At 38.8% G+C, this 144,179-nt stretch overlaps 8 protein-coding genes and 3 pseudogenes across 9 annotated transcripts in view; 9 read left to right on the forward strand and 2 right to left on the reverse strand.

Annotated features, from left to right (window-relative positions):
- Window positions 1–911, forward strand: part of LOC101713467 (olfactory receptor 5T18) — a 969-nt gene extending 58 nt beyond the window's left edge. The window contains exon 1 of the mRNA XM_004869815.2: window positions 1–911. This exon is cut by the window's left edge and continues 58 nt beyond it. Within this exon, the coding sequence (XP_004869872.2) occupies window positions 1–911 (911 nt within the window).
- Window positions 912–20,568: 19,657 nt separating this feature from the next.
- Window positions 20,569–21,532, forward strand: LOC147820678 (olfactory receptor 5T7-like; annotated as a pseudogene).
- Window positions 21,533–30,315: 8,783 nt separating this feature from the next.
- LOC147820679 (olfactory receptor 8H2-like) lies at window positions 30,316–30,678 on the forward strand. Its single transcript, XM_087203787.1, has one exon. It carries the CDS (start codon window positions 30,316–30,318, stop codon window positions 30,676–30,678), a length of 363 nt encoding a protein of 120 aa, XP_087059913.1.
- An 8,792-nt stretch (window positions 30,679–39,470) lies between these two features.
- On the reverse strand, window positions 39,471–40,456 carry LOC101713110 (olfactory receptor 5T9). The gene is given in 2 exon segments (XM_004869814.2): window positions 39,471–39,688; window positions 39,691–40,456. Coding segments are annotated over 2 exon segments (984 nt in total).
- A 12,775-nt stretch (window positions 40,457–53,231) lies between these two features.
- LOC101699342 (olfactory receptor 5T18-like) lies at window positions 53,232–54,219 on the forward strand. Its single transcript, XM_021248340.2, has one exon. The coding sequence runs from the start codon at window positions 53,518–53,520 to the stop codon at window positions 54,217–54,219; it is 702 nt and encodes a 233-aa protein (XP_021103999.2). The 5' UTR covers window positions 53,232–53,517.
- Window positions 54,220–69,409: 15,190 nt separating this feature from the next.
- LOC101712733 (olfactory receptor 5T18) lies at window positions 69,410–70,350 on the forward strand. The gene is given in 2 exon segments (XM_004869813.3): window positions 69,410–69,722; window positions 69,725–70,350. Coding segments are annotated over 2 exon segments (924 nt in total). The 5' UTR covers window positions 69,410–69,424.
- A 6,666-nt stretch (window positions 70,351–77,016) lies between these two features.
- Window positions 77,017–78,051, forward strand: LOC101712374 (olfactory receptor 5T7-like). Its single transcript, XM_087203692.1, is given in 1 exon segment — window positions 77,017–78,051. A coding segment is annotated over 1 exon segment (981 nt). The 5' UTR covers window positions 77,017–77,070.
- Window positions 78,052–84,239: 6,188 nt separating this feature from the next.
- On the forward strand, window positions 84,240–85,187 carry LOC106008159 (olfactory receptor 8H1-like). Its single transcript, XM_013067478.2, has one exon. The coding sequence runs from the start codon at window positions 84,240–84,242 to the stop codon at window positions 85,185–85,187; it is 948 nt and encodes a 315-aa protein (XP_012922932.2).
- Window positions 85,188–93,897: 8,710 nt separating this feature from the next.
- On the reverse strand, window positions 93,898–94,884 carry LOC101712032 (olfactory receptor 5T9). Its single transcript, XM_013067432.2, has one exon. It carries the CDS (start codon window positions 94,882–94,884, stop codon window positions 93,898–93,900), a length of 987 nt encoding a protein of 328 aa, XP_012922886.2.
- A 12,225-nt stretch (window positions 94,885–107,109) lies between these two features.
- Window positions 107,110–114,463, forward strand: LOC101711666 (olfactory receptor 5T7-like; annotated as a pseudogene). The gene is made up of 2 exons (XR_015448308.1): window positions 107,110–107,718; window positions 113,473–114,463. The product of XR_015448308.1 is annotated as an olfactory receptor 5T7-like (transcript).
- A 2,013-nt stretch (window positions 114,464–116,476) lies between these two features.
- Window positions 116,477–118,654, forward strand: LOC101711302 (olfactory receptor 5T7-like; annotated as a pseudogene).
- The last annotated feature ends 25,525 nt before the right edge of the window (window positions 118,655–144,179 follow it).

The following is a 144,179-nucleotide window of genomic DNA, read 5'->3' on the forward strand; positions in this document are numbered from 1 at the left end:
TCACAGGGCTCACAGACAGTCCTGACCTGCAGACCATCCTCTTTTGCTTGTTTCTCACAATTTACCTTTTCACCCTCGTTGGAAATATAGGACTGATTGTGTTGGTCATTGAGGATTCCCGGCTGCACAACCCAATGCACTATTTTCTCAGTGTGTTGTCTTCTGTGGATGCCTGCTATTCCTCAGATATCGTCCCAAAAATGTTAGCAGGTTTGGTGACTCAGAATAAAATGATCCCATTCTATGGATGTGCAACACAGTCATTTTTTGCTGTTAGTTTGGGGACCACAGAATGCTTTCTCCTGGCGGCAATGGCTTATGACCGGTATGAAGCCGTCTACAACCCCCTGCTGTATTCCGTGAGCATGACGCCCAGGGTCTACGTGCCGCTCAACATCGCCTCCTATGTTGGGGGGATTCTTCACGCTATTGTGCACACGGGGGCCACTTTCAGCCTCTCCTTCTGTGGGTCCAATGAAATTAGACATATCTTTTGTGATATCCCTCCTCTCCTCGCTATTTCCTGTTCTGACACTCATATCAATGAGCTTCTACTCTTGCTCTTTGTGAGCTCCATTGAGGTGGTCACCATCCTGATTGTCCTCATCTCCTACGGCTTCATCCTGCTGGCCATTCTGAGGATGCGTTCTGCCGAAGGGAGGAGAAAAGGGTTCTCCTCATGTGGCTCCCACCTAGCTGGAGTGTCCATGTATCACGGGACAATCCTCTTCATGTACGTGAGACCAAGCTCCAGCTATGCCTTGGAGCACGACATGGTGGTGTCCATATTTTACACCATCATCATTCCCATGCTGAATCCTGTCATCTACAGTTTGAGGAACAAAGATGTGAAAAGGGCAATGAAAAATGTTTTCAGGAAAATTGTGTGTAAAGGTAAAATCACTCTTTAACATCAAGCATTAAATTTCAAAAATCTGTGTATCTACTTTATCACAATTCTCTGGGTGTGTTAGCTCTCGAATTCATGAATTCATTTAGTTCATCACTTCCTTTTTAATCCTTTGTACAAGATTTCAATTTAATTTAATTTAATTAGCACAAGTTTGCCATACATAATGCTAACATTGATCTTAAGGAGTATATACATGTACTTAACACATCTTTCTTGATTCCTTTTACTCTCTTTTCCCTCCTCACCTACATTAATTTTATGGTCACATTTAGATTTATTATAAAAGCAAAATAAAGAGTGACATTTAGTGTTCCTAGAACATGTTAATTATTGTTTTAAATCAGTTGGTCACACTCAATCATGGATTTTTCTGTTCTTACTATTGAGTATTTTAAAATAAAGATCATAGTCAACACTCTAGGGTACTTTTCTAAATGCAAAATATCCTTTTCTTATTAAATATAGACGCATATATGCCTCTAACACACATTCGTACATTTATGTTGATACTGATTTTGTTAGGGTGAAAGGGCTGCTAAAGAAACATAGCAGACTGTATATCCTTTCTCTCTCTCTCTCTCTCTCCTTTGTTCCTTTTTTCTTTCTTTTTTTTTTTTTTTTTGGTTTTTTGTTTGCACTATGTAGCCCAGGCTGGGCTGGAACTCACAACCAACCTCCTGCCTTGTCTTCTCAGGGGCTGAGATTCAGGCATACACCACTGTGCCCTTACCAAGACTGCGGGTCCTATGTGACCAGAATTTATTTTCTCACAGTTCTGGAGTGCAGATGTCGTACATCAAGGTGTTCGCCAGGGTGATTTCTTTTGAGCTTTGTCTCTGTTTTTTTTTTTTTTTTTTGATGCTTATTCTTTAAACTTCCGTGTTCATGTAGTCCTTCTTTTCCATATATCTGTTGTCCAAATCTCTATTTATAAGGACATCAAGAATATTCAATTAAAGCTCACAGAATAGTCTTCATTTTAAGTTATTGCCTCTTTAAAGAGTGTTTTTCTCAGTACAGACACATTCTGAGGTACTCAGATGTTTATATTTCTTTTTTTTATTAAATTCTTTTATTGGTACATTTTAGGTACATAACACAGTTACATTTCTCATTGGGAATTGTACCTTTATATAATGCATCTTGGTTCTGATTTTTTCCCCATTCCTAGCCCTCTTTTCATCCCCTCCACCCTTCCCTATTTACAAACACTTTATTTCCATTTTTTCCATTTTTCAGCTTTTTTCCTTTCCCTTATTTCCTTTCCCCTGGCCCTCCCACTACCCCTACCCCTTTGGACCTTTTCTTCCTATTTTACATTATCGATTATTCATTCTAATCATTGGTACATTTTAGGTATACAATATAATGACATTCATCATTGGAAATTTGCACCTTTACATAGTCTCTCTTGGTTCTTATTTTTCACCCTTGCCCAGCCCTCCCTTCAACCCCTCCATCCCTCCCTATTTACAAAGATTTTGCTCCTATTTTTCCATTTTCTCATATTACTTCCATTCCCTTCTTTCCTTTCCCCTAGTGCTCCTGCTTCCTTCCCCTTTGCCCCTTTTCTTCCTATTTCACGTTACCTATTATACGTTTTAGTCCTTATTTACTCTTTCAGTTTCTCACATCAGAGAAACTATTCAGTATTTATATATGGAATCTCAGTGTTGTTTTCATTTGCATCTCTCGAATGACCAGTGATGTTGAACATTTTTTGATGTATTTATTTGCTATTTCTACTTCTTTGTCTGAGAAATGTCTGTTCATTTCAGATGCCCATTTTTGGATTGGGTCTTTAAGTTTGGGAGATCTGATCTTTTTAAGTTCTTTATAGATTCGAGATAGTAGACTTTTGTCTGAGGAAAAGCAGGTGAAGAATTTTTTCCCACATTGTGGGTTGTCTCTTCACACTGCTGGTGGTTTCTCTTGCTGTGCAGAAGCCTTTTAATAAGAAGAGATTCCACTTGTTGATTGTTTGTGCTAGTTCATGGGCAACTGAGGTTTTGTTCATGAAATCTTTTCCTACACCGATGTCTTCAAGGGTTCTACCTAGCATCTGTTCCAACTGGTTCAGAGTTTCTATTTTAATATTTAGATCTTTAATCCATTTTGATTTTAGTTTAGTGCATGGTGAGAGATATGGGTCTAATTTTAATCTGTGGCAAGTTGAAGCCCAGTTTTTCCAGCACCATTTATTAAAGAGGCTATCTTTCCTCCAGTGAGGGTGTTTGGCTGCTTTATTGAAGATGAGATGGCTGAGTGTGTCTGGCCTTGTTTCTGCATCTTCTAATCTGTTCTACTGGTCCTCAGGTCTGTTTCTTTGCCACTACCATGCTGTTTTTATCACAGTAGCTTTGTAGTAGAGTTGCAGGTTGGGGATTGTGAAACCCCCTGCCATGTCTCTGTTACCTAGAATTGCTTTTGCTATTCTGGGTCTCTTCTTATTCCAAATGAATTTTTGGATTGTTTTCTTGAGGTCCATGAAGTATGCTGCTGGGATCTCAATTGGAATTGCATTAAATCTATATAGCAGTTTTGGAAGTATGGCCATTTTCACTATATTAATCCTTCCTACCCAGGAGCAGGGGATGTCTGTCCATTTTCTGATATCATCTTCAATCTCTGTTTTCAGAGTGCCATAGTTTTCAGAGAAGAGATCTTTGATTTCTTTCATTAGGTTGATTCCTAGGTATTTCAGTTTTTTGGATGCTATTGTGAAAGGAATTATTTGCCCTATTTCTCTCTCAGTGAGTCTGTCATTGGTGTAGAGGAAAGCTATTGATTTTTGTGTGTTGACCTTGTAACCAGCTACTTGACTGAAGTTGGTTATTAAGTCTAGAAGACTTTTGGTGGAGTTCTTGGGGTCTTCTATATAGAGTATCATGTCATCTGCAAATAATGACAATTTGACTTCTTCATTTCCTATCTTTATTCCTTTTATTGCTTTCTGTTGTCTAATTGCCGTGGCTAATGTTTCCAGAACTATATTGAACAGGAGTGGTGATAGTGGACATCCTTGTCTTGTTCCTGATTTTAGTGTGAAGAATTTCAGTTTTGACCATTTAGTATGATATTGGCTGTTGGTTTTTCATAGATGGCTTCTATCAGTTTGAAGTAGAGACCATCTATTCCATTTTTTTGTAGGGTTTTTATCATAAATGCATGTTGGATTTTGTCAAATGTTTTTTCTGGGTCTATGGAGATAATCATATGGTTTTTGTCCTTGGCTCTATTGATATAGTGTATTACATTGATTGATTTTGTATATTGAACCATCCCTGCATCCCCAGGATGAATCCCACTTGATCAGGGTGTATGATCTTCTTGATGATCTTCTGCATTCTGTTTGCCATTATCTTATTAAGGAGTTTTGCATCTATGTTCATTAGTGAGATTGGCCTATAGTTCTCCTTTTCAGTTGGGTCTTTCTCTGCTTTGGGGATCAAGGTGATGCTTGCTTCCAGGAATGAATTTGGGAGTATTGCTTCCCTTTCAATTTCATTGAAGAGTTTAAACAGTAGTGGCAGCAGTTCCTCTCTAAATGTCTTGTAGAATTCAGCAGTGAAACCATCAGGGCCCGGGCTTTTCTTAGTTGATAAGTTTTCAATTACGTTTTCAATTTCATTGGTTGATATTGGGTTTTTCAGGATTTTTAGGTCTTCTTTGTTCAACTGTGGTAACTCATATGTATTTAGGAATCTGTCCATTTCTTCTGTGTTGTCCATCTTATTGGCGTATAGGTTCTGGAAGTAGGTATTGATGATCCTCTGGATTTCTGCTGGGTCTATTGTAATTTCACCCTTTTCATTCCTAATTGTATGGATTTGGGCCTTTTATTTCCTTTTTTTTTTGTACCAGGGATCAAACTCGGGTCCTTGCGCTTGTGCAGTAGGCGTCAAAACCACTGAGCTAAATCCCCGGCCCTTCTTTCCTTTTTATGACAAGGTTGGCTAAGGGTTTGTCAATTTTGTTGATTCTTTTGAAGAACCAACTCTTGGCTTTATTGATTTTTTGTATCATTCTCTTAGTCTCCATTGCATTGATTTCTCCTCTGATCTTTATAATTTCCTCCCTTGTATGAGCTCTGGGGTTGTCCTGTTCTTCTTTTTTCTAGAAGCTTGAGGTGCAGCATCAGGTTGTTTAATTAGGCTCATTCTGTTTTCCTAATATGCATATTCAGTGCTATGAATTTCCCTTGTAAGACTGCTTTCATCATGTCCCATAGATTCCGATATGTTATATTGTCATTGTCATTTAATTGAAGGAACTGTCTGATTTCTTCTTTCATTTCCTCTGTGACCCATTGGTTATTCAGAAGTGTGTTGTTTAATTTCCACATGTTTATGAAATTTTTTGAGTTTCTTTTGCTATGGATCTCCAATTTCATCACACTATGGTCTGATAATATACAGGGGATAACTTCATTTCCTTTGCACTTACTTAAACATGTTCTATGTGTGAGTATTGTGGTCTATTTTGGAGAATGGCCCATGTGCAGCTGAGAAGAATGTGTATTCTGATTTTGTGAGGTGGAAGACTCTGTAAACCTCTGTTAAGTTCATTTGTTCAAGAGTTAGATTGAGTTCTAGTATTTCATTACTTATTTTTAGTCGAGTTGATCTATCTGTGACAGTGGGGTGTTGAGGTCCCCCACTACAATTATATTAGTGCATATATGACTTTTCATGTCTGTGAGCATTTGTTTTATATAGTTGGGCACACTAGTGTTTGGTGCATAGATATTTATGATTATCATCTCTTCCTCTTGGATTCTTCCCTTTACAAGAATGTAGTGTCCTTCTTCACCACTCTTAATCAGTTTTGTTTTGAAATCTACTTGGTCTGCAAAGAGGATAGCTACTCCTGCTTTTTTTCAGGTTCCTGTCACATGCAGTATTGTTTTCCCCCCCTTTAACTTTCAGTCTATGAGTTTCCTTTTGAATTAAGTGTGTTTCTTGTCTGCAGCATATTGTTGGATTTTGCTTCTTGACCCATTATGCCAGTCTATTTCTTTTGATTGACGAGTTGAGATCATTAACGTTGATGGTTATAACTGAAATGTATTGACTTGTCATTGCCATGACCTTTTGTTTTTGTTGGGTTCTCCCCCTTTACATTTAATTTCTTGTCATGCCAGATGGGTTCATTCTGCTTTGCTTCCAGGGGTTGTGATCCTCAATGTCTGTTCCTAGGATATTGTGTAAAATTCTTTGGAGTGCTGGTTTGGTATTCACGAAGTTCCTAAGGTGCTCTTTGTCATGAAAGTATCTTATTTCTCCTTCAATTTTGAAAGATAGTTTTGCAGGGTACATCATTCTGGGTTGGAGGCTGTTTTCTTTTAGGGCTTGGAATATGTCACTCCAAGCTCTTCTTGCCTTGATGGTTTGTGTTGAGAAGTCTGCTGTGATTCTGATGGGCTTTCCTTTGTATGTGATTTGTTTCTTTTCTCTAACTGCTTGTAGAACTTTGTTCTTCTGTTGAGTTTCTGGAATCTTAACAATTATATGCCTATGTGTAGATTTTTTTGATCAAGGCTATTTGGAGTCCTATATGTCTCCCTTATCTGCATGTCAAGCTCTTTTCCCCTGCTTAGGAAGTTTTCTGCCATTATTTCTGTGAAGAGATCTTTTATGTCATCTGCACTCTCTCCTGTTTCTTCATTGACTCCAATCAGTCTTATGTTATTCTTCTTTGCATCATCTAGCAGCTGCTGGATTTATTTCTCATGTTCCCTTATAATTTTGAAGCAATTTTTCTTTTCCTGGTCACTAATTGCAATCTTATCTTCTATATCTTAAATTCTGTCCTCACATTGGCTCATTCTGCTGTGTAGACTTTCAGTGGAGTTTTTCATGTCCTGGAAATCTATTTGCGTCTGCTTTATGGATTCCATTTGTTGTTTATGTTGGGATTCCATCATGTTCCTGAGCTCCTCTCTAGCTTTATTAGTCATGTCTTGCACTAGGGGCACAATTTCTCCTGTTATCTGAGAAATTATTTCTGATTTCATTTTTTCCAGATCCCCTTTTGTTGCCAGTTCAGTGGGTCCAGGTGGTTGAGTATTAGAGTGTTCCATTTCATTTCCCTTTGAGGTGGTTGTAGGTGATCTGGGAGTCTGGTTTTGAGACTTATTTACGTGTTTTCTCATTTCGACTGGGGTGGGGCTATTGGCGCTTGCATGGATTACCTCCTCTGAGTTGGGAGAGGTGGGACAGGGGCCAGAAGCAGCAGTAGGGATGGTGGTCCAAAAGCCCTTTCCTGTAGGCTGGGAGCAGCGGGAGGGATGGTTGCCAGAAAGCCCCTTCCTCTGGTCCAGGAGCAGTGGGATGGCAGCTCAGGAGCCCCTCCCTCTGGGGCAGGAGCGGTGGGAGGGATGCTGGCCAAGAAAACCCTTCCTCTGGACCAGGAGCAGTGGGACAGAAGGTGGCCCAAAAGCCCTTTCCTCTGGGCTGGGAGCAGTGGGAGGGATGGTGGCCGGGAAGCCCCTTCCTCTGGACCAGGAGCAGTGAGACAATGGCTCAGAAGCCCCTTCCTCTGGGCTGGGAGCAGTGAGACATAGTACCTTGGTCTGGTGGTCCAGTGTCCTCTGTGTCTTTGTAGTGTGGAACCAGGTGGCTGTACAGAGGAGCGGGGGTAGGGTCCAGTGGATTGTTGCCTGGGCGCGGGCTGATTCGGCATGTTCTGCATGATTCGGGACCTCAGTGGGGTGTGCGCAGACCTGACTGCAGCGGGCTGATTCCAGATGTTTATATTTCAACATGTAAACACATGCATATGTGCACACATATATATGCTATATGTGTCTATGTACATGTGTTTACCATTGCAGAGAAGTATAGATACAAACATTCTTTCTAAATGTATCATGCTATTTCTCACCTCTGCTAAAGGTAAATTGTATAATTCCCCACAATTGATACACCTGCAGTTGTGTACAATTTACATCTGACTAGCTTGCTTAAATATCACCTATTCAGTAACAAAACTAGAGATGTTTTTAAGCTTAGACTACTTTTCATGAAACCTTTAATCTGACTCCTGTTCCATATTTAGGTCAATACATTTGCAGCAGTCTGATAGCAGCCTGAGATTCAGATAGCACCAATAATAATTTGAAATTCCTGGGTGTTGTTTCTGGGATATTTTTCATCCTCTCTTACTGTGTCACCTAGACAAAGGGCAGAAAGCCCAGTATTTAGTTCTTCCCAAAGATAGGAGATGGTTTCCAACATTTACCAAGATTATACATCAGTTAAGAATTTTTTTCCTTAAATTCTTTTATTAGCACATTTTTGGTATACAATAAAGTAACGTTTATCTTTGGGAACTTGTACCTTGACATGATATATCTTGCTTGTTATTCTTTCCCCTTTGCCCTGCCCTCCCTTCAACTCCTCCACCCTTCCTGACTTACAAAGACTTTGTTTCCATTTTTTTCCTTTTCTCATATTTTTCCTTTCCCTTCTTTCCTTTCCCCTAAACTTCCCACTTTCTGTAACCCATTGGACATTTCCTTCCTATTTCACATTATCAATTTTTCATTTTAATCCTGATTTACACTTTCAGTTTCTCACACTAGAGAAACTATTCAGTATTTGCACATGTGTGTCCTATTTATTTCACTGAAGAGTATGGCCTCAATGTGCATCCATTTAGCTAAAAATGTCTCTACTTTCTCATTCTTTATGCCTCAGTAGTACTCATATATATATATAATATATATATATTATATATATATATTCATTCTATATCCAGTCTCCAGTCTCCAGTTGAAGCACACTTAGGCTGTTTCCAAGCTTTAGCTATTACAAATTGTGCTGCTATAAATATGGGTGTGCATATATCGATGTGGTATGATTCTTTTAATTCTTTTGGGAAGATATGCAGCAGAGGAATAGCTGGGTCAAATGGGACGTGCCTAATCCTAGTTTTGGGGGTTCTCTATATTGATTTCCACAGTGATTGCACAGTCTGCAGTCCCACCAACAATAGAGAAGTGTTCCTTTCTCCCCACACCCCCGCCAGCATTTGTTATTGGTTGATTTCTTGATAGCAGCCTTTTTTTCCTGCGGTGAGGTGGAATCTCAGTGTTATTTTCATCTGCATGTCTCAAATGACCAGTGATGTTGAGCATTTTTTCATATGTTTATTTGCTGTGTTTTCTTCATTGTCTGAGAGATGTCTGTTCATTTCAGATGCCCATTTTTGAATAGGGTCTTTAAATTTGGGTGGGTCTGATTTTTTAAAGTTTGTTATATATTCTAGATAATAGTCCTTTCTCTGAGGTACAGCTGCTAAAAATTTTTTCCCACATGGTAGGTTGTCTGTTAGCTCTGTTGGTGGTTTCTTTATACTGTAGAAGCTTTTTAATAAGATGAGATCCAGCTGTTGATTCTTTGTGGTACTTCCCATGCTATTGAGGTTTTGTTCATAAAGTCTTTTCCTATGTCAGTGTCTTCAAAAGTTCTTCCTAACTTATGTTCCCGCAAGGTTAATGTTTCTGTTTTAATATTCAGATCTTTAATCCACTTTGATTTTAGTTTAGTGCATGTTGAAAGATAGTTGTCTAGTTTTAATCTTTGGCAGGTTGAAATCCAGTTTTTCCAACACCATTTATTAAATAGGCTATCTTTCCTCCAGTGAGGATGGTTGGATCCTTTGTCAAAGATGAGGTAGCTGAGGATGTCTGGAGTTGTTTCTGCATCTTCTAATCTTTTCCACTGGTCCTTGGGTTTGTTTCTTTGCCAGTATCATGCTGTTTTTATCACAGTGGCTTTGTAACATAATTTCAAGATGGAGAATGTGATACCCCGGGTCATGTGTCTGTTGCCTAGAACTGCTTTTGCTATTCTAGGTCTCTTCTGGTTCCAAATGAATTTTTGGATTGTTTTCTCTAGTTCTGTGAAATATACTGTTGGGGCTTCAATTGGCATTGCATTTAATCTATATAGCAGTTTTGAAAGTATGGCCATTTTCACTATATTTGTTCTTCTCTTCTTACCCAGGAACAAATCATGTCTTTCCATTTTCTGACATCCTCTTTGATCTCGTTTTACTGAGTGCTGTAGTTTTCAGTGTAGAAGTCTTTTGTTTCCTTCATTAGATTGATTCCTAGATAGTTCATTTTTTTGTTGCTATTGTAAAAGGAATTGTTCCCCTAATTTCTCTCTCAGTGAGTCTTTTGTTTGTGTACAAGAAGACTATTGATTTTTATGTGTTGATCTTGAATCCAGGTACTCTACTAAATCTGTCAATTAAGTGTAGAAGTCTTTTGGCAGAGTTTTTTGGGTCTTCTATGTAAAGAATCACATTGTCAGCCAATAATGACAGTTTAACTTCTTTGTTTCCTAACTTTATTCCTTTTATTTCTTTCTCTTTTCTAATTGCTGTGGCTAATTTATCAGAACTATGTTGAACAGGAGTGGTGATAGTGGACATTCTTGGTTTGTTCCTGAATTTAGTGTGAAAGTATTCAGTTTTTGACCATTTAATATGATGTTGGCTGTTGGTATTTTATAGATAGCCTTAATCAGGTTGCGATAAAGACCATCTATTCCAATTTTGTGTAGCATTTTTATCATGATTGTGTGTTGGATTTTGTCAAATGCCTTTTCTGCATCTATTGAGATGATTGCACAGTTTTTGTCCTTGGCTCTGTTGATATAGTGTATTACATTTATTAATTTACATATGTTGAACCATCCTTGCATCCCTGGGATAAATCCAACTTGGTCAGGGTGTATGATCTTCTTGATGATCCTCTGTATTCTGTTTGCCAGTTATCTTGCTGAGGATTTTTGCGTCTATGTCCATTAGGGAGATTGGCCTGTAGTTCTCTTTTTCAGTTGGATCTTTTCCTGGTTTTGGAATCAAAGTAACACTTAATTCCAGGAATGAATTGGGAAGTATTTCTTCCCTTTCAATTTCATTGAAGAGTTTAAAGAGTAGTGGCAATAGTTGTTCTCTAAATGTCTTGTAGAATTCAGCAGTGAAACTATCAGCACGTGGGCTTTTCTTTGTTGGTGAATTCTTAATTACATATTCAATTTCACTCATTGTAATTGGGGTTTATTTGATTTTTATATCTTCTTCATTCAACTTTGGAATTCTCATGTTTATCTAGGAATCTGTCCATTTCTTCTGTGTTTTACATTTTATTAGAGTACAGGTTCTCAAAGTAGTTATTGATGATCCTGTGGCTTTCTGGTGGATCTATTGTGACTTCATCTTTTTCGTTCTTAATTGCATGGATTTGAGCCTTTTCTTTCTTTTTTCTTTCTTTTTTTTGGCTAAGGGTTTATTGATTTTATTTATCTTTTCAAAAAACCAAATCTTTGATTCATTAATTTTTTTTGTATTTTTCTCCAGACTCCATTGCATTGATTTCTGTTCTGATCTTTATTATTTCCTCTCTTTTACAAGTTTTGGGTTTGTCATGCTCTTCTTTTTCTAGGAGCTTGAGGTTCAGTATTAGGTTTTTTATTTAAGCTCTCTCTATGTTCCTACTATGGGTCTTCACTGCCATGAATTTCAATCATAGAACTGTTTTCATTGTGTCCCATAGATTCCTGTATGCTGTTATCATTTAATTGTAGAAACTGTCTAATTCCTTTTTTAATTTCCTCTGTGACTCATTGGTTGTTCGGGAGAGTGTTATTCAATTTCCATGTGTTTGTGGGGGTTTTGTGATTTCTTATGCTATTGATCTCCAATTTTATTGCACTATGGTCTAATAATATACAGGGGACTACTTCAGTTCCTATCCGTTTATGCAAATATGTCTTAGGAGCTAGCATGTGGTCTATTTTGGAGAAGAACCCGTGTGCAGCAGAAAAGAATTATATTCTGATTTTGTGGGGTGGAACACGCTAAACATTTTTAAATCCATTTTTCAAAAGCTTGGTTCACTTCTATTATTTCGTTGTTGAGTTTTTGTCTAGAAGATCTGTCTATTGTGACAGTGGTGTATTGGGGTCCCCCACCACAACTGTATTAGTCCTTATTTTGTTTTTCATGTCCACTAATATTTGTTTTGTATAGTTGGGGGCATTAGTATTTAGTGCATATATATTTATGATTGTCATCTCTTCCTCTTGGATTGTTCCCTTCACAAGAATGTAGTGACCTTCTTAGTCTGTCTTAATTAGTTTTAGTTTGAAACCTACTTTCTTTTGCTACCCTTTCTTTTTCTGGGTACCTGTCCCATGGAGAACTGTTTCCCAACCTTTTCCTTTCAGTCTGTGATTTTCTTTTTGAGTTAGGTGTGTTTCTTATAGACAGCATATTGTTGGATTTTTCTTCTTAATCCAGTCTGGCAGTTGATTTCTTTTGATTGGTCAATTGAGGCCATTAACATTGATGGTGATAATTGATAAATATTGACTCATCCTTGCCATGATATTTTCCTATCGTTGGCTCTTTTATTTTTTATTTTTCCCCCTTTCCCTTTAGTTTCTTGCGTTGTGTGATGGTTTTGCTCTGTTGGGCCTCATGGAGTTGTGACCTTCATTTTCTTTTCCTAGGATATTGTTTAGAATTGTTTGGAGTTCTGGCTTGGTATTCATGAAGTTTCTCAGGTGTTCTTTGTTGTGGAAGTATCTTATTTCCCCATCAATTTTCAAAGATAATTTTGCGAGACACAACAGTCTAGGTGGGAGTTATTTTCTTTCAGGGCTTGAAATACTGGACTCCAGGCTATCCTTGACTTGAGGGTTTGTGTGGAAAAGTCTGCTGTAATTCTGATGGGCTTTCCTTTGCATGTGATTTGTTTCTTTTATCTAATTGATTGTAGGACTTTGTTCTTCTGTTGGGTTTCTGGGATCTTGACTATTATAACTCTATGTGTAAATCTTTTTTGATCATAGCTACTTGGAGTTCTATATGCCTCACTTATCTGTATGTCAAATTCTTTTCCACTGTTTGGGAAGTTTTCTGCTACTACTTCTGTGAACACTTATTTAACATAATTTGTACTTTTTCCAGATTTTTTTGTGGACTCCTATCAGTCTTATGTTATTCTTTGCATCATCTAGTAGCTGCTGCATCAATTTCAAAGAAATCTCTGTTTTCTTGGTCACCAACCACAAAAGTATCTTCCATATCTTATATTCTATCTTCACATTCACTCAATCTGCTGTGAATATTTTCAATGCAGGTTTTTTTTTGGTACCAGGGATCGAACTTGGGTCCTTGTGCTTTTGCTGCTGGTGGCGAAACCACTGAGCTAAATCCCTGGCCCTATTAATGAAGTTTTTAATCTCCAGGATATCTGTTTGAATCTGTTTCATAGATTTCATTTATTTCCTATGCTGGGCATTCATAGCTTCCAGTATGGTCCTGATTTCATCTATTTTTTTATCTGTTTCTGTTCTAGAGTCTCTAATTATGTCTTTTATTCTGCTCACCATCTCTGTAGATATCTGGGAAATTATTTCTGTTTGAATTTTTCTAGAGGCTCATTCATCTGATTTGTTACTTCCTGTGCTATCAGTTCAGGGTGTCTGGGTAGTTGAATATCAGATTTTTCCACCTCGTTTCCCCCAGGATTTGCCTTTGGTGAGCTGGAAGTGTGGGTTTGTGCCTTGCTAAGGTGTCTACTCATTTCTTATTTTGTTGTGCTGTTTTTTACTTTAATTCTTGGGCTGATACTTCAATATTTCTTATTGTGAATATCTTTATTATTTGTGTTTAGAGCCCTTATGGAGTGATTTCTTCTCAGGGATATCTTCCAAGTATAGCTTGTCTTTTTAGGCTTTGAGTCCGTAATGAGTCTTAGGCAATCTCATTTTCAGTATACCAGGAGGACAACTGATTTGATCAATCACAACACCTTAGGTCAATTGACACCATCAGCATCAACAATAGTATCAAACACAGCTTAGAAAACGACAATTTTTGGTCACTCTTAATATGTCACCTTTAACCACTGCAGCTAGATCAAAATCTAGGCCCAGACCAACATATGTTTGCAGTAAATAAACCCTTCAATATAGCAAATTTTTCCTTCAGGTAAAGGATGTAGGAGTATTTGGGGAGGGAGGGATAGAGAGATAGGAGGAGTGGAAAGGGTTAGAAGTGAGGCTAGAGGACATGGGAAGATCACGCAAATTGTGGGAAATTGTTGAAGACAGGAGGAAAAGACAGAGTGAAAGAACAGAGACAAGAATAGAACAAACTGACAAAAATAGGGACGTCAGAAATTGTATTCACCTTTCTACAATAATATTGACAGTCATGAGGAGAAAGAGAGAAAAACAATTAGAAATGGGAAAGGAACAGGAACAAAGAGGGAGAGAGATACAGAGCAAGAAGGGGAGTGGGAGAGGGAGGGAGGCAGGGAGGGAGGAAGGGAGAGAGAGAAAAGAAAATTATGTATATATGGGTCTTCCTCAGGATATGTCTGTGCTGCTTTGGTAAACAATATGGGCAGCAGTGTGCAGGTCTAAGGTGATTAACCTCAGGGAGCCAGGTGTAGTCTCCTGAGATTCAGGCTGATTTCTGGCTGTAAGGCTCAAGTTGAGTTCCTTGACCTCCTGCAGGTTCCAGCTCTCCTCCCCACTAAGCGAGTCTGGGTTTCTATGGGAGGTGCTGATCCCAACTTACCAACCTTTACTGAAGAGGTTTTCTTCACTTTCCCAGTGGGCTTCAATTTTCATTGAGGAGCCTCAGAGAGGCCCACTGTGTTGTTCACTTCTCCTCTATATTCTGGGGCTCATAACCATGGCCTTTATTGCCCGCCCCCCCTGCACACACCACTTCATTCAGACATCACCTGGCACAATCTCCCCAGCATGATCTGGCAGGGCTGCTGCTAGCATCCAGATGAATGTTCCAGTATGGCTCATGCATAAGAATTTTTTAAAAGGAAAGCACTTATCAGAGAATGACATGTCACCTATGTTCCCACTGCAGCAGCTCTGCTTTTGCTTTGAATAGGCTCTCTGTGCTCTTTGCATAGTTCCTTCCTCCAATAAGGAAGGCAGAGAGAAAGCCAAGTGACAGACCACAGAGTCTACAGGTAGGAAGACCCCAACCATACCTGAGTGTCTGTATGAACAGAGCAGCCTGAGTGCCTGATCTGCATTATCCATGCTGCACAGAGCCTGCCCCTTCCACCTTCTCCAACCTCAGCAGCAGAGCAAGATGTGAGACTCTACCCATTGGGGAGCAGGGGGAGAAATCAGCACTATACCTGTCTCTAAGCTCAATTTCAGGCCCACTGTAGCAAGAACCAGCATGAGAATGAAAATAAAAGGGACTGGAACAGGCCAGGCCCAGAGACCAAGCCTGCTGAGCATCCCTGACATTGAGCAGAGACCTACAGGTGGTGGACAGAATCACCTGTGCCTGCATCGGTTCCAGGTCTAGAGTCCTGCTCTGCAGGTAGGCCTGGGGCCCTTCCTACCAACATGATTTGCTGCAGCATGTGGGGTACTGGGTTTTCAATCCAAGCCCTGGAATTAATTCCTTCTTCTTTGCACAAATTTCAAGTTGGAGGAAGGGTAATGCTGACCACCTTTCCTTCTGCCTTCTTCAGCATTTTTTTCCCCTAAATTCTTCTTTTGGTACATTTTAGGTATGCAATACATTTACATTTATCATTGGGTGCCTGTACCTGTACATGATGTATCTTGGTTCTTATTTTCTCCCCATTACCTGTGCACCCTTCACTCCCTCCACCCTTCCCTATTTACATACTTTGTTTCCATTTTTTTCTTTTCTCATAATTTTTCCTTTCCCTTCTTTCCTTTCCCCATCTCCTCCCACCACCCCTACTCCTTTGGACCTTTTGAAACAGGAAAAGATCTTCAGCATTTTTATACCTCAGCCAGGGTCTGTGATCTGTCCCTGACATTTTCAGCTGTGTAAAAGAACAGTAGGTTTGTGGTGCAGTTAATGTTGAATGGTGAAGCTCTGGACCCCTGAAGATCTGCCTCATCTGCAAGCCATGTGCACTCCTAAGTTTAAAACATATTCATTAAGTAAAGAAATTCTAACCTTTAATGTTCTGACATGGATTCAATATATATATTTCATTTTTCTGTGAATTTTGGGCCTGTTAAATTCCACAAGAAAAGGATGTGTGGCTTCTGGGCTACAATACCACTCCTCCCAGCACTGAGGACCACAGCTGGCCCCAGTACAGAGGAGGTGAACCTTTCGGGCCTCCATATCACTGTCCACACTGTATTGGAGGTGAACCTTCTGGGCCACCGGACCATCACTCCCAGAGCTGAGGATATGGGCCATATGGGGGCCAGCACCACAGACACACACACCCCCAATAGAAAGGAGAAGACACTTAAACAAGTCTCAAAACCAGACTCCCAGATCACCTAAAGCAACCCCAAGGGAAAAGAGAAGCAACAATCTGATACTCAACCACATGGACTCCCTGAACTGGCAACAAAAGAGGATCTGGAAAAAATGAAATCAGAAAAAGATGCATGGAATTCATGAGTGCAGAAGGATACATCTGACCCTTCTGCTGTGTGAACACAAGAAGTGAATCTTCTTGGAGTTGCAGGTCATTGCTGGTCCATGGACTGCAGAAGGGTTGTCCTGTGAGGGGCGAGGGAAGTGACCTTTGTAAAGTCACACTCAGGATTTTCTTCAAAACTTTCTTACCATTCTTTTTTTTTGTACTGGGGATCAAACTTGGGACCTTGTGCTTGTGAGGCAGGTGGAACCACTGGGTAAATACCAAGCCCTTTCTTACCATTCTTGCTCTGCATTTTCTTGTTAACTTCATCATTGCTCTGAACATTTGTGTCGCCTTCATTGTCACTCTGTATTTTTTTTGCCACCATGTATGCTCTGCACTTTCTTTGCAGCCATGCTGGACTGAATAATACTAGATTTGCTAACAAGAACACAAGCAAGCTCACCAAGAGTGCACATATCTAAAAGCAAGGAAGCCATGATGACAGGTCAGAGTGGGGAAGATGGCCATGGTCATGTTTCTGTTGGGAAGATGGCTGGGATCGTATTCAACACCAAATGTCGAGTTTGTAAACATAAGCATATTTTTGTTGAATGCTTCTGTTCAAAAATCAAATTGTTGATGAACAGGAGCATTCATGAACTGAGACTGTAGTGTACCTCAACCACATGATCAAGCATTCCCTCTCCAGTAGATATGTATTATGGAAAAAAAAAGAAATCTGTATGGGGGAGAGGGGGGAGACATCCACACCACCATATTCATTGCAGCGCTCTTCACAAAAGATATGGGCTGGAAGACATCTAAGTGTCCATTAAATAGTGATGGTATAATGAAAATGCAGTACATATATACAGTGGAATACTAGTTACCCGAAAAATGAATGAATCCTATCACTATGACAACATGGATGGAAATGAACAAACTTGTTTTATTTGAAACAAAACAGGCTCCTAATGCCAGATTTCACATTTCATCAGTCCTACGTGGAATGTGAATATCTATCTCATAAAATGAGAGTGGAATTGTGATTACCAGAGTCCAGGGTGAACAGTGAGAGGGAGATGAAGAAATGTTTGTCAGTGTAAATGACGCTACAGTTAGATAGGAAAATGGATTTTTGTCATCATACCACAGTAAGGTGATGACAGAAAGGAATAATGAACTCAAAAATTTTAAAACAGAGAAATCATTGTGAATGTTTCATCAAAAAGAAATGATGCATGTTTGAGGTAAAATGCTTAACCGATTTTATACATTACACAATATGCATATGTGTAGAAAAATACAATGATACCATAGGATGATAATTGTAGAATATAAAATTAAATTAAATAAACAAAATAAAATTTTTAATACATTAAATGAAATAAGTTTTATTTAAGTAAATAAAAGAAGTATTAAAAGGGTGTGGTACTTGCATAAGAAAGATATTTTGAGCAATGGAACCCAACTGACAGCAAAGAAGCAATTTCACACATACACAGTCAGCTGATCTTCAACACAAACAAGGAAGAAGATTCACTACAACAAATGATGTGGGCAAAACTGTACAGAAGCAAGAGAGTAAAATGAGAACCCCACCTATACCATATAGAAAATCAACTCAGAAAGGACTAAAGATGTAGACATAAGTCTTGATTGTAAATCTTAAGGGAAAATTTCCGGGACTTTGGGCTTTCAATGATTTCTTGGATGTGGCATCAAAGTCAGTCAAGTAAGCAAAATTAGAGGAGTGAGACCAAATCCTTCTGCACACCAAACAGAAAAATGCAGAAGAGTGAAAAGACAAACCACAAAACAGAAGACAATATTTGTAAACCATAGATCTAGTATGGAATTAATAATGAAAATATGTAAGAAACCTTTGAAACTCAATAGCAAAATGCACCCAGTTTATAAATAGAAGAACTTGAATTTACTTTTCTTCAATGAAAAAGTAGTCAATAGAATTATAAAAAATGTATTCAGTATCATTGATCATCAGGGAAATGCAAATCTAAAATATTTTAAACATTGTAATGTACTGAAAAGATGTACTAATAAAAAATTTTTAAATGACAACTGCAAAACTTTTAAACAGAGTATGAAGTATACTACTCAATAAAAAACAGCAAATTGGGCCTTATTCTGAGACATTTACACTTTCAATTATGAAGGAAATCATTATGTTGCTATTGTGGACCAGAAGATAATTGAGGTATAATCCCTTAGGAATATCTCTGGGCTTGATCAACAGTGAAATACCTGGATAAAAACAGCCTCATTTACACTTTTTCACAGTGTACCCAAACCTGCATTTGCTGTACCTGGGGTAAGAGAAAACTTCAAACACTTTAAAGACTTTGTGCAGGCAGAACCTAAAGTCTTAAGGATGTCTACGTTACTTTTAGAAACTATTGTGCTACTGAAAACCAAGTACTGTACTAAATGTCTCTTGCCTTTGCAAGTGTGAATAATATGTATTCATCAGGATCTAATTTATGCAGAGTTCTGCCTAAGAACGAAAGCAAACTTATTGGAAAGAAAGATGATAAAAAATATTGAATTTATAGTTGTATAATTAAAATGGTTGCTCTTCTTGAAGTATATGGTTTAATTTTTGTGGTTGATGAAGTTAGTTCAACATAAGAACAAATCATGAAAGCTATCAATGCAGAGTAATGAAATACAAGACATATTCAACTATGCAGGGTCTTATATCTTGATATTATAAAAATACTGTCAATAATAACCTAAAATTTATATCAATGACGTTATCTACTTAATGTAACTATTTCTTTTATATTTTTCAAGGTTCAGTTATTTAAAAAACTCAAAACATATCAAGACTCACGGTTTGCTTTAATTCCTTGGGAGAACTATGAAGTCATGGTATATCAAACGACAGGGAAAATGGCAAAAATCAAATATGCTATAAGGAAGACAGACCTCAGTCTTGACCCTGGAATTATTATTATCATTATCATTTGTTTTTTGTAACACAATTTCACTATATAGTTCACTCTGGCCTTGAACTCACTGTGTAGGCCAGGCTGGCCTTGAACTCATGGTGATCCTTCTGCCTCACCCTCTTGACTGCTGAGATTACAGGCATGTGCCACCATGCCTAGGTTAATTCTGAAATTATTAATCAGAGAAGTTTCTGTAAATGTGAAATAATATGCACAAAATCAATTCCTGTAACAAATTCTCAATTAGTGGCTGTTGTTATTTCTCTTGTCTTTTGCAAATCTAGGGTTTTGCAAATATTTCAAATTTAGTGTTTCATCATAAAATTCAGGTAGAAATTATAGAAATAGATTTACTTTTACTTTTGAAATTTATCCTTTAATATTCAGTCATCAAGAATCAATATAATTTCTCCTCAAAACTCTGAACCATTTGAATATGTGATAATATTAATTTTCTTATAACAGTATACCTTTTATTTTATCAGCTAATAAAATATTACTCTGATAATTTAACTAAAACCTCTTATTATTCAAAGGAAATGTAAGCCCCTTCTAGTGTACAAAGCATAATTGTGGTAAATTTCATGAATATTTTTAAAAGATCATATGCACATATATATGGAAGAAAAACAAAATCATAATTCAAAATGTCTTTCACTGACTTCATCCTCTTAAAATAGTAAAGTCAACAAATTTAGCTTATGTTATAAAATAGTTTTTGAAAGATTCAATTTATAAAGTAATTTTCCATCAAATATGATGGTCATCTTATAAAATAAATATTAATTCTTTAAAGTCTAAAGATGATTGGTTAAATCACACTGCACATTTGATGACAGAGTTGTGATTCTACCTCAATGTTCTACACTGATATAATAGCTCTTGAAAGGAATTTTTTGAACACTCATTGTCTTTTAATGTGACTTAATATGAAACCAGCTAATACAATTCAGGGGAATTAATCAGTGGACCTGATATTTAGGATTTGTGGCGCTAGGGTATTACCTATGTGAACACATATGTTTTGCACTTGACAGTGCAGTGAAGGACATGAGCACTCCTCTCACTAACTTGTTACTGTATTTGTATCTCTTGCTGGGAAATTATATTCAGTGTGCACACACACATATGCATACATACACACGTGTGTGTACAGAAATACTTAGATAGACACAGGTCCTGCTGTTCATGGTTACAGTGAGGTTCATTCTCTCCTAGTGACATGATCTTCAGTGTATGATTATCTTCAGGTTTCTCCTGGGACATGTCGGCATGGAGAATTTCACTGAAGTGACCGAATTTGTGTTGAAAGGATTCACTGACAATGCTGAGCTACAGACCATTTGCTTCTTCCTATTTCTAGCAATTTACCTTCATACTCTCATTGGAAATTTAGGGCTGATTGCGCTGGTCATTGGGGATTCCCGGCTGCACAACCCCATGTACTATTTTCTGAGTGCCTTGTCTTCTGTGGATGCCTGCTTTTCCTCCACTATTACCCCAAATATGTTGGTGGATTTCATGTCAGAGAACAAAGTCATTTCCTTCCTTGGGTGTGCAGCACAGATGTTTTTTGCTGTAACGTTCGGGACCACAGAATGTTTTGTCCTGGCTGCAATGGCTTATGACCGCTATGTAGCCATCTACAACCCACTGCTGTACTCTGTGAGCATGACACCCAAGGTCTATGTGTCACTCATCACTGCATCCTACCTCGGGGGGATCCTGCATGCCACTGTGCACACAGGGGCCACTTTCAGCCTGTCCTTCTGTGGGCCTAATATCATCCAACACATCTTCTGTGATATCCCTGCTCTGTTTGCGATTTCTTGCTCTGACACTCACAGGAACCAGCTTCTACTCTTTTACATTGCTGGCTCTATTGAAGTATTTACTGTACTAGTCGTCCTGGTATCCTATGGTTTCATTCTGTCAGCTATTCTTAGGACACGCTCTGCAGAAGGGAAACGAAAGGTCTTTTCTACATGTGGCTCTCACCTCACTGCAGTGTCCATTTGCCACGGAACACTTATTTTCATGTATGTGAGACCCAGTTCCAGCTACACCTTGGAGCATGACATGATGGTGTCCATATGTTACACCATTCTGATTCCCATGCTGAACCCCATCATCTACAGTTTGAGGAACAAAGATGTCAAGCAAGCAATGCAAAAAGTGTTTGGCAAAAAATAGTTTATGAATGAAGTACATTTTTGACCTGAAAATTGGTGCCAAAATTAAAACTGAGATTCTGTATGTCAATATAAAGAGAATATGAAAATGTTTAATTCCCTAATGCCTCTCTCCTTTGTGACTATTTCAGATAATGAACACAAATCATATTCTCCTGTGACTCACTGATACCAGAGATAAACTATCACCCATCTGCTTTCATAGTGCTCATATCAATATGTGTTTATGTGTCCATACTCAGATGCTGTTACCGCTGCCATGTGCACTACACACATGGCCTGTACATATGTGACCTTCAGCATGCTGCGTACTACCTTCCCCAGCCAAACTAAATTGTGTCTTAGTTTCCCCTAAATACATCTATAAAGAATTTTGTAGGTTTGTCTGACTGGCTTGATCAACACTGTGTAAGCAACAGGAAATAAATATTGCTCCCATAATCAGACTGTTTTCCCTAGAGCTATTGGTACTTAACTCCAATTTGAAGCAGTTTCCTGCATTCTCTGCCATATGCAGCAACTGCATTGCCAACCGTGGTCTTCAGATTTCTGTGGATCATCACTGGGCTGATTGGTAAGTTTGAAGCTCGACCACTTTTAGTATACATCCATCCAGAGCACAGGCACGAAACCCAGTCTCTATGCTGATAGCCTGGGTCATCGGCATTTGTCAGGACTGCACTTAAACATGGCCACAACAGCACAATCACAATTCATTTAATGAGACAGAACTCCCTGCTGGATTCATCTCTCTGCAGACCGGAGTCCACACCCTCAGTTAGGAGCCTTCCCTCAGTCTGCCCTCTGCTCAGAGCTTCTCTCTGCTTTCTGTCCCCCTGTACCCAGCTGTGTTGCCCTTGCCTAGGCCATTTCCTCACTGCCTGGCTCTGGAAGGAAATGACCGGAAATGGGCTCTGCTGGCTGAAGCTCAGTCCTGCTCCCTCACCTCATGGTCCCTGCAGCCCCGGCCTTCCTCAGAGACAAAGCCATTGCATTTTCCCTTCCTCACTTTCATCTTAATTCATTCCATTTCAATTAGTATCTTGTGAACCCATTCGTGATTCCCTTTATTCATTACTTATTATTGGATAACACCTCAGGACATGGAAAGCAACCCCAAGATATTTTTTAAAAATGTGATTGATACATTTCAATACCACCACAACACATTCCAAACACAAAACCTCTCCCACCCAAACATATTCTTACATAACACCATAAAAGTTATTTCACTCTTGTAGCAGGCAATCCCTTGTGATATCATGGAATGCCTCCTTTCAAAGGTTAACACTCAGTTATGATCATTCTGTCCATGATCTGTATTTCATCAAACACTGCACTCGGGGACTGACCTGGTGTACGTGAGCTCATACACATGTCTACTTGCGTGGATATTTCTAGGCATTGAAGAGTTACTTGCACAAATTGAAATTACAAGTAATGATGGATTTTAGATGTATTCAAGCTTAAATTTGCCTCAGAAGAATCAATCATGAAAGTAGTACAAGAATAAGCCACAGCCTTGATAATTATGCATTTGTTAAATTAATAAATTAAAAGCTAGTAACCCATGGGGCATTGGATAACAAATACATACAAATAATAACTCCAAATAAAGAAATCTCTCAGGATTGATATCTATACTTCTCTTTAAAGGTAACCTGAAAATTGTAAATGTAAGGTCACATCAAACACTCTTCACTGTAATAAACTTTTTCAATAAATTGAAAAGCTGTGAAGTAGAACCTGAGGGCAAGAAAGCAAAGTAAACCCCTCAGCTGTTCCGGTGGGATTTTAACACCAGGGACATTCTGGCAAATAATTTAGAAACTTCTAATAAGTTTATACACTCAGCAAAATATGACGATACCCTATAGATAAGCAAATTAACACACAAGAGTTCAAAACAAAAAACAAGTAATACAATAAATTTGAGGATAAGCACACATAGTGTATTAGAAAAATTGCATAAATTTCTGAAATATTACAGAATATTTTGTTGATGAATACATAAATTAACAAATAAGTAATACACATGGTTGATAGTGTTTAAATCAGGTAAAAGATTTAACTGGAAATGAGTAGAATTCATGGAATTAGGAAGGGATATATAAAAAGTTTCAATATTATTCATATGAAATTTATGCCTAAATAAATAAGAAAGACTAATGGATATATATGTAAAATCAAAGGTAATCTTACACAGAATTCAAAATAAGTATTCTTGTCACTTAAGTAAATACAGACTTCTATTGCTAATATTTGTCAGGGATTTGTAAAAGCCTTGGATTCTTGGATCGTTAAAATCTGAGTAAGCATCTGACATAAACATTAAAAGACAAAAGGCTCCTTTTGGCTCAGGATTCAGCCCTCAGTCCATGGTCTGCTGCACGGTTGCTGTGGGCTTGCAGCAAGGCAGAAACCTGGTGAAAAGTGCAGCCAGAGGCCAGTTGCTCACATGATGGCAGCCAGGAGTCAGAGAGGGTGGGCAGGCCAGAGAAGAGCGGCTGGGACCAGACAGGGTCCTCAAGTTCACCCCAGGACACCCTCCCTCAGCAGGCCCTGTTCCCCTTGTCATCACTCCCAATGATGCCATCAGGCTATTATTAACATGAATAGAGTACAGACATCAATATGCTCCATTAAGTGATGCTGTAGGCTGCATGATCCAATCGCTTTCTCAAAACCCATCAGCCCTGAACCAAAGCTTTAGTGCTTCAGGCTGAGGGAACAGCTCAGTGCTGTAACACGGCTGCAATCCCACAGTCTCAGTAGTATCTGCTGAGCTGACGACACCGCTTAATCCACAGCAAAGCCAGCGCTCTCACCCGGAGCATTTCCACGGCCTGGACGCTGCCAGCCTCCACTCGGAGGCCTCTCCTCCCTGCTGAAGTCCATGTGACCAGCGAGCCACAGCACAAGAGGTCTGCACACCGCGCACGACCTGGGCAGAGTCCTGGTGTCCGTGAGGCTGGCCGTGGGGTGAGTTCATCCCCACTGCATTCTGTTATCCACGGCGCAGGCAGCAGCCCCACTTCTTCCTTTCTCACCGACCACTGGGTCTCTGTCAGCGTTTCTCAAGATTGTACTGAGACACGAAATGTTCCCCGAAAGGACGTTCCTGTCTCACACGGACGGACAGCTTTGGCTCCCCTGGACCGAGGCCCAGGTCCCCTGAGGGAGTCCCTGCGCCCGGACCCCACGCGGGCTTGGCTGCTGTCTTCTGAGCTGCGCTGCTCCGCCCTCACCGCTGGCCCCAGCCTCCCTGTGGGGGTCCTAGGAGGAAGACAGAGAAAGGGCTCAGCGGGCCGCATTTCCACCCCTAGGTAGGGCTCTGGAGGAGGGCTGAGCTGCCTGCTTTCCCCGCCTTTGCTTCCCTTGTAACTCATGATTTTAAATTTTTATTTTGTAACCTCATTTTCCCTCGAGTTTGCTTCATTAATCAGAGAATAAGAGTAGCCCGAGACCACAAAGTACAAAGGCCATTTTCCTCAAATATGCTTAAGTAATTTAAATAGCACCTCAATAGCATCGATGCACAAAATCTCCTATGGCAATCTTTGGCTGTGCAAAAGTTGCTTTCATCTCTTTGAGGAGCTCTGCCCTGCGATGTCATATAGTTTCTTCACTCAAAGTCAGACTGAGTCCTGGCCATCGATATCCCTCAGTGGTACACACTCAAGCAATGGAAGTTAGCACATCTCTGTGATCTATGGGATTATTCGGATATATATGGAAGTATTCCTTAAATGCGACCCAAATTACAAAGAATGATGAGTTTTGTGCTTTATGAGCTTTCAAGTCTGCATCATATGAATCATAACTGTAGTAAGACAAAAGCTACCGAAATACATATAGTGATACATCTGCTGAAGTAGTAAACAAAAGGCTCATAACCCACAGGAAAGTGGGGTAAGAACACATAGCAAATCCAGAAGTAGAATACTCTTATGAATAATGTATGTATATTACTTTAATAATGATCAGCAATTTTGAAGTATAAATACAAATTGATATCAGGCACTCATACAGTTATAAAACTGATACAAATGCAACACTTCATGACTTCAAAGTGATAGTAAGCAGAAGGAAAAATGAAAATATTTTCATATTGGTGTAGCTATAAATGTAGTAGATATTTTGAAAAAAAACAATTTATAAATATCTAACAAGTTTAAATCAATGAATAGTTTCCAACTAAAAATATTAACATGGATGGAGCAATAGAAAAAAGAAATTTACACAATAAAACATTCACTAGTGTATCATTAAAGATTTTCTGCGTGCATACAGTTTTACCATACTTGCTCATATGTACGTCAGTTTACAGGAGTACTTCCTGTAAAACACAGAGAGTAGGACTGTGTTTCCCTCCAGAGAGGAGAAAGCTCTTTTGGACCAGGATCAAGATTCATCAGCAGAGGATCTGTATCCACAGAATTACAATTAGTCTTTTAAAATATGATTTTTGAAGTAAAAATACATTCATGACCAACTAATGCAAATATATTTAAAGTCCAGTGAATGCCTGCATAATAGTGATTATGAAATGCAAGTGTGTTTTCACTTAAGAAAATGCAAGTAATAGTGCCATATCTACCAGAAATCTAAAATTTAGAAGAACCATCTGAGTTAATGATATATATTTTTAAATTGGGTTATTTGCAAGTACAAACTATTTTGAAAACACCTCATTAGAAATTTCTGCTTCAAATTGTCTTTTATCTCACAGCTAAAACTAGAGACTTCACCCCATCCATGAAAGACTCTAAGAGCGAGCAGGTTGCAATCACTATTTCAATTTCTAAGAGTGACTTTCTCCGCAACCTGCCCTTCCATTCTAGTGTGCTTGTGCTCAGATTATGCATGCTCTAATTGCTTGAAAGATTCATTTATTCTTGCCTAGATGCTGCCAAACTCCAAGCAGTCACACAGTTGGAACCAATGACAAATGTGCTAGACTTGTTACTGGGCTCCACCAGATCGACCTTGTAAACAGCTCATAACTGCTAAACTACACAATGTGACATCTATGTTAAATTCTGAAGTCCCTTGGACCGTCTCCTTATCCTCTTTGTGAGAGGTTATTATTCCTCCCAGTAGAAACACTTGTTGGCTATATTCATAGCTATCCTGCTGACCTTATAATTTGGCTCATGTATTCTTAACAGTTTCTTTGGCTTTGTCTCCTCCAGACACCAATCTATAAGCCTATGCAAGATGAAAACATCTGGAGGCTATCGAGGGCCTTTAGACAGACTCTCTGTAGAGTAACTAACTGCTGATCACAACTACGACTCTCTTCAGCCAGAAGCAGCCATAACAGTCTTGGCCCCTTTGCCCCCTCACAGCAGTTAGGGGTACTTCTTCAGAGGGGGGAATATTATAGATAGGTAAGTTAATTAGAAGTCTTGTAGGAAGTTAGACAGGGCCAGCCAACCAGGACCCAGCATGGAGGATAATCAAGGAGCCAACATGGAGGACAACGAAGTCTCATTCCCTGAAGGCCACAATTGTAAAAGGAGAGAAACTATGACACCCATGTAGGATAAATAGAACTAATAAATCTACATTTGATCTTAGCCAAAAGGCCGAGAAACGATATGGGACTAATAAATCTAAATAGGTATCAATCACCTGGGTGGGGAACAAAGATCTTCCAAGGAAGATCCCACCCCTTTCCACCAAAAATCCTTGCTCAGTTCATTGTATGCTTGCTACGAGACTTTTTTCCCCATTTGATCCCCATTTAACCAATATTACCTGGGTGACTATCCTTGTAATCGTATTGATTGGCCATGGTTTTCTCCCACCTCATACCCACCTTGTAAATTTCCATTGGGTCTTATATTTTTGTCTCACTTTATACCCACTTCACCACATGGCTTTGCTGTATAAAACATCTTTGAAAGTGGGGTGGGCGGGCAACCCTCTTTGCAGTCCCCCTTCTCTCTCTCTTAGACAGAAGTTATCTTCCTCTCTGGAAAATAAAAACTAGCAATGATACAATGACAAAGACAGTAAGCATATTGCATGTAATAACACTAATGAATTATTAAGAATGCACTTAAATATGAGTAAAATATTTGATTAAAATTTTACTAAAAAGCCACACAGATGCCAAACATGTAAATTTAGGCATAACCTCATTTAAATAATTGTATTGAGATACAATCCATGTGACATAAAATCAAATGTTTGAAAAGCAGTGGTTGAACGCTGGGCTCAGTGGCGCAGGCCTGTGAACCCAACCCTCCAGAGAATGAAGGAGACTTCATCCCAGCCTGGGCTCCACAGTGATTTCATGTCCAGACTGGAATACGGAGCGAGACCCTGTCTCAGATAAATAATCAATCAATAAAAAAATGCAAATACATGACAGTTGTTTAAGGCAATAATTACTCCCATGATGTTGATCAGCCACCACTTCAATCCAGTTCTGTCGACTAAGCAGATGTGGAAACAGTAGCAATTCAGAGTCTAGTTTTCACATCTTTCTGAATACTTAGGTATTTATAGGGTGCAGGAGTTTTGAAAATCTCTAAAAAAAATTTACTGTTTAAGATTCTATACATAAATGTTCCCAAACATTTCCACCACCCCAGATGACTCCTGGACTACTTTCTTCCCCTCCTTCACCAGCCTGTGCGCCTGGGAACCTGCTTCCACCTGTAGGTATTTCTTTCTTCTGGATAGTTCATGTAAAGGATTCACAGGAAATGTGGCCTTTGTATTGTGATAATTATGTAAATCTAGCTTTATGGGGACCCTGGGAAATAATCAGGAGAAATTACTAATATATAAACAAAGTGGTAACAAGCCTTGGTTTTTATCATAATTCAGTTTTGTTGTTTTCTATTTTTGCTAATTAACATGCTACTCCTCTGACAGAATCATACTTTTACTAGTAAAACTATTTCACAGTGAAAATATTTATTATTCCATCTTTGATAAATCAGTCATAAAACAAATATTTGTCTGGAAATTTCATCTTCACCACCTTAGTTTAAAAAAAAATTCCAACAGACCACTACTGCATATAAATATTTTCTCTTCAAACTTATATAACTGTGTGTCAATTTAAAAAGTAAATAAAGAAAGTTGAGCTACAATTTAGAGTATCATGGGAGAACACGTTTATGCCCTTCTTTCTGGGACTTCCAAGGGAAAAGATGAAACCTGCTCTGGTTACATTCACAGTTGTTCTGTGGAGTTCTTTCCAGACAAGGCTTCTTGGTAAAGTATCCATTTGATCAAGACAGGAACAAAATTTCTAGAGTGATTTAATTCATGTAATGGGAAAGAATGCACAAATCAAAGTAACGCATCAAGGAAAGCAAATATCACAGAATGTGTCAGCTTCCTATATTGTTATCGTCTTTCTGAAAAAAATTTGAAATTTTAAAATTTCTAGGTGGATAATTGTGGGGTTTTTTCACCTTAAGTATCATACTTAAAACTAGAGAGTTTGGGGTCAGATAAAATGAAATAGGAATTTTATCAGAAGAATATGCAAATATGTACATATAAAACTTATCATAAGCAATATTAGTACAGTATTTATAAATTGAGAATATAAAGATGGTGGAACCAAAGTGTATAAGTAGTGTGTATATTTTGAAAATATATATTTGGAAGAAGTCTGACTGAATGACCAAGTTAGAAAAGCACATTGTAACTGGAGTTGCGGTGTTGTCCCCTTCTCCCACTCCCCAAAATGGGACAAAATTTATTTCAATTGAAATTTTAAAATTCGATTATTTTGATTGAAAGACAAGCATTTGCTCATCGCTAGCCCCTCACTGCCTCTGATCTCCGTCTCCCAGGCTCGGGGTGTGAGGGCTTCTAAGTCCAGGTCAGTGCCATCTGCCTTCCACCCTGGTGTAAATGAAACCCGACCTTGACCTCCTGCTGTAGGTCCACACCTGCACCTTCTTCTCAGAGGCACATGGCATTTTTCTGACAGAGCATTGCTTCCTGTCTGTCACCTGAGTCCAGGAGGAAGAAGCAGGTACATGTTTTCTCTCTAGAGGAGGAAATGGGGGCAGCAGCCTATCTTTTAAAGCATCTTAATATTTAAAGAGTCATGTTACCCTTTCAATTTGGATATATTCAGCAGTACTGTAGTCTATGGGATTTAAAATCTTAATGTGCCCCACATAAGTTCCCTATAAAGTGAAATTTACTTGTATTTAATATCAAGTAGCACTGGGAACCAAATGATAATAAATAATACACTACATTTTTACTCATAGCTTTTTATATCATTTCCCATGTTTGCTAAGACAAGTTGTAAACAGTGTGAGCATACCCTCCTGAGGCAAAGTCCCTTGGAGAATTCCAAGGTGGGGATGTAATTGCTCTCACTTCACAAGTTATGTTCTGTGCCCTTCTTATGATCTGAAAATACGGGATAATAGTAAGTATACCATAAAGTTGACATGTGGATTAAATGTATTTCTACAGGGAAGCATGTAGAATGGTATCAGGTGTATGCTAATTCCATAGGATATAAACTTTTATTATATCAGAATCAAATGTCAATTTATAACTATATCTCTGTGTATGACAATGGAATATTTTTATTCCTATTCAGTAAAGTTTCTGTCCACTTCTAGAAATGCTAAACTAAGCATATATAGCCCTAAACATAGGGCCAAGGATTTAGTTAAGTGGTGCCACTGGCAGCCTCGCAAATGCAAGGTCCTGAGTTTGATCCCTGGTACCAAAAAAAATTGCCATCCAGACTAATGGAACCTTTTAGCAGTCACTCTAGGTAAGTATTTGACTGTTCAACAGCAGGACACCATGAGTAGAAGGAACTCCACCAGTGTGACTGACTTCATCCTCATGGGGCTGACGGACTCTGCAGAGACACAGCTGGTCCTCTCCGGGCTCTTCCTCCTGATTTACCTGGTCACAGTGCTGGGGAACGCGGGGATGACACTGATCATTCCCCTGGATCCTCAGCTTCACACCCCCATGTACTTTTTTCTCACTCACCTCTCATTTCCCGACCTCAGCTACTCAAGCGTCTTCACCCCTAAAACCTTACAGAGCTTACTGACTTCCACCAAGAGCATCTCCTTCCTGGGCTGCTTCACACAGATATTCTTTTTTTATAGTCTTTGGCACTGCCGAATGTTTGCTTCTCTCCTCCATGGCCTATGATCGCTATGTAGCTATCTGCTGCCCCCTGCACTATCCAGTCATTATGTCCACAAGACTGTGCTGTGGCCTGCTTGCTGGCTCCTATGTACTTGGATTTGTGGATGCCACTTTGGGTGCGGTTTCCCATAGCAGACTGCACTTCTGCAACTCTAATGTCATCCAGTACTTTTTCTGGGACACATCCCCAGTTTTAGCCCTGTCCTGCAGTGACACACATGAGGCTGAAATCATTGTATACATTTGTGCTGGCTCCAATTTAGTGCTGTCCTTCATCACCATATCTGGATCCTATCTGTCCATTCTCTCTACCATCCTGAAAATTAATTCCACTGATGGAAAGAAAAAAGCCTTCTCCACCTGTGCCTCCCATCTCCTGGGAGTCACCATCTTCTACAGCACTATGATGTTTACTTACCTAAAACCGAAGACGTCCTACTCCTTGGGAAGGGATCAGGTGGCTTCTGTGTTTTACAGGACTGTGATCCCTATGCTGAACCCTCTCATTTACAGTCTCAGAAACAAAGAAGTGAAGCACGCTGCCCTGAGAGTCCTGCAGAAGAGAGTGGGCTTCAAGCAATTAAAATAACAGAGAAGGTCAGCATTTAGACTCTCTTTTCATTTTCCTTTGGGGAAGCTTTTGGTCTCTCTCTGAAAACAACTACATCTCTTCGTGCTGCTCAAGTTCTCTTCCTTAACTAAGCATGATCTTGGACAGTGCCATGAGCATTATTTTAGAAATTCGTACTGAAATTCGAAATCATCAAGTACATGTTAGATCCATTGTCTACATGGGATTTTAAGGACATCTAATGTGCAACAGAGGAAAATATGTGTGCCATTTAAAAAAATATCATACAGTATTCAGGCTTTCTCTAATTTTGGGAAATTTTATAAGAAAACAGATCTGTATTTTTTCATACATCATTGTGTTTATAAAGTAGAGAATAAGAGCAGTCAAGTTAATAACAATTCCTTTCAAATCCAACATTCAAGCATTCGGCTTCTAGATCTGGAAACTTTATGCTGAATAACCTTCATTAATTTACTAAAAGTTTGTGACTATTTCCCCTCAACTGAACTAGATATATATTTCCAACATCATCTGATCAGGAGATGGATGTGAAATTTTTAGGGTGATAAAAGTAAATGTTGCCCATTATTATCAGGAGACTTGAATCCCTAGCATATTATGAAAGCAGCTCTGCTCACCCCTGTGCCACCAACACTCATTCCTAACATATCCTAATGCATATCCATTTTGAAGATTATTCCTCAATGTTTTGCAGATTTCTTTGGGTAAATTGAATTGGCTAATGTACAAAAAGCTAACAGAAAAAAAAAAAAAAAAACAAGAGGCCTGCAATTACCTATTTTGGATTTAAAATAAAGTAAAATATTGAACTAGAATTAAGTCATAAGAAAGTGATCTATGTTAAAGTTAGAACAATTTGGCAAAAAAGAAAATTATTAAATAAGAAATGCAATGGCAAATTTTAACGATATTGTACATCTTCTTTTAAATAAATGGCTAGCACCATCTATATTGCTATATGTGCTATGCATGGTTTCTGTCATTTCCTGTGTACTTGTTGCTGCTTTCTGTAGTCACTTAAAATTTTAACATCTAATAATCTCTTTGTAACTGAAATTTTTCTGATAAATATGTTCTCAATAGATGGGAAAAACTGAGACTCTGATTGTGTAATATGTTAAACCTGAAATGCTGTGAATTTACCGAGTTAAAAACCTGCATGCAGTAGCGTGTGTTAGGCGTGTACCTTCTCCCCATGTCTAACCGCAGCTTTCTGAGATGGGACAAGAAGCTTCGGCCCCTGCCCCTTTGTCTGTTTGCTGATTTCTCTGTGGTTGTGATAAATTACTGCACAGTGTGCTTCATTTATTTCACATTTTTAATTGTGAAAGTTGCAAAAAAAAGGACACATGATGAATTTAGAATACGTGGCATTCTATAATCTTAGGTCAAGAGGAGAAATAAAATCTTTTAAAAAAATATTCTGTCTATTCCGTCTCTACTTGCAACTTTAAATTTCTCTTTGGTGCTTTAAAGTTATTTTTTACTGTATTGTTTCATTTTCCAGGTAAACTTTTAATGTAACTATTTTTAAAAAACTAGCTGCTCCAGCGCAAGGACCGGAGTTCAATCCCCGGTACCAAAAAAACAAAAAACAAAAAAACAACAAAAAAACTATTACATGGATTGTTTATAGGATTATATTATTTATTTGTTGAAATTTAAATTAGCTTTCATAAATTATATTTTATCATTTTGAGTGTGTAAAGATAACTGCAATATTTCTATTTTTAAAATTAGGGATATGTTGAAGTTTTACCAACTCCACTATTAATTAGTTTGTTCAAATCTTTTAAATGTGTACAATATTAAACAAATTTCTAAATCTTTCAAAAAATAACATTCCGCATAAACCCTATAAAAATTATGATTTATTTTTCCTTTGTTAACTATGTTTTTAGAATCGATCCTTGAAGGTATTCCTAGTTGTTTTTCTTTGCAATTTTATTTAATAAATGTGTTTTCTTCAATATGCTGTTTTGTCTCATCATTCATTGTAAATGTCTCAGTAATTTCATACAGTAATGGGTTCCTCTTCCGTTCAATTTTTTTTTTTTGGTATTGAGGACTGAACTTGGGTCCCTGCACTTGCATGGAAGGGAGCGGAACCACTGAGCTAAATCCCTAGCCCCTCCATTCAATTTTATAAGGTATGCTTTTACTTTACTTTCATTTATACGCATTTCTATGATTTGGACAAATGATGCTGTCATTTTTTGTAGAGAAGGCAGACTATTGAATCTAAGAGTTTGTAAACAACAGTTAAAAATTATTTGACTTACAGAGAAATTCTTCAATTGTAATTAAATTAAGACTAATGTTTTCTTCATGATATAGGCTAGAGAACACTTATATCATGTTATTAAATAAGGATAATATAATCCAGTGGCATTCAGAAACATGTAAGCTATATTTGCAATTGCTTAATTGTTTTCTTACATCACTGCACAGCTTATGTAACGGAAGTTATTTGTCTGAAATGATTTAAGATATTATCATGGAGTTTAGGGTACCAGGTCAGAATGCTATATAATAGAAATATCATTTTTAGAAGATCACAATACACGACTGAAAAATATGAACAACTGTTTTTGCTTCCAAATGATTATAGATAGTAGTGGAACAATTTGATGCACCTAATTCATAAAACAAACACACAAACACACTACTGGACTTAAAAGAAAAAAATAAACACCAGCAGAGCCATAGTGGCAGGCTCAGTGCTCCATTCTCACTAATAGATCAAATTAAAAAATGTAGAAAGATACATCAGAGATGGTACACAGATTTGCACAAATGGACTCAATAGTCATCTAGGCAGTGCTCCACAGTACTACAGCAGAATGCACATTATTGACAGCAGTACATGGAGCTTTCTCCACAATACACCACATACTGGTCCATAAAGGCTACTTAAATAAATACAAGAAAATCAAAATCATTTCATTTATGTTATCAGAACATAGCACAGTGAAATTAGAATAAAAACAAAAGAAATCACAGAAATTTTAGATACATCTGGAAATTGAATAACATACTCCCCAGCACACTGAAAAGATCACACAGTCTGACCAAAGCATTTTCATCACAGTGATTTAAGAATGGTTCAACATACAAAAATCAATATATATGTTCCATCACATAAACAGAAGTGAGGCCTGAAACCACATGACCTTCTTAATAGACATAGAAGAGGCCTTCACAAATTGTAACTTCCCTTCATGAAAAAAGAATAACATGAAGGAAAAAAGGGATGGAAGAACTGCTCTTTAATTTGAGCAAAGCTAACATCACACAACATAGGGAATGACTAAAATCAGATCCTCTAATGCCAGGAATGAGACAGAGGTGTCCTCTCTCAGCACTACTGTGAGTCTAGTGCTGGAAACTTTCACCAGGATAATTAGGAAAAAGGGAGAAATAAAAGGGCTGCATGCAGGAAAGGAAGAAGAGAGATTATCCCTGTTTACCAAACACAGAACCCTTTATATAGAAGACACTAAAAGTTGCACCAGAAGATCTTGAGATCTGATGAAAGTAAATTCAGGAAAATTGCAGGATATAAACTGTAAACACAATAACCAATAGCTTTTGTGTACCCCAATAATGATCCTGCTATGGAAGAAATCAAGAAAACAATGCTATTCAAATAGATTCAAGATACAAAATAAAATACTTAGGAATTGAACTAACTGGGAAAGATCCAGACCTCTAAAAACAAGACTGCAGAAAGAAATTGAATAAGATACTCGAATTTGGAAATACCTCTTTTGTTCATAGATGGGTAGAAATTACATCATTAAAATGGCTATATTTCCAAAAGTGATCTGTAATTCAATGTGATCCCTATGACAATATCAAAATTCTTCACAGAACTAGAAAAAACAATCATAAATTCATAAGGAAGCACAAAAAACCAGGAAAACCTCAAGCTTTCCTGAGCCAAGTGAGCAATACTGGAGAAACCACACTACCTGATCTCAAGTTACACTGCAAACCCAGAGACACAAAACTCTGCTGTACATTGTCAGAGCAGGTGTGTATGTCAGTGGTACTGAGCAAAAATCACAGGCACACACGCAGGCAGCCTTAGCCATCTGATTTTGAGAGAGGGACCAAAACCAAATGAGGAAAAAATGACAGCCTCTCTGGTAAATGGTGGTGGAAATACTGGATGCCTAGAAGGTTGAAATTAGATCCCTATCTCTTTCCCTGTCATCAAAGCAAAATGGATCAAAGTTTACATATGGAGAGAGAGAGAGAGAGAGAGAGAGAGAGAGAGATCTGAAAACTTTGAAATTGTTGTGAGAAAATAGAGAAGAAATACTTGAAGCCATAGAAACATGAAAAGCCTCCCTGAATGGGACCTGATGACACAGGAAATCATGTCAAGAACCAAACAAATGGGATTGCCTCAAATTAAAAATATTCTGCACAGCAAAATCAACCACCTGAAGAGACCACCTACAGAGCAGAAGACTCACTGCTAGCTCCTTCTCCAACAAAAGATAAAAGTCTACAATATGGAAATAACTCAGAGACTCTTAAAACCATTCAGAGAAAAAGACCCATCAATAAATGAGAACAATCAATAAACTGAGCACAGAATTCTAAAATAGAGATGCAGAAATGGCCAATGGGTGTGCGGAAAAATGTGCAATACCTTTAGAACTTTAGAAAATGCAAATCAAAACAACATGAAATTCCACACCACTTCAGTCAGAATGACTGACATCAGTAATATAAAGAACAATGAATATTGTTGATAAAAAAGGGGAAAGGACCCCTCTTTGGATGGGGATGAAAAGCTTTTGTAAAGCTACTTGATCTAGCTGTACAACTCCTTCATATATATCTGGAAGACTGGTGAAACATGCATAGCATGTTAACACCACTGTGGCTCCTGAGTTAAGCAATAGAAACAGCCAAGATTCTCATGGACAGATGGATAGAAAGAGAAAATATCACACAGGTATTTCAGCCATGAAGAAGACTCAATGCCATTTGTAGGCAAATGGATTGTACTGGACACCACATTATTAACAAAATAAGCCATTGAACAAGATTAGATAGCACATGTTTATTCTTATTTGAGCAATTTAGGAAAGCAGAGAGAGAGAGTGAGAGAGAGAGAAAAAGGAGATGACAAAAAAGGAGGAGAAGGAAGATGAGAAGGAGAAGAGGAAGAAGAAAATAATCTAGGAGATTGATTTCACAAAATAGGGAAGGTAATCTGGAAATAAGGACTGTAGGGGAGAGAATTGTAATTATACACACACAGCAACATACAAAAAATCTCACTTTGTATTAATAATTTGCTCCAAAATTTAAAAAAGATTTCCATGACATATGCAACTGCAGAAACACAGAACCCCAGACAGGGGTAATTTCTGATGTGGGTCTTAAAGCTCAAGTAAGCATAGACTGCCATGTAGAATCCTCACTGGGCAGAAGGGCTGTGTGGATGACAGTCCTCAGAGGGGGGAAGACCTCACATGCTCTCTCTTTCTGGTTCTCCTTCTCTCTGTGTGGAGAACTTCCTCCCATTGCTTACAGATCAGAATCCTCCAGAGGGTAAGATGACATACTTTCCCAGAAGTGAGGCCATAGAATCTCCCTGCGGTCAGCTTGTACATAGAAAAGGTGGTAGAAGGCCACATGCTTCTCTAGGTTTTATGGATTGCCTTGGGTGACGGAAGTTTTACTCTGTGTGACTTACCTTTAAGAAGAAGAATTCTAGTTTATAAGAATAGCTTTGAAGGAGAAAGGGGATCAGGAGATAAGTGGAGGGTGAATAGAGAGCTGATGTTGTCTGAGGCCCTTTCCAGCTCCTTAATTTCAAAGTCCTCAGCCTGCCAAAGACACATACTTTGTGACACCATGTGCTGATCCCTGATATTTTCTTGAACTTTAATAGAAGTTTTACAAAATTCAGACTTGAGAACTGGAGGTGGACAGGAGAGTTGCGGGAGCAAGTGACAGGTAAACTATGCACCAAGGGACAGATGCATATCTCAGTATGAGAATGAATGCACAGACAAGAACTAACCAAAGCTTATGGAAGAGGACAAGCCCACACAGACAAGTGTAACTCCTTCATTCATGAACTGCTCATCAGTTATATCTTAGCTAAATCCTATGTTCAAGGTACCTTTCCATGCCTGTGGGTACAACTCTGAGGTCAAGCAGACACATTACTGTGATTATGAACATGACAGTGTCAGTATATTGGCAAATCTTAATTGTAAGCAAATTCTCATCAGTAAAACTAGTAAAATAAATCTATCAAGCAGTCAGAGAGGGTAGATGTATAAAAAGTGAAAGTCAAAGAGCAATCTTAAAGGGTAAGGTAACTGAGCTATGTGGAATGACATTTATTAACTTAAGGTGGAAAGGATGCCATTGTTACCTATTCTTTTATACTACCTTGGAAAATATCCTTGGGCCACTGATTTTCAACAACATTGGATTTCCAAGATGCTGCTAGATAAAAGGAGAACCTGCAAAATTTCTTGCACACTAACTAAACATCAATTCTAGATGAATTTGTGAATGATTTTACAAAGATTGCTTTAGGTACAAATGAGATCATTTTATTTTTTTGTTCAACTTCTAGTTTCCAAACTAGTGTTTATTTTGCTTCATCTAAGCAACAATGCACTGATACTCCACAAGGCCATTTGGACCACAACTTTTTCCTAGGAATTATGGGACACTGGAGTGCATGGTAGAAATCTAAAGAATGATTCTGGAATGCTAGAAAGTTTTGAGTTTATGGGGAAGTAAGATTTGGAAATAGTATTGAAGTAGGTTATTCCTTTCTTCCAGAAAAACTCTCTTAAAATATCATGATCTGACAAAAGAAATTTAAAGTTTCTCTAGCTTGAATGGTTTGATTTTTATCACATATAATCATGTCTACAATATAGTCGGTGTTGTAACTATGAAAACTGTATTGCATTAGTATTGGAGAAATTTTAAGTATTGCTTCTGCTGCCAAACATTTCATGGTTCACTATAGGTGGGTAGATCTAATTTCTACAACTAATCACAAGGAATTAGAAAATAAAAGCAAAACAATGTTATTTTGAATTGGAAATGAACATTTAAAAATTATCTCTTGATCAAGGTTGCTTTGATTGCTATGTTCTGATGCAGTTTTTCTGACAACATCTCAGAATGATCACACCTTTGCTATGAAAATGAGCTGGATCAAAGAAAAGTATCTACAGTGAATGCCTCTTGCTGTAAAGAAACCTTGAAACACATATAAATTCAGCAAAATGAAGCTGAAGGAAACATGAGTTTAACTGAAATGAGATTGTGTCAGTATTCAAGACCATGCTTCTTTGGTGTAAACGTTGTGGACTGAACACAAATCTAAGGAAATTCCTCATAGATCAGGACAAAGGCAAGACTAGGGACTGAGCAAGGACCGAAACCAAGGACCAAGGATCCCAGCATCAAAGTGAGCTGATCTCGGCCTTAGAAAAGCCACATAGAGTAGCCACATAGATTAGTCTCCCAGGAGTAATTGTATTAGGTCTCATTGTCCTGAGGTACCATCTCAGTAAACGTTATGGGCAGCATCAGCCTGGATTAAATGAGCTGGATTCAGAGTGGATCATCTGTGATCAGGCAGCAGAAAGGCCAGTCCCCAATTAAGAAGAAAAATCTAGTTTGGACCCAAACAAGTCCAAGGCACGTACAGAGGCCCAGTGTTGTCTGAGTATGTCAGGAAAGGGGGAACATTTGCAGGAGCATTCTGAAAAAGAGGAGCTGAAAAATGAGGAATTAAATTCATAGTGGGTGCTAGGGAATTATAAGCAATGTGAGCATATTTCAAACAGTACAATTTTAGGACTCTAAGCACTATATACGACTTTAAACCTCATTTCTAATGTTTACTTAAAATAAATTTTTACAAGGCCTCACCTAAGAGATATGTACATATATGTATATATGTATGTATATCTGTGTATGTATCAGTTACTGCATAGCACTAATGGTTATATAATACACATGTTTGACCATATATATATACCTCGATAATACAAAACATTCCTCACATTCCCAGAGGGCTAATAAATACTTGGAAATATTTCAGGACTACAAGGACTATGAACTAAGAACCAGATCTTCTCTCTAGGTTTGGCTTAGATATATAGACTTAAAAGCGGTATTATTTTGGATTAAAATTCTAAAAATTCACTTTATTTACACACCAATTTCTCTCAGAGAATCTTCTCATGGCCTCTTTGACATCTTTGTTCCTCAAACTGTAGATGACAGGATTCAGCATGGGAATCACAGTGGTATAGAATATGGACACCACCATGTCATGCTCCAAGGTGTAGCTGGAACTCAGTCTCACGTACATGAAGAAGATTGTCCCGTGATAAATGGACACTCCAGTAGGTGGGAGCCACACGTGGAGAGCACTTTCCTCCTCCCTTCGCCAGAATGCATCCTCAGAATGGTCAACAGGATGAAGCCATAGGAGATGAGGACAATCGGGAGGGTGACCACCTCAACGGTGCCCACACAGTAGAAGAGTAGAAGCTGGTTTGTGTGAGTATCAGAACAGGAGATAGCAAGGAGAGGAGGGATATCACAGAACACATGCCTAATTACATTGGATCCACAGAAGGACAGGCTAAACGTGGCCACAGTATGTACCATGGCATTTAAAGTGCCAGCAACATAGGAAGCAATGATGAGTGGAACATAAACTCTGGGTGACATCCTTACTGAATACAGCAGGGGGTTGTAGATGGCCACATAGCGGTCATAAGCCATTGCTGCCAAGAGAAATGATTCCGTGGTCCCAAAAATAACAAAGAGAAGCATCTGTGTTGTACATGCAGGAAGTGAAATGGTTTTATCCTTTGTCAGAAAATTGGCCAACATTTTGGGGGTGACAACTGTGGAGTAGCAGGCATCCAAGAATGATAGCACACTAAGAAAATAGTACATGGGTTTGTGGAGTCGGATATCACTGATGACCAATGCTACCAGACCCAAATTTCCCACCAGAGTGAAGAGATAGACTGCCAGGAATAGGGAAAACAGGAAGACTTGCAGGTGAAAATCATCTGTGAAACCAGTCAGGATAAACACGGTGACTTCAGTCGTGTTCCTCAAATGAATCATGGGTGACTCCATGTCTTTTGCTGTCTCTGACATTTCAGTTATTACTTCTAAGTTTAAAGGCAATGCAGTGAAAACAGACTCCACCATTTGAGTTGTGGAGAGGCACATAGAATCCTTGTTGCTGAGTAGACCAGACAAAGATGCAGAAGTCTGGTCCATGTGGATTCATTACCCTGTTTAAATGAGTTGAAGAAATTATTGTTATTCAGCTGCTGGCTGAAGGTATCTTATTACCGGAATCTTCCCATTTAAATTGCTGACTTTCCACTATTGTCTATGAGATGTTTCCACCTGCTCTCAGATTTCCCTGTCTTAGGGCTCACAAAGATGGAATACTCACCCTGGGTTCCACTCAGAATCCATAGAATGAGTTTCCTTAGAGCTCTCAGGTTTTCACATGGAACAGTCACATTCTCAGTATAACGCAAAGTGAGAGAAGCAGTGGGAAAATTGTTGAACAGACTTTCTTCATTAGCAAAACACAGAATAAATTAGACTTACATTTCAGTTTGACCACTGGGGTAGCCTGCCTGCCTGAAGCATATCAAGCATACAAGACTTTTGGCTCCCTCCTCAGTGCTTACGGGACAGTGATGGACAGGTTTTATATGACATTAAAATTGCATGCTGATGATACTGTACTCACCAAACCCCAATACTCTGTAAAATGCTGAAAATTAGATCGGCATCTATTTGTCTATGGACAGGGGAGAAATGCAGTTAACATTTTCACAGGCAGTCCTTGTGACCTTTTTGATTGAACATGTTTGTGGTACATAATGATTGGATTCATCAGGGGGAGCTGGTACCCATGAATTTTATGATAATAATTTTCTAGCAAACAATGATGCCTCCGTTCTTTGCTATGGAGCAAACAGCTGGTTTATGAATTCATAAAATATCCTTCATTCCAGATCATGTCTCAATACAGCAATTCCCTAAATCACTCTTGCGAACTGGAAGGAGTTGTCCACAGTAAGTTTGGTTTCCAATACTTCATCCAAGATGCTCACAGCACAGACCTTTTGGGCAGCTAACAGTTTAGGGAATTAGATCCGAATGCATTTGGTGTCTCTGATTTCACATTGACAGATTATAGATAAAAATACAGATCTCAGAATTTTTAACACAACATGAACAATCTGGAAAAGCAAAGAAAAATCAGGCCCTCAGTTCTCAAAATATGAAAACACAGATCACTGGCCATATGACAAACAATGAGCTCAAAACCAGAAAATCCTCTACAGCAGCTGCCATGCTATCACTCGTCAAAGGGTGAGAATTGTGTGTATTTTACCCCATGGAATCGGCACAGCACCTCCAAACTCCTGGCTCAGCAGGGCTGGACTGATGAGAAAGCTGCGGCCCAGGCACACACAGAATGGGGCGGAGTCACACAGTCAGTCACGGAGCCATGGTTCAAGCCAGGATTCGGCCCCCGCTTGCTGCATTTTCACGTCGCCACTCTGCACACTCATTGCGGTGAGCTGACATTGAGAAGCCATCCCCCAGAAACAGCAGAAAACCACACTTGCTCATGTTTAAATTCATTTACAAAGCAATCAAGCTTAGAAGACTGAAATTTTTAAAAGTAAGCTGAACAGCCTCTTCTATCAATTTTCTAACTGGGAAATAAATGTAAATTTTAAATCTTTTAATAGGAAAAAATCCAAAAATGTCATGGAACCAATTCCTCAGGTAGACATTTTAAATCAATTTAATATGGTCTACATTTCGTCACTTGTACCAATTATATGTATAATTCTTCAATTCTATTCCCTTCTTCTGACCATTATCCTTTCTCAAGTCAATTAAAGCAAACTCTTAAATCACAGATCTAGTCACTGATATTTTCAGGGAATTCTCCCCATTTTCTCTGCTGTGTTCCAGGAAACAAAAGAGATTCAGTTTGCAATAGAATCTCAAGTTAAGTCCTTTGTCTTAGACTAAAATATTAAGGCATACATTGTAGTTTCAAATTCAACACTATAGCATCTAAATGTTTCACAAGTTGTCCTTTCACTTACCGTCAGAACTGAACTGCTCACCAACTGAATGGTGGATAAGGCAGTAGACATTGTTTTCTTTTATTAGGTCCTTGTGCTCTGGTAGAGGTCCACAGGGGAGCTCCAAGGAGAATACACTCCAACTCTCCCCTGGGGAGAAACCTAACAATTTAATTTTGTGTTTTCACAGTGACTCAGTGATGTAGAACAATGAATTACATGATCAAAACTTACTGCATGAAAGCATTTTGCCCAGTGATATGAAATGCAAAACAAATATGCACAGAGCTTACAAAGAATCAGTGTCAACCTTGATAATTAACATGTGCCATGTGGATACTAACAGATTTCCTGAAATCTGATTCCTTTTCTTGGAAATATAACCTGTCGAAGGCTCTTGATATCCTGGAAACTTGTATGATTGGGTACTCTGAAAGTATAATTATGATACCATGTAAACATTCCTTAATGATCACTCACTATACTTGTTTAAATATTAAGTTTCTGTAATTTTAAAATACTGTAATGGAAAAGAATAATAAATGGGTCAAGTGAATCCATTTTTGGAAACATTACCCAGTTAGTTACAACAATATAAATATAACTACAATCCTATATACTAAAAGAGTATAATAGAGATTCAACAGTGGTATAAGTTAACCTTTTCAGTTTCTCCTGGGCATTTCTCCACATACAATTCACAGATTTGAACCTAGTTAGAACCAAAAATTTCTAAAAATATTGTGGAAATTAGTTACTTGGGTGGTCTGAAAATGATACAGTAAGCCACAGACACTAGACAATGTTTGTAAAAAATAAACTAAGTCTGAAGTGTTAAATATTGGCAAAAAGACACAATCTCATTAAAGCCTATGATAAAATATTTACAAGATATCTCACAAGAGAAGAAAGATATCAAATAAGCATGTAGAAGCTCAGCCACATCAGAGGTCATAAAGGAAATGCAAATGAAGACCACTGTTACCTCCTACAGCCCTGTTACAGTGCTCGAAATTCAGAACGCAGTAAACAACAAATGCAGGCGAGGTTGTGTAGCACAAGGCAGGCTCACTGGGGGTGGCGGGAGTGCTGGGGACATGGCCACGTGACCACTCATCCTGGAAGTTTCTTTCCACGTGAAATACACTCTTACTAAAATGCCAGCCAGCTCACATACGCCATGTTATATATAGATCTCAAGGAGCTGAAAAAGTATTTCTACACAAAATTCTGCACACTCATGCTCACAGCAGCTTTATTTCTATTTGCCAATATTTGCAAGCAATCAAGAAAGCCTTCAGAGAGGGATTAGATTCATAACCTTTGGATTGAAGAAATGCAATATCAAAATCAGCCAAGAAATGCAGGAAGTTCTAATGTGTATATTTCAGGGAAGAAACCAATAAATAAACATTAGCAAAGAAATATAAGTAAAAGTACATTTACAAAATGGAAGACTCATCAATGGTTTATGGTTAAACATTATAGTTAGACACCAAAGTTTTGCTAAGTGGAAGACACCAAACTCACAATGTTTCCTCCAATGTGCTGGCATTTGTATCTCATTCTGCACATGGCAGCATTCTAACAGTGAAAAAATGCAATACAATTACAAATAAAATTAGTAAGTGACAGAAGCACAGGGCAAAAGGAACTGATCCACTACAAACTAGAAACTTGAGAAATTTTTAGGATGATAGAAGTATTTTAGGTTTATTTACTTATGTACTTGGATATGTTTATCAAAGTTCTTATAAGTGACACTTATAGACAAGGATTTTTGAATTTAAGATTCCAATCCCTGATTTTGAAAAGGTCTCAATGACTTCTATGTTTATTATTGCTCTGAAGGGCATTACTTTTGCAGGGGTGCCCATGACTAGGAGATAAATAAAGGAGTTTCCTGGGAGAACTGGGGACATTCTGACTCTTGGTCTAGGGATTATTCTCAAGCTTATTATTCTCAAGCTTTACAGTTTGTAAAATTTCACCACACTGTACATTTATGATACATATGAATGAAGTATATTGCAATATTTCCATACATTCATAGACTGCATAATGTTTCAATTGGGTTAAATATATCTGTCACATCAAACCTGTATCATTTCTTTGTGTTGAAAACGTTCAAAATTGTTTCTTCTAGATTTTTCTGAAAGTTACAGTACAGCACTTTAATGTAGTCACACTCTACCTGTGTAAAGCATAACCAAATTTCTTATTCCTAACTGTAAATTAGTAGCCTTTGATCCAGATTTACTCCTCCCTCCTTTAGATGTACACAAACCAGCAGTATTCCTAGATCACAGGGAAGTTGTAGTTTTAACTTTTGAGGAATATCCATAGAGGTTTCCGTAATTCCGTACTAATTTTCATTCTCCATGTCCTTTTCAGCATTTATTATCTTTGCATTACACCAACAGGAACTCTTACTGGAGAGAGGTAATATCTCATTCTGGTTAGGATTGGCATTTCCTTGATGGCAATGATGTTGAGCATATTGTCACACAACTGTCAGCCATTCCAGTATTTTCTTTTCACAAAGTCTATGTAGATCTCTTGTCCCTCTTGTTTTCTTTTTTGCTATTGAGACTTGGGATTTCTTATGTACTCGGAATACCCATCTCTTCTCTGATGTACAGTTTGTGAACATTTTTTCCTTTTCCTTATGGCATCCCTTCATTCTGTTGTTTTCTTTGCTGAGGAAATGATCCAATTTATCTATTTTTGATTTTTACCCTGTGATTTTGGTATCTTGTCCAAAAGTCCTCATGCATTGCATTGTCAGGAAGCATTTCATTCATGACTCCTTTTGTGCTTTTATAGTTCTGGGTACTACGTGTAAGTCTCTAATCCATCCCATTAGTTTTTGTGATTGGTGACAGGAAGGAACCCCTTTCTTTCCTCTGCATGTGGAGTTACAATTTTCATAGCAACTACTATGGAATGGACTGCCCATTCTCCAATGCATGGGTGTAACAACATATGTACAAAAAAATTGACTATAGATTTGTTAGTTTATTATAGAAACTTGCTTGCTTCTGTTTTCTTTTCAATGTTAATACCATGCTGTTTTAGATATGACAACTTTGTAGTATATTTTAAAGCCAGGTTGGGCAGGACTTTCTGCTTTGTTCATTTTGGTCAGGTTGGCTTTGGCTTTGTGATAGCTTTGGGGTGAGTTTTGCATATATTTTTTAGGATTTTTTCCTTATTATGTGAAGACCTTCTTTGTCATTTGGATAGAAATTATAGTGAATCTGAAGACCTGTTTTCAGTAGTATGTTTCTTAATCAGTGTTGATTATTCCAATGCACAGACATGAAGTGGATTTTCACTGTGACCTCTTTCATTTCTTTCATCAATAATTTATCATTATAGTTGTAATTATCTTCAGGTTTTGTTTAAATTTATTCTTAGATTATTCATGTAGCTATTGTAAGTGTGATTGTGTCCTTGACTTTTATTTCAGATAATTCGCTCCTGAGAAAAGCAATGCTACTGATTTATGTATGTTGATTTTATATCCTGCATCTATACTAAATTCATTTATTTGTTCTAGTAGCTTTTTATGGGATTTGAGGATTTTATACGATATGATACCACCATCTGCCAACAATGACATTTTTACCTTTTCTTTCCAAATTTGGATTCTGTTTATCTCCTTTTCTTTTCTATGTGCTCTGCATAAGGCTGCTACTGCTATGTTGATTAAAAAAAATGCAAGTGAGCCTATTCGTCTTGTTTCAGATCTTAGAGAGAACATGTTCAGCTTTGCTTCCCCTTCATTATAATGTAAACTGTTGGTGTACTTTAAATGACCTTCATTACATTAAGATATCTTCCTCTTATAAACAATATTATCAACATTTTTATGATGAAGAAATTTTGAATTTTGTCAAATTTTTTCTTTGGAAAAATGACCATATGTTTTTTGTCCTTCATTCAGTTAATGTGGTGTACCATATTTATTTGCTTATATTATATCATCCTTGCATCATTCAAATGAATTCCACTTTATTATAGCCAATCACCTTTTTAATGTCCTTTTGGATGGAATTTGTTAGTATTTTGTTGAAGATTTTTTCAGCTTCTCTTTATGAAATGTTTTCGTGGAGATACTGGATTAAAGAGAGGTTTTGGTTTGAGCAGATTTTTGTTGCTTGACTTGTCTATTTTATTTATTTTTCTCTTATTATTTGATTCAGTTTGTTGCATCTTGTAGGGAAAAGGGAATGGGGACATTACTAGAAAGCCTAGAGCACGTCCTACTCTCCTGTGAGCCATGACAGCACAAGGTGAATTAATTTGTTATACAGGAAAGATAGAAAAAATGAGACTTTCAGAAGAAGCTGAGCTTTGGGCATGATCAATGCTGCTCCGGGCAGGAAAGATGAAAGCCCGGAGCTTGACACACCTTTATTCAGTACATCTGAAGAAACAAGTGTAACAGATGACTGGGACAGGAAGTTCAATACATCAGGAGAAACAAATGTAACAGATGACTCAGGACAGTGAGTTCAGTAGATGGGGAGAAACAAATGAAAGAAATGCCTGAGGGGGTGTGGAAATCCTAGATCAATGAGGAACTATGCAGATGAAGATCTTCTTCCCCCCAGCGTGTCTTCAGCTGGTGTAGTCTTGTCCTGGAGCATCACAGCATCACCGGACCATAGAGGTCTTAGCTGTGACCAGAGGCCAAACTGGAGTTTGGTCTAAAAATCCCTTAGCTGGGCTGTAGGCAGGAGGACTAGGCCTAATAAAATGATTTTCCCCCCAAATCATGTAGAATTTCTCCCCACAACACCTGAGTATACATTTATGTGTCTGGCTTATTTTGTTGTCTACTCATTTTGAAGTGAGGTCCACTCTTTAGAAATCTCATCTTAAATGCTTCAGTGCTTCATTATGTTTTGGGCTCCAGTTTCTCATCTTCCCTGAGGTGTATCATGCAACCTTCCTGAAATAGGTCTAAACCTCAGTATGATATTTTATCTTCTTCTCATATTTGCTTCTCTTCCTGATGTTGTTACTACCTGATATTATTTTCCAATTTTGCTTACACAGAGTGAAAGCTCAAATGAGCTTCTGATTAAAATATATATACAACTTTGCAAATCATTTCACTACCCTGAACTTTGAATTGCATGTGATACAAAAATTCAAATTCCCAATCTTTGCAGCTTTTCTAACATCCAGTGTTTCTGGGGAAGAAATCTTTCTGCAGCTCCTTTCCTGCAAGTGTTCAGCTCATCGTGATGCCATAGGCGCTTGAGTGTGTTTGCCTACTGGTCTGCTTCTACGTGATTACTGTGTGTGACTGAACAGATGGATGGATGCACACATACATACACCTACTATACTTCACCTGGGTGAACTTTAGTATACAGTCACAAAATTATGTCTGCTGAAGTCAGTTTTAAAGTTCATGCTGCCTCCTTACATACAGCATTTTGGGTTTTCTAACTACTTGAGGCATAATCCCCCAATTACCCAATTTTTCACATTAATTGCTTCAAAGACAGCAGTTTATAATTTGAGCAGAATTAAAGTAACATGCATTGGAATAGTTGTAACTCATGCACTCAGTCCCATATGTGAAACAAGTGGTGGCATGACGTTACTATAGTTTGCCAAAAGTACTTACTTGTTGTAATATAAAATTGCTTATACGGTCACTTTGAGGTATTTGAACTTCAAGGAAGTGAAATTATAACCTAACATCAAAGCCATGTTATATTTTTTCTGCATTAAGATATTGTAGCAAAATTTACAACATTTTAAAACACGTTTTCCAATACATCATTTTAATTAGGTGTCAAATACCGCCATTCATTTGGGGGATTTTAATGCATAGAATCTCATTCCAGGGGCATTTATCCTATTTTTAGGCAGTAAAACACCATGTTGCTATGATAAATTAGAAGGTAATTGGGGCATATTCCCTTGGGAACATCTCCTGTGGGTTTCCTCAACAATTGGGTAAGTGGATACACACAATCTAAATAAGCAATCCATCATAAGTTAAACTGGAATTTGCTGCTCCACAGGTAAGAGAAATATTGAGATCATTTGCAGAATACTTTAGAGAGCTGAAAAGTCAGACTAATTTGTTTTATTGCACATTTTAGCTTTTAAGCACACTGCATAAACTTTTTATTATTGCTTATTGCATAAGTGAATAGACTATTCATTTATTTCTGATTTATACAAATTCCTCTGTAAATGTATAAAACTAAAACTTCCTACTAAATGAAGAAAATAAAAAATTTTCATTTTATGTCTGTGAGAATAAATAAGGATGGTCTAAATCAAGAATATGCTTTCATTTTCCTAATGGAAGGAGACATTTCACCTCAAATTATTAACAAGCAGGAGTCTCCACAAGGAAGGTAAGAATACATTCAACCTGTTAACTGTCGAGAAGGAAATATTTTGCTATAAAAACAATGAGAATCAATCATCCTTTCACTAGAAGCCAATTTGGATTACTGTGCATTTCTAATCATTTCCTAGTCAATGTTTTTTTAAAAACTCCATGCATATTAAGGACCCAAGTTCAATCCCTGGTACCAAAAAAAAAAAAAGACTTGTGCTTTGACTCACTGCCCTGAGTATGTTGGGATTTGGATGTATAACTTACAAAACGAAGCTCTGGTCTAGCAAGACACAGAGTAAGGACACTGAAACATGTGTGCACTATGAGACATGTAGGGTTAAATCTTGTCTCTTTCACTTATAGGCTACAGAGTGGAAATAAATTAGTGCACAAGAAGTTTTTCTCCTCTAGCAAATACTCCACAGCTGTAACATTTTCTCTCCCCTTTGCAAACTCAGTGCTTAAATGAACCCAAAATATTTGCAGTTTCCTGCCTATTCTAATTGTGTGTGGGCATGTGGTTTCTCACTGGTTTTAACAGTTAGTCCTATGTTATTAGATTCTTCAAGAGTCAGAGTCATTGTGTCAGAGACATTGTGTCAAAATATGAGAGTCCTATCAATATGTGCTCACACTGACTGAGCCATATTTTTCTTATCACTCAGTGGAAATGCCTCTCAAGAGCAGTTTAGCTAACTTCTCCATTGTAGTTTTCAACTAATTCACTTAAAGTAAAACTAAGCACACTGTAACAAAACAAATGGAATTGTGGTATTGTCTGTATTTATTTATTTATTTATTTATTTATTTTTTTGGTACCGGGGATCGAACTCTGGTCCTTGAGCTTGCGCAGCAGGCAGCAAAACCGCTGAGCTAAATCCCCGGCCTTTGTCTGTATTTTTTATGTCAACATATCACACAATTAACAATATTACTTTGTGTTAAAGAATAATTCAGAAATATAGAAAAGTGGCAGAGAAAATAATCATAATGAAACTATTACTTGAAGAATTTTTTGGATAATTAGGATTATTAGGATAATATTTGTATATTAATATTCACAACATGTGTTTTTTGCAGCTAAAAACTTTAATATCTGTCTCAAGGTTCTTGTCACATTTTCTTTTTTGTCACATACTTTTTCAATCATTTAGTAATAATGTTCATTTTGTGATTCAATATCTGAAAATTTTAGTTGAAATATATGATGATATCATCTCAAGTACATGATCATTATACATTTCTAGCCCTAACATTAAAATAAATTGTGCTACACATTTAATTAGTTCATCTGGCTTTACAACATTGCGTCGCTGTTTTATTGAACGCTGTTGCTCTTTTAAACATAAATAAAATTGAAGAGTCAACGCAATATGGCATGTGGGTTTCAGTTATGAAGGTGGGTCATGATCACATCCTTTTAGATTCCACATTTCATTGCACTTGAACCATAGATGTTATTGAACTGATGGTAAAAACTGTATTGAGTTTCACATTTTCTTGTGACTTCTACTCGAACTAAATATAGATGTATTTCACCATATTCATCAAAGTTATATTTTATTTCTTTTACTTCTGCTTTATTTCATCTACATAAACATCCATTAGTCAGGTAGTTAAATCTCTCAAAATCAGATTACCAATAGGCCACAAAACACACACAAACACACAAAAACATGAACACATATCTGTGTGCCCAGAAATGACACAATTGACTCCATATTTTCATCACCCACACTAAGTGAGAGCTTTATAATATGTGCTTTCTTGTTTGAAATATAGTACAATGATTACATTTCCATTCTTCTCAGCTCTCCTACTCCCATTTCCTCTGTCCAATTTCACAGAACCACTCTTCCTACAGTATTTTATCATTTTTACATATCTTTTTGTAAAATATATTTGCCATAATATGATAGGAAAAATAAAGTATACATATATATATATCTGTACATGGGAATATATAAAACTGATTTTAAGTGGTTTTTATATTAAATCAGTGAAACTATGATGTTAACATCATTTTCAATGGTTTTTAAAAATCTCATATAACAATAAAGTGTTGAGATTTAATTTTCTTGACTGCTAAATATTTATTTCCAGCACTTCAACAAGATAGGAATTTGTTTCCAAATCAGTTGTCTCCAACACAATCCAGAAAGCAGTTCATGTATTTTTATTCTTCATCCTGCTCACATTTTATAATAATGAATGTGGTCTATATATCTGGATCACACATAGTAATTTTCAGTCCATCCACATCCTACGAATAATTTCCAGTTAAGTAGATAGCACAAAAATGTTTCAATATTGGATATACCCATTACTATCCATAAAAATAATTTGAGGAAATTTAGTTTAATATCTGTAGCAGCAATAATATTGCAAGGCAACTCAAGTTTTGTAAATTCAGAAGAAACAGTCACATGCCATTGTAGTGAGGTTGAACACTGATGAAAGAGAATTATACTACTCACACAACTGGATGTTGCCATAGAAGTAAGTTGTCCCCCTAACTCACTACACATATGACTTCACGTAGATACATGTGATTCATGTCAACAGATTTGGTAATGAATCCTTAAATAAGAGAAACAAATCAAAAAATGAAACACAAGCAGAAAATGAAAAAAGTAAATGAATTGACTCTATTAAAGTTAAACAGCAACAACTTTTGTTATTGCTCTGATCTGAATGTGGCACTCTGATTTTCATGTGGTGGAAATGGAATCACATGTTGATACACATATTGAGTGTATTTAAGTTTGTGCAAGTGAGAAAAAACTAGGGTTAAATGAGGTCATGAGAATGTGCACCCAAGAAGGGTAGTCATGTTTTAAGTTGTTGTGTTTGTGATACATAATAATCACATTTGTTTGGGCGAAGTGGCCCCTATAAATTGTATCTTGATCATTTTTATTGTCCTTTATCCACCACCCTCCCTTCTCTCCCTTCCTCTTCCCCTTGGTCATCTCAAAATTTTACCTGTCTGTTTCCTCCGTTGCATTTTATTCTTTAAATTATTTGTTCCTTAGGTTTCTCATGTAAAAGGAACCATGCAGTCCTTAACTTTATGTCTCACTCCATTTAACATTATGGTCTCAGCATCATTCAGTTTCCTACAAATGACATGAATATATTTTCTCTTCTGGAAGAGTACAATTCTATTTGGTGTGTGTACCATATTTTTATGTCTATCTCCATTAAGGGGCATCTAGGCTGTTTCTGTTGTTGAACTCTTGTGAATTCTGCTGCTGTAAACATGTATATGCATTGATTACTACAGCATGATGACTTTTAATTAATTATTAATTTATTTATTTATTTTGGTACCAGGGATCGAACTCAGGACCTTGCACTTGCAAGGCAGGTGGCGGTACCACTGAGGTAAATCCCTGGCTGAGTGTGATGATTTTAAATCTTTTGAGAAAATATCTGGGAGTGAAATAGCTGAATCACATGCAATATCTACTGTTAATTTTTGAAGAGTCTCCATTCCGATTTCCATGGTGGTTTTACTACCTTCCATGTTGACCAACAGTGTAGCAAGTTCCTTATTCCACATAGCCTTGCCAGTATCTTTACTTTTAGTGTTCTTGTTGATGACCATTCTCACTGGAGTAAGATAGAATCAAAGAGTTGTTTTGATTTTCCTTTCCCTAATGCCGTAAGATGATTTTTTAATGTACTTATTGGCCATTTGAACTTCTAGTTTTGAAAAGTGTCTCTTCATTTCATTCATTCATTTTCGATTGGAGCATTTATTTTTTGTGTTTCAACTGTTCGGTGCTATTTATATATTCTAGATATTAATCTATTTCAGAGGAAGAGCAGGCAAAGTATCCCATTCTGTATGTGGTACCTTCACTCTGTCGATTGTATCTTCTTTTGTGCTGAAGATTTTCAACCCTGACTCTTAGTAGTATTTCTTTTGTGATGGGAATTCTGTTATCATTTTTGACTCAGAAAACATACAAAAATAATGGTATACAACTTTACACAGAAATGGTTTTATGAAGAAATCCACCATGAATTTTGAAGTGTGGGAAGTACATGAAGAACTGATAAGCTTATGCATTTTTAATGTTAAGACAAACTGGATTAATTATTGTTTGAAACAGTTCTGGTGTTTCTTATAATGACAATCATGGAAATTAATATTATGCTCTAAATTTCCACTCCTTGATATATAATCACCAAACTTTAAGATACAAAGTGCATAAGTAGAGGTACTTGAAGTACTAATCACAGCAGAGTAAACACCTATAACCTTCTTTGAGTCTCCATCAGTAGCACGGTACCTTGTTAGTGGCTCCTGATCAACTGGTTGGACATCACACATTGCCAAGAAATAATTATAAAGCCATAGATCATATTCTTTCAGCTAACAGTATTGTTTATTGTTCATTATTTTCATAGTACCATGAACGGTAATCTTCTGAAAATCTTCAAGTCTACTGTAGGCGATTTCAGCATGAAGAATATCACTGAAGTCACTGTATTTGTACTCACAGGGCTCACAGACAGTCCTGACCTGCAGACCATCCTCTTTTGCTTGTTTCTCACAATTTACCTTTTCACCCTCGTTGGAAATATAGGACTGATTGTGTTGGTCATTGAGGATTCCCGGCTGCACAACCCAATGTACTATTTTTCTCAGCGTGTTGTCTTCTGTGGATGCCTGCTATCCCTCAGATATCGTCCCAAAAATGTTAGCAGGTTTGGTGACTCAGAATAAAATGATCCCATTCTATGGATGTGTGACACAGTCATTTTTTGCTGTTAGTTTGGGGACCACAGAATGCTTTCTCCTGGCGGCAATGGCTTATGACCGGTATGAAGCCGTCTACAACCCCCTGCTGTATTCCGTGAGCATGACGCCCAGGGTCTACGTGCCGCTCAACATCGCCTCCTATGTTGGGGGGATTCTTCACACTATTGTGCACACGGGGGCCACTTTCAGCCTCTCCTTCTGTGGGTCCAATGAAATTAGACATATCTTTTGTGATATCCCTCCTCTCCTCACTATTTCCTGTTCTGACACTCATATCAACGAGCTTCTACTCTTGCTTTTTGTGAACTCCATTGAGGTGGTCACCATCCTGGTTGTCCTCATCTCCTATGGCTTCATCCTGCTGGCCATTCTGAGGATGCGTTCTGCTGAAGGGAGGAGAAAAGTGTTCTCCTCATGTGGCTCCCACCTAGCTGGAGTGTCCATTTATCACGGGACAATCCTCTTCGTGTACGTGAGGCCGAGTTCCAGCTACGCCTTGGAGCACGACATGGTGGTGTCCATATTTTACACCATCATCATTCCCATGCTGAATCCTGTCATCTACAGTTTGAGGAACAAAGATGTGAAAAGGGCAATGAAAAAGTTTTCAGGAAAATTGTGTATAAATGTAAAATGACTCTTTAACATCAAGCATTACATTTGAAAAATCTGTGTATCTACTTTTTCACAATTCTCTGGGTGTGTTAGCTCTCGAGTTCATGAGTTCATTTAATTCATCACTTCCCTTTCAATCCTTTGTACAAGATTTCAATTTAATTTAATTTAATTAGCACATGTTTGTAATACATAATACTAACATTCATCTTAGGGAGTAAATGCATGTACTTAACACATCTTTCTTGATTCCTTTTATTCACTTTGTCTTTCCCACCTACATTAATTTTATGTTCATATTTAGATGTATTATAGAGGCAAAATAGAGAGTGACATTTAGTGTTTCTAGAACATGTTAATTTATTATTTTTAAATCAGTTGGTCACACACAGTCATGGATTTTTCTCTACTTACTATTGAGTATTTTAAAATGAAGATCATAGTCAACCTTCTACAGTACTTTTCTAAATGTAAAATATCATTTTCTTATTAAACACACACACACATATGCTGGTGTGGCAAATCAGGAGTGGAAATGACCTTTCAGAGACCAGGAGTGCTGGGTAAAATAAGAAAATGTTCATTGCCAAGCAATGACCAGTCTCAGGAAACTGGTGCTTATTGACTGATGTTGAGTTCAGAAAGTTTCTCCCTTATATACCTTTTACAGAGTAAAAAGTTCAAGTAGTGGTCACAGTAGTGGCTTTAAGATTGGGGGCATTACATAAACAATCTCAAGGCTGTTTTCTTATCTCTCCAGGAAGAGGCTGTCTCACATTAGGGGAAAGGTCACCCAGTATTTTTCAAACCAGGACAGGTTGACACAGATGGGGTCTTTGCGGTAGCCTACACAGAGCACAAAAACAACATATACAGATGTGCTAGAGTAATTACTCATTATGTTTGGCAGCTCTTTCCACTTCATTTCCCACTGTTGTTGTATCAAACAGAATCTTCATTGATTTGAACAGGACAAACATAATGGGCCTCTGCTTGCATTGCATTTGATATGATTGTATGGAAAGGACTCTTTATGCTATAAATTTGGAAATCCGATTGATTAATAACAACATTCTTCCCTAGGTAAAGACAAGTTTCCCCATACTTAGCAGTCAGTAAATCGAGGGGCCTTCTATTTTGTAGCACTACATCTGCCAGCGAGTCAACCTGTCCTTTTAGTTATTTAGGTATAACTATTTTAAGTGGGTTACACTCTTTCTTTACAAGTATGGCAATGTGGGGATTGTGTATTCTTTCCCAGTTAAGCCTGTTGTTGGAACTTTCTTTGAAACTTTCTAGCTATTCTCGTTTGCCCTTCTGACCTCATTGTACAGTACTGCTATTTCCTATTATGTCCTCCACAATCTATCACTCCCGGCCAGTCATAGTGCTGGTGTGGGCATCCATCAAATGTAATGGGCAGGGGATGCCTTTTGGGTTCCCATTTAATTACCTTAGTTTGGTTTGGGCATCACACTTTGAATCTTTAGGCTTGTACATACTCAGTTTAAAGTTCCAATGTCCTTAAAAGGTAAAATAGATAATGTGAAATAGGAATAAAAGGGGCAAAGGGGAAGGGGAAGTGGGAGGTATAGGGGAAAGGAAAAAAGGGAATGGAATTAACATGAGAAAATGGAAAAATGGAAACAAAGTCTTTGTAAACAGGGAGGGATGGAGGGGTTGAAGGGAGGGCAGGGGAAGGGGGAAAAATAAGAACCAAGAGAGATTATGCAAAGGTGCAAACTTCCAATGATGAATGTCATTATATTGTATACCTAAAATGTACCAATGATTAAAATGAATAATTGATAATGTGAAAAAGGAAGAAAAGGTCCAAAGGCATAGGGGAAGTGGGAGGGGCAGGGGAAAGGAAAGAAGGGAAAGGAAAAATGATGAGAAATGGAAAAAATGGAAACAAAGTCTTTGTAAATAGGGAAGGGTGGAGGGGGTGAAGGGAGGGCAGGGGAATGGGGAAAAAATAAGAACCAAGATACATCATGTAAAGGTACAAGGTCCCAATGAGAAATGTAAATGTATAGTATACCTAAAATGTACCAATAAAAGAATTTAAGGGAAAAAAGTAAAGTTCCAATGTCCTATATTTATCTTAAACATATAAGACCACAGAAAGGTGAGATGATACATTAATATGTGACAGCAAGACAGCATTTTTGGCAAGTTCTCCAGTCTTTAGGGGCACTGTACTCAGAGCAACGCCAAAGAGGAACCCAATTATAACTAAACACACAGCAATAATAACAAAACAATAATAAAACTAAACAACAACAATAGTGTGTAGGAAAGTCTCAGTTAGCAAGCCAATACAACTATTTATGAGTTTTTAGCCATATGTCAGCCTGTCAGCAGGGCTTTTGAGAATATTGTCTCCTTTAAGTTTTTCAGCTGTGCATTGACCTTTCAGCTTCAGGAGTGACAGGAGCAGGGCTTTGAGAGCACCGTCTCAGCAGGGTTGCCTTCAGCAGGTTTGCTGGATCCGGCTGCACATCCAGGAGTCTCTTGGATGAAATTCCTTGATTCTTGAATAATGGATCCAAGGCTGGATTTCTGCAACTTTTACTGGTGTGGGAGTTGTCATAACAATAACATAAGGCCCTTTTCAAACTGGGTTGAGGGAGTCCTTTTTCCAATCTTTTACACAAATTTGGTCTCCTGGCTCAAATGAATTGAGCCCCATAATATTTGTGAAGCTGATGAAAAACCTGTCCTAAAGCTTCAAGCTGTTGGTTGAGCATTAGACTTCCTACTTCATGTGTATTGCCCCTAAGGCTTTTAATCAATGGTGGTGGCCTTGCAAACAGGATCTCAAATGGGGAAAATTTTCCTTTGCTAGGCATATTTCTAATTTTCATCAAGGCAAAGGGTAAAAGATTTACCCAAGGGGCCTAGGTCTCTAAGTAATATTTGGTGAGAGCTAACTTTATGATTCTGTTCATCCTTTCTACGTTTCCTGAACTTTGTGGACAGTAGGCGACATGCAAGTTCCATTTTATCATTAGCAACTTAGCCAATTTTTGGACTATTTCTGCTACGAAAGCTGGACTATTGTCACTGCCGATGGTCAGAGGGAGTCCATATCTTGGAATGATTTCTCTTAGAAGGACCCTGTATACTTCTTGGGCCTTTTCTGTCTTAGTGGGGAAAGCTTCAACCCACCCTGAGTCGGTACAGATTAAGACTAATAGATATCGGTAGCCTTTGCATGGCTTCACTTCTGTGAAGTCTATTTGTATATCTTCAAAAGGAGAGCTTCCAATGTGTTGGATTCCAGGCTGTGGCCGAGGCTTTTGGCTGGGCTCTACTCTGTCGCAGGTGCTACATCTTCAGCAGACAAGGGCACAAAGTGTGGAGAGTTGAGAAATGTAGTAGCCGCCAGTTGTTGTATTCTCCTTTATGGGCTTTTTGACTCTGTGCTCATTCATCTTCCCCACCTGAGTAGTGCGAGTTAGCCTCTCTGGATTCCTCTTGGGTGTTCTGTACGTTCCCTATAAATTCTGTGCCGGAGTTGGCTGCCTTTTTGGCTGTCTCATCTGCCTTTGAGTTCCCAAGAGTAATGGAATCTTTTACTTTCTCATGACCTCTGCAATGGATGACAGCTATCTTCAGAGGCTCCTAAACTGCATCAAGGAGCTGCAGGATTTCTTTTTTTATTTTTAACTTGTTTTCCTTCTGTCGTAAGCAATCCTCTCTCTTTGTACAGCATGCCATGGACATGTATAGTAGCAAAAGCATATATGGAATCAGTGTATATATATATTGACTTTTTTCCCTTTGGGCCATCTGAGTGCCTGAATCGATGCCCATAGTTCGGCCCTTTGTGACGACCATCCAGCGGGTAGCAGACCGGCTAGGAGCACATACTACTGCCTATCTGGAGCAGTGGATTCCCTCCCTAACTGAGCTACTCCCATCTGTAAAAAGGGTATACTCTGAGTCAGTCAGGGGAGTCATCTGAAGGTCTGGTTGGCTAGCACAGGCTTCATCAGCAGTCATCAGGCAGTCGTGATCAGGTGGACCCATTTCAGAGGGCAGGTAAGTTGCAGGATTCAGAGCTTTTACAGCCATGATGGCCAGGTGAGGATTCTCACACAGCACTGCCTGGAATTGAGTGATGTGGCTTTTGGAGAGCCAGTTCTGGCCTTTACTATTTAATAACTCCATTACTGAATGAGAAGTATATATAGTAAGTTCTTGCCCTAAAGTCAGCTTGTCAGCTTCCTTTATTAATGTGATGGCAACAGCTGCAGCATGTAAACAGGGAGGTCCTTCTCTTGCCATGAGGTCAAAGACTCTTCAGAGGTAAGCAACAGGTCTCTCCCAAGGGCTCATCCTCTGAGTTAAGACCCATAAGGCAACATGATTTTTCTCATCTATAAACAGGTTGAAGGGTCTGGTAACATCTGGGATGCTGATGACAGGGATTTTACTTAAAGCCTTTTTAATCTTCTGAAGGACAAATCTTGTTCAATATTCTATTCTAAGTTGGAATGTTCCTTTTCCTTGCCTTTCAGCATTTCATATAACAGCTTTGTTTTTTCTGCAAACCCTGCAACCCAGATTCTGCAGAATCCCACCATCCCAAGGAACTCTCAGAGCTTCTTCTTGGTTGTAGGTCTTGGTAGAAAATAAATGACTTATTTTTTCTCTGGACCTAGGCTCCTTTGTTCTTTCTCTAAATCAAATCCCAAATATCACACTTTGGTCTGACAGATTTGTGCTTTTTCCCATGAAACTTTATATCCGGGATCTTGCAGGAACTTGAGCCTTCCCAACAATCTGTCTTTGACTCACTACAAAGAAGGAGGTCATCTACATATTGTAAAAAGCAGCAATTGTATTGAGCATGTGGGACATAGTTTAAGTCTGAAGCTAATGCCTCACCAAATAAAGCAGGAGCAGTTTTGAATCCCTGTGGTAGTCAAATCCAGGGCAGCTGTCCTTTTCATCCTGTTTCTGGATCTTCCCATTTGAAGGCAAAAAGTGGCTGGCTCACTGAGGCAATTTGAAGGCAAAAGAATGCATCTTTTAAATCTAGGCATTTGAACCATTTCGCTTTCACAGGAATCACATTGAGGAGGGTGTAAGGGTTAGGAATGGCCGGGTGTAAGGTAACAGTGGCCTGGTTAATGGCTCTCAAGTCTTGTATGGGTCTGTAGTCCCCATTAGGCTTTTTCACTGGGAGGAGAGGAGTATTCCAAGGTGATTGACATTCTATAAGGAGCCCATTTCAAAAAATCTATTTATGTGGGGGTGGATTCCTCATCAGACCTCCTGTGCCATTGAGTACTTTCGAAGGGTCACTGGAAGGGCTCTGGGTTTGAGTTCCACCATTATCAGGCATGCCTCCTAGCAAGGCCAGGTGGATTGTCTTCAGCCAAGACTCTTGGGAACAATGTCTTAAGCTTCCCTTGACCCTTTTGTGTCTCTCGGATTTCAGTTTCATCTCCCTCAAACAATCGCCATTCTTCCTCCTGGGGAACTGTGACCAGCAGGACATGGCTGGTGGGGGTAGTGCTCGGGCCCAGACGGGCATCACCAGTGTCCCTATCAAATGTGATAGTGGCTCCCAGCTTAGCGAGAAGGTCTCTCCCCGAGAGTGGAATGGGGCATTCAGGCATATACAAGAACTCGTGGGTCACCTGATGGTCCCCAATTGTACATGTCCTGTGCTGGCAAAAAGTCTTTTTAATGGGAACTCCCGTAGCCCCGGTAACTTGAGTGTATCGAGTACTCAAAGGGGCGACTAACTGAGTCACAACAGAATGTTCTGATCCACTGTCCACCATACAGACAACATTGTGGTCCCCCACTTTGGCTTTGACTAGGGGCTCAGGGGGACTCAGATTCAAGGAGCCCCATCACGCCTATTTGTCCTCCTCTCTGGCCAAAGGGAGGAGAGTGGAAGGGGAGACATCCTCCTCTTCTTGTTGTCTTTTCTCTTTTCTCTTCTTCTGGAGCTTTGGGCATTTGTTCTTATGATGTCCATGTTCTTTACAGTAGGCCCATTGGTCTGGATCCAAATCAGTACATGTTCATCTTTTCAGTGAGTTGTTTTGCACATTAGGCTTCTGGCAGAAGCTCTCGGGTAGATTTTTCTTTTTATTTCTTGGTTCAGGCTGGCCCAGCACTGCTGCTGTTTGGTTCGGTGGTCTGTTTCTTTTCTTTGTTCCGTTTTTTCTTTTTGATCCCTGTTCATGTAGACTTTTCAGGCAATGAGGATCAGCTGGGTGATATTCATCCCTGCCCAGCCTTCTTGTTTTTGAATCTTCTTTGGAATGTCTGCTGCAGCCTGGTTTACAAAAGCGGTGTTGACCATGTGCTGATTTCCAGGGGCTTCTGGGTTGAAGGGTGAATATGTCCTGTAGGCCTCACACAGTCATTTGTAGAACTTTTCTGGGCTTTCATCTTTCTCCTGAATGGTTTCAGCTATCTTAGTCATGTTGTGTGGCCTCTGAGTTCCTGCTTCCATCAAAGGGATGGAATATTTATTATGAATATTATTATTAATATTTATTATGAGGGCTTCACGGTACTTGTTGAGTTTCCCTTGTCCCCCAGCTGTGTTGGGGAACCAGTCAGGCTTATCGTGAGGCAGGTGATCACTTACCCATTGTTCTTCATTAGCTCCATCTTGGAGTACCTGGGCCTTGAGGTATCGTCTCGCCCCATCTATGACTCATCTGCATTCCTCAGTCTCGAGGAGTGCCATCATCAGTCCCTGATAGTCTTCCCAATTTGGACAGTGTGTCCAAAAAATAGAAGTCAGGAGTTTAGTCATCACTTCCGGTTTCTCTGAGAAGGAAGAAGTGTGATTTTTCCAATTCAGCCAATTAGTGGAGCTAGAAGGCTGATGTATGAGGATGGAGGGGCCTCCCGCTGAATTGGGATACTCTCTGAGGGGCATCTGGAGATGCACGGAGCGGAGGCAGTGAGCCACTGAACTGGTGGGGTCTGCATCTGCAGCAGGTGTGGGTGCAGGATCCTGGAGTGGCTGGGTTGAATCAGGCAAGGCTGGGGCTGATGCTGATGCTGCTAAGGCTCGTGCTGGTGCTGCAGGGGCTGGGGCAGTCGGGTAAGGATGGGGAAAGTCTAAATTTTCTCGGTCCAGGTCTGAAAGGACCGTTTTTTTTTTCCGGTATCATCCTCTTTCTGATGGAGGACCAGGTTAGTGATTTTTGCTTCCAGAGTGCACATATGAAGCCAAGGAGGCATTCTGTGGCATAATCTGAGACAGGAATCAATATAGGGAAATTGATCCGGATGTTTCTGTCCAGAGGCGGTGATCTCTTGCCAGATGGACCAGACGAAACCCCCATCTAGGGATCCCTCAGGTGGCCAAGCTGGGGAAAGCTTGGGCCATTCTAAACACAAAAGGTTCTAAGCTTTTGGGGTTTCATCTTAATGCCATAATCCCCAGTAAAACCTTTCTTAAAATTTTTAAACATGCATTCCAAAACAGTAGGAGGAGATGTTCCTGTCCACATGATTGGCTGATCAGAGTGTTGGTGTGTGTGTGGGTACCCTTGTACGGAGATGCAAGAGAGACAAAGGAGGGGGACCAACAGAGACGATCCATACAGGCACCTGTCTGGCTGTGTGACCAGCAGTTTCAGGACTGTCCAGGCATAAGGGTGTATTTATCTCATCATGAGAGCACCCACTTAGCCCTTCCTTAGACCCGTCAACAGAATCATAGATCAGGTCCACTCACATCCATAACCTCAGAGGGATATTTAAGCACAGAGGTGCCCCCTCGCTTTGTCATGTACACAGATGGATCAGCCTATGGTTTTTGCTGTCTGTTTACATTCAGTCTCCCAATCACTCACAGTCATTCAGAGGTTAAACATTCCTGCCCTCCTGGGATGACCCTAATTCAGTCTTCACAAAGTGATAGCAAAATAAAAGGGACACTGAAAAGCCCCAAACAAAGCAGAGGGGACTTCAAAGAGCCCCTACCAAATGGGAATGCGATATTCCCACACAAGGGGTGATCAGGTCCTTCTTTTGACTTGCATCAAGATAAGCAAACTGAATCTTGGGCTTTTCCCAGTCAAAGTCATTCGTTCCCGAATCTCCTGCCTTCTGTTCTGGGTCTGGTCAAGCCGCTGTCCAGGCTGGCTGGGGACTGACAAAATTCTCCCTGGGGCGCCCTTCCCCTTAGAGGAGTCGGAAGGCCAGACTCATGCCAGTAGGGTTCGAGCCCTTGACCAAATGACCAGATGATCTCGCTTCCCAGCCAACGCACCAAATGTTGCGGCAAAGCGGGAGTCGAAATGATCTTTCAGAGACCAGGAGACTTGGGTAAAATAAGAAAGAAGTTTATTGCCAGGCAACGGCCAGCCTCAGGAACCAAGTCCTTATAGATTGACCACTAGTTAAGAAGGTTTCTCCTTTATATATCATTTACAGAGTAAGAAGTTCAAGTGGCCGTTACACAGCTGCGTGGCAAGACAGCAAGGGACCTTTTCATAGCTTGAAGTTTGGGGGCTTACCTAAACAGCTTCAAGGCTATTCTCTTATCATTCCAGGAACCGGCTTCCATATCTGAGGGGAAAGGTCCACACAGTGTTTTTTAGAACAGGGACAAGTTGACACAGACGGGGTTTTGTGATAGCTGGCACAAAAACAGCATGTTTCTGCTATATTGCTATTTTAAGCTGACATACAGTTCATGGACAGATGTGCTACAGTAATTATTTATTCTGTAATGTTTTCAGCTCCTTCCACTTCAGATGGATGGATGGACACATACACATGTACATACATACATCTATTATACTTCACCTGAGTGAATTTTAGTATCCAACATTCACAAAGTCATGTTCCGTGGAGTCAGTTTGAATTTCGTACTGTCTCCATAAATACAGCATTTTGGGTTTCCTTACTACCTGAGCAATAATCCTCAATTAGACTAATTTTTCACTTTATTTGCTAGAAACACGGCAGTTTATAACTTGAGCAGAGTTACAGTAACATGCATTTGAGTCGTTGTACCCCTATGCGCTCTGTCCCGTATGAGAAACAAGTGGTGGTATGACATTACTGTAGTTTGCCAAAAGCACCTACTGGTTGCAACATAAAATTGGTTATATGGTCACCTGGAGGAATTTGAACTTCAGGGAAGTGAAATTATAACCTCACATCAAAGCCGTGTTATATTTTCTCCTGCCTTAAGATTTCTTAGCAAAACTTACAATAGTTTAAAACACATTTTCCAATAATCATTTTAATTAGGTGTCAAATACCTTCATTCATTTGGAGAATTTCAACATGTAGAAAAATTTTCCAGGGGCATTTATCCTATTTTTAGGAAGTAAATCACTCTGTTGTTATGTTAAACTAGAAGTTAATTGGGGCATATTCCCCTTGGAACATCTCCTGTGGGCTTCCTCAACAATTGGGTAAGTGGATATACACAATCTAAATAAGCAATCCATCATAAGTTAAACTGGAATTTGCTGTTCCACAGGTTAGAGAAATATTGAGATCATTTGCAGAATATTTTATAAACCTAAAACATCAGCTCAATTTCTCTTTTGTACACATTTTAGCACACTGTATAAACCCTTCTATTATTGCTTACTGCATAGGTGAATACACTATATTCATCTATATCTGACTCATACAAATTTCTTTGTAAATATATAAAACTAACACTTTCTACTAAACAAAGAAAATATAAAATATTTGTTTTATGTTTGTGAGAATAACCATGGATGATCTAAATCAAAAATATGCTTTCATTTAATGGAAGGAGACATTTCAGTTCAAATTATGAACTATCAGGAATCTGCAAAAAGAAAGCAAGAATACATTCAACCTGTTAACTCTCAGGAAGGAAATATTTTGCTATAAAAAGAAAGACAGCAAAAATCCTTTTACTAGCTGTATAATCAGAAGCAATTTAGATTACTGTGTATTTCATTTTTTTTCTTCTGTTATGGTTTCCTCATTTTTTTTGCTTAAATTCTTTTATTAGTACATTTTAGGTATATAATACATTTACATTTATCATTGGGTGCTTGTACCTGTGCATGACGTATCTTGGTTTTTATTTTTTCCCCATTCCCTCTGATCCCTTCCCTTCCTCGCTTCCCTATTTACAAAGAGTTTGTTTCCATTTTTTTCCTTTTCTCATAATTTTTCCTTTCCCTTCTTTCCTTTCCCCTTCCCCTCCTACTTCCCCTACCCCTTTGGACCTTTTCTTCCTATTTCAAATTATCAATTATTCATTTTAATAATTTTAATCCTTCTTTATACTTTCAGTTTCTCACACTAGAGATACTATTCGGTATTTACACATGTGTCCTATTTATTTCACTTAAGAGCAGGGCCTCAATATACATCTGTTTAGCTATAAATGTCTCTAGTTTCTCATTCTTTATGGCTGAGTAGTGCTCCATTTTATAAAAGAACCACATCTTCTTTATTCAGTTTCCAGTTGATAGGCACTTGGGCTAACTCTTACTGACTGTGCCACTATAAACATGGGTGCACATATATCACTGTGGTATGATTCTTTGAATTCTTTTGGGAAGATACCCAGCAGGGGAATAGCTGGGTCAAATGGGACCTCTAGTCTTAGTTCTTTGAGGTATCTCCATACTGATTTCCACAGTGGTTGCACCAATCTGTACTCCCACCAACAGAGCTAAGAGACAACCTACAATGTGGGAAACATTTTTTAGCAGCTGTATCTCAGAGAAAGGACTATTACCTAGACTATATAAAGAACTGAAAAAAATCAGATTCCCCAAATTCAAAGACCCAGTTCAAAAATGGGCATCTGAAGTGAACAGACATTTCTCAGACAAAGAAGTAAAATTAGCAAATAAACATATGAAAAAATGCTCAGCACCACTGTGTATTTCTAATAGTTTTCTAATAAATGTTTTTTTTCAAAACTCCATGCATATTAAGAATTGTGCTTTGACTTACTGCACTGGGTATGGTGGGATTTGGGTGTATAACTTACAAAACGAAGCTCTGGTCTAACAAGACGCAGAGTCAAGACACTGAAACGTGTGCACTATGAGACATGTAGGGTTAAATCTTGGTTCTGGCACTTGTTAGCTGCATAGGTGAAGTAAATTAGTGTGCGAAACTGTCCACTCCTATACCACATACTCCACAACTGTTACATTTTCTCTCACCTTTGTAAATTTAGTGCTTAAATGCTGAACCCAAAATATTTGCAGTTTCCTGCCTATTCTAATTGTGTTTGAGCACGTGGTTTGTCACTGATTTTAATAGTTAGTCCTATGTTTTTAGATTCTTCAAGAATCAGAGTCATTGTCTCAGAGTCATTGTGTCAAAATATGGGAGTCTTTTCAATATGTGGTCACACTGCCTGAGTCACATTTTTCTTATCACTCAGTAGAAATGCCTCTCAAGAGCAGCTTAGCTGACTTCTCCAACATCATAGTTTTTAACTACTTAATTAGCACAAAGTAATATTAAGCCCACTATAATATACCAGATGGAACTGTGGTAATGTCTGTATTTTTTATGTCAACATATTACACAATTAACAATATTTCTTTTTGTTAAAGTATAATTCAGAAATATGGAAAAGTGGCAGACGAAATAATCATAATGTAAATATTACATGAAGAATTTTTTTGATAATTAGGATTATTAGAATAATATTTTTGTATTCATACTCACAAAATATATGTTTTATGCAACTAGAAAGTTTATTATCTGTCTCAAGGTTCTAGTGACATAGTTTTGCAAAAATTTAGTAATAATACTAATTTTTTGATTCAATATCTGAAAATTTTAGTTAAAATACATGATATCACTTCAAGTATATGGTCCTCATAAATTTTTAACCCAAACTGACATATTAAAATAAATTGTGCTACACATGTAAGTTGTTCACCTGGATATACAACACTCTGCCACTTTTTTATTAAACTTCATTGCTATCTAAAGATGAATAAAATTGAAGAGGCAATGCAAAATGACATGTGGATTTCAGTTATGAAGCTGAATCACGAACACATGCTTTTAGATTCTGCATTTCATAGCACTTGAACCATAGATGTTATGGAACTGATGATAAGAACTGTATTGTTTCAGATTTTCTTGTAACTTCTAATCCAATTAAAAATAGATAGATTTCACTATATTCATCAAAGTTGTATTTTATTTCTTTTGCTTCTGCTTTATGTCATCTACATAAACATCCCTTAGTCAAGTAGTTAAAATTCTCAAAGTAGGGCCAGGGATTTAGCTCAGTGGTTCTGCCACCTGCCTTGCAAGCGCAAGGTCCTGAGTTCAATCCCCGGTACCAAAGAAATAAACAAACAAACAAACAATCAAAACTCTCAAAATAAGATTGCCACTTAGTCACAAAACACACACAAAGACATAAACACATATATTTGTGCACAGAAATGACACTATTGACTCCGTATTTTCATCACCCACTCAAAGCGATAATATTATAATATGTGCTTTCTTATTTTAAAGTAATATGGTACAATGATTAAACTAAATTTTCATTCATCTCAGCTCTCCTACTCCCATTTCCTCTGTCCAATTTAACAGAACCATTATTGCTATAGTATTTTATCATTTTCCATATCTTCTGTAAAATGTATTTGCCATAATATGATAGGATATATAAATGTATACATATATGTCTGAATATGGGTGTATATATATATATATATATATATAACTGATTTTATGTGGTCTTAATATTAAATCAGTGAAACTATGACGTTAACATCATTTTTAAATGGCTTTTAAAAAATCTCAAATAACATTAAATCATTGAGATTTAATTTTCTTGACTGCTAAATATTTATTTCCAGCAATTCAACAAGATAGGAATTTGATTCCTGAATTAATTGTCTGCAACACAATCCAGAATCTAGTTCACGTACTTTTATTCTTCATCCTGCTCACATTTTATAATAATGAATGTGGTCTATATATCTGGATCATACATAGTAATTTTCAGGCCATCCGCATCCCATGAATAATTTCCAATCAACTAGATAGCACAAAAATGTTTCAAGATTGGATATACCCCTAAGTATCCCTCAGAAATAATTTGAGGAAAATTAGGTAAATATCTGTAGCAGCATTAATATTGCAGAGCAACTCGAGTTGTGCAAATTCAAGGAAATCAGTCACATGCCATTGTGGTGAGTTCAAACAGTGATTAAAGAGAATTTACAGTACTCAGACAACTAGATGTTCCCATGCAAATAAGCTGTCCCCCCTCACTATACATATGTCTTCACATAGATACATGTGACTTCATGCCAACAGTTTTGGTAATGAATCCTTAAATAAGGGAAATAAATCAAAAATAAAACACAAGAAACAAATGAAAAAATAAATGATTTGGCTTTAACAAAATTAAAGAGCAGCAACATGTTTTGTGTGTTGCTCTGATCTGAATACAGCACTCTGATGTTCATGTGGGGGAAATGGAATCACTAAATACACATGTTGAATGTATTTAGAGTTTGTGCAAGTGAGAAAAAAACAGGGTTCAAAGAGGGCATGAGGATGTGGACCCAAGAAGGGCTGTCATGGTTTTAGTTGTTGTGATTGTGATACATAATAATCACATTCGTTTGGGCGAAGTGGCCCCTATAAATTGTATCTTGGTCATTTTTATTGTCCTTTATCCACCACCCTCCCTCCTCTCCCTTCCTCTTCCCCTTCCTCATCTCAAACAATTTGCTGTTTGTTTCCTACCAACTGTGCTGTATCTTATACTTTAAATTATTTGTATCTTAGTTTGTTCATGCAAAAGGAACCATGCAATCCTTAACTTTATGTCTCAATTCATTTAACATTATGGTCTCAGTCTTTTTCATTTTCCTACAAATATACGAATTGTTCTCTCTTATGGCAAAGTAGAACTCTATTTGGTGTGTATACTGCATTTTTATGCATATCTCCATTAAGGGGCATCTAGGCTGTTTCTTTTATTTAACTCTTGTGATTTCTGCTGCTGTAAACATGGATACGCATTGATCACTACAGCATGATGACTTAACTCTTTTGGGAAACTATCTGGGAGGGGAATAGCTGGATCACATGTAAATTCTATTTAAAATTTTTTTTTTTTTTTTTTTTTTTTGCTACCGGGGATCAACCTTGGGTCTTTGTGCTTGAGAGGCAGGTGGTGGAACCACTGAGCTAAATCCCCAGCCCCTCTGCTTTTAATTTTTTGAAGAGTCTCCGTTCGGATTTCCATGGTGGTTTTACTACCCTATGTGTTGACCAATAGTGTAGAAGGTTCTTTATTTTCACATATCCTTGCCAGTATCTTTATCTTTTTTGTTCTTGTGCATGGCCATTCTCACTGGAGTGAGATAGAAGCTAAGAGTTTTTTGATTTTCCTTTCCCTAATGCCTTAAGATGAGGATTTTTAATGTATTTATTGGCCATTTCAACTTCTATTTTTGAAAAGTGTCCCTTCATTTCATTCGCCCATTTTTGATCGGAGCATTTATTTTTTGTGTCAACTGTTCAGTGCTATTTATATATTCTAGATACTAATCTATTTCTGAGGAAGAGTGGGCAAAGTATTTTGCCCATTCTGTGTGTGGTATCTTCACTCTGTCAATTGTTTCCTCTCCTGTGCAGAAAATTTTCATATTCATATATTGCCATTACCTGGCTCTAACTATTATTTCTTTGCTATGGGAATTCTATGATCGTTTCACTCAAAACTATGAAAAAAATACTGGTATGCAACCTCACACAGAAATGGTATGAGAAAAACCACCTTGAATTAACAAATGTTATGAAGAACATGAAGAACTGAAACATTTACACAATGTTAATGTTAAGCCAAAATGGATTAATAATTGCTGGAAAAAGTTCCAGTGGTTCTCATAAAGACAAAGGTGGAAGTAATATATTGCTCCAAAATTCCACTCCTAGATACATAATCACAATACTGTAAGATACAAACTGCCTAAGTAGAGGTCCTTGAAGTACTATTCGCAACAGAGTGAACACCTATAACCTTCATCTGAGTCTCCATCAGTAGCATGGTATCTTATAACTGGCTCCTGATAAACTGCTTGGGCATCATACATTGCCAAGAAATAAATACGAAGGCATAACTCATATTCCTTCAACTCACAGTATTGTTTATTGTTCATTATTTTCAGAGTACCATGAACGGTAATCTGAAAATCTTCAGGTCTGTTGTAGGCAATTTCAGCATGAAGAATATCGCTGAAGTCACTGTATTTATACATACAGGGCTCACAGACAGTCCTGACCTGCAGACCATCCTCTTTTGCTTGTTTCTCGCAATTTACCTTTTCACCCTCGTTGGAAATATAGGACTGATTGTGTTGGTCATTGAGGATTCCCAGCTGCACAACCCAATGTACTATTTTCTCAGCGTGTTGTCTTCTGTGGATGCCTGCTATTCCTCAGATATCGTCCCAAAAATGTTAGTAGGTTTGGTGACTCAGAATAAAATGATCCCATTCTATGGATGTGTGACACAGTCATTTTTGCTGTTAGTTTGGGGACCACAGAATGCTTTCTCCTGGCGGCAATGGCTTATGACCGGTATGAAGCCGTCTACAACCCCCTGCTGTATTCCGTGAGCATGACGCCCAGGGTCTACGTGCCGCTCAACATCGCCTCCTATGTTGGGGGGATTCTTCACTCTATTGTGCACACGGGGGCCACTTTCAGCCTCTCCTTCTGTGGGTCCAATGAAATTAGACATATCTTTTGTGATATCCCTCCTCTCCTCGCTATTTCCTGTTCTGACACTCATATCAATGAGCTTCTACTCTTGCTCTTTGTGAGCTCCATTGAGGTGGTCACCATCCTGGTTGTCCTCATCTCCTATGGCTTCATCCTGTTGGCCATTCTGAGGATGCGTTCTGCTGAAGGGAGGAGAAAAGTGTTCTCCTCATGTGGCTCACACCTTGCCGGAGTGCCCATTTATCACGGGACAATCCTCTTCATGTACATGAGACCAAGTACTAGCTGTGCCTTGGAGTGTGACATGGTGGTGTCCATATTTTATGCCATCATCATTTTCCATCCTGTCATTTATACTTTGAGAAACAAATATGTGAAAAGGGCAATGAAAAAAGTTTGCAGGAAAGTTGTGTGTAAAGGTTAAATGACTCTTTAACACTGAGCACTAAATATTAAAAATCTGTGCATCTAATTTATCATAATTCTGTGGAGGTGTTAGCTCTTGGGGTCATGCATTCACTTAGATCATTAATTCCTTTTCAATCTTTTGTACAAGATTTCAATTTAATTTAATTTAATTAGCACAAGTTTGCCACACATAATGCTAACTTCCATTTTAGGGAGTAGGTACATGCATTTAGCACATCTTTTTAGATTCCTTTTATTCCCTTTTACCTCCCCATCTACATTAATTTTATGTTCATATTTAGATTTATTATAGAGGCAAAATAAAGAGTGACATTTAGTGTTTCTGGAACATGTTAATTCATTGTTTCAAATCAGTTGGTCACATACAGTCATGGATTTTTCTATACTTGCTACTGAGTATTTTAAAATAAAGATCATAGTCAATCCCTACAGTACTTTCTAAATGTAAAAAATCCTTTTCTTATTAAATACAGACACACATATGCCTCTAACACACATACGTACATACATGTTGATGCTGATTTTTGTTAGTGTGACAGGGCTGCCAAAGAATCATAGCAGACTGTTTCCTCTCCCCTTCTCTCTTTCTCTCTCTCTCTCCCTTTCTCTCTTTCTCTCTTTCTTTCTTTCTTTCTTTCTTTCTTTCTTTCTTTCTTTCTTTCTTTCTTTCTTTCTTTCTTTCTTTCTTTCTGTTTTGGCTTTTTGGTCTCACTATGTAGCCCAGACTGCTCTCAAACTCCCAACCAGCCTCCTGCCTTGGCTTCTCAGGGGCTGAGATTCAGGCATACGCCACCATGCTCTGCCCAAGACTGCATATCCTACGTGACAGGAATTTATTTTCTCATGGTTCTGGAGTGTGGATGTCCTAAGTCAAGGTGTTCAACAGGGTTATTTCTTTTGAGCTTTGTCTCTGTGGTTTTTTTGATGCTTATTCTTTAAACTTCTGTGTTCACGTAGTCATTTTCTTGTATGTGTCTGTTATCCAAATACCTATTTCTCATAAGGACATCAGGCACATTCAATTAAAGCTCAAACAATAGTCTTCATTTTAAGTAATTGCCTCTTGAAGCAGTATTTTTCTAAATACAGACACATTCTGAGGTACTCAGGTGTTTACACTTCAACATGTAAATACACGTATATGTGCATATATATGTATGTGTCTACACACATGTGTATACCATTGCAGAGAAGTATAGTTACATGCACTCTTTCTAATTGTACCATGCTATCTTTGCCCCTTACAAAAGTTAAATTGTGTAATTCCCCACAATTGATACACCTGCAGTTGTGTACAATTGACATCTGACTAGCTTGCTTAAATATCACCTATTCAGTAACAAAACTAGAGATGTTTTTAAGCTTAGACTACTTTTCATGAAACCCTTAATCTGACTCCTGTTCCACGTTTAGGTCAATACATTTGCAGCAGTCTGATTCTAGCCTGAGATTCAGATAGCACCAATAATAATTCAAAATTCCTGGGTGTTGTTTCTGGGATGATTTTCATCCTCTCTTACTGTGTCACCTAGACACAGGGCAGAAAGCCCAGTATTTGCTTCCTCCCAAAAGACAGGAGATGGTCTCCAACATTTATCAAGATGATACTTAAGCTTCAGAATTTTTTAAAAGGAAAGCACTGATCAGAGAATGACATGGCATCATATGTGCAGAGCACTCCTCTCGTCGTATATTCCTGCTGCAGTAGCTCTGCTTTTGCTTTGAAGGGGCTCTCCATGTTCTTCACATAGTTCTCTTCTCCAAACAGGAAGGCAGAGTGGAAGCCAAGTGACAGACCACAGAGTCTATGGGTAGGAAGACCCCAAGCCTACCTGAGTGTCTGTATAAAGAGAGCAGCCTGAGTGCCTGGATCTGCATAATGTGAGCTGAACATAGCCTGCCCCTGCCACCTTCTCCAACCTCAGAAGCAGAGTAGGATGTGAGACTCTACCCACTGGGGAGCAAGGTTAAAGTCAGCAGGTGATCTCTCTCCAAGCTCAATTCCAGGCCCATGGCAGCGAGAACCAGCATGAGGACGAAAATAAAAGGCACCGGACCAAACCAGGGCACAGAGACCAAGCCCCCAGAGCATCCCTGGCATGGAGTAGAGACCTACATGTGGTGGACAGACTCACCTTGTGACTGCATCGGTTCTAGGCTTAGACTGATGCTCTGCAGGTAGGCCCTGGGGCTCTTCCTACCAACAGGATTTGCTGTGGCATGCTGGGTACCGGGTTTTTAATCTAAGGCCTGGCCTCAATTCCTTCTGCTTTGCACAAATTTCAAGTTGGGGGAAGGGTAATACTGACCAACTTTTCTTCCTCCTTCCTCAGCATTTTTATACCACAGCCAGGCTGTGTGATCTGTCCCTGACTTCCTCAGCTGTGTGAAAGAACAGTGGATTTGGCCTACAGTTAATGTTGAATAGTGAGGCTCTGGACCCCTGAAGATCAGCCTCATCTGCAAGCCATCTGCAGATGAGGCTAAGTTTAAAACATATTCATCAAGTAAAGAAATTCTAACCTTTAATATTCTGACATGGATTAAATATATATATAATATATATATATATATATCATTTTTTTGTGGATTTTAGGCCTGTTAAATTCCCCCGAAAAAGATGTGTGGAATTCATGAGGGCAGAAGGATACACCCGACCCTTCTGCTGTGTGTGAACACAGAAAGTTTAGCTTCTTGGAGTTGCAGGTCACTCACTATTGGTCCATGGGGTGCAGAAGGGGTGTCCTGTGAGGGGTAGGGGACTTGACTTTATTGAAGTCATACTCAGAATTCTCTTCAAAACTTTCTTACCATTCTTGCTCTGCATTTTCTGTTAACTTCATTATTGCTCTGCACTTTTGTGTCACCTTCATTACCACTCTGTACTACCTTTTTGCCACCAGGCATGCTCTGCACTTTCTTTGGAGCCATGCTGGATTGAATAATACTAGATAGTGCTACATCGCTAACAAGAACATAAGTAAGCTTCACAAGTGTGCATGGGTCTCTCTGTGAGGCAGCCAGGATCAGAGTGGGGAAGATGGCCACGGTCTTGTTCCAATGGGGAAGGAACGTGATGGCTGGGATCGTATTCATCACCAAATTTTGAGTTTGGAAGCAGAAACAAAATTTTGCTAAATGCTTCTGTTCACAAACCAAATTGTTGATGAACAGAAGCAATCATGAACTGAGATATTAGTGTACATCTAACGCATGACCCAGCATTCCCTCTCCAGTGGATATGTATTATGCAGAGAAAATGAAATCCATATGAGGGAGTGGGGAGGAGATGTCCACACCACCACATTCATTGCAGCGCTTTTCACAAAAGGTGTGGGCTGGAAGACACCTCAGCGTCCATGAAAGAGTGATGGTATAATGAAAATGCGGTACATATATGCAGTGGAATACTAGTTACCAGAAAAATGAATGAATCCTATCACTATGACAACATGGATGGAAATGAGCAAACGTGTTATTTGAAACAAACCAGGCTCCTAATGCCAGGAACCACATTTCATCAGTCCTACGTGGAATGTGAATATCGATCTCATAAAGTGAGAGTGGAATTGTGATTACCAGAGTCCAGGGAGAACAGTGAGAGGGAGATGAAGAAATGTTGATCAGTGTAAATGAAGCTACAGTTAGATAGGAAAATGGATTTCTGTCATCCTACCACACAGTAAGGTGATGACAGAAAGGAATAATGAACTCAAAAATTTAAAAACAGAGAAAGAATTGTGAATGAGTCATCAAAAAGAAATGGTGCATGTTTGAGGTAAAATGCTTAACCGATTTTATACATTACACAATATGCATATGTGTAGAAAAATACAATGGTACCATAGGATGGTACATAAAATTAAATTAAATAAATATAATAAAATTTTTAATACATTAAATGAAACAAGTTTTATTTAAGTAAATGAAAGAAATATTAAAAGGCTGTGGTACTTGCATAAGGAAGATATTTTGAGCAATGGAACCCAACTGACAGCAAAGAAGCAATTTCGCATGTACACGGTCAGCTGATCTTCAACACAAACAAGGAAGGAAGATTCACTACAACAAATGATGTGGGCAAAACTGTACAGAAGCAAGAGAATGAAATGAGAACCCCACCTATACCATATAAACAATCAACTCAGAAAGGACCAAAGATGTAGACATAAGTCTTGATTGTAAATCTTAAGGGAAAATATCCAGGACTTTGGGCTTTCAGTGTTCACTTGGATGTGGCATCAAAGTCTAGCAACTAAGCAAAATTAGAGGAGTAAGACCAAATCAAATGAAATCCTTCTGCATATCAAAGAAAAAAATGTAGCAGAGTGAAAAGGCAAACCAAAAAACAGAAGACAATATTTTAAACCACAGATCTAGTAGGGGATTAGTAATGAAAATATGTAAGAAACCTTTGAAACTCAATAGCAGAATACACCCAGTTTATAAATAGACGAAGGACTTGAATTTACTTTTCTTCAATGAAAAAGTAGTCAATAGGATTATAAAAAATCTATTCAGTATCATTGATCATCAGGGAAATGCAAATCTAAAATATTTTAAACACTGTAATGTACTGAAAAAATGTACTAATAAAAAAATTTTAAATGACAACTTCAAAACTTTTAAACAGGGTCTGATGTATACAACTCAACAAATAACACCAAATTGGGCCTTATTCCAGAACATTTACACTTTCAATTATGAAGGGAATCATTTTGTTGCTATTTTGGACCAGTAGATAATTGAGGCATATTCCATTAGGAACATCTGTGAGCTTCATCAACAGTGAAATACCTGGATAAAAACAGCCTCATTTACACATCTTCATTGTACCCAAACCTGCTGTACCTGGGGTAAGAGAAAACTTCAAATGATTTAAAGACTATTTGTGCAGACAGAACCTAAAGTCTCAAGGATATCTATGTTACTTTTAGAAACTATTGGGCTACTGAAAAACAAGTACTGTGCTAAACGTCTCCTGCCTTTGAAAGTGTGAATAATATGTATTCATCAGGATCTAATTTATCCAGAGTTCTGCCTAAGCAAACACTCATTGGAAAGAAAGATGATAAAAAATATTGAATTCATAGTTGTAGAAGTAAATGAGTGCTCTTTATGAAGTGTATGTTTTAATTTTTGTGGTTGATGAAGTTAGTTCAACATAAGAACAAATCATGAAAGCTATCAATGCAGAGTAATGAAATAAATGACATATTCAACTATGCAGGTCTTGTATCTTAAAGAAAACTGTCAATCATCACTTAAATTTTATTTCAGTGATGTTATCTACTTAATGTAACTATTTCTTTCATATTTCTCAAGGTTGAGTTATTTAAAAATCTCAAAACACATCAAGACTCACAGTTTGCTTTAATTCCTTGGGAGAACTATGAAGTCGTAAATATCAAACGTCAGGGAAACTGGCAAAAGTCTAATATGCTCTAAGGAAGACTGAGACCTCAGTCTTGACCTTGGAATTATTATTATCATTATTATTCATTTTTTGTAACACAATCTCACTATATAGTCCACTCTGGCCTTGAACTCACTATGCAGGCCAGGCTGGCCTTGAACTCATGGTGATCCTTCTGCCTCACCCTCTTGAGGGCTGAGATTACAGGCATGTGCCACCATGCCCAGGTTAATTCTGAAATTATTAACCAAAGAAGTTTCTGTAAATGTGAAATAATATGTACAAAATCCATTCCTGCAACAAAATCTCAATTAGTGGCTGCCATTATTTCTTTTCTCTTTTGCAAATTTAGAGTTTAGCAAATTTTCCAAATTTAGTGTTTCATCATAAAATTCAGGTGGAAATTATAGAAGTAGATTTACATATATTTTGGATATTCATTGTTATAATTCAGTCATCAAGAATCAATATCATTTCTGCTCAAAACTTTATCATTTCAATATGTGATATTACTTTTCTTATAACAGTATAACTTTGATTTTATCAGCTAATGAAAAAACTGCTCGATAATTTAGCTAAAACCTCTTATCACTCAAAGGAAATATAAACCCCTTCTAGTGTACAAAGCCTAATTGTGATAAACTGTATGAATATTTTTAAAACATCTTATACACATATATATGGCAGAAAAACAAAATCATAATTCAAAATATCTTTCAATGACTTCATCATCTTAAAATAGTAAAGTCAACAAATTTAGCTTATTTCATAATTACAGTTTGTGAAAGATTCAATTTATAAGGTAATTTTCCATCAAATATGATGGTCATCTTATAAAATAAATATTAATTCTTTACAGTCTAAAGATCATAGGTTAAATCATGCTGCACAATTGAAGACAGAGTTGTGATTCTACCTCAATGTTCTACACTGATATAATAGCTCTTGAAAGGAATTCTTTGAACACTCATTGTCTTTTAATGTGACTTAATATGAAACCAGCTAATACAATTCAGGGGAATTAATCAGTGGACTTGATATTTAGGATTTGTGGCGCTAGGGTATTACCTACGTGAACACGTATGTTTTGCACTTGACAGTGCAGTGAAGGACATGAGCACTCCTCTCACTAACTTGTTACTGTATTTGTATCTCTTGCTGGGAAATTATATTCAGTGTGCACACACACATATGCATACATACACACGTGTGTATACAGAAATACTTAGATAGACACAGGTCCTGCTGTTCATGGTTACAGTGAGGTTCATTCTCTCCTAGTGACATGATCTTCAGTGTATGATTATCTTCAGGTTTCTCCTGGGACATGTCGGCATGGAGAATTTCACTGAAGTGACCGAATTTGTGTTGAAAGGATTCACTGACAATGCTGAGCTACAGACCATTTGCTTCTTCCTATTTCTAGCAATTTACCTTCATACTCTCATTGGAAATTTAGGGCTGATTGCGCTGGTCATTGGGGATTCCCGGCTGCACAACCCCATGTACTATTTTCTGAGTGCCTTGTCTTCTGTGGATGCCTGCTTTTCCTCCACTATTACCCCAAATATGTTGGTGGATTTCATGTCAGAGAACAAAGTCATTTCCTTCCTTGGGTGTGCAGCACAGATGTTTTTTGCTGTAACGTTCGGGACCACAGAATGTTTTGTCCTGGCTGCAATGGCTTATGACCGCTACGTAGCCATCTACAACCCGCTGCTGTACTCTGTGAGCATGACACCCAGGGTCTATGTGTCACTCATCACTGCGTCCTACCTCGGGGGGATCCTGCATGCCACTGTGCACACAGGGGCCACTTTCAGCCTGTCCTTCTGTGGGCCTAATGTCATCCAACACATCTTCTGTGATATCCCTGCTCTGTTTGCGATTTCTTGCTCTGACACTCACAGGAACCAGCTTCTACTCTTTTACATTGCTGGCTCTATTGAAGTATTTACTGTACTAGTCGTCCTGGTATCCTATGGTTTCATTCTGTCAGCTATTCTTAGGACACGCTCTGCAGAAGGGAAACGAAAAGTCTTTTCTACATGTGGCTCTCACCTCACTGCAGTGTCCATTTGCCACGGAACTGTTATTTTCATGTACGTGAGACCCAGTTCCAGCTACACCTTGGAGCACGACATGATGGTGTCCATATGTTACACCATTCTGATTCCCATGCTGAACCCCATCATCTACAGTTTGAGGAACAAAGATGTCAAGCAAGCAATGCAAAAAGTGTTTGGGAAAAATTAGTTTATGAATGAAGTACACTTTTAACCCAAAAATTTGTACCAAAATTAAAACTGAGATTCCGTATGTCAGTATAAAGAGAATATGAAAATGTTTAATTCCCTAATGCCTCTCTCCTTTGTGAATATTCAAAATGAACACAAACCATATTCTCCTGTGACACACTGATAGCAGAGATAAACTATCGCCCATCTGTTTTCATAGCGCTCATACCAGTATGTGTTTTTGTGTCCATACTCAGATGCTGTTACCGCTGCCATGCACGGTACACATGGCCTGTACATATGTGACCTTCAGCATGCTGTGTACTACCTTCCTTAGCTGAACTAAATTGTGTTTTAGTTTCCCCTAATTACATCTGTAAAAATTTTGTAGTTTTGTCTGATTGCCTTGATCAACACTGTGCAATCAACAGGAAATAAATATTGCTCCCATAATCAGACTGCTTTCCTAGAGTTGTTGGTACTTAACTCCAATTTGAAGCAGTTTCCCTCATTCTCTTCCATATGCAGCAACTGCATTGCTGACCATGGTCTTCAGATTTCTGTGGATCATCACTGGGCTGATTGGTAAGTTTGAAGCTCGACCACTTTCAGTATACATCCATCCAGAGCACGGGCATGAAGCCCAGTCTCTATGCTGATAGCCTGGGTCATCAGCATTTGTCAGGACTGCACTTAAACATGGCCACAACAGCACAATCACAATTCATTTAATGAGACAGAACTCCCTGCTGGATTCATCTCTCTGCAGACCTGAGTCCACACCCTCATTTAGGAGCCTTCCCTCAGTCTGCCCTCTGCTCAGAGCTTCTCTCTGCTTTCTATCCCACCCTCCCCAGCTGTGTTGCCCTTGCCTGGGCCGTTTCCTCACCGCCTGGCTCTGGAAGGAAATGACTGGAAATGGGCTCTGCTGGCTGAAGCTCAGTCCTGCTCCCTCACCTTGTTGTCCCTCCAGCCCCGGCCTTCCTCAGAGACAAAGCCATTGCATTTTCCATTCCTCGCTTTCATCTTAACTCATTTCATTTCGATTAGTATTTTTTGAACTCATTCGGGATCCCCTTTATTCATTGCTTATTATAGGATAATACCGTCAGGACATGGAAAACAACCCCAAGATATTTTTTAAACTTGTGATTGATACATTTCAATACCAGCACAGCACATCATAAACACAAAACCTCTCCCACCCAAACGTATTCCTGCATAGCACCATAAAAGTTATTTCACTCTTGTAGCAGGCAATCCCTTGTGATATCACAGAATGCCTTCTTCCAAATGTTACCACTCAGTTATGATCATTTTGTCTGTGATCTGTATTTCATCAAACACTGCACACGGGGACTGACCTGGTGTACGTGAGCTCATACACATGTCTACTTGGGTGGATATTTCTAAGCATTAAAGAGTTGCTTACACAAATTGAAATTACAAGTAATGATGGATTTTAGGAGCATTCATCTTATGTTTGCACCAGAGGAGTTAGTCATGAATGTAGTACAGAATAAGCCACAACCTTGATAATTATGCATTTGTTAAATTAATAAATTAAAAGCTAGTAACCCATGGGGCATTGGATATCTTACATACAAATAAGAACTCCAAATAAAGAAATCTCTCAGGATTGATATCTATACTTCTCTTTCAAGGTAATCTGAAAATTATAAATGTAAGGTCACATCAAACACTCTTCACTGTAATAAACTTTTTCAATAAATTGAAAGCTGTGAAGTAGAATCTGAGGGCGAGAAAGCAAAGTAAACCCCTCAGCTGTTCTGGTGGGATTTTAACACCACGGACATTCTGGCAAACAATTTAGAAACTTCTAATAAGTTTATACACTCAGCAAAATATGACGATACCCTATAGATAAGCAAATTAACACACAAGAGTTCAAACAGAAACCAAATAATACAATAAATTTGAGGATAAGCATTCATAGTGCATTAGAAAAATTGCATAAATTTCTGAAATATTACAGAATACTTTGTTGATGAATACATAAATTAACAAATAAGTAATACACATGGTAGATAGTGTTTATATCAGGTAAGAGATTTAACTGGAAATGAGTAGGATTCATGGAAATAGGAGGGGATATATAAAAAGTTTCAATATTATTCATATGAAATTTATGCTTAAGTAAATAAGAAAGACTAATGGATATATATGTAAAATCAAAGGTAATCTTACACAGAATTCAAAATAAGTATTCTTGTCACTTAAGTAAATACAGACTTCTATTGCTAATATTTGTCAGGGCATTTGTAAAAGCCTTGGATTCTTGGGTCGTTAAAAATTGACTAATCATCTGACATAAACGTTGAAAGACAAAAGGCTCCTTTTGGCTCAGGATTCAGCCCTCAGTCCATGGTCTGCTGCTCGGTTGCTGTGGGCTTGCAGCAAGGCAGAAACCTGGTGAAAAGTGCAGCCAGAGGCCAGCTGCTCACATGATGGCAGCCAGGAGTCAGAGAGGGTGAGCAGGCCAGAGAAGAGCGGCTGGGACCAGACAGGGTCCTCAAGTTCACCCCAGGACGCCCTCCCTCAGCAGGCCCTGTTCCCCTTGTCATCACTCCCAATGATGCCATCAGGCTATTATTAACATGAATAGAGTACGGACATCAATATGCTCCATTAGGTGATGCTGTAGGCTACATGATCCAATCGCTTTCCCAAAACCCATCAGCCCTGAACCAAAGCTTTAGTGCTTCAGGCTGAGGGAACAGCTCAGTGCTGTAACACGGCTGCAATCCCACAGTCTCAGTACTATCTGCTGAGCTGACGACACCGCTTAATCCACAGCAAAGCCAGCGCTCTCACCCGGAGCATTTCCACGGCCTGGACGCTGCCAGCCTCCACTCGGAGTCCTCTCCTCCCTGCTGAAGTCCATGCGACCAGCGAGCCACAGCACGAGAGGTCTGCACACTGCGCACGACCTGGGCAGAGTCCTGGTGTCCGTGAGGCTGGCCGTGGGGTGAGTTCATCCCCACTGCATTCTGTTATCCACGGCGCAGGCAGCAGCCCCACTTCTTCCTTTCTCACCGACCACTGGGTCTCTGTCAGCGTTTCTCAAGATTGTACTGAGACACGAAATGTTCCCCGAAAGGACGTTCCTGCCTCACACGGACGGACAGCTTTGGCTCCCCTGGACCGAGGCCCAGGTCCCCTGAGGGAGTCCCTGAGCCCGGGCCCCATGCGGATTTGGCTGCTGTCTTCTGAGCTGCGCTGCTCAGCCCTCACCCCTGGCCCCAGCCTCCCTGTGGGGGTCCTAGGAGGAAGACAGAGAAAGGGCTCAGCGGGCTGCATTTCCACCCTGAGGTAGGGCTCTGGAGGAGGGCTGAGCTGCCTGCTTTCCCCGCCTTTGCTTCCCTTGTAACTCATGATTTTAAATTTTTATTTTGTAACCTCATTTTCCCTCGAGTTTGCTTCATTAATCAGAGAACAAGAGTAGCCAGAGACCACAAAGTGCACCCAAACAGATGTCAGTAAGGTTCCTCCCAACTTGGGCTCCACAGTCATTTCATGTCCAGCCTGGAATAGGGAGCGAGACCCTGTCTCTGGTAAATAATCAATAAATAAACACAGAGCAAATTCATGGCACTCGTTTGAAGGCGAGAATTACACCCACAATGCTGAGCAGCCACCACGTCTATCTGGTTCTATGGACTAAGCAGATGTGGAAACAGCAGCAATTCAGAGTCCAGTTTTCACATCTTTCTGAATACTTAGGTATTTATAGGCTGCACGATTTTTGAAAATCTCTCAAAAATAATTCACTGTTTAAGATTCTATACATAAATGTTCCCAAACGTTTCCACCACCCCAGATGACTCCTGGACTACTTTCTCCCCCTCCTCCACCTGCCTGTGCCCCTGGGAACCTGCTTCCACCTGAGGTGCTTTTCTCTTCTGACAGTTCATGTGGAGGATTCACAGGAAAGGGGCCTTTTGTGTGGTGACATTATGTAAATCTATCAGCACCCATTGAAATAAGCTTTGTGGGCACACTGGGAACTAATCAGGAGAAATTACTATTGTGTAATCAAAATGGTAAGAAGCCTGAAATGGTTTTCATCTTATTTCAGTTTCATTGTTTTCTATTTTCTCTAATGAATGTGCTGCTCCTCTGATAGAATCATACTTTTACTTGTAATATATTTTACACTGAAAATTGTTATTATTCCATCTTTGATAAGTCAGTCATAAAATACATGTTTTTCTGAAAAATTCATCTTCACTGCCTTAGTAAAAAAAAATCCCAAGGCTGGGGATTTAGCTCAGTGGTTCCAATGCCTGCCTAGCAAGCCCAAGGTCCTGAGTTAGATCCCAGTAACAACAACAACAAAAAATCCTGACAGACCACTATTGAATGTAAACATTGTTCTCTGAAAGTTTATATAATTGCAAGTCAATTGAAAAAGTAAATAAATGAAGTTGAGCTACAATTTAGAGTATCATGGGAGAACATGTTTATGCCCTTCTTTCTGGGACTTCCCAGGGAAAAGGTGAAATCTTTCCCTGGTTAAATGCTTGCACTTGGTCCTTGGAGTCCCGCCCAGCCCAGGCACCTTCCATGGAAACTGCTCCCTGAGGATGAGGAAGGTGCGCTATTCTGAGGGCTCATATGCGAGGGCCTGGGTCATCAGCCTGCTGGATGGAAGGCGATCCTGCTCTGGTTATGTTCACAGCTGCTCCCTGGGATTCTCTCCAGACAAGACCTCCTGGTAAAGTATCCATTGGATCAAGACAGAAACAAAATTTCTAGAGTGATTTAATTTATATAATTAATGAAAAAGAATGTACAAAAACATCTAAGTAACCTACCAAGGAAAACAAATATCGCAGAAAGGGTTCTTATCTTGTTATCTTATTTCCGAAAAAAATTTGAAGTATTAAAATTTCTAGGTGGATAATATTGTAGCATTTTCACAGTGTCATTTGTAAAACTGGAAAGTTTTGGATTAGATAAAATGAAACAGGAATTTTTTCAGAAGGGCATGCCAATACATACATATAAAACATATAATCAATACTAGTACACTATTTGTGAATTGAACATATAAAGGTGGTACAACCAAAGTCTCTTAAAAAAGTGAATATTTTGAAAATCTCTTTTTGGGAGAAATTTGACTTTGAAAGATCAAGTTAGGAAGGCACATTGTAACTGGAGTTACAGTATTGTCCCTTTCTTCTGCTCCCCAAAATGGGAGAAAATTTATCTCAATTGAATTTTTAAAATTTGATTATTTTGATTGAAAGACAAGCATTTACTCATCGCTAGCCTCTCACTGCCTCTGATCTCCGTCTCCCAGGCTCGGGGTGCGAGGGCTTCTAAGTCCAGGTCAGTGCCATCTGCCTTCCACCCTGGTGTAAATGAAACCTGACCTTGACCTCCTGCTGTAGGTCCACACCTGCATCTTCTTCTCAGAGGCAGATGGCATTTTTCTGACAGAGCATTGCTTCCTGTCTGTCATCTGAGTGGAGGAGGAAGCAGGTACACGTTCCTGATCTAGAGGAGGAATTGGGAGCAGTAGTCTATCTTTAAAGCATCTTAACATTTAAAGAGTCATTTTACCCTTTCAGGTTTGATATATTCAGCAGTACTATAGTCTATGTGGTTTATAATCTTAACGTGGCCCACATAAGTTCCCTATAAAGTGAAATTTACTTGTAACTAATGTGAAATGGCATTGGGAACTAAATGGGAATAAATAATACACTAAATTTTTAATCATACTTTTTTATGACCTGTGTCATGTTTGCTAAGACAAATTATAAACACTGTGAGCATACCCTCCTGAGTCAAAGCACCTTGGAGAATTTCAGGCTGGAGATGTAATTGCTCTGATTAAACAAGTTACTTCCTGTGCCTTTCTTAAGATCTGAAAATACTAAATGATAGTAACTATAGCATAAAATTCACATATGGATTAAATGTGTTAAAACAAAGAAGCATGTATCAGGTGTATGCTAATTTCATAGGACATAAATTCTTATTATATCAGAATCAAATGTCAATTTATACCTATATCAATATATGACAATGAATTTTTTATTCTTGCTCAGTACAGTTGAACAGTATCAACTTCTAGAAATGCTAAAGTAAGTATAAACAGGCCTAACTATATACAGGTCATTCAGACATACAAAGCCTTTTTGCAGTCCATTAAGCTAAGTATCAACCTTGATTATTCAACCTTAAGTGCAGCCTAACACCATGAATAGAAGGAACTCCAGCAGTGTGACTGATTTCATCCTCATGGGGCTGACGGACTCTGCAGAGGCAAAGCTGGTCCTCTCCGGGCTCTTCCTCCTGATTTACCTGATCACGGTGCTGGGGAATGCGGGGATGATACTGATCATTCACCTGGATCCTCAGCTTCACACCCCCATGTACTTTTTTCTCACTCACCTGTCATTTCTTGACCTCAGCTACTCAAGTGTCATCACCCCTAAAACCTTACAGAACTTACTGACTTCCACCAAAAGCATCTCCTTCCTGGGCTGCTTCTTACAGATGAACCTTTTTACCGTCTTGGGTTCTACTGAATGCTTCCTTCTCTCCTCTATGGCCTATGATCGCTATGTAGCTATCTGCAACCCGCTGCACTATCCAGTCATTATGTCCACACAACTGTGCTGTGCCCTCGTAACTGGGTCCTATATGTTTGGATTTATAGATTCCACTGTGAATGCGGTTTGCATGAGCAGACTGCACTTCTGCAACTCTAATGTCATCCAGCACTTTTTCTGTGACACATCCCCAGTTTTAGTTCTGTCCTGCAGTGACACTTATGAAGTCGAAATCACAATATTTGCTTTTGCGGGGTCCACTCTAGTGCTGTCTCTCATCACCATATCTGGATCCTATGTGTCCATCCTCTCCACTATCCTGAAAATTAATTCCACTGCAGGAAAACGAAAAGCCTTCTCCACCTGTGCCTCCCATCTCCTGGGAGTCACCATCTTCTACAGCACTATGATGTTTACTTACCTAAAACCGAAGATGTCCTACTCCTTGGGAAGGGATCAGGTGGCTTCCGTGTTTTACACGATTGTGATCCCCATGCTAAACCCGCTCATTTATAGTCTCAGAAACAAAGAGGTGAAGCATGCTGCCCTGAGAGTCCTGCAGAAGAAAGCAGGCCACAGACAGTTGAAATAACAGTGAAGTTAAGAATTTACACTGTCTTTCTATTTTCGTTTGGGGAATTTTAAGGTCTCTCTCTGAAAGCAATTCATCTCTTTGTGCCGCTCAAGTTGCCCTTCCTTAACTAAGCATGAACTTGGACAGTGCCATAAGCATTATTTTAGAAATTCATACTGAAATTGGAAATCATCATGAACATGTTAAATCCATTGCCTAAATTCATGGGATTTTAAGGGCAACTAATGTGCAACAGAAGGAAATGTGTGTGCCATTTTAAAATCTATCATATAGTATTCATACTTTCTGCAATTTTAGTGAATTTTGTAATTAAAAAGAACTGCATTTTTTCATGGATCATTGTGCTTATAATATAGAGAATAAGGGTAGAGTAGTTAGTAACAATTGCTTTCCAATCCAACATTCCAGCATTTGGCTTCTAGATCTGGAACCATTTTACTGAATAATCCTCATTAATTTACCAAAAGTTTATGATGAATTCCCCTCAACTGGACTAGATATATAATTTCATTATCATCTGATCAGGAGATGAATGTGAAATTTTTAGGGTGATAAAAGTAAAAGTTGCCCATTATTATCAGAAGACTTGAATTCCTAGCATATTTTGGAAGGCAGTTCTGCTCACCACTGTACCCCAATACTAATTCCTACCATATCCTAATGCATACCCCTTTTGAAGATTATTCCTCAATGTTTTGCAAATTTCTTTGGGTAAATTTATTTGGCCAACATACAAAAAGCTAACAGAAAAAAAAAATGAAGCCAGCAATTCCCCATTTTGCATTCATAATAAAGTAAAATATTGAAGTAGAATTAGATCTTAAGAAAGTGATCTATGTTAAAGTTAGAACAATTTGGCAAATAATGAAAATTATTAAAGAAAAGAAAAATGCAGTAACAATTTTGACAGTTTTATACATGTCCTCTTTAATAAATGGTTATTCATAGCGGTATTGTTCAGTCCCCGCCCCCTCGGCTGCTGGGCGCCCTGGCGTGACTCAGCACTGAGAGCCCCGGAGTAGACGTGGCTGTCGCCAGCTCCTCTGTCCAAGCCCCGGTCTTCCCGAGCTTCTCCCCTTTCTCACCGGTTTTCCCCTTCGCTTCAGAAGCCGGAGGCGTCACGGCCGCCCGACCGGGCTCTGTTTGAGGATGGTGGGTGTGAAGCCTGTCGGGAGCGACCCGGATTTCCAGCGGGAGCTGAGCGGCGCGGGCTCCAGACTCGCTGCAGTCAAGTTCACCATGAGAGGGTAGTTGGCAAAAAAGGAGAAAGCCGTTAAAGTACAAACGACCCTGGAAGACCTATTCCAATCACATTTGCAGCTCCTGGATAATTGCTTGATTCTCTCCAGAGACTGTCAATGTTGCATTCATTGCCATAACCAATAAATCATTGCTTTTGTTCAGGTGGTATCACTAGTGTTTCTATTGTAATCTTGATACATGCAATTGTAAATAAAAGTCATTACTTTTGAGAAGCTTGAAAAAAAAGCTATATTGTTCAATATAATTTCTTTCATATCCTGTGTAATTGTTGCTGATTTCTGTAGCCACTTAAAACTTTAATATCTAATAATCTCTTTGTTATAAATATGCCAGATGAACATGTTCTCAATATAAGGGAAAAACCAAGACTCTGACTGTGTAATGCTTTGAGCCTGAAATGCTGTGAATTTACCGAGTTAAAAACCTGCGTGCAGTAGCGTGTGTTAGGTGTGTACCTGCTCCCCATGTCAAACCTCAGCTTTCTGAGACAGGGCAAGAAGCTTCAGCCCCTGCCTCTGCCTGTCTGCTGATTTGTGATTGTGATAAATTAATGAACAGTGTGCCTCATTTGTTTTACATTTTTAATATTGAAAGTTGCAAAAAGAAAGGATACATGATGAATGTAGAATATGTGACCTTCTGTAATCTTAGGTCAAGTAAAGAAATAAAAACTTTTTAAGAAATATTCAGTCTATTCAATCTCTAATTGCAACTTTAAATTTCTCTTTGCTGTTTTAAGGTTATTTTATCATGCATTGTTTCATTTTCCAGGTAAACATTGTATATAAATTTTTTAAAAACTATTATATGGATTCTTTAATCCCAACATATGATTATATGAATTATTTATTTGTTGAAATTAAGTTAGTTTTAATAAAATTATATCATTATTTTTGAGTGTGTAAAGTTAATTGCAGTATCTCTATTTTTAAAATTACAAATATGTTGAAGTTTTATGAACTCGACAATTAATTCAATTCAATCATTTAAATGTGTACTCAAATTTCTGAATTTTTCAAAATTATAACATCCTACAATAATACTATGTAAAATTATTAATTAATTATTCTTCTTTTCTTATCTATGTTTTTATTTTTGATCCTTGAAGGTATTCCTAGTTGTTTATCTTTGCAATGAGAACTAAAATTGAATAAACATGTATTGTTCAATATGTTGTTTGGGCTCATCATTCATCTTAATGTCTCAGTAATTTCATGTAGTTATGGGTTCCTGTTCCACTCAATTTTATATGATGTGGTTTTACTTCACTTTCATTTGTATGCATTTCTAAAATTTAGACAAATTATGCTTTAATTTTTGTTGAGAAAGCAGTCTATTTAATCTGAGTTTGTAGACAACCTTTAAAGAATGTTTAAGAATTTCAAAGAAATTCTTAAATTTTAATTAAATTAAGACTCAGCTATTTTCTTTATGATACAGGCTAGAGAACACTTATATCATATTATTAAATAAGCATAGTATAATCCAGTGGCATTCAGAAACATTTAAGCTATATTTGCAGTTGTTTAATTATTTTCTTACATCACTACACAGCTCATGTAATGGAAGTTATTTGTCTGAAATAATTAAAGATTTTATCATGGAGTTTAGGATGCCAGGTCAGAATTCTATATAATAGAAATAACACTTTTAGAAGATCATAATACACCACACCAAAGTAAGAACAACTATTTTTGCTTCCAAATTATTAATGTATTGTTAATAATGGAAAATATTTTACATATACATATGTGTGTGTATATATATATATATATATATATAAACATCAGTTTATCATCACCTGACTTCATTAAACAAACACACAAACACTACTGGACATAAAAGAAAAAAATAAACACCAAGAGAAACATAGTGGCAGACTTAGTGTTCCATTCTCACAAATAGATCAACTAAAAAAATATAAAAAGATATGTCAGAGCTGACACATACATTTGAACAAATGGACTTAATAGTCATCTAGACAGTGCTCCACAGTACTACAGCAGGATGCACATTATTGGCAGCAGTACATGGAGCTTTCTCCATGATTAAGTGCATACTGGCTCATAAAGGCTACTTAAACAAATACAAGAGAATCCAAATCATCTCATTTGTGTTATCAGAACATAATACACTGAAATTAGATTAAAAGCAAAAGAAACCACAGAAATTTTACGAACACCTGGAAATTGAATAACATACTCCCCAACACAATGAAAAGATCATACAGTCTGACCAAGGTATTTTCATCATAATGATTCAAGAATGGTTCAATGTACATACATCAATAAGTACATTACATCACATAAACAGAAGCAAGGACCTAAAACCACGTGATCTTTTTAATAGACATAGAAAATGATTGCACAAAATTTAATGTCCCTTCACGAAAAAAAAACATAACCTTAAGAAAAAAGGGATGGAAGAACTGCTACTTAAATTGAGCAAAGCTAACATCATCATACAACATAGGGAATGACTAAAATCAGTTCCTCTAATGTCAGGAATGAGACAGAGGTGTCCTCTCTCAACACTACTGTAAGACTAGTACTGGAAACTTTCACCAGGATAATTAGGAAAAAGAGAAATAAAAGGGTTGCATGTAGGAAAGGAAGAAGACAGATTATCCCTGTTTACCAAACACAGAACCCTTTATATAGAAGACACTAAAAGTTCCAGCAGAAGACCTTGAGAGCTGATAAAAGTAAATTGTAGGAAAATTGCAGTTTACAAACTCAAAATGATCAATAGCTTTCCTCTGCATCAGTAACAATCCTGCTGAGGAAGAAATCAAAGAAGCTATGCTATCCACAACAGCTTCAAAATATAAAATGAAATACTTAGGAATTGACCTAACAGGAAAAGATTAAGAATCCTAAAAACAAAACTGCAGAAAGAAATTGAATAAGATAATGGAATTTGAAAATACCTCTTTTATTCATGGATAGATAGAAATTACATCATTAAAATGGCTACATTTCCAAAAATGATCTGTAATTCAATGTGAGCCCTATGACAATATCAACAAAATTCTTCACAGAACTAGAAAAAACAATCATAAATTCATAAGGAAGCACAAAAAACCAGGAAAACCTCAAGCTTTCCTGAGCCAAATGAGCAATACTGGAGAAACCACACTACCTGATCTCAAGTTACACTGCAAACCCAGAGACACAAAACTCTGCTGTACATTGTCAGAGCAGGTGTGTATGTCAGTGGTACTGAGCAAAAATCACAGGCACACACGCAGGCAGCCTTAGCCATCTGATTTTGAGAGAGGGGCCAAAACCAAATGAGGAAAAAATGACAGCCTCTCTGGTAAATGGTGGTGGAAATACTGGATGCCTAGAAGGTTGAAATTAGATCCCTATCTCTTTCCCTGTCATCAAAGCAAAATGGAACAAAGTTTACATATGGAGAGAGAGAGAGAAAGAGAGAGAGAGAGAGAGAGAGAGAGAGAGAGAGAGAGATCTGAAAACTTTGAAATTGTTGTGAGAAAATACAGAAGAAATACTTGAAGCCATAGAAACATGAAAAGCCTCCCTGAATGGGACCTGATGACACAGGAAATAATGTCAAGAATCAAACAAATGGGACTGCCTCAAATTAAAAATATTCTGCACAGCAAAATCAACCACCTGAAGCGACCACCTACAGAGCAGAAGACTCACTGCTAGCTCCTTCTCCAACAAAAGATAAATGTCTACAATATGGAAATAACTCAGAGACTCTTAAAACCATTCAGAGAAAAAGACCCATCAATAAATGAGAACAATCAATAAACTGAGCACAGAATTCTAAAATAGAGATGCAGAAATGGCCAATGGGTGTGCGGAAAAATGTGCAATACCTTTAGAACTTTTGAAAATGCAAATCAAAACAACAAGACATTCTATACCACTCTAGTCAGAATGACTGACATCAGTAATACAAAAAACAATGAATATTGGTGAGAGAGAAGGGAAAAGGTCCCCTCTTTTGATGGGGATGAAAAGCTGTTGTAAAGCTACTTGATCTAGCTGTACAACTCCTTCATATATTTCTGAAAGACTGTGACACACGCAAAGCACATTTACACCACTGTGGCTCCTGAACTAAGCAATAGAAACAGCCAAGATTCTCATGGAGAGATGGATGGAAAGAGAAAATGTCACACAGGTATTTCAGCCGTGAAGAGGAATGAATGTCATTTATAGGCAAATTGATTGTACTGGACACCACATTATTAACAAAATAAGCCCTTGAACAAGGTTAGATAGCACATGTTTATTCTTATTTGAGCAATGTAGGAAAGCAGAGTGTGAGAGAGTGTGTGTGTGTTTGTGAGAGAGAGATAGAAAGAGAAAGAGGAAGAAAAAGAAGGAGGAGGAGGAAGAAGAGGAGGAGAAGAGGAAGAAGAAAATAATCTAGGACATTGATTTCATAAAATACGGAAGGTAATCTGGGAATAAGGAGGGTAGGGGAGAGAATTATAATAGGGATAAAATTAATCAAAATATGTTACACACACATAGGAACATATAAAATAATCTCACTCTGTATTAATAATTTGCTCCAAAATTTAAAAAAAGATTTCCATGACATATGCAACTGCAGAAACACAGAACCCCAGACAGGGGTAATTTCTGATGTGGGTCTTAAAGCTCAAGTAAGCATAGACTGCCATGTAGAATCCTCACTGGGCAGAAGGGCTGTGTGGATGACAGTCCTCAGAGGGGGGAAAACCTCACATGCTCTCTCTTTCTGGTTCTCCTTCTCTCTGTGTGGAGAACTTCCTCCCATTGCTTACAGATCAGAATCCTCCAGAGGGTAAGATGACATACTTTCCCAGAAGTGAGGCCATAGAATCTCCCTGTGGTCAGCTTGTACATAGAAAAGGTGGTAGAAGGCCACATGCTTCTCTAGGTTTAAAGGACTGCCTTGGGTGATGGAAGTTTTACTCTGTGTGACTTACCTTTAAGAAGAAGAATTCTAGTTTATAAGAATAGCTTTGAAGGAGAAAGGGGATCGGGAGATAAGTGGAGGGTGAATAGAGAGCTGATGTGTCTGAGGCCCTTTCCAACTCCTTAATTTCAAAGTCCTCAGCCTGCCAAAGACACATACTTTGTGACAACATGTTCTGATCCCTGATATTTTCACATTTTGAACTTTAATAGAAGTTTTACAAAATTCAGACATGAGTACTGGAGGTGGACAGGAGAGTTGGGGTAGCAAGTGACAGGTAAACTATGCACCAAGGGGCAGATGCTTATCTCAGAATGAGAACGAATGCACAGACAAAACTAACCAAAGCTTATGGAAGAGGACAAGCCCACACAGACAAGTGTAACTCCTTCATTCATGAACTGCTCATCAGTTACATGTTAACTAAATCCTATGTTCCAGGTACCTTTTCATGCCTTGTGGGTACAACTCTGAGGTCAAGCAGACACATTACTGTCATTATGAACATGATAGTGTCAGCATATTGGCAGATCTGAATTGTAAGCAAATTCTCATCACCAATAATAATAAAGTAAATCTATCAAGTGGTCAGAGAGGGTAGGTCTGCAAAGACAGTGAAAGTCAAGGAGCAACCTTAAAGGGAAAGGTAGCTGAGCTATGTGGAATGATATTTTATTAACTTAAGTTGGAAAAGATGTCATTGTTTTCCATTCTTTTATACTAACTTGGAAAATAACCTTGGGCCCCTGATTTTCAACAACATTGGATTTCCGTGATGCTGCTAGATAAAAGGAGAACCTGCAAAATTTCTCCCACATTAACTGAACATCAATTCTAGATGAATTTGTGAATAATTTTACAAAGATTGTTTTAGGTACAAATGAGATGATTTTACTTTTTTGTTCAACTTCTAGTTTCCAAAATAATGTTTATTTTGCTTCATCTAAGCAACAATGCACTGATATTCCACAAGGCCATTTGGACCACAACTTATTCCTAGAAATTATGGGACACTGGAGTGCATGGTAGAAATCTAAAGAATGATTCTGGAATGCTAGAAAGTTTTGAGTTTATGGGGAAGTAAGATTTGGAAATATCATTGAAGAAGTTTATTCCTTTCTTCCAGAAAAACTCTTAAAAATATCATCATCTGACAAAAAAATTTAAAGATGCTTTAGTTTGAATGGTTTGATTTTTATCACATAAAATCATGTCTACAATATAGTCGGTGTTGTAACTATGAAAACTGTATTGCATTAATATTGGAGAAATTTTAAGTATTGCATCTGCTGCCAAACATTCGATGTTCCACTATAGATGGGTAGATCTAATTTGTACAACTAATCACAAATAATTAGAAAATAAAAACAAAACAATGTTATTTTGAATTGGAAATGAACATTTAAAAATTATCTCTTGATCAAGGTTGCTTTGATTGCTATGTTCTGATGCAGTTTTTCTTGCAACATCTCAGGATGATCACATCTTTGGTATGAAAATGAGTTGGATCAAAGAAAAGTATCTACAGTGAATGCCTCTTGCTGAAAAGAAACCTTGAAACACATATAAATTCAGTGAAATGAAGCTGAAGGAAGCATGAGTTTAACTGAAATGAGATTGTGTCAGTTTTCAAGGCCGTGCTTCTTTGGTGTAAACATTGTGGACTGAACACAAATCTAAGGAAATTCCTCATAGATGAGGACAAAGGCAAGACTAGGGACTGAGCAAGGACCGAAACCAAGGACCAAGGATCCCAGCATCAAAGTGAGCTGATCTTGGACTTAGAAAAGCCACATAGAGTAGCCACATAGATTAGTCTCCCAGGAGTAATTGTATTAGGTCTCATTGTCCTGAGGTACAATCTCAGTAAACGTTATGGGCAGCATCAGCCTGGATTAAATGAGCTGGATTCAGAGTGGATCATCTGTGATCAGGCAGCAGAAAGGCCAGTCCCCAGTTAAGAAGAAAAATCTAGTTTGGATCCAAACAAGTCCAAGGCACGTACAGAGGCCCAGTGTTGTCTGAGTATGTCAGGAAAGGGGGAACATTTGCAGGAGCATTCTGAAAAAGAGGAACTGAAAAATGAGGAATTAAATTCATAGTGGGTGCTGGGGAATTATAAGCAATGTGAGCATATTTCAAGCAGTACTATTTTAGGACTCTAGGCACAATTTAGGACTATAAACCTCATCTCTAACATTTACTTAAAATAAATTTAAATAAGGGCTCACTTAAGATGTATATATGTATATCAGTGTGTGTATCAGTGACTACATAGCACCAATGACTAAATAATACATGTTTTTCAACATATATATGTATATATACATATATGTATACCTTGATAATACAAAACATTCCTCATATGTTGTCCTAGAGGGCTAATTAATACTTGGAAATATTTCAGGACTACAAGCACCATGAACTAAGAACAAGATCTTCTATCTAGGTTTGGCTTAGATATATAGACTTAAAGGCAGTATTATTTTGGGTTAAAATTCTAAAAATGCACTTTAGTTACACACCAATTTCTCTCAGAGAATCTTCTCATGGCCTCTTTGACATCTTTGTTCCTCAAACTGTAGATGATGGGATTCAGCATGGGAATCACAATGGTGTAAAATATGGACACCACCATGTCATGCTGCAGGGTGTAGTTGGAACTTGGTCTCACATACATGAAGAGGATTGTCCCGTGATAAATGGACACTCCGGCTAGGTGGGAGCCACACGTGGAAAACACTTTCCTCCTCCCTTCACCAGAATGCATCCTCAGAATGGCCAAGAGAATGAAGCCATAGGAGATGAGGACAATCAGGAGGGTGACCACCTCAATGGCGCCCACACAGTAGAAGAGTAGAAGCTGGTTTGTGTGAGTATCAGAACAGGAGATAGCGAGGAGAGGAGGGATATCACAGAACACATGCCTAATTACATTGGATCCACAGAAGGACAGGCTAAACGTGGCCACAGTATGCACTGTGGCATGTACAATGCCACCGACATAGGAAGCAGTGATGAGTGGAACATAGACTCTGGGTGACATCCTTACTGAATACAGCAGGGGGTTGTAGATGGCCACATAGCGGTCATAAGCCATTGCTGCCAAGAGAAAGCACTCTGTGGTCCCCAAAGTAACAAAGAGAAGCATCTGTGTTGTACATTCAGGAAGTGAAATGGTTTTATCCTTTGTCAGAAAATTGGCCAACATTTTGGGGGTGACAACTGTGGAGTAGCAGGCATCCAAGAATGATAGCACACTAAGAAAATAGTACATGGGTTTGTGGAGTTGGATATCACTGATGACCAATGCTACCAGACCCAAATTTCCCACCAGAGTGAAGAGATAGACTGCCAGGAATAGGGAAAACAGGAAGACTTGCAGGTGAAAATCATCTGTGAAACCAGTCAGGATAAACACGGTGACTTCAGTCGTGTTCCTCAAATGAATCATGGGTGACTCCATGTCTTTTGCTGTCTCTGACATTTCAGTTATTACTTCTAAGTTTAAAGGCAATGCAGTGAAAACAGACTCCACCATTTGAGTTGTGGAGAGGCACATAGAATCCTTGTTGCTGAGTAGACCAGACAAAGATGCAGAAGTCTGGTCCATGTGGATTCATTACCCTGTTTAAATGAGTTGAAGAAATTATTGTTATTCAGCTGCTGGCTGAAGGTATCTTATTACCGGAATCTTCCCATTTAAATTGCTGACTTTCCACTATTGTCTATGAGATGTTTCCACCTGTCTCATATTTCTCTGCCTTAAGTTTCACAAAGATGGAATACTTACCCTGGGCTCCACTCAGAATCCATAGAATGAGGTTCCTTAGTGCTCTCAGGTTTTCACATGGAACAGTCACACTCACAGAATAACGCGAAGTGAGAGAAGCAGTGGGAGGATCATTGAATAGACTTTCTCAATTAGCTGGAAAATGGAATAAATTAGACTTACATTTCAGTTTGACCACTAGGGTGGCCTGCCTGTCTGAAGCATTTCAAGCATACAAGACAATTGGCTCCCTCCTCAGTGCTTACGGGACAGTGATGGACAGGTTTTATATGACATTAAAATTGCATGCTGATGATACTGTACTCACCAAACCCCAATACTCTGTAAATGCTGAAAATTAGAATGGCATCTATTTGTTTATGGTCAGGGGAGAAATGCAGTTAATATTTTCAAAGGCAGTCCTTGCAACTTTTTTTGATTGAACATGTTTGTGGTACATAATGATTGGATTCATCAGGGGGAGCTGGTACGCATGAATTTTATGATAATAATTTTCTAGCAAACAATGATGCCTCCGTTCTTTGCTATGGAGCAAACAGCTGGTTTATGAATTCATAAAATATCCTTCATTCCAGATCATGTCTCACTCAATACAGCAATTCCCTAAATCACTCTTGCAAACTGGAAGGAGTTGTCCACAATAAGCTTGGTTTCCAATACTTCATCCAAGATGCTCACAGCACGGACCTTTTGGGCAGCTAACAGTTTAGGGAATTAGATCCGAATGCATTTGGTGTCTCTGATTTCACATTGACAGATTATAGATAAAAATACAGATCTCAGAATTTTTAACACAACATGAACAATCTGGAAAAGCAAAGAAAAATCAGGCCCTCAGTTCTCAAAATATGAAAACACAGATCACTGGCCATATGACAAACAATGAGCTCAAAACCAGAAAATCCTCTACAGCAGCTGCCATGCTATCACTCGTCAAAGGGTGAGAATTGTGTGTATTTTACCCCATGGAATCGGCACAGCACCTCCAAACTCCTGGCTCGGCAGGGCTGGACTGATGAGAAAGCTGCGGCCCAGGCACACACAGAATGGGGCGGAGTCACACAGTCAGTCACGGAGCCATGGTTCAAGCCAGGATTCGGCCCCCGCTTGCTGCGTTTTCACGTCACCACTCTGCACACTCATTGCGGTGAGCTGACATTGAGAAGCCATCCCCCAGAAACAGCAGAAAACCACACTTGCTCATGTTTAAATTCATTTACAAAGCAATCAAGCTTAGAAGACTGAAATTTTTAAAAGTAAGCTGAACAGCCTCTTCTATCAATTTTCTAACTGGGAAATAAATGTAAAATTTAAATCTTTTAATAGGAAAAAATCCAAAAATGTCATGGAACCAATTCCTCAGGTAGGCACTTTAAATCAATTTAATATGGTCTACATTTCGTCACTTGTACCAATTATACATATAATTCTTCAATTGTATTCCCTTCTTCTGACCATTATCCTTTCTCAAGTCAATTAAAGCAAACTCTCAAACCACAGATCTAGTCACTGATATTTTCAGGGAATTCTCCCCATTTTCTCTGCTGTGTTCCAGGAAACAAAAGAGATTCAGTTTGCAATAGAATCTCAAGTTAAGTCCTTTGTCTTAGACTAAAATATTAAGGCATACATTGTAGTTTCAAATTCAACACTATAGCATCTAAATGTTTCACAAGTTGTCCTTTCACTTACCGTCAGAACTGAACTGCTCACCAACTGAATGGTGGATAAGGCAGTAGACATTGTTTTCTTTTATTAGGTCCTTGTGCTCTGGTAGAGGTCCACAGGGGCGCTCCAAGGAGAATACACTCCAACTCTCCCCTGGGGAGAAACCTACCAATTTAATTTTGTGTTTTCACAGTGACTCAGTGATGTAGAACAATGAATTACATGATCAAAACTTATTGCATGAAAGCATTTTGCCCAGTGATATGAAATGCAAAACAAATATGCACAGAGCTTACAAAGAATCAGTGTCAACCTTGATAATAAACATGTGCCATGTGGATACTAACAGATTTCCTGAAATCTGATTCCTTTTCTTGGAAATATAACCTGTCGAAGGCTCTTGATATCCTGGAAACTTGTATGATCTGGTGCTGTGAAAGCATAAGTTATGATACCATGCAATCGTTCCTTAATGATCACTCACTATACTTGTTTAAATATTAAGTTTCTGTAATTTTAAAATAGTGTAATGGAAAAGAATAATAAACGGATCAAGTGAATCCATTTTTGGAAACATTATCCAGTTAGTTACAACAATATAAATATAACTACAATCCTATATACTAAAAGAGTGTAATGGAGATTCAACAGTGGTATAAGTTAACCTTTTCAGTTTCTCCTGGGCATTTCTTGTTTTGGGACTCCAACGTACAATTCACAGATTTGAACTTAGCTATGAACAAAAATATTGTGGAAATTAATTGCTTGGGTAGTCTAAAAATGACACAATAAGCCACAGACACTAGACAATGTGTAAAAAATAAAGTCTGAAGTGATAAATATTGGCAATAACTACACAATCTCTTTAAAGCCTATGAAAAAGTATTTAACAGATATCTCATAAGAGAAGAATGATGTCAAATAAGCGTGTACAAGCTCAGCCACATCAGAGGTCATAAAGGAAATGCAAATGAAAACCATGTGATCTCCTACAGCCCTGTTATGTGCTCGAAATTCAGAATGTGGCAAACAACAAATGCAGGCGAGGTTGTGTAGCACAAGGCAGGCTCACTGGGGGTGAAGGGAATGCTGGGGACTCAGCCACCTGAGCACTCATCCTGGAAGTTTCTTTCCACATGAAATACACTCTTATTAAAGAGCCAGCCAGCTCCCATACCCCTTGTTATAGATCCCAAGGAGCTGAAAATGTATTTCTACACAAAATTCTGCACACTTATGCTCACAGCAGCTTTATTTCTATTTGCCAATATTTGCAAGCAACCAAGAAAGCCTTCAGAGAGGAATTAGATTCATAACTTTTGGATTGAAGAAATGTGATATCAAGATCGGCCAAGAAATGCAGGAAGTTTTAACTTGTGTATTTCAAGGAAGTAACCAATGAATAAATATTAGCAAAGAAATATAAGTAAAAGTACATTTACAAAATGGAAGAGTCACCAATGATTTATGGTTAAACATTATAGTTAGACACCAAAGTTTTGCTAAGTGGAAGACACCAAACTCACAATGTTTCCTCCAATGTGCTGGCATTTGCATCTCATTCTGCACATGGAAGCATTCTAACAGTGAAAAAATGCAATACAATTCCAAATATAATTTGTAAGTGACAAAAGCAGAGGGCAAAAGGAACTGATCCAATACAAAGTGGAAACTTGAGAAATTTTTAGGATGATTGAAATATTTTATAAGCTGTTTTATTTATTTACGTGTATGTGTTTATCAAATTCTTATAAGTGACACTTATAGACAGGGATTTCCTTTTTCTTTTCCTTTCTTTTTTTTTTTTTTGGTACCGGGGATTGAACTTGGATCCTTGCACTTGCAAGGCAAGCGGCAGAACCACTGAGCTGACAGGGATTTTCTTGAAGTTAAAATTTCAAACCCTGATTTTGAAAACCTCTCTATGACTCCTATGTTTATTATTGCTCTGAAAGGGGTTACTTTTGCAGGGGTGCCCATGACTAGAAGATAAATAAAGGAGTTTACTGGGAGAACTGGGGATATTCTGACTCCTGGTCTAGGGATTATTCACAAGTTTATGTACAGTTTGTAAAATTTCAGCACACTGTAAATTTATGATACATATGAATACGGTATATTGCAATATTTCCATACATTCATAGACTGCATAATGTTTCAATCAGGTTAAATATATCTGTCACATCAAACCTGTATCATTTCTTCATGTTGAAAACATTCAAAATTGTTTCCTCTAGATTTTTCTGAAAGTTACAGTACAGTACTTTAATGTAGTCACACTTCTCCTGTGTAAAGCATAACCAAATTTCTTGTTCCTAACTGTAAATTAATAGCCTTTGATCCAGATTTACCCCTTCCTGCTTTAGATGTACACAAACCAGCAGTAATGCTAGATCACAGGGCAGTTGTAGTTTTAATTTTTGAGGAATATCCATAGGGGCTTCCATAATTGCTGTACTAATTTTCATTCTCCATGTCCTTTTCAGCATTTATTATCTTTGCATTACGCCAACAGGAACTCTTACTAGAGTGAGGTAATATCTCATTCTGGTTAGGATTGGCATTTCCTTGATGGCAATGATGTTGAGCATATTGTCACATAACTGTCAGCCATTCCACCGTATTCTCTTCAGAAAGCCTACCTAGATCTCTTGTCTCTCTTAAATTTTTTTTTTTGCTATTCAGACTTGGAAGTTTTTATGTACTTGGAATATCCACCTCTGGCCTGATGTACAGTTTGTGAACATTTTTTCCTTTTCCTTATGACATCCCTTCATTCTGTTGTTTCCTTTGCTAAGGACGTGATCTAATTTATCTCTTTTTGATTTTGTACCCTGTGATTTTGGTATCTTGTCCAAAAGTCCTCATGCATCGCATTGTCAGGAAGCATTTCATCCATGGCTCCTATTGTGGTTTTATAGTTTTGGTTACTACATGTAAGTCTCTAATCTGTCCCATTAGTTTTTGTGATTGGTGACAGGAAGGACCAATTTCTTACCCTGCAAGGGAATTACAATTTTCATAGCAAATTGTGTTGAAAAGACATTCCCTTCTCCATTGTATGGACATAAACACCTGTGTCAAAAAAATTGACTGTATTATTTTTCACCCTTAGGGAACCAAGAGAGATTATGTAAAGGTGCAAATTTCCAATGATGAATGTCATTATATTGTATACCTAAAATGTACCAATGATTAGAATGAATAATTGATAACACAAAATAGGAAGAAAAGGTCCAAAGGGGTAGGGATAGTGGGAGGGGCAGGGGAAAGGAAAGAAGGGAAAGAAAAAATGATGAGAAATGGAAAAAATGGAAATAAAGTCTTTGTAAATAGGGAAGGGTGGAGCGGGTGAAGGGAGGGCTGGGAATGGGGAAAAAATAAGAACCAAGATGCATCATGTAAAGGTACAATTCCCAATGAGAAATGTAATTGTGTTGTATACCTACAATGTACCAATAAAAGAATTTAACAAAAAAAATTGACTATAGATTGTCCCGGCCCGCGGGTAAGTCAACGAAGACCCTAGAGGGGGAGCGAGGATGAGAGGGGACAGGGGACACGAGAGATGGAGACAAGACAGGTTTCTGATCAAGTCTCGTTTATTGCGGAAGCTGCTACAACATATATACCGTAGGGCGAGAGGGGAGGAGCAAGAGGAGTGTACTGGGGCTACTTCCTTGTTGCCGGGTAGATCTGCAACAAGCCCGGGCATGTCCGTAATAGGCACTCAAGAGTGCCAGCGGGGGGGGGGGGCAAGGCCCCCCACAGGTCCTCCCTTTAAAATTATAATTAGAAGAAAGGCGTCAGGAGAGCCAAGCCTGCGGGGGCTGAGCCTGTCTTGGGTCAGAGCAACAAACGTGTCTGCACCGTGCACCTTACCCGTCCTCGGTTAACCAGAGAATTAAAGCTCTGGCACCTGTCTTAGGCGGCGCACGAGGGCCTTTTTCATAGCATGGCACGCTTGCTCAGTTGCCCGTCATTGGCTTGCCAGCCCTCTCACCAGGTACTCATCCTGATCAGCCATGGCTAACCAATTATAATGGACCTGTATGGGCGCTGTTTTTATTGCCTCGATTTGGGCTTTTAGGAAGGCCACGATTTTGTTATAAAGTATGGGCCCTAAGGAAATGAGCAAGAGTAGACCCAATAGAGGCCCCAACAAAGGGAGGAGATAGGGGAGAAAACCATTGAGGCCAGTCCAAAGGGGATTTTGTATGAGTTCTTGTCGTCTTCTGTTCAAATCTTCTTGAAGTTCGTGAATTTTTCCCCTGACGATCCCAGATTTGTTGGCATAAAAACAGCAATGTTCATTTAAGGCTAGACTGTGAATAAGAGAGTTAAGCTACCCTGATTAAGCTTTTGAAGATAACCAATGTGGACATGCTACAATAACATATTCAGAACTTAACCAATATGAACGTTTTGTAACAACATATTCAGTGCTTAAATATCAAGGACAACCAATACAATCAATTTATAACATATTTAGATAATATTCATTGTGATGTGTCTCCCATAAGATTTTATAATATAAAATTTACTAGGGGGTCCCTTTAATGAATTAAGACCAGAATAATCATTTTCTGCATGGCCACTTCTATATTCATCAAAGGGAGTTTCCATCTATAATTGTTTTGACAAACAATTAAGAATATATATCTTTTAATTTTATAACTGTTAATTGTAATTTGATTGTTGCATGTGGGTGACAATGCACATCACTTTCATAAAATAAATTTCAGTGGTACTTTGATCAATTAACAACCTGGGAAGAAAAGCATGTCTTTAGTTTAATAATATTATCTATAAGTCAATTTAACAATAGGCGAATATCCTTTGAAGAGGAAGGAACATATTGAGCTCAACTGTACGAACACAAACAACAGACAATAGACAAACATATAAGACAGCGTATAAAACTAGGGTGCACCCAAACACAACTAGCCAAATTGAATTATACTATACTCTTGATGATTATTAGATTGTAATTGTAGGCACCATTGTTAACTGGTTAAGATTGGACAACGTCAGGTCATCGGCATCATCAGCATGCCTATCAACTTGTTTTACTAGGCGTTCTGGGAGCCACCTGGCTGACTTCATTTCCTTGGAGTAAATACACACCGATCCTCGGCCCCAGATAAGTACAGGATCGGGCCCGTGCCATGAGTGGTCCAGGGGGTCTTTCCACATCACCGAGGCAAATTGTTGTTGCGTCTCTGGTTGCCAGAAACGATTGGCTGCAGATAAACCTTTGGCATCCAAATTTAAGAAGTTAAGAATAAATAGTGCATGTGATATCAGGTTTCTAGGAGACCCCTTGGTAGGGTACCATTCCCCCTTTTTTATTTTGTCTAAAGTAATTTTGAGTGTGAGATTAGCCCTTTCTATAATGCCTTGTCCCTGAGGATTATATGGGATTCCCGTTATGTGTGTTATTTCAAATTGTTTGCAAAACTTCGAGAAGCCAGAGCTGGTATAGCCTGGACCATTGTCTGTTTTAATTTGTTGTGGACATCCAAGTACTGAGAAGGCAATGAGGAGATGAGCGATGACATGTTTAGTAGCTTCCCCAGACTGCAGGGTGGCAAATATGAATCCACTACAGGTACCAATGTTGACATGTATATACTTAAGAATGCCAAATTCAGGGTAGTGTGTGACGTCCATTTGCCACAGGGCATTTGGAATCAAGCCACGAGGATTAACTCCCAGATGAGGTGTGGGAAGATGAAGAGTGCACGCAGGGCAGGTTTTAACAATTTGTCTAGCTTGTTCCCTAGTAAGTTTATACATAAGGCGAAGCGTGCGAGCATTAAGGTGATGTATACTGGATCATCTGAGAGCCAGGTGATCTTTTCAGCATGGACCGCAGGAGTGTCAATGACCCCTATGGAAAATGGCCTAACCCTGCTCGAGGGGGATGAGGGACGGGCTCAATGGGGCGAGTAAGGCTTGTAGGGTGTTTTCCTAACCCTGTTCCTGGAATGTACCCATTTTTAAACATCTGCATAGTGACAATTTTATTGGGGCTGGAAATAATTAACCCCATTTGTGATAATAGGTCTCTCCCCCATAGATTGACAGGCAACCCGGAGATGATATAAGGTTGAATGGTGCCCTGATTACCATCTTGGTCCCTCCAGGTCAGATCTTTGGCACTTTGTTTAGGATTTTGACTTTGACCTATACCCCTGAGATGGGTGAGGGTGTCTTTTAATGGCCACGCCCGAGGCCAGTCTTCTCCCTTTATGATAGTTACGTCAGCCCCAGTGTCTACCAATCCAGAAAACTGTCTCCCATCTAACCACAAGGTCATGAGAGGCTTTTGTGCTGAAAGTATCTCCGACCAGTAGACATCAGATGAGCCAAATCCCTGGCTGCCTCGGGCGTTGTTAAGAGCCTTACTAGAGGTAGAGAGAAGGGGAAGGAGTAACAATTGAGCAAATCTTTGGCCTGATTGAATGGTGTTAATAACTTTGGGGGAAGAAACCATAACTTTAATTTCCCCGGAGTAGTCGTTATCAATCACTCCTGGGTATACCAACAGTCCACTCATGGTGGTGCTGCTTCTGCCTACTACGAGGCCAAAAGTCTCTTTAGGGAGGGGTCCAAAAATTCCTGTGGCGAGGGCCTGGACTCCCATTTCTGGGGTCAATACTGTGTGGGTGGTGGCACTGAGGTCCAATCCGGCACTTCCTTTTGTGGCTCTGACGAGGTCTGAAATGGATTGCTGTTTACTGGAGCAAAATTGAGCACCCTGTAAATTTGCTTGGAATTGGGGGCCGGGGGCTAGCCCCCTTTCCCGTTTCCCGAATTTGAACCCTGGGGAGGGGGAGGGGTCGGCCCTGGGCATCAGTTTTGGATCGGCACTCACTCGCCCAATGCCTCCCCCGATTGCATCGGGGGCAGGGCCCTGGGGGCGGAGCGTTGGGGCCCTGCATTTTAGAGGTCGGGCATTCTCTAGCAAAATGGCCGGTGGCCCCACACCGGAAACACTTATTGCCGACGTGGCGCTGCAGGAATTGTTTGACTGTGAAGCCTTGCATGGCAGCTGCCACGGCAAGGCCCTGTTGGTAGGTGGCCCCAATCTCAGAGCAAAGGCGAATGTAGCCGGAAAGGTCAGTTTTCTTTTTATAGGGGCGGATAGCGGCCTGACAGGCGGCGTTGGTGTTCTCAAAAGCAAGCTGTTTAACGAAATCCGTCCCCGTCTCCGCGCTCCCAAAAATCCGACCTGCCGCCCGTGAGAAGGCAGTGGACAAAGTCCGCAAACGGCTCGTCTGGCCCCTGCCGGATATTAGTGAGGGAGGCACTTACGTCTCCTTTGGAGGGGAGTTTTCTCCAGGCCCTAGTGGCTGCGGTCTGAATCTGGGCATACAACCCCGCATCAAATTGCATCTGTTGGTCGTTAGCCGCGTAGGCCCCCTCCCCAAGGAGCATGTCAAGCACCCATCCATTCCCCGCCTGAGCATTGCGCCTAGCAGTTTCTCGGCAATTTTCAACATATTCAGATTTCCATAACAAATAATCACCTCCTGCAAGGGTGGCGTGGGCCAGGGTCTGCCAATCAATTGGGGTGAGCCAATTTTCTGCCACTGATTCTAAAATAGCCATGGTGTAAGGTGCAGTGGCCCCGTATTGAGCCGCAGCCGTTTTAAGCTCTTTAATAACCTTGAAATCAAAGCCGCTATGGTGTCTCCATGCCTGACCCTGTGCGTCAGCAGTCTCAGTTACAGGGAAGGCTTCCACAGGTTCAAGTTCTAGGGGTACCCTTGATCCAGATGGCACCCTGGGGGTCGCCCCTCTAATGGGGGGTCGTGGCTTAAGGGTGTCTTCTCTAGGGACATTTTCATGGGCCTTGCCTGTTCTTAAACCTTCAAGCTGGGTAATAAGTTCTTGATGTTCCTTTTCTAACCTTATCTGTTCTTTGAGGAAATCTATTTTGTCCCGGAGTTCCTTTTGGGGATCAACAACAGGATATGCCAGAGCGGGAGTGTTGGGGCCCGGAGGAATGTAAGGAGGGGGGCACCCAGAGCCGCCCCGCAGTGCCCCCCCCCCCGCAGACTCGTCAGTCCCGGAGCCATTTTGGGGCGGCTCTGGGGGTGGAGGCGGGCAGCGATAGGCTTGAAGGGAGGGATATAGGGGCGGAACCTCCCGCAGGGGTGGGGCCTCTTCGGAAGCAGGGGCGGAGGGAGAGGAAGCGGGGGTCCGGCGAAGCTTTGCCTTATAGGGCTTGGCAGGGATCGTGGCCGTCTGGGATTGGTCCGAGGGAGCGTTACGTCCGTCGGGGGCAGGATCATCGTCACTGTCAAAGGACATCAAGTCCTCTTTCTCGTCTGGCGAGGAAGTCGTGGCCTTGATGGGCCTGGGTCCCGGCGCCATATTGGCGTCCCGGGAGACTGTGTCGGAGCCGCCTGGAGGCGTTGGATTTTGACCAGTGCGGAGGGCTATCTCTCCAACCTGGATAGCTTGAGCCACCAGTGGGTCCCTCGTTTTTTGGGAAATAATATCATTGATCAAATTCCAATAAGAGAACGCCGCAATCGGGACCTTTCCGGGTCCGCAAGCGGCATAATAATCCTGAAGAGCTTCCCCTACCCTTTTCCATCTCTTTTCGTCAATGGTTCCCTCGGCAGGGAACCAGGGACAGAGATCCTTAATATAATCAAAAAATTTCAGCAATTGTTTAACTGTAACCTTTACCCCTCGTGCCTGTAATGTCTCCTTGAGACCTTGCACGAATAGTTCGTGCTGACTAATGCCCTGTCCCATAATCGCTGCTCAACTTACCGAGGTGCAGAAAAGACGGCAGGTCTACGTCAGTTGCAAGCCTCTCCTGTGTCGAGTGTGCTCTTTGTTCCTCAATCTTAATCTTAGGGCCCCTGAGCAGCATCCTTCACTGGATCCCCCGTTCTCGGGCCGCACGTTGGGCGCCACTTGTCCCGGCCCGCGGGTAAGTCAACGAAGACCCTAGAGGGGGAGCGAGGATGAGAGGGGACAGGGGACACGAGAGATGGAGACAAGACAGGTTTCTGATCAAGTCTCGTTTATTGCGGAAGCTGCTACAACATATATACCGTAGGACGAGAGGGGAGGAGCAAGAGGAGTGTACTGGGGCTACTTCCTTGTTGCCGGGTAGATCTGCAACAAGCCCGGGCATGTCCGTAATAGGCACTAAAGAATGCCAGCGGGGGGGGCAAGGCCCCCCACAATAGATTTGATAATTTATTATAGAAACTTGCTTCTGTTTTCTCTTTAATGCCAATAACATGCCGTTTTAGTTACTGCAGCTTTGTAGTATATTTTAAAGCCAGATTTTTCAGGACTTCCTGCTTTGTTCATTTTGGTCAGGTTGGCTTTGGCTATGTGATATCTTTATGGTGTGTTTTGCATATAATTTTTATGATTTTATCCTAATTATGCCAAGAGTTTCATTGGCTTTTGGATAGGAATGATAGTGAATCTGAAGACATGCTTTGGGAGTATGTTTTTTAAACAATATTGATTATTCCAATGCACAGACATAAAGTGTCTTCATTTTGTGTCTCTGGTTTTTTCATCAATAGTTTATCAATTTAGTTGTAGTTATCTTCACCTTTTTGTTTAAATTTATTCTTAAATTCTTTCTGTAGCTAATGTAAATGTGATTGTGCCCTTGATTTTTGTTTCAGATAACTAACTCCTGAGAACAGCAATGCTACTGATTTATGTATGTTGATTTTATATCCTGCAGTTTTACCAAATGCATTTATTTGTTCTAGTAGTTTTTAATGGGGCTTGGGTGCATTTCTATACATATACTACCAGCTGCAAACAATGACAATTTGAATTTTCTTTCCCAATTTGGATTCTGTTGATCTCCTTTTCTTGTCTCGACATAAGGCTTCCAGTGCTGTTAAGTAAAAGAGGTGAAGTGAGCCTGTTTGTCTTGTTTCAGATCTTAGAGAGAAAATGTACAGCTTTGCTTCCCCTTCAGTATAATGTAAACTGTTAGTGTACTTTAAATGACCTTTATTATATTAAGATATTTCCTTCTACAAACAATATTGTCAACATGTTTATGATGAAGAAATTTTGAATTTTATCCAATTTATTTTTTGTTTATTAAAACGACCGTATGGTATTTGTCCTTTATTCAGGAATGTGGTGTTTCATATTTAAACGCTTGTTTGAACCATCCTTGCATCCTTGAAATGAATTCCACTTTATTATACCCAATAACCATTTTATTGACCTTTTGGATTGGATTTGTTAGTATGTTGTTGAAGATTTTTTCAGCTTCTCTTTTATGAAATGTTTTGGTGGAGATACTGGATTAAAGAGGGGTTTTGGTATTGGGGGATATTTTTGCTGCTTGACTTGTCTATTTCATTCATTTTTCTGTTGTATTTGATTCTCTTTGTTGTACCTTGTAGGGAACAGGGAATGGGGACGTTACTAGAACCTCTCCAGCAAGGCTTAGTCTCCTGTGAGCCACAACAGCACAAGACGAATTAATTTAGTACACAGGAAAGGTAGAAAACGTGAGACTTTGAGACGAAGCTGAGCTTTAGGCCTGATCAGTGCTGCTCTGGTTAGCAAAGACTAAAGGCCTGGAGCTTGCCACACTTTATTCAGTACACGGGGAGAAACAAATGTAACAGATGACTGGGGATAGAGGGTTCAGGACATCAGGAGAAACAAATGAAACAGATGATTGGGGTTAGAGGAGTCTGCGGAAATCGTAGAACAATGAGGAACTGTGCAGATGAAGATTTTGTTCCCCCCAGGGTGTCTTCAGCTGGTGTAGTCTTGTCCTGGAGCATCACAGCATCACCGGACCATTGAGGTCTTAGTTGACCAGAGGCCAAAATGGAGGTAGGTCTCAAAACGCCTTACCTGGGCTGTAGGCAGGAGAACTAGGCCTAATCAAATGAATTTTCCCCCAAATCATGTAGAATTGCTCCCGACAACACCTTGTTATACATTCACGTGTCTGGCTTATTTTGTTGTCTACGCGTTTTGAAGTGAGGTCCACTCTTAAGAAATCTCATCTTAAATGCTTCAGTGCTTTTATGTTTTGGGCTCCAGTTTCTCATCTTCCCTAAGGTGTATCATGCAACCTTCCCGAAATAGGTCTAAACCTCAACGTGATATTTTATCTTCTTCTCACATTTGCCTCTCTTCCTGATATTATTACCTGATATTATTTTCCAATTTCACTTACACAGAGTAAGAGTAAAAGCTCAAATGAGCTTCTGACTGAAATATAGACATAACTTTGCAAATCATTTCCCTACCCTGAACTTGAAATTGCATGCGATCTGAAAATGCAAATTCATAATCTCTTGTTTGCAGCTTTTCTAATATCAAGAGTATCTGGGGAAGTAATCTTTCTGCACCTTATGATATTTGTCCTTCGTTCAGCTAATGTGCTGTATCTTATTTATAGGCTTCTTTGAACCATCCTTCCATCCTTGAAATGAATTCCACTTTATTATAGCTAAACCCTTTCTTAATGTCCTTTTGGATTGAATTGGTTAGTATGTTGTTGAAAATTTTTTAGGCTTGTCTTTTATGAAATGTTTTCATGGAGATACTGGATTAAAGAGGGGTTGGGTTTGGGCACACTTTTTGTTGCTTGCCTTGTCTATTCCATTCATTTTTGCATTATTATTTGATTCTGTTTGTCACACCTGATTATACATTTACGTGTCTGGCTTATTTTGTTGTCTACTCGATTTGAAGTGAGGTCCACTCTTAAGAAATCTCATCTTAAATGCTTCAGTGCTTCATTATGTTTTGGGCTCCAGTTTCTCATCTTCCCTGAGGTGTATCATACAACCTTCCTGAAATAGGTCTAAACCTCAATATGATATTTTATCCTCTTCTCATATTTGCTTCTCTTCCTGATGTTGTTACTACCTGATATTATTTTCCAATTTTGCTTACACATAGTAAAAGCTCAAATGAGCTTCAGATTAAAATACATATAAAACTTTGCAAATCATTTTGCCACCCCAAACTCCAAATTGAATATGATCCTAAAATTCAAATTCACAACTTTTGTTTGCAACTTTTCTAACACCAAGTGTATCTGGGGAAGAAATCTTTCTGCACCTCCTTTCCTGACAGTGTTCAGCTCATCCTGATCCTGAAGGCACCTGAGTGCATTTGTCTGATGGTCTGCTTCTAAATGTTTACTGACCATGTGTGTGTGAGTGAACAGATGGATGGATGGATGGATGGATACATACATACATTTACTATATTTCACCTGAGTGAATGTTAGGATCCAACATTCACAAAATTATGTCTGGTGAAGTCATTTTCAAATTTCATACTGCTTCCATACATATAGCATTTTGGGTTTTCTAACTACTTGAGTAATAATCCCCATTTTAGCCTAATTTTTAACTTTATTTGCTTCAAATATAGCACTTTATAACTTGGGCAGAGTTAAAGTAACATGCATTGGAGTGGTTGTATGCCCATACCCTCTGTCCCATATGAAAAACAAGTGGTGGTATTACATTACTATAGTTTGCCAAAAGCACCTACTTGTTGCAATATAAAATTACTTATATGGTCAACTTGAGGAATTTGAACTTCAGGGAAGTGAAATTATAACCTAACATCAAAACCATGTTATATTTTCTCCTGCCTTAAGATTTCTTAGCAAAGCTTGCAATATTTTAAATTATTTTCTAATACATCATTTTAATTAGGTTTCAAATATCTTCATTCATTTGGAGAATTTCAATATGTAGAATCTTTTTCCAGGAGCATTGATCCTATTTTTAGGAAGTAAATCACCCTGTTGTTATGTTAAACTAGAAGATAATTTAGGGATATTCCCCTGGGAACATCTCCTGTGGGCTTCCTCATCAGGTGGATAAATGGATATATACAATCTAAATGAGTAATCCATCATAAATTAACCTGGAATTTGCTGTTCCATATATAAGAGAAATACTGAGATTATTGGGAGAATATTTCAGAGATCTAAAAATTCAGATCAATTTCTTTTTAGTACACATTTTAGCTTTTTAGCACACTGCATAAACCCTTTTATTATTGCTTACTGCATAGGTGAATACACTATATTCATCTATATCTGACATACAAATTTCTTTGTAAATATATAAAACTAACACTTCCTACTAAACAAAGAAAATAAAAAATACTCGTGATATGTTCGTGAGAATAAATAAGGATTATCTAAATTAAGGGTATGCTTTCATTTTCCTAATGGAAGGAGACATTTCACCTCAAATTATGAACAATCAGGAATCTGCAAAAAGAAAGCAAGAATACATTCAACCTGTTAACTCTCAGGAAGGAAATATTTTGCTATAAAAACAAAGACAATCAAAAATCCTTTTACTAGCTCTATAATCTAGAAGCCAATTTAGATTACTGTGTATTTCTAATCATTTTCTAGTCAATGTTTTTTTCAAAACTCCATGCATATTAAGAATTGTGCTTTGACTCACTGCCCTGGGAATGGCGGGATTTGGGTGTGTAACTTACAAAACAAAGCTCTGGTCTAACAAGACGCAGAGCAAAGACTCTGAGACATAGGTGCACTATGAGACATGTAGGGTTAAATCTTGTCTCTGGCACTTGTTATCTGCAAAGGTGAAGTAAATTAGTGTACAAGAAGTTTTGCTCCTCTAGCAAATACTCCACAGCTGTTACATTTTCTCTCACCTTTGCAAACTTAGTGCTTAAATGCTGAACCCAAAATATTTGCAGTTTCCTGTCTATTTTAACTGGGTGTGAGCATATGGTTTCTCACTGATCTTCACTTGACCTTAGCCAAAAGGCTGAGAAGCGATTGTTGTTTTTATTTTTTTGGTACCGGGGATCGAACTTGGGTTCTTGCGCTTGCGCAGCAGGTGGCGAAACCACTGAGCTAAATCCCCGGCCCGTTTCTCACTGATCTTAACAGTTAGTCTTATGTTATTAGATTCTTCAAGAATCAGAGTCATTGTCTCAGAGCCATTGTATCAAAATATGTGAGGCCTTTCAATATGTGCTTACCCTGTGCTTTCTTATTTTAAAGTAATATAGTACATTGATTAAACCAAATTTTCATTCATCTCAGCTCTCCTACTCCCGTTTCCTCTGTCCAATTTAACAGAACCACTATTGGTATAGTATTTTAGCATCTTCCATATCTTTTTATAAAATATATTTGCCATAATATGATAGGAAAGATAAATGTATACATATATATGTCTGTATATATATAATTGATTTTAAGTGGTTTTAATATTAAATCAGTGAAACTGTGATGTTAACATCATTTTTAAATGGCTCTTTTAAAATCTCATATAACAATAAGTTGTTGAGATTTAATTTTCATGACTGCTAAATAGTTATCGCCAGCACTTAAACAAGATAGGAATTTGTTTCTGAATCTGTTGTCTCCAACACAATCCAGAATGGAGTTCACATATTTTTATTTTTCATCTTGCTCACATTTTATAATCATGAGTGGAGTATATATATATCTGGATCATGCATGGTAATTTTCAGGCCATCCACATCCTATGAATAATTTCCAATCAACTGGATAGCACAAAAATGTTTCAATATTGGATATACCCATTAGCATTCACAGAAAATATTTTGAGGAAATTTAGTTAAACATCTGTAGCTGTATTAAGTTTGCAAATCAACTCAAATTGTGCAAATTCAAAGGAAACAATCACATGCCATTGTGGTGAGTTTAAACACTGTTGAAGAGAATTTATAGTACTTGAATAACTGGATGTTCCCATGCAAATAAGCTGTTCCCCTACATTACTACACATATGACTTCACGTGGATACATGTGACTTCACGTCAACAGTTTTGGTAATGAATCCTTAAATATGGGAAACAAATCAAAAATGAAACACAAGAAACAAATAAAACAAATACATGAATCAGCTTTATCAAAATTAAACAGCAACAACTGTTGTGTGTTGCTCTGATCTGAATGCGGCACTCTGATGTTCATGGGGTGGAAATGGAATCACTAAAAACAATGTTCAGTGTATTTAGAGTTCATGCAATTGAAAAGAAAACTGGGGTTAGTTGAGGTCATGAGGATGTGGACCTGAAAAGAGTAGTCGTGTTTTCAGTTGTTGTGATTGTGGTACATAATAATCACATACATGTGGGAGAAGTGGCCCTATAAATTGTATCTTGATCATTTTTATTGTCCTTTGTCCACCACCCTCCCTTTTCTCCCTTCCTCATCTCAAATAATTTACTGTTTGCTTCCTAGCAACTCTGCTGTATTTTATTCTTTAAATTATTTATATCTTAGTTTTCTCCTGTAAAAGGAACCATTCAATCCTTAACTTTCTGTCTCCCTTCACTTAACATTATGGTCTCAACATCATTCATTTTCCTACAAATAACATGAATTTACTCTTTCTTATGGCAGAGTAAAATTCTATTTGGTGTGTATACCGCATTTTTATGTACATCTCCATTAAGGGGTATATAGGCTATTTCAATTGTTTAACTATTGTGAATTCTGCTACTGTAAACAAGGATATGGACTTATCACTAGAGTATGATGACTTAACTCTTTTGGGAGAATATCTGGAAGGCAATAGCTGAATCACACGCAATTTCTATTTTTAATTTAAAAACAATTTTTGAAGAATCTCTATTCCAATTTCCATGGTGGTTTTACTACCTTACATGTTGACCAACAGTGTAGAAGCTTCCTTATTCCACATATCCTTGCCAAGATCTTTACCTTGTTGTGTTCTGGTTGATGGCTGTTCTCACAGGAGTGAGATGCAAGCTAAAAGTTGTTTTGATTTTCCTTTCCCTAAAGGTGTAAGATGATGATTTTTAAATGTACTTATTGACCATTTGAACTTCTATTTTTGAAAAATGTCTCTTGATTTCATTCATCCATTTTTTTCATCCATTTTTGATTGGAGCATTTATTTTTTGTGTCTCAACTGTTCAGTGCCACTTGTATATTCTAGATACTAATCTATTTCAGAGGAAGAGTAGGCAAAGCAGTTTTCCCCTTCTGCATGTGGTATTTTCACTCTGTTGATTGTATCCTCTTTTCTGCAGAAGATTTTCAACTTAATATAGTGCCATTCCCTGACTGTTAGTATTATGTCTTTTGTGATGGGAATTCTGTTATCATTTTCCACTCAGGAAATATACAAAAATACTGGTATGCAACTTTACACAGAAATGGTTTTATGAAGTAAACCACTTTGAATTAGCAAGTGCTGGGAAGTACATGAAGAACTGACACACACATTATTAATGTTAATACAAACTGGATTAATTATTGCTGGAAACAGTTCCGGTGGTTCTCATAATGACAATCATGGAAATAATATAATGTTCCAAAATTCCACTCCTTGATATATAATCACAATACTGTAAGATACAAACTGCCTAAGTACAGGTACTTGAAGTACTATTCACTATAGCGTGAACACCTATAACCTTCATCTGAGGCTCCATCAGTAGCATGGTACCTTGTTAGTGGCTCCTGATCAACTGCTTGGACATCATACATTGCCAAGAAAAAAATATAAAAGTATGGCACATATTCCTTCAATTCATAGTATTGTTTATTGTTCATTGTTTTCACAGTACCATGAACGGTAATCTTCTGAAAATCTTCAAGTCTACTGTAGGCGATTTCAGCATGAAGAATATCACTGAAGTCACTGTATTTATACTCACAGGGCTCACAGACAGTCCTGACCTGCAGACCATCCTCTTTTGCTTGTTTCTTGCAATTTACCTTTTCACCCTCGTTGGAAATATAGGACTGATTGTGTTGGTCATTGAGGATTCCCGGCTGCACAACCCAATGCACTATTTTCTCAGCGTGTTGTCTTCTGTGGATGCCTGCTATTCCTCAGATATCGTCCCAAAAATGTTAGTAGGTTTGGTGACTCAGAATAAAACGATCCCATTCTATGGATGTGCAACACAGTCATTTTTTGCTACTACTTTTGGGACCACAGAATGCTTTCTCCTGGCGGCAATGGCTTATGACCGGTATGAAGCCGTCTACAACCCCCTGCTGTATTCCGTGAGCATGACATCCAGGGTCTACCTGCCACTCATCATCGCCTCCTATGTTCTTCACGCTATTGTGCACACGGGGGCCACTTTCAGCCTCTCCTTCTGTGGGTCCAATGAAATTAGACATATCTTTTGTGATATCCCTCCTCTCCTCGCTATTTCCTGTTCTGACACTCATATCAATGAGCTTCTACTCTTGCTCTTTGTGAGCTCCATTGAGGTGGTCACCATCCTGGTTGTCCTCATCTCCTATGGCTTCATCCTGTTGGCCATTCTGAGGATGCGTTCTGCCGAAGGGAGGAGAAAAGTGTTCTCCTCGTGTGGCTCCCACCTAGCTGGAGTGTCCATTTATCACGGGACAATCCTCTTCATGTAGGTGAGGCCGAGTTCCAGCTACTTCTTGGAGCACAACATGGTGGTGTCCATATTTTACACCATCATCATTCCCATGCTGAATCCTGTCATCTACAGTTTGAGGAACAAAGATGTGAAAAGGGCAATGAAAAAAGTTTTCAGAAAAATTTTGTGTAAAGGTAAAATGACTCTTTAACATCGAGCATTACATTTTACAAATCAGTCTATCTAAATTATCATAATTCTGGGGAAGTGTTAGTTCATGAGTTCATTTAGTTCATTATTTCCTTTTTACTCTTTTGTACAAGATTTCAATTTAGTTAGCACATGTTTGCAGTACATAATGCTAACATTCATCTTAGGGATTAGGTACCTGTAGTTAACACATCTTTCCTGATTCCTTTTATTCCCTCATCCCTCCCCCTCGCGTTAATTTTATATTCATAGTTAGATTTATTATACAGGCAGAATAAAATGTGACATTTAGTGTTTCTAGAATATGTTAATTCATTTTTTAAAATAGGTTGTTCACACATAGTCATGGGTTTTTCTGCTCTTATTATCACGCATTTAAAAATAAAGTTTGTAGAAAACACTCTACACTACTTTTATACTGTAAAATATCCTTTTCTTATTAAATACACACACATATGCCTCACACATGCATACACACATATATGTTGATACTGATTTTGTTAGTGGGACAGGGCAGCCACGGAAGCATAGCAGACTGTGGATCTGTCTTTTGTCTCTCTCCCTCTCTCTCTCTCTCTCTCTTTTTTTTTTTGGCTTTTGGGTCTTACTGTGTAGCCCAGGCTGGCCTTGAACTCACAACCAACCTCCTGCCTTGGCTTCTCAGGGGCTGAGATTCAGGTATACATCACTGAGCCCTGCCGAAGACTGCATATCTTATGTGGCAGGAATTTATTTTTTCACGGTTCTTGGGTGTAGATGCCCAAAGCCAAGGTATTCACCAGGAGGATTTCTTTGGGGCTTTTTCTCTGTGGTTTGTTGATGGATATTCTTTAAACCTCTGTGTTCATGTAGTCTTTCCTTTTTATGTGTCTGTTGCCCAAATCCCTATTTCTCATAAGGACATCAGGCACATTCAATGAAAGCTCACGCAATAGTCTTCATTTTAAGCTATTGCCTCTTGAAACAGTATTTTTCTAAATACAGACACATTCTGAGGTACTCAGGTGTTTGCACTTCAACATGTAAATACATGCTTATGTGCATACATAGATATACTATATGTGTCTATGTACTCATGTGCACCATGGCAGAGAAGTATAGATACATGCATTCTTTCTAAATGCATCATGCTGTATTTCACCCCTACAGAAGTTAAATTGTTAGGGCCTCATAAGCACAGGTCCTGAGTTCAGTTCTTGGCACCCACACAAAAAGATTAAATTGTGTAATTCCCCACCATTGATACACCTGAAGTTGTGTATAATTTATAGCTGACTAGCTTTAAAAAATGTCACCTAATCAGTGCAAAACTAGAGATTTTTTATGCTTAGACTACTTTTCATTAAGTCCTTAGGTTCTGACTCTCATCCAATGTGTAGGTCAATACATTTGCAGCAGTCTGATTCTGACCTGAGATTCAGATAGCACCAGTAACAATTCCAAATTCCGGGGTGTTGTTTCTGGGCTGCTTTTCATCCTCTCTTACTGTGTCACCTACACACAGGGCATAAAACCCATTATTTGCTTCCTCCCAAAAGACAGGAGATGGTCTCTAATGTTTATCAAGATGATATTTAATCTTCAGAATTTTTTAAAAGGAAAGCACTGATCAGAGAATGGCACATCACCATGTGTGCAGAGCACCCCTCTGGTCATATATTCCTGCTGCAGTAGCTCTGCTTTTGCTTTGAAGGGGCTCTCTGTGCTCTTCACATAGTTCCTTCCTCCAAACAGGAAGGGAGAGAGGAAGCCAAGTGTCAGACCACGGAGCCTTATGGGTAGGAAGACCCAACCCTACCTGAGTGTCTGTACAAACAGAACAGCCTGAGTGCCTAGATCGGCACTGCAGAGCCTGCTCCTGCCACCTTCTCCAACCTTAGCAGCAGAACAGGATGTGAAATTCTACCCACTGGGGAGCGGGGGTAGAACTCAGCACCAGATCTGTCTCCAAGCTCAATTCCAGGCCCATGGCAGTGAGAACCAGCCTGAGGATGAAAATAAAAGGTGCTGGACCATGCCAGGCCCAGAGTATAAGGCTACTGAGCATCCCTGGCATTGTCGAGCAGAGACCTACATGTGGTGGACAGACTCACCTTCTACCTGCATCAGTTCCAGCCCTAGAGTCCTGCTCGGTAGGTAGAGGTTGGGGCTCTTCCTAACAAAAGGATTTGCTGTGGTATGCGGTGTACTGGGTTTTTAATCCAAGCCCTGGCCTCAATTCCTTCTTCTTTGCACAAATTTCAAGTTGGGGGAAGGGTAATGCTGACCACCTTTCCTTCTGCCTTCTTCAGCATTTTTATACCACAGCCAGGCTCTGTGGTCTGTCCCTGACTTCCTCAGCTGTGTGAAAAAACAGTAGGTTTGTGGTGCAGTTAATGTTGAATGTTGAGGCTCTGGACCCCTGAAGATATGCCTCATCTGCAAGCCATCTGCACTCCTAAGTTTAAAATATTTTCATTAAGCAAAGAAATTCTAACCTTTAATATTCTGACATGGATTCAATATATATTTCAATTTTCTATGGATTTTAGGCTTATTAAATTCCCCCCAAAAGGCGTGGAATTCATGAGGGCAGAAGGATACACCCGACCCTTCCTGCTGTGTGAATACAAGAAGTGAAGCTTCTTGGAGTTGCAGGTCACTGCTGGTCCATGGGCTGCAGAAGGGGTGTCCTGTGAGGGGTGAGGGACTTGACCTTTGTGAAGTCACACTCATCATTTTCTTCAAAACTTTCTTACCATTCTTGCTCTGCAGTTTCTTGTTAACTTCATCATCACTCTGCACATTTGTGTCACCTTCATTACCACTCTGCATGTCCTTTGTGCCACCAGGCATGCTCTGCACTTTCTTTGGAGCCATGCTGGATTGAATAATACTATACAGTGCCACACTGCTAACGAGAACACAAGTAAGTTTCACAAGTGTGCACAGGTCTGTCTGTGAGGCAGCCAGGATTACAGGTCAGAATGGGGAAGATGACCACACTCCTGTTCCTATGGGGAAGGAACAAGATGGCTGGGATTGTATTCATCACCAAATGTCAAGTTTGTGAACAGAAGCAAAATTCTACTGAATGTTTCTGTTCTTGAACCAAATTGTTCATGAACAAAAGCATTCTTGAACTGAGATATTAGTGTACATCTACCACATGACCCAGAATTTCCTCTCCAGTGGATATGTATTATACAGAGAAAATGAAATCTGTATGGGGGACAGAGGAGAAGACGTCCGCACCACCACATTCATTGCAGCTCTCTTAACAAAAGGTATGGGCTGGAAGACACCTCAGTGTCCATGAAATAGTGATGGTATAATAAACATGTGGTACATATACACAGTGGAATACTATTTACCCAAAAAATGAATCAATCCTATCACTTATGAAAACTTGGATAGAAATGATCTTCTTACTCTCATTGGAAACTTAGGGTTGATTATGATGGTCGTTGGGGATTCCTGGCAGGACAATCCCATGTACTATTTTCTGAGTGCCTTGTCTTCTGTGAATGCCTGCTTTTCCTCCACTATTACCCCAAATATGTTGGATGATTTCATGTCAAAGAAGACAGTCATTTCATTGCTTGAGTGTGCAGCACAGATGTTTTTTGCTGCAATGTTCGGGACTAGAGGACACTTTGTTTTGGCTGCAATGGCTTATGACCGCTACGTAGCCATCTACAACCCGCTGCTGTACTCTGTGAGCATGACACCCAGGGTCTACGTGTCACTCATCACTGCGTCCTACCTTGGGGGGATTCTGCATGCCACTGTGAACACAGGGGCCACTTTCAGCCTGACCTTCTGTGGACCTAATGTCATCCAACACATCTTCTGTGATATCCCTGCTCTGTTTGCAATTTCTTGCTCTGACACTCACAGGAACCAGCTTCTATTCTTTTACATTGCTGACTCTATTGAGGTATTTACTGTACTAGTCATCCTGGTATCCTATGGTTTCATTCTGTCAGCTAGTCTCAGGACATGCTCTGCAGAAGGGAAATGAAAGTTCTTTTCTACATGTGGCTCTCACCTCACTGCAGTGTCCATTTGCCACGGAACACTTATTTTCAGGTATGTGAGACCCAGTTCCAGCTACACCTTGGAGCACGACATGATGGTGCCCATATGTTACACCATTCTGATTCCCATGCTGAACCCCATCATCTACAGGTTGAGGAACACTGATGTCTAGGAAGTGACTTAGAGAGTGTTTGGGGAAAAAATAATTTATGAATAAAGTACAATTTCACCCCAAAATTGGTACTAAGATTAAAACTGATACTCTTTATGTCAGTATAAAGAGAATATGAAATTGTTTAATTTCCTAATTTTTCTCTTCACGAATATTTAAGATAATGAATACAAGCAATATTCTCCTGTGATGCACTGAAAGCAGAGATAAACTATCTCCCATCTGCTTTCACAGTGCTGATACCGGTATGTGTTTATGTATCCATACTCAGATGTTGGTACTGCTGCCATGCACAGTACACACACGGCCTATACATATGTGACCTTCAGCATGTTGCATACTACCTTCCTAAGCCGAACTAAATTGTGTTTCACTTTCCCCTAAATCCATCTGTAAAGAATTTTGTAGGTTTGTCTGACTGGCTTGATCAACACTGTGTAATCAACAGGAAATAAATATTGCTCCCATAATCAGATCATTTTCCCTAGAATCTTTGGTACGTAATTTCAATTTGAAGCAGTTTCCTGCATTCTCTGCCATATGCAGCAACTGCATTGCCAACCATGGTCTTCAGATTTCTGTGGATCATCACTGGGCTGATTGGTAAGTTTGAAGCTCGACCACTTTTAGTATACATCCATCCAGAGCACGGGCATGAAGCCCAGTCTCTAAGCTGATAGCCTTGGACCTCAACATTTGTCAGGACTGCACTTAAACATGGCCACAACAGCACAATCACAATTCATTTAATGAAACAGAACTCCCTGCTGGATTTGTCTCTCTGAAGACCTGAGTCCATACCCTCAGTTAGGAGCCTTCCCTCAGTCTGCCCTCTGCTCAGAGCTTCTCTCTGCTTTCTGTCCCCCTGTACCCAGCTGTGTTGCCCTTGCCTAGGCCGCTTCCTCACTGCCTGGCTCTGGAAGGAAATGACCGGAAATGGGCTCTGCTGGCTGAAGCTCAGTCCTGCTCCCTCACCTTGTTGTTCCTGCAGCCCGGCCTTCCTCAGAGACAAAGCTATTGCATTTTTCCCTTCTTCGCTTTCATCTTAACTCATTTCATTTCAATTAGTATTTTTTGAACTCATTCGGGATCCCCTTTATTCATTGCTTATTATAGGATAATACCGTCAGGACATGGAAAGCAACCCCAAGATATTTTTTAAAAATGTGATTGATACATTTCAATACCAGCACAGCACATCATAAACACAAAACCTCTCCCACCCAAACGTATTCCTGCATAGCACCATAAAAGTTATTTCACTCTTGTAGCAGGCAATCCCTTGTGATATCACAGAATGCCTTCTTCCAAATGTTACCACTCAGTTATGATCATTCTGTCTGTGATCTGTACTTCATCAAACACTGCCCACCAGGGCTGACCTGGTGTACCTGAGCTCATACACATGTCTACTTGGGTGGATATTTCTAAGCATTGAAGAGTTGCTTACACAAATTGAAATTACAACTAATGATGGATTTTAGGTGTACTCAAACTTACGTTTGCATCAGAGGAATCAATCATGAATGTAGTACAAGAATAAGGCACAGACTTCATAATTAATAAATTGAAAGCTAGTAACCCATGGGGCATTGGATAACAAATACATACAAATAATAACTCCAAATAAAGAAATCTCTCAGGATTGATATCTATACTTCTCTTTAAAGGTAACCTGAAAATTATAAATGTAAGGTCACATCAAACACTCTTCACTGTAATAAATTGGCTTAAATTGAACAGCTGTGAAGTAGAACCTGAAGGTGAGAAAGCAAAGTAAACCCCTCAGCTGTTCTGGTGGGATTTTAACACCACGGACATTCTGGAAAACAATTCAGAAACTTCTAATAAGTTTATACACTCAGCAAAATATAACGATACCCTATAGATAAGCAAATTAACACACAAGAGTTCAAACAGAAACCAAATAATACAATAAATTTGAGGATAAGCATTCATAGTGCATTAGAAAAATGGCATAAATTTCTGAAATATTACAGAATATTTTGTTGATGAATACATAAATTAACAAATAAGTAATACACATGGTAGATAGCGTTTATATCAGGTAAGAGATTTAACTGGAAATGAGTAGGATTCATGGAAATAGGAGGGGATATATAAAAAGTTTCAATATTATTCATATGAAATTTATGCCTAAATAAATAAGAAAGACTAATGGATATATATGTAAAATCAAAGGTAATCTTACACAGAATTCAAAATAAGTATTCTTGTCACTTAAGTAAATGCAGACTTCTATTGCTAATATTTGTCAGGGCATTTGTAAAAGCCTTGGATTCTTGGGTCGTTAAAAATTGACTAATCATCTGACATAAACGTTGAAAGACAAAAGGCTCCTTTTGGCTCAGGATTCAGCCCTCAGTCCATGGTCTGCTGCACGGTTGCTGTGGGCTTGCAGCAAGGCAGAAACCTGGTGAAAAGTGCAGCCAGAGGCCAGCTGCTCACATGATGGCAGCCAGGAGTCAGAGAGGGTGAGCAGGCCAGAGAAGAGCGGCTGGGACCAGACAGGGTCCTCAAGTTCACCCCAGGACGCCCTCCCTCAGCAGGCCCTGTTCCCCTTGTCATCACTCCCAATGATGCCATCAGGCTATTATTAACATGAATAGAGTACGGACATCAATATGCTCCATTAGGTGATTCTGTAGGCTACATGATCCAATCGCTTTCCCAAAACCCATCAGCCCTGAACCAAAGCTTTAGCCCTTCAGGCTGAGGGAACAGCTCAGCGCTGTAACACGGCTGCAATCCCACAGTCTCAGTAGTATCTGCTGAGCTGACGACACCGCCTAATCCACAGCAAAGCCAGGGCTCTCACCCGGAGCATTTCCACGGCCTGGACGCTGCCAGCCTCCACTCGGAGTCCTCTCCTCCCTGCTGAAGTCCATGCGACCAGCGAGCCACAGCACGAGGTCTGCACACCGCGCACGACCTGGGCAGAGTCCTGGTGTCCGTGAGGCTGGCCGTGGGGTGAGTTCATCCCCACTGCATTCTGTTATCCACGGCGCAGGCAGCAGCCCCACTTCTTCCTTTCTCACCGACCACTGGGCCTCTGTCAGCGTTTCTCAAGATTGTACTGAGACACGAAATGTTCCCCGAAAGGACGTTCCTGCCTCACAGGGACGGACAGCTTTGGCTCCCCTGGACCGACGCCCAGCTCCCCTGAGGGAGGCCCTGCGCCCGGACCCCACGCGGGTTTGGCTGCTGTCTTCTGAGCTGTGCTGCTCCGCCCTCACCGCTGGCCCCAGCCTCCCTGTGGGGGTCCTAGGAGGAAGACAGAGAAAGGGCTCAGCGGGCCGCATTTCCACCCCTAGGTAGGGCTCTGGAGGAGGGCTGAGCTGCCTGCTTTCCCCGCCTTTGCTTCCCTTGTAACTCATGATTTTAAATTTTTATTTTGTAACCTCATTTTCCCTCGAGTTTGCTTCATTAATCAGTTAGAGAACAAGAGTAGCCAGAGACCACAAAGTACAAAGGACATTTTCCTCAAATACGCTTAAGTAATTTAACTAGCACCTCAATAGCATCGATGCACAAAATCTCCTATGGCAATCTTTGGCTGTGCAAAAGTTGCTTTCATCTCTTTGAGGAGCTCTGCCCTGCGATGTCATATAGTTTCTTCACTCAAAGTCAGACTGAGTCCTGGCCATCGATATCCCTCAGTGGTACACACTCAAGCAATGGAAGTTAGCACATCTCTGTGATCTATGGGATTATTCGGATACATATGGAAGTATTCCTTAAATGCGACCCAAATTACAAAGAATGATGAAATTTGTGTTTTACAAATTCTCAAGTCTGCATCATATGAATCATAACTGTTGTAAGACAAAAGCTACCAAAATACATATAGTGATACATCTGCTGAATTAGTAAACAAAAGACTCATAACCCACAGGAAAGTGGGGTAAGAACACATAACAAATTCAGAAATAGAATACTCTTATGGATAATGTATGTATTTTACTTTAATAATGGTCAGCAATTTTGAATTATAAATATAAATTGACATCAGGCACTCATATAGTTATAAAACTGATACAAATATAAGGACAGGGAAAAATGAAAATATTTTCATAACTTTCGAGTAACTGTAAAAGTAGTAGATATTTTGAAAAACAATTTACAAATATCTAATATGTTTATATAAAAAATAATTTACCACTAAAAGAATAAACATGGATGGAGCAATAAAAAAAGGAAATTTGCATAATAAAACATTCAGTAGCATATTATGAGAGGTTTTGCGTGTAAACCGTTGTACCATACTTTCTTTTTAAAATTTATTTATATATTAATTGGTACATTTTAGGTATACAATTCATTTACATTTATCATTGGGTGTTTGTACCTGAACATGATGTATCTTAGTTCTTATTTTTTTCCCCATTACCTATGTGCCCTTCACCCCCTCCACCCTTCCCTATTTACAAAGACTTTGTTTCCATTTTTTTTCTTTCTCATAATTTTTTCTTTCCCTTCTTCCCTTTTCCCTTCCCCTCCCACCACGCCTACCCCTTTGCACCTTTTCCTATTTCAAATTATCAATTATTCATTTTAATCATTTTCTTCCTTATTTACACTTTCAGTTTCTCACACTAGAGAAACCATTCGGTCTTTACGCATGTGTGTCCTATTTATTTCACTTAAGAGTATGATCTCCATATGCAGCCAATTAGCTACAAATGACTCTAGTTTCTTGTTCTTTATGGCTTAGTACTCTATTTTATAAAAACACCCACATCTTCTTTATCCAGTTTCCAGTTGATGGGCACTTGGGCTGTTTCCAAACCTTAGCTATTACAGACTGTGCTGCTATAAACATAGGTGCACATATATCGCTGTGGTATGATTCTTTTAATTCTTTGGGGAAGATACCCAGCAGGGGAATAGTTGGGTCAAATGAGACCTCTAGTCCTAGTTCTTTGAGGTATCTCCACACTGATTTCCACAGTGGTTGCACCAGTCTGCACTCCCACCAACAATGGAGAAAGGTTCCTTTCTCTACACACCTCTGCCAGTGTTTGTTATTGATTGACTTCTTGATAGCAGCCATTCTTTCTGGGGTGAGGTGGAATCTCAGTGTCATCTGCATCTCTTGAATGACCAGTGATATTGAACATTTTTTCATATATTTATTTGCTGTTTTTACTTCCTTGTCTGAGAAATGTCTGTTCATTTCAGATGCCCATTTTTGAATTGGGTCTTTGAATTTGGGGGGGTCTGATTTTTTTCAGTTCTTTATATATTCTAGATAGTAGACCTTTGTTTGAGGTACAGCTGCTAAAAATATCTTCCCATATTGTAGGTTGCCTCTTCGCTCTGTTTGTAGTTTCTCTTGCAGTACAGAAGCTTTTTAATAAGATGAAGTCCCATTTGTTGATTCTTTGTGCTAGTTCCCATGCTACTGAAGATTTGTTCACAAAGTCTTTTCCTATGCCAATGTCATTGAGAGTTCTACCTAACTTATCTTCCAGCAAGTTTACTGTTTCTGTCTTGATATTTAGCTCTTTAATTCACTTCAATCTTAGTTTAGTGCATGGTGATAAGTATGGGTCTAGTTTTAATCTTTGGCAGGTTGAAATCTGGTTTTTCCAACACCATTTATTGAACAGGCTATCTTTTCTCCAGCAATAGTGGTTGGCTCCTTTGTCAAAGATGAGGTGGCTGAGTATGTCTGGAGTTGTTTCTGCATCTTCTAACCTATTCCACTGATCTTTGGGTCTGTTTCTTTGCCAGTACCATGCTGTATTTATCACAGTAGCTTTGTAGTATAGTTTCAAGATGGGGATTGTGATACCCCTAGCCATGTCTCTGTTGCCTAGAATTGCTTTTGCTATTCTAGGTTTCTTCTGCTTCCAAGTGAATTTTTGGATTGTTTTCTCTAGTTCTGTGAAGTATATTGTTGGAATTTCAATCGGTATTGCATTAAATCTATATAGTAGTTTTGGAAGTGTTGCCATTTTCACTATACTGATTCTTCCTACCCAGGAACAAGGGATATCTTTCCATTTTCTTATATCCTCTTCGATCTCCTTCTTCAGAGTGCTGTAGTTTTCAGTGTAGAGGTCTTTTGCTTCCTTTGTTAGTTTGATTCCTAGATATTTCATTTTTTTAGATGCTATTGTAAAAGGAATTATTTTCCTAATTTCTCTCTCAATGGGTCTGCTATTTGCATATAAGAAGGCTAGTGCTTTTTGAGTGTTGCCCTTATATCCAGCTACTCTACTGAATCTGTCAATTAGGTATAGAAGAGTTTGGACTGAGTTTTTTGGGTCATCTATGTAAAGTATCATATCATCAGCAAATAATGACAGTTTCACTTCTTCCTTTCCTATCTTTATTCGGTTTATTTCTTTCTTTTATCTAATTGCTATGGCTAATGTTTCCAGAACAGTGTTGAACAGGAGTGGTGATAGTGGGCATCCTTGTCTTGTTCCTGATTTTGGTGTGAAAGTTTTCAGTGTTTGACCATTTAGTATGATGTTGGCTGTTGGTTTTTCATAGATAGTCTTTATCAGGTTGAGATAAAGACCTTATATTCCAATTTTCTATAGTGTTTTTATCATGAATGGGTGCTGGGTTTTGTCAAATGCCTTTTCTGGATCTATCGAGATGATCATATGGTTTTTGTCCTTGACTCTGTTGATACAGTGTATTACATTTATTGATTTATGAATGTTGAACCATCCTTGCATCTCTGGGATAAATCCAAGTTGGTTAGCATGTATGATCTTCTTGATGATCCTCTGTATTGTTTGCCAGTATCTTGTTGAGGATTTTTGCATCTATGTTCATTAGGGAGATTGGCCTGTAGTTCTCTTTTTGGGTTGGGTCTTTCCCTGGTTTTGGAGTCAAAGTAATACTTGCTTCCAGGAAAGAATCTGGAAGCCTTGCTTCCCTTTCAACTTCCTTGATGAATTTAAAGAGTTATGGCTATAGTTCTTCTTTAAATGTCTTATAGAATTCAGCAGTGAAGCCATCAGGACCTGTGCTTTTCTTTGTTGATAAATTTTTCATTACATTTTCAATTTCACTCATTGTAATTGGAGTGTTTAGAATTTCTATATCTTCTTCATTTAACATTGGCAATTTGTATGTATCTAGGAATCTGTCCATTTCTTCTGTGTTTTCCATTTTATTAGAGTACAGGTTCTCAGCATAGGTATTGATGATCCTCTGGATTTCTGCTGGATCTCTTGTGGCTGCACCTTTTTCATTCTTAATTGCATGGATTTGAGCCTTTTCTTTCCTTTTTTTGATAAGGTTGGCTAAAGGTTTATGGATTTTATTTATTCTTTCAAAAAACCAGCTCTTCGATTCATTGATTTTTTTGTATCATTCTCTTAGTCTCCATTGCATTGATTTCTGCTCTGATCTCTATAATTTCCTTTCTTGTATGAGCTTTGTGTTTGTTATACTCTTCTTTTTCTAGGAGCTTGAGGTTCTGCATTAGGTTATTTAACTGAGTTCTCTCTGTTGTCCTAACATGGGCAGTCACTGCTATGAATTTCCCAAGGAGAACTGCTTTCATTGTGTCCCATAGATTCCTGTAGGTTGTACTGGCATTATCATTTACTTTTAGAAACTGTCTAATTTCTTCTTTAATTTCCTCTGTGACCCATTGTTTGTTCAGGAGAGTGTTATTTAATTTCCATGTGTTTGTGGGTGTTTTGCGGTTTCTTATGTTATTGATCTCCAATTTTATTGCACTATGGTCTGATAATATACAGGGGATAACTTGAATTCTTTTACATTTACTCAGATTTGTCCTATGAGCTAGCATGTGATCTATTTTGGAGAATGACCTGTGTGCAGCTGAAAAGAATGTGTATTCTGATTTTGTGAGCTGGAACACTCTATAAACATCTGTTAAATCCATTTGTTCAATAGCTTGGTTCACTTCTAGAGTTTCATTGTTAATTTTTTTCCTAGATGACCTGTCTATTTGTGATAGAGGGGTGTTGAGGTCCTCCACTACAATTATGTTATTGTTTATTTGGTTTTTCATGTCCATTAATTTTTTTTGTATAGTTGGGGGCATTCATATTTGATGCATAAATATTTAGGACTGTCATCTCTTCCTCTTGGATTGTTCCCTTCACAAGGATGTAGTGACCATCTTTGTGTCTCTTAATTAGTTTTGATTTGAAATCTACTTTGTCTGCAAATAAGATTGCTACCCCTGCTTTTATCTGGGTTCCTGTCATGTGGAGAACTGTTTTCCATCCTTTTACTTTCAGTCTATGAATTCCCTTTTCGGTTAGGTGTGTTCCTTGTATGCAGCATATTGGTGGGTTTTGCTTCTTAATCCATTCAGTCAGTCTATTTCTTTTGATTGGTGAATTGAGGCCATTAACATTGATAGGTATAATTGAGAGATATTGACTCAATCTTGCCATGATGTTTTATTGTTGTTGGCTCTTTTCTTATTTTTCCCCCTTTCCCTTTAGTGCCTTACCTTGTGTGGTGTCTTCTCTCTGTTGGGCCTCATGGAGTTGTGACTTTCATTGTCTTTTTCTAGGATATTGCATAAAATTGTTTGGAGTGCTGGTTTGGTGTTCATGAAATTTCTCAGGTGTTCTTTGTCATGAAAGTATCTAATTTCCCCATCGATTTTGAAAGATAATTTTGGCAGATACAACAGTCTAGGTTGGAAGTTATTTTCTTTTCAGGCTTGAAATACTTGACTCCGGGCTCTCCTTGATTTGAGGGTTTGTGTTGAGAAATCTGCCATGATTCTGATGGGCTTTCCTTTGTAGGTGATTTGTTTCTTTTCTCTAACTGCTTGTAGAATTTTGTTCTTCTGTTGGGTTTCTGGGATCTTGACTATTACATGTCTAGGTGTAGATTTTGTTTGATTGTGGCTGGGTGGAGTTCTATATGCCTCACTTATCTGTGTGTCCAATTCTCCACCTCTGTCCAGGAAGTTTTCTGCTATTACTTTTGTGAACAGTTTTTTTATGCCAATTGTACTTTCTCCTGTTTCTTCATGGACTACTATCAGTCTTATGCTATTCTTCTTTGCATCATCTAGCAGGTGTTGGATTGATTTCTCATGGTCCCTTGCTACCTTTAAGAAATCTCTGTTTTCATGATCCTTAACTGTGATCCTGTCTTCTATATCTTATATTCTGTCTTCAGATTCTCTTAGTCTCCTGTGCATGCTTTCAATGGAGTTTTTAATCTCCTGAATATCTGTTTGAATCTGTTTCATGGATTCCATTTCTTTCTTATGTTGGGAGATCATGGTTTCCATTCCTTTCTTATGCTGGGCATTCATGGCTTCCAGCATGTTTCTGATCTCATCTATTTTCTTATCTGTTTCTGCTCTAGAGCCTCTAATCATGTCTTTCACTCTACTCACCATCTCTGTATTTATCTGGGACATTATTTCTGCTTTGAATTTTTCTAGAGCCTCATGCATCTGTTTTGTTACTTCCTGTGCTATCAGTTCAGGGTGTCCAGGTGGTTGATTATCTGACTTTTCCACCTCATTTCCCCCAGAATTTCCTTTTTGTGATGTGAAAGCCTGTGTTTGTCCCTTGCTTAAATGTCTTCTCATTTTTGTTTTTGGTACTGTCCTTGGTTTAATTCCTGGGTTGATATTTCAAAATTGCTTAATGCAAGTGTCTTTGTTGCTTGTGTTAAAACCCTCATGGAATGATTGCTTTTCAGAGGTGTCTTCTACATATGGCTTTTGTTTAGGTTTTAAGGCTCTAATGACTCTGAGGCTATTTTATTTTCATTAAACCAGGAAATGATTAGATCAATCACAACATGTTGGGGCAAATGTTACAATCAGCAATACCATAGCATCAAGTGCAGCTTAGAAAATGACAATTTGTGGTAGTTAGTAATCTATCACATTTAACTATGTGAAGTATAATCCCCTGTGCCTCTGTAATCTATCACATTTAACTATGTGAAGTATAATCCCCTGTACCTCTGTAGTGTGGGACCAGGTAGCACAAGAGCCAGAAGGCTGGGGGGCAGGGGGGGTGTTGGAATTGGGCCTTGCAGGCGCCCGAGCAGCCAAGCAGACCAGTGGATGAAGGTGGGGCTCCAAGCCACTCCTGGGACCTCACTGTGCCATGGGCAGGAACTAGAACACAGCTGAGGAGCTTCACGCTGCTTCGCTGATACACAGAGATGTACCATACTTTCTGATGTGTGCATCAGTTGACAGGAGAACTTCCTGTGAAGGACAGAGAGTAGAACTGTGTTGCACTCCAGAGAAGAGAAAGCTCTTTTTGACCAGGACCAAGATTCATCAGCAGAGGATCTGTATCAGAAAATTACAATTATGTATTAAACATATGAATTTGGAACTAAAAATAAATTCATGAGTGACTAATGTAAATGTATATAAAGTCCAGTGAACACCTTTATAATAGTGATTATGAAATGCAAGTGTGTTTTCACTTAAGAAAATGTGAATAATAGTGCCAGTGTCTACCAGAATTCTAAAATTTAGTAGAACCATCTGAGTTAATGATATATTTTTTTAATTGGGTTATTTGCAAGTACAATTTAATTTGAATACGCATTAAAAACTCTGGAAACTGAAAACTAGGAAAATATAATTTACAAGACCGTTACCATATTGTGTGCAATAACCAAATTGAATTGTTCAGAATGCACTTAAACATGAGTACAATATTTGATTAAGATTTTACTATAAAGTTCACATAGATAGCACACATGTAAATTTATGCACAATCTAATTTAAATAAATGCGTTGAGATACAATCCATGTGACAAAAAATCAAATGTTTCAAAAGCAGTGGTTGAAAGCTGGATGCAGTGGTGCACACCTGTGACCCAACCCTCCAGAGAATGAAGGAGACCTCAGTAAGTCTGAGCCCAGCCTGGGATCCACAGTCATTTCATGTCAACCTGGCATAGGGAGCGAGACCCTGTCTCTGGTAAATAATCAATAAATAAACACAGAGCAAATTCATGGCACTCGTTTGAAGGCGAGAATTACACCCACAATGCCGAGCAGCCACCACGTCTATCTGGTTCTATGGACTAAGCAGATGTGGAAACAGCAGCAATTCAGAGTCCAGTTTTCACATCTTTCTGAATACTTAGGTATTTATAGGCTGCACGATTTTAGAAAATCTCTCAAAAATAATTCACTGTTTAAGATTCTATACATAAATGTTCCCAAATGTTTCCACCACCCCAGATGACTCCTGGACTACTCTCTCCCCCTCCTCCACCTGCCTGTGCCCCTGGGAACCTGCTTCCACCTGAGGTGCTTTTCTCTTCTGACAGTTCATGTGGAGGATTCACAGGAAAGGGGCCTTTTGTGTGGTGACATTATGTAAATCTATCAGCACCCATTGAAATAAGCTTTGTGGGCACACTGGGAACTAATCAGGAGAAATTACTATTGTGTAATCAAAATGGTAAGAAGCCTGAAATGGTTTTCATCTTATTTCAGTTTCATTGTTTTCTATTTTCTCTAATGAATGTGCTCTACTCCTCTGATAAAATCATACTTTCATGTGTAAAACATTTCACGGTGAAAATTTGTATTATTCCATCTTTGGTAAGTCACTCATAAAATAAATATTTGTCTGGAAATTTCATCTTCACCACCTTAGTCAAAGAAGAAAAATCCCAACAGACCACTATTGAATGTAAACATTGTTCTCTGAAAATTTATATAATTGCAAGTCAATTGAAAAAATAATAAAGTTGAGCTACAACTTAGAGTATCATGGGAGAACATGTTTATGCTCTTCTTTCTGGGACTTCCCAGGGAAAAGGTGAAATCTTTCCCTGGTTAAATGCTTGCACTTGGTCCTTGGAGTCCCGCCCAGCCCAGGCACCTTCCATGGAAACTGCTCCCTGAGGATGAGGAAGGTGCGCTATTCTGAGGGCTCATATGCGAGGGCCTGGGTCATCAGCCTGCTGGATGGAAGGCGATCCTGCTCTGGTTATGTTCACAGCTGCTCCCTGGGATTCTCTCCAGACAAGACCTCCTGGTAAAGTATCCATTGGATCAGGACAGGAACAAAATTTCTAGAATGATTTAATTTATCTAATTAATGAAAAAGAATGTACAAAAACATCTAAGTAAACTACCAAGGAAAACAAATATCACAGAAAGTGTCAGCTTATCTTGTCATCTTATTTGTGAAAAAAATTTCAAGTATTAAAATTTCTAGGTGGGTAATATTGTGTTTTTTCCCCAGTAAGTGTCATTCTTAAAATTGGAGAGTTTTAGATCAGAAAAAATGAACTAAGGATTTTATCAGAAGAATATGCAAATATGTACATATAAACTAATCATAAGAAATATTAATACAGTATTTTTGAATCGAGAATATGAAGATGGTGTATCGAAAGTCTGTAAGTAATGTGCATAGTTTGAAAATGTATTTGTGGAAGAAATTTGACTTTGAAAGATCAAGTTAGGAAGGCACATTGTAACTGGAGTTGCAGTGTTGTCCCCTTCTCCCACTCCCAAAAATGGGAGAACATGTATTTTGATTGAATTTTTAAAATTTGATTATTTTGACTGAAAGACAAGCATTTACTCATTGCTAGCCTCTCACTGCCTCTGATCTCCGTCTCCCAGGCTCGGGGTGTGAGGGCTTCTAAGTCCAGGTCAGTGCCAGCTGCCTTCCACCCTGGTGTAAATGAAACCTGACCTTGACCTCCTGCTGTAGGTCCACACCTGCATCTTCTTCTCAGAGGCACATGGCATTTTTCTGACAGAGCATTGCTTCCTGTCTGTCACCTGAGTCCAGGAGGAAGAAGCAGGTACATGTTTTCTCTCTAGAGGAGGAAATGGGGGCAGCAGCCTATCTTTTAAAGCATCTTAATATTTAAAGAGTTATGTTACCCTTTCAATTTGGATATATTCAACAGTACTGTAGTATATGGGATTTATAATCTTAATGTGCCCCACATAAGTTCCCTATAAAGTGAAATTTACTTGTAACTAATGTGAAATGGCATTGGGAACTACATGGGAATAAATAATACACTAAATTTTTAATCATACTTTTTTATGACCTGTCTCATGTTTGCTAAGGCAAGGTATAAACAGTGTAAGCATACCCTTCTGAGTCAAAGCACCTTGGAGAAGAATATCAGGGTTGAGATGTAACTGCTCTGATTTCACAAGTTACATTCTGTAACCTTCTTATGATCCAAAAATATTGTGTAATCGTAAGTATAGCATAAAATTCACATTGGATTAAATGTGTTAACACAATGGTATCATTGTGGTACAATGGTATCAGGTGTATGCTAATTCCATAGGATAGAAACTCTTATATCAGAATCAAATGTCAATTTATGCCTATATCTCTGTATATGCTAATGGAATTTTTTTCCTCTTGTTCATTAAAGTTTCTGTCCACTTCTAGAAATGCTAAACTAAGCATAAATAGGCCTAAGTATAAATAGGCCATCCTGACAAACAAAACCTTTTGCAGTCACTCAAGCTAAGTATCAACTTTGACTGTTCAACAGGAGGGCACCATGGGTAGAAGGAACTCCACCAGTGTGGCTGACTTCATCCTCATGGGGCTGACGGACTCTGCAGAGGCAAAGCTGGTCCTCTCTGGGCTCTTCCTCCTGATTTACCTGATCACGGTGCTGGGGAATGCGGGGATGATATTGATCATTCCCCTGGATCCCCAGCTTCACACCCCCATGTACTTTTTTCTCACTCACCTGTCATTTCTCGACCTCAGCTACTCAAGTGTCTTCACCCCTAAAACCTTACAGAGCTTACTGACTTCCACCAAGAGCGTCTCCTTCCTGGGCTGCTTCACTCAGCTATACTTTTTTGTAGTCTTTGGCACTGCCGAATGTTTGCTTCTCTCCTCCATGGCCTATGATCGCTATGTAGCTATCTGTAACCCTCTGCACTATTCAGTCATTATGTCCACAAGACTGTGTCATGCTCTGCTCACTGGCTGCTATGTTATGGGCTTTGTGGAAGCCACTGTGAGTGTGCGTTTCATGAGCAGACTGCACTTCTGCAAGTCTAATGTCATCCAGCACTTTTTCTGTGATTCATCTCCAATTTTAGCCCTGTCCTGCAGTGACACTTCTGAGATTGAAATCATTATATTCATTTTTGCTGGCTCCAATTTAGTACTGTCCCTCATCACCATATCTGGATCCTATCTGTCCATCCTCTCCACTATCTTGAAAATTAATTCCACTGCAGGAAAGAAAAAAGCCTTCTCCACCTGTGCCTCCCATCTCCTGGGTGTCACCATCTTCTACAGCACTATGATGTTTACTTACCTAAAACCGAAGACGTCCTACTCCTTGGGAAGGGATCAGGTGGCTTCCGTGTTTTACACAATTGTGATCCCCATGCTGAACCCGCTCATTTACAGTCTCAGAAACAAAGAGGTGAAGCACGCTGCCCTGAGAGTCCTGCAGGAGAGGGCGGGTCACAGCCAGTAAAAATAATAGTGACGGTAAGTATTTACATTTTTCTTTTCTATTTTTCCCTTTTCTTTTCTCCTTCTGGGAATGCTTTGTTGTCTTTTGAAAACAACTGAGTCTTTTTCTTCTCTAGCTGCCCTTTATTTTTCCACCATGATCTTGGACATTTCTTTTCAGGGACATGTTTTTAGAAATTCCTATTTCAATGAGCGTCAAGAAGTGTGTGTTAAGTCTATGATTACTTACGTGTGATTTTAAGAGCAACTAAAATGCAAAGGAAGAAAATATATTTGTCATTTTTAAGTATATCATACAGTATTCATGCAGACTCTAATTTTAGAAAATTTCATAATGAAAAAAGAACAATCATTCTGCTTCTAACATAGAAATTATAAGCAACAATTTTAGAAGCAATGACTTTCGAATCATACTCCAATACTTAGGTTCATCCAGCACTTTTTAGTTTGCAACCCACATCAGTTCACTGAAAATGTAAGGTTCATTATCCCAGTTGCACAAGATATACAATAATTTCATATTCCTGTGATCAGAAGATGTATGTAAAACTTTTAGGGTGAGAGCAATAAATGCTAGCTGTTATCATCAGATGCCTTGCATTCCTATAATATTGTAATTTATAGCACATAGTTTTGGATACCATTTCCTCATGTTTTACAAATTTGGGGTTAATTTGATTTACAAACATAGAAGAGCTGAAAAGGAGAAACTATCATGAGTTCACAATTTTGGATTCAGAATAAAGTAAAATATTTAAGTAGAATTAAGTTACAAGTTATAAGAAAGTCTTAATGCCAAAGACAATTTGGAAAATGATAATTATTAAAGAACAGAGAAACAGTGTATTAATTATTGACAGTTTGTGCATGTATTTCTAGATAGAAGTTATGAATATATGTCTCTATATATTTAATGTAATTTCTGTCTTGTATAATCTTTGCTGCTTTCTTTATCCACTAAAATTTTAATATCTAACATTCTCTGTGTAACTGAAATCTAACACATTTTCAGTAAAAGAGCAAAATAACGACCCTCATTGTAGAGTGCTTTTTCCCAGAAATGTTGGGAATTTACCAATTTAATAATCTGTGTGCAGTAATACCTGTTTGGTGCGCTCCTGGGAGCCGTGTTAAAACCGCTCCCTTCTGTGGCATCACGAGGAGCTTCCGCCCCTGCTTCTTCGCCTTTCTTCCATGTCTTTAGGTTTGGAATGTTTTGAAAACCTTAATGCTCACAATATTTGTCTCATTCATTATGCTTTTTAAATAAAAATTTGCACACCAAAGAATTGACAATGAACTTGGAATATGTGACATTCCATAAGCATAGGCCAAGAAGAGATATACAATCTCCTTATCTTGTAAATAGTTTATCAATACATTCGGTAATTGCAGTTTAAAATTTCTCTTTGCGATTCTAAGGTTATTTTATAAGGCACAGTTCCATTTTCCAGGTAAACTTTTTATTTAAATTTATGTAACAATTATTATATTGATTGTTTTATTCCAAATGTGATTTTAAAAATTATTTTTTTAAAATTTAAGCTAAGTTTTGTAAAATGATATCTGGTTATTTTGAGTGTCTCAAGTAAAGTGCAACATCTCTAATTAAAGAATTACTTTTATCAATGCTTTAATAATTTAAAACTGTCAACAAATGTTTGCAAATATTTTTAAAATGTACTTCTGTTCCTCAAATTTCTGAATCAATTACAAAATTATGCCATACCCAACATCAATGTTACATACAATTATTTATTCCTCCTTTTATATCTATGTTTCTTAGAGTCTATAATTCGAGATATTCCTGGTTGGTTTTCTTTGAAGTTAAAATTAAAAATTTAATAAATATTTATTGTTCAGTAAGTTGTTTGAACACATTTCTCATCACATCCATGTCTTAGTAATTTCATACATTTATGAATTCTTTCTACTTCCCAGTTATTTTAACAGGATGCAGTTTTACCTTACCTTCATTTCTATGTATTTGTATGATTTTTAAAGCTTACACTCAGTGTTCTTTTAGTCTGCGTATCAATCCTTCTGTTGCTGGCACACACGCATCCTGATTGCTTTGAACCCCCACCCTCCAGCCTGGTGTCGTCCAATCTCATCCCTGGCAACCCTGGCAGAGGACTCAGATAACCAGGGAAGGGCAGAGCTCAGCGTCCAATCTCAGATGGACCTTGGGACCCTTGTTTTTCTCTTTTGTTTTTAAGTTTTTGGCATGTGTGTGTGCTTCAGAACTCTTAGTAATTCCATGTGGTATGGGGGTTTGATCCCTGTGCACGTCACGCCTTGGTCATGTTTACTCCCGTCCCCCTGCCATCTCCACTCCCCATTTCTCCAGATCCCCTTCCAACCTTTACAGAGTCCACTTCCTGTTTCTTCACATGGGTCTTTTATTTTGCTCTGTAAATTATTTCTGTTTTGGTTCTTCCGTATTAGACAAACCATGCCATATGTAACCTTTTGTGATTGCCTCTTTCCACTTATCATTATGGTATTAAGATCCATACCTTCCCTACAAATGCCTTGAACTTATCATTCCTTATGACTGATTACTGCTCCGTTGTGTATGTAGACCACATTTCCTTTACCCATTCACGTCTTGGGCACAGGATTTCACTCCTGGGAGTTTGTGCTGCTATAAACATGAGTGTGCACCTGTTTCTGTAGCTTGATGACTTAATCGGTAAACTCTTAAAGACCCAGCGTAGGCAAAGACTTCCTGAACAGAACCCCTACTGGACAGGGACAAGCTTGTTTCTGGTCTGTTTCCTTATCTTTACCTATGAGCAGGGTCCACTGTTCACTCTGTTCCTCACCATCTACCTGAGCTCACTGCTGGGCAACCTGGGCATGATCATGCAAACTCCCATGTACTTCTTCCCAGACACATGGATCTCAGTGATCTTGGCTATTCCATCACTGTGGGGCCAAAATGCTGGAAACTTTTGTTATGAATGAAAATGCACTGTCCAATTATGGTTGTGCTACACAATTTGCATACGTGTCTGTGCGTTTTGCTAATGAACTGTTTTTATTTTTTTTGTATTAAATTATTTATTGGTACATTGTAGGTATACAACACTATTACATTTCTCTTTGGGAATTGTACCTTTACATGATGCATCTTGGTTATTTACACTTTCAGTTTCTCACACCAGAGAAACTATTCGGTATTTACAGATGTGTGTCCTGTTTATTTCATATTCTTCTCAGCATTCAACTTGATCTCCTCCCTCCTGGTTGTTCTTCTGTCCTACTTGCTGATTCTGTTGGTCATATGGCAGATGAAGTCTGCAGCAGGAAGGAGGAAAGCTTTCTCCACATGTGCCTCCCATCTGACAGTGGTGGTGGTCTTCGACGGGTCTCTGCTCTTCATGTATCTGCAGCCCGAATCTGCTCACTCCTTTGACATTGATAAAATCGCCTCTGTGTTTTACACCTTAGTGATCCCTATGTTGAACCCCTTCATCTACAGCATCAGAAACAAAGAGGTGAAAAATGCCTTCCACAGGGTCTTTAAGAATCAATGCAAGATGTTATGAAGATGCCCAAGCAGTGAGGCAGGTCTGTGCATGCCCTGCCAAGGTCCGGAGTAGTGCAGAAGATGCTGAATCAGCCCGCACCCTGGCAACAATCCACTGGACCCCCCAACCCTCGCTCCTCTGTACAGTCACCTGGTTTCACACTACAAAGATGCAGAGGACACCGGACCACCAGACCATGGTACTGAGTCCCGCTGCTCCCGGCTCAGAGGTAGGGGCTTTTGAGCCACCGTACTACTGCTCCTGGTCCAGAGGAAGGGGCTTCATGGCCACCATCCCTCCTGCTGCTCCCAGCCCAGAGAAAAGGGCTTTGGGGGCACCATCCCTACCACTGCTCCCGGCCCCTGACCCACCTCACCCAGCTCAGAGGACGTAATCCGTGCAGGCACCAACAGCACCCCCCATTTGAAATGAGAAAAGATGTAAATAAGTCACAAAACCAGACTCCCAGATCACCTACAGCAACCCCAAAGGGAAATGAGATGGAACCCTCTGATACTCAACCACCTGGACCCACTGAACTGGCAACAAAAGGGGATCTGGAAAAAATGAAATCAGAAATAATTTCTCAGATAACACGTGAAACTGTGCCCCTAGTGCAAGACATGATTAATAAATCTAGAGAGGAGCTCAGGAAAATGATGGAATCCCAACATAGGAAACAAAAGGAATTCATAAAACAGATGGAAATAGATTTCCAGGACATGAAAAACTCCATTGAAAGTCTACACAGCAGAATGAGCCAATGTGAGGACAGAATGTCAGATACAGAAGATAAGATTGCAATTAGTGACCAGGAAAAGAAAAATTGCTTCAAAATTATAAGGGAACATGAGAAATCAATCCAGCAGCTGCTAGATAATGCAAAGAAGAATAACATAAGACTGATTGGACTCAATGAAGAAACAGGAGAGAGTGCAGATGACATAAAAAATCTCCTCACAGAAATAATGGCAGAAAACTTCCCAAGCAGGGGAAAAGAGCTTGACATACAGATAAGTGAGGCATAGAGGACTCCAAACAGCCTTGATCAAAAAAAATCAACACATAGGCATATAATTGTTAAGATTCCAGAAACACAACAGAAGAACAAAGTTCTCCAAGCAGTCAGAGAAAAGAAACAAATCACATACAAAGGAAAGCCCATCAGAATCACAGCAGACTTCTCAACACAAACCATCAAGGCAAGAAGAGCTTGGAGTGACATATTCCAAGCCCTAAAAGAAAACAGCCTCCAACCCAGATTGATGTACCCTGCAAAACTATCTTTCAAAATGGATGGAGAAATAAGATACTTTCATGAAAAAGAGCACCTTAGGAACTTCGTGAATACCAAACCAGCACTCCAAAGAATTTTACACAATAGCCTAGGAACAGACATTGAGGATCACAACCCCAGGAAACAAAGCAGAATGAACCCATCTGGCATGACAAGAAATTAAATATAAAGGGGGAGAACCCAACAAAAAGAAAAAGTCATGGCAATGACAAGTCAATACATTTCAGTTATAACCATAAATGGTAATGGTCTCAATTCACTAATCAAAAGAAATACACTGGCAGAATGGGTCAAGAAGTAAAATCCAACAATATACTGCATACAAGAAACACACTTAATTCAAAAGGAAACTCACAGACTGAAAGTGAAAGGGTGGAAAACAATACTCCATGTGACAGGAACCTAAAAAAAGCAGGAGCAACTATCCTCTTTGGAGATCAAGTAGATTTCAAACCAACACTGATTAAGAGAGATGAAGAAGGGCACTACATCCTTGTAAAGGGAAGAATCCAAGAGGAAGAGATGACAATCATAAATATCTATGCACCAAACACTAGTGCACCCAACTATATAAAACAAATATTAACAGACACGAAAAGTCATATATGCACTAATACAATTGTAGTGGGGGACCTCAACACCCCACTGTCACAAAGAGATAGATCAACTAGGCTAAAAATAAGTAATGAAATACAAGAACTCAATCAAACTCTTGAACAAATAAACTTAACAGATGTTTACAGAGTCTTCCACCCCACAAAATCAGAATACACATTCTTCTCAGATGCACATGGGTCATTCTCCAAAATAGACCACATACTCACACATAGAACATGTTTAAGTAAGTGCAAAGGAATTGAAGTTATCCCCTATATATTATCAGATCATAGTACGATGAAACTGAATATCCATAGCAAAAGAAACTTGAAAAATTTCATAAACACATGGAAATTGAACAATACACTTCTGAATAACCAATGGGTCACAGAGGAAATTAAAGAAGAAATCAGACAGTTCCTTCAATTAAATGACAATGACAATACAACATATCGGAATCTATGGGACACAATGAAAGCAGTCTTATGAGGGAAATTCATAGCAGTGAATACGCATATTAGGAAAACAGAACAAGCCCAATTAAACAACCTGATGCTGAACCTCAAGCTTCTAGAAGAAGAAGAGCAGGACAACCCCAGAGCTCATACAAGAGAGGAAATTATAAAGGTCAGAAGAAAAATCAATGCAATGGAGACTAAGAGAATGATACAAAAATATCAATGAAGCCAAGAGTTGGTTCTTCGAAAGAATCAACATAATTGACAAACCCTTAGCCAACCTTGTCAGAAAAAGGAAAGAAAAGGCCCAAATCCATGCAATTAGGAATGAAAAGGGTGAAAGGACAACAGACCCAGCAGAAATACAGAGGATCATCAATACCTACTTCCATAACCTATACGCCAATAAGATGGACAACACAGAAGAAATGGACAGATTCCTAAATACATATGAATTACCAAAGTTGAACGAAGAAGACATAAAAGTTCTGAACAACCCAATATCAACCAATGAATTTGAAAATGTAATTAAAAACTTATCAACTAAGAAAAGCCTGGGCCCTGGTGGCTTCACTGCTGAATTCTACAAGACATTTAGAGAGGAACTGCTGCCACTACTGTTTAAACTCTTCAATGAAATTGAAAGGGAAGCAATACTCCTGAATTCATTCCTGGAAGCAAGCATCACCTTGATCCTCAAAGCAGAGAAAGACCCAACCGAAAAGGAGAACTATAGGCCAATCTCACTAATGAACATAGATACAAAAATCCTTAATAAGATAATGGCAAACAGAATGCAGAAGATCATCAAGAAGATCATACACCCTGATCAAGTGGGATTCATCCCAGGGATGCAGGGATTTTTCAACATACGCAAATCAATCAATGTAATACACTATATCAATAGAGCCAAGGACAAAAACCATATGATTATCTCCATAGATGCAGAAAAAGCATTTGACAAAATCCAACATGCATTTATGATAAAAACCCTACGAAAAATTGGAATAGATGGTCTCTACTTCAAACTGATAGAAGCCATCTATGAAAAACCAACAGCCAATATCATACTAAATGGTCAAAAACTGAAATCCTCCACACTAAAATCAGGAACAAGACAAGGATGTCCACTATCACCACTCTTGTTCAATATAGTTCTGGAAACATTAACTACTGCAATTAGACAACAGAAAGAAATAAAAGGAATAAAGATAGGAAATGAAGAAGTCAAATTGTCATTATTTGCAGATGACATGATACTGTGCATAGAAGACCCCAAGGACTCCACCAAAAGTCTTCTAGACTTAATAACCAAATTCAGTCAAGTAGCTGATTACAAGGTCAACACACAAAAATCAATAGCTTTCCTCTACACCAATGACAGACTCACTGAGAGAGAAATAGGGCAAATAATTCCTTTCACAATAGCATCCAAAAAATTGAAATACCTAGGAATCAATGTAATGAAAGAAATCAAAGACCTCTTCTCTGAAAACTATGGCACTCTGAAAAGAGAGATTGAAGATGATATCAGAAAATGGACAGACATCCCCTGCTCCTGGGTAGGAAGGATTAATATAGTGAAAATGACCATACTTCCAAAACTGCTATATAGATTTAATGCAATTCCAATTGAGATCCCAGTAGCATACTTCATGGACTTTGAGAAAACAATCCAAAAATTCATTTGGAACAAGAAGAGACCCAGAATAGCAAAAGCAACTCTAGGTAACAGAGACATGGCAGGGAGTATCACAATCCCCAACCTGCAACTCTACTACAAAGCTACTGTGATAAAAACAGCATGGTACTGGCAAAGAAACAGACCTAAGGACCAGTGGAATAGATTAGAAGATGCAGAAACAACGCCAGACACACTCAGCCATCTCATCTTTGATAAAGGAGCCAAAACCCTCACTGGAGGAAAGATAGCCTCTTTAATAAATGGTGCTGGAAAAATTGGGCTTCAACTTGCCAAAGATTAAAACTAGACCTATATCTCTCACCATGCACTAAACTAAAATCAAAATAGATTAAAGGTCTTGAATATTAACATAGAAACTCTGAACCAGTTGGAACAGAGGTTAGGTAAAACCCTTGAAGACATCGGTGTAGGAAAAGATTTTATGAACAAAACCTCAGTTGCCCATCAACTAGCAGAAATCATCAACAAGTGGGATCTCTTCTTATTAAAAGGCTTCTGCACAGCAAGTGAAACCACCAGCAGTGTGAAGAGACAACCCACAATGTGGGGAAAAAATGTTCACCTGCTCTTCTTTAGACAAAGGTCTACTATCTCAAATCTATAAAAAACTTAAAAAGATCAGACCTCCCAAATTGAAAGACCCAATCTGAAAATGGGGATCTGAAATGAACAGACATTTCTCAGACAAAGAAGTAGAAATAGCAAATAAATACATGAAAAAATGTTCAACATCACTGGTCATTCGAGAGATGCAAATGAAAACAATGCTGAGATTCCACTTCACTCCAGAAAGAATGGCTGCTATCATGAAATCAACCAATAAGAAATGCTGGTGGGGCTGTGGGGAAAGAGGAACCCTGCTCCACTGCTGGTGGGAGTATAGACTGGTGCAAGCACTGTGGAAATCAGTATGGAGATACCTCAAAGAACTAGGACTAGAAGTCCCATTTGATCCCACTATTCCACTGCTGGGGATCTTCCCCAAAGAATTAAAAGAATCATACCACAGTGATATATGTGCACCCATGTTCATAGCAGCACAGTTTTTAATAGCTAAAACTTGAAAACAGCCCAAATGCCCATCAACTGGAGACTGGATCAAGAAAATGTGGTTTTTTTATAAAATGGAGTACTACTCAGCCATAAAAAATGAGAAATTAGAGACATGTATAGCTAAGTGGATGCACATTGAGGCAATACTCTTAAGTGAAATAAATAGGACACACATGTGTAAATACCAAATAGTTTCTCTGGTGTGAGAAACTGAAAGTGTAAATAAGAACTAAATGTATAATAGGTCATGTGAAATAGAAAGAAAAGGGGCAAAGGGGAAGGAAGTGGGAGAGCTAGGGGAAAGGATAGAAGGGAATGGGATTAATATGAGAAAATGGAAAAATAGGAACAAAATCTTTGTAAATAGGGAGGACTGGAGGGGTTGAAGGGAGGGCTGGGCAAGGGTGAAAAATAAGAACCAAGAGAGACTATGTAAAGGTGCAAATTTCCAATGATGAATGTCATTATATTGTGTACCTAAAATGTACCAATGATTAGAATGAATAATCGACAATGCAAAATAGGAAGAAAAGGTCCAAAGGGGTAGGGGTAGTGGGAGGGGCAGGGGAAAGGAAAGAAGGGAAAGGAAAAATGATGAGAAATGGAAAAAATGGAAATAAAGTCTTTGTAAATAGGGAAGGGTGGAAGGCGTGAAGGGCAGACTAGGAATGGGGAAAAAATAAGAACCAAGATGCGTTACATAAAGGTACAATTCCCAATGAGAAATGTAATTGTGTTGTGAACCTAAAATATACCGATAAAATAATTTATTTTAAAAAATGAATCAATGCAAGCTTTTTATTTATTCATTTATTTATTTTTATTTATATATTAATTGGTCCATTTTAGGTATACAATACATTTACATTTATCATTGGGTGCTTGTACCTGAACATGATGTATCTTGATTCTTATTTTTTCCCCATTCCCTGTGCATCCTTCACCCCCACCACCCTTCCCTACTTACATAGATTTCATTTCCATTTTTTTTAATTTTTCCTTTCCCTTCTTCCCTTTCCCCTTCCCCTCCCACCACGCCTACACCTTTGGACCTTTTCCTACTTCAAATTATCAATTATTTGTTTTAATCATTTTCATCCTTATTTACACTTTCAGTTTCTCACATTAGAGATACTATTCGGTATTTACACATGTGTGTCCTATTTATTCCACTTAAGGGTATGGCCCCAATATGTATCCATTTAGCTATAAATGACTCTAGTTTCTCGTTCTTTATGGCTGAGTAGTACTCCATTTTATAAAAAAAACCACGATGGGCATCCGAAATGAACAGACATTTCTCAGACAGAGAAGTAAAAACAGCAAATGAATATAAGAAAAAATGTTCAACATCACTGGTCATTGGAGAGATGCAGATGAAAACAACACTAAGATTCCACCTCACCCCACAAAGAATGGCTGCTATCAAGAAATCAACCAATAACAAATGCTGGCAGGGGAGTGGAGAGAAAGGACCCTTCTCTATTGTTGGTGGGAGTGCAGACTGGTGCAACCACTGTGGAAATCAGTGTGGCGACACCTCAAAGAACTAGGTCTGGAAGTCCCATTTGACCCAGCTATTCCCCTGCTAGGTATCTTCCCCAAAGAATTAAAAGAATCATACCACAGTGATATATGTGCACCCATGTTCATAGCAGCACAGTTTGTAATAGCCTAGGTTTGGAAACAGCCCAAGTGCCCATCAACTGGAAACTGGAGCAAGCTTTTTATTTAATAAAAAATAATAAACTATGATATAGACGAGTGCCATTTTGTAACGTTTCTTTATTTTTTGTGTGTATTCAAGATCTCCAACATGATACTGTGGGAATATGCAAACATTACAAGGTGATCAATCCACTTCAGGGCATTGAGATATTCCTCATCTGATATAGGTGCTTTACATTTCCTCCTTTCCTTTTTTCATTGTTTTCTTTTCTATCCTCTCTGTCCGTGGTAAGAGTCCCTGACATTTAGTCTCATAGCAAATTTCCAGCTTAGAGATCTATGGGAGTAGCTCCAGTCCTCGACCGCACCCTGAAGTCTGTGCTCTCTGTCCCACCTGAGCCCGCCACGGAGACTTTGACCCATCTCTCCCTTCCCCTGCTCACCTCTGCCTGTCAGCGTGCTGCTCGCTCTTTCACTCTATGCATGGATTAATTGGGTTTTTATTCCTTACGACTGTGAATTGTATGGATCACGCACTAGTTTTCAATCTGTATTTATTTCCCTCAACATAATGTTCTCTGATTTCATCCATCTTATCACAAATGGTATATTAAAGCTGAATAATATTTCATTTTCTATTGTGAAATGATCATTACTTTGTATGCATTAATATACGACACATTGAAATGCAATATATCCTAATATGATGTGTGTGTGTGTATGTGTGTGTGTGTTTGTACCTTTAC

The sequence above is a fragment of the Heterocephalus glaber genome, unplaced genomic scaffold (assembly GCF_053883595.1).
Source record: "Heterocephalus glaber isolate CG9 unplaced genomic scaffold, H.glaber_assembly_v1.0 deba00001806, whole genome shotgun sequence".
In the NCBI taxonomy this organism is placed as follows: domain Eukaryota; kingdom Metazoa; phylum Chordata; class Mammalia; order Rodentia; family Bathyergidae; genus Heterocephalus; species Heterocephalus glaber.

Coding starts and splice junctions, on each gene's coding strand:
- LOC147820679 (XM_087203787.1), top strand. CDS start 30,316: ATGAGTAGAAGGAACTCCACCAGTGTGACTGACTTCATCCTCATGGGG.
- LOC101699342 (XM_021248340.2), top strand. CDS start 53,518: ATGTTAGCAGGTTTGGTGACTCAGAATAAAATGATCCCATTCTATGGA.
- LOC106008159 (XM_013067478.2), top strand. CDS start 84,240: ATGAATAGAAGGAACTCCAGCAGTGTGACTGATTTCATCCTCATGGGG.
- LOC101712032 (XM_013067432.2), bottom strand. CDS start 94,884: ATGTCAGAGACAGCAAAAGACATGGAGTCACCCATGATTCATTTGAGG.